This window comes from Staurois parvus, unplaced genomic scaffold (assembly GCF_062004578.1).
Source record: "Staurois parvus isolate SC_StPar_1 unplaced genomic scaffold, SC_StPar_1.0 ptg000948l, whole genome shotgun sequence".
In the NCBI taxonomy this organism is placed as follows: domain Eukaryota; kingdom Metazoa; phylum Chordata; class Amphibia; order Anura; family Ranidae; genus Staurois; species Staurois parvus.
Genome location: NW_028318744.1, coordinates 94699 through 238877, shown reverse-complemented (window position 1 = coordinate 238877; position 144179 = coordinate 94699). Strand labels below are relative to the sequence as shown.

The following is a 144179-nucleotide window of genomic DNA, read 5'->3' as shown; positions in this document are numbered from 1 at the left end:
TTCATATTCTATTTCTCTTCTTCTTCTTCTATTTCTTCCTTTCTTCTTTTTATTCATATTCTATTTCTTTTTCATATTCTATTTCTGCTATTTTTATTTTTATTCATATTTTATTTCTTTTTCTCCTTCATATTCTATTTCTTCTTCTTCTTATTATTATTATTATTATTATTATTATTTTTATTCTATTTCTTCCTTTCTTCTATTTATTCATATTATATTTCTTCTTTTTATTCATATTCTATTTCTTCTTCTGCTGCTTCTCCTTATTCTATTTCTTCCTTTCTGCTTTTTATTCATATTATATTTCTTCTTCTTCTTCTTCTTCTTCTATTTCTTCCTTTCTCCTTTTTATTCTTATTCTAATTCTTTTTCTCCTTCATATTTTATTTCTTCTATTTCTTCTTTTTATTCATATTATATTTCTTCTTCTTCTTCATATTCTATTTCTTCCTTTCTGCTTTTTATTCATATTCTATTTCTTCTTCTGCTGCTTCTCCTTATTCTATTTCTTCCTTTCTGCTTTTTATTCATATTCTATTTCTTCTTCTTCTTCTTCTTCCTCTTCTTCTATTTCTTCCTTTCTTCTTTTTATTCTTATTCTATTTCTTTTTCTCCTTCATATTTTATTTCTTCTATTTCTTCTTTTTTTTCATATTCTATTTCGTCTTCTCCTTCATATTCTATTTCTTCCTTTTCTTCCTCTTATTCATATTCTATTTTTTTCCTTTTCTTCTTTTCCTTCTTCTTTCATGTCACTGCTCATGCGCATTTTTTAAAATCGGTAAAAAGATCGGCCGATTTGTCCATCATTGCCGCGAAAATCGTCAGAACGACAAATTTGGCCGATTATTTTCCAGCAGGACTGATAATCCAAAAGAGCAAAAATCACAAAAAACAGTCGACCGATTACCACACTAATGGTCCGAAAATCAGCCAATTTATTTTTTGGCCAATTTTCATCCCATCTATGGCCCGCATTAGGCAGGCCATAGACGGGCCGTTTATCGGCAGAATTGTTGGCCGATAAATGAAAAATCATTTGCAATGCTGCCACCAATGTCCACAAAAAAACAGCCGTTTTTCCGTGGATTTTCCAGCATGACCGATAAAAATAAATGAGAAGATCCACGAAAAACGGCCAACAGGCTGGCCCCACTAACGGCGTGAATATCGGACGATTTTTCATGCGGACGAAAATTCGTCCGATAAACGACCCGTCTATGGCCTGCATAAGTGGTGGACCGTCAGGATGCAGCTCAGCAGAGGCTGCCTATGGTCTCCACTTCTCTGGCCGGCATCCTTGCAGCCAATGACGTGCTTGTCCCAGCATTTACAGGAGCCCAGAACTTCATCTGTCAAAACTTCTTCCGCCTCCCGGCTCCAGCCCCATACACTGTAAATCTATAAGGGGACTCTGATGGGGACATTTATGTAAGGGGGAGACCCAGATGGGGACCCTGATGTGAGGGGGATTCTGATGGAGACACTGATGTAATTGAGGACCCTGATGCAAGGAGGGACTCTGATGGGGACCCTGAAATATGGGGGGACTCAGATAGGGACCCTGATGTAAGGGGGGACCCTGATGGAGACTCTGATGTAAGGGGGATTCTGATGGAGACCCTGATGTGAGGGGGATGCTGATGGGTACCCTAATGCAAGGGGAGACTCTGATGGGGACCCTGAAGTATGGGGAGACTCAGATAGGGACCCTGATGTAAGAAGGGACCCCAGGTGATAGAGACGCCGACGTAAGGGGGACTCCGGGTGATAGAGACACCGACGTAAGGGGGACTCTGATGGAGACTCTGATGTAAGGGAGATTCAGTTGGAGACTATGATGTAATTGAGGACTCTGATGGGAGCACTGATGTAGATGAGGAATCTGATGGGGACACTGCTGTAACTGAGGACTCTGATGGGAGCACTGATGTAATTGAGGACTCTGATGGGGACCCAGATGTGAGGGGGATACTGATGGGCACCCTGATGCAAGGGGGATCTCTGATAGGGATCCTGATATAAGGGGGGACTCTGATAGGGACACTGATATAAATTAGGATTGTGATAGGGACCCTGAAGTATGGGGGGATTCTGTTGGGGACACTTAAGTAAGGGGAATCTCTGATAAGGACCTTGATATAAGGGGGACTCCGATGTAGACTCTGATTTAGGGGGATTCTGATGGAGATCCTCATGTAATTTATTACTCTGATGGGGACCCTGACACAAGGGAAGACTCTGATGAGGACCCTGAAGTATGGTGGGGGCTCTGTTGGGGACACGTATGTAAGAGGGGTCTCTGATCCTGATATAAAGGGGACTTTAATGGAGATTCTGATGTAATTTAAGATTCTGATTCGGACACTGATGTAAATGAGGACTCTGATAGAGGGTCCAAAGTATGAGGAGACTTTGTTGGGGATACATATAAGGGGGATCTCTGTTGGGGGCCCTGATATAAGGGGGACTCCAATGGAGACCCTGAGTTAAGAGGGGACTCTAATGGAAGAGGGACTCTGATGGGAACCTTGATGTAAGAGGGACTCTGATGGGGACCCTAATGTAAGGGGGGGACCCCGATAGAGACTTAGATGTAAGGGGAATTCTGATGGAGACTCTGATGTAAGGGAGATTCCGATGGAGACTATGATGTAATTGAGAACTCTGGTGGGAGCACTGATGTAACTGAGGACTCTGATGGGGACACTGATGTAACTGAGGACTCTGATGGGGACACTGATGTAACTGAGGACTCTGATGGGGACACTGATGTAACTGAGGACTCTGATAGAGACTGTGATGTAACTGAGGAATCTGATGGGGACACTGATGTAACTGAGGACTCTGATGGAGACTATGATGTAACTGAGGACTCTGATGGGGACACTGATGTAACTGAGGACTCTGATGGGGACACTGATGTAATTGAGGAGTCTGATGGGGACACTGATGTAACTGAGGAGTCTGATGGGGACACTGATGTAACTGAGGAGTCTGATGGGGACACTGATGTAACTGAGGAGTCTGATGGGGACCCTGATGTGAGGGGGATGCTAATGGGTATCCTGATGCAAGGGGGATCTCTGATAGGGATCCTGATATAAGGGGGTACTCCGATAGGGACACTGATGAGGATTGTGATAGGGACCCTGAAGTATGGGGAGACTCTGTTGGGGACACTTATGTAAGGGGAATCACTGATAGGGACCTTGATATAAGGGGGATTCCAATAGAGACTCTGAGTTAAGAGGGAACGCTGATAGAAGAGGGACTCTGATAGGAACCCTGATGTAAGAGGGACTCTGATAGGGACCCTGAGGTAAGGGGGATTCTGATATAGAGACTCTGATTTAGAGGGATTCTGATTGGAGATCCTGTTGTAATTAAGGACTCTGATGGGGACCCTGATGCAAGGGGGGACTCTGATGGGAGCCCTGAAGTATGGGGGGGCTCTGTTGGGGACATTTATGTAAGAGGGATCTCTGATAGGGACCCTGATATAAAGGGGACTTTGATGGAGATTCTGATGTAATTGAAGACTCTGATGGGGACACTGATGTAAATGAGGACTTTGATAGAGACTCCAAATTATGAGGAGACTCTGTTGGGGATACATATAAGGGGGATCTCTGTTGGGGACCCTGATATAAGGGGGACTTCAATGGAGGCCCTAAGTTAAGAGGGGACTCTGATGTAAGAGGGACTCTGATGGTAACCCTGATGTAAGAGGGACTCTGATGGGACCCTAATGGTAAGGGGGACCCCGATGGAGACTCTGATGTAAGGGGGATTCTGATGGAGACTCTAATTTAAGGGGGATTTTGATGGAGATTCTGATGTATATGAGGACTCTGATGGAGACACTGATGTAAATGAGGATTCTGATAGAGACCCTGAAGTATGGGGGACACTTGGGGACAATTATGTAAGGAGGATCTCTGATGGGGACCCTGGTATAAGGGGGACTCCAATGGAGATTCTAAGTTAATAGGAGACTCCGATGGAAGAGGGACTCTAATGGGGACCCTGATGTAAGGGAGGACCCTGATGGAGACTCTGATGTAAGAGAGATTCTGATGGAGACTCTGATTTAAGAAGGTTGCTGATGGAGATTCTGATGTAATTGAGGACTCTGATGGGGACACTGATGTAACTGAGGACTTTGATGGGGACTCTGATGTAAAGGGGATTCTGATGGGCACCCTGATGTAACTGAGGACTCTGATGGGGACCCTGATGTGAGGGGGATGCTGATGGGTGCCCTGATGCAAGGGGGATCTCTTGATAGGGATTCTGATATAAAGGGAGGACTCTGATGTAATTGAGGACTCTGATAGGGACACTGATGTAAATGAGAATTCGGATAGGGACCCTGAAGTATGGGGGGAGTCTGTTGGGGACACCGATCCAAGGGTGATCTCTGACCGTGATATAAGGGGGACTCCAATGGAGACTCTGAGTTAGGAGGAGACTCCAGTATCCAGTGAGGGGACTACAGCAATACACACTAGACTGAGCATGTGCAGAGTGACTCCTACAGCTCTTTACTATCAGCAGATGGATTGGGGACAGTAGAAGAAGGGGAGGATCAGAGAAGACAGGATCAAACAGCCTTTTTACACAATGCAGAGGATTAACCCCTTAGGTTCCACAGTGAGTATAACAAGCATGCTTTACTGCATATACAGACTGATTGTACTGGGGGGGTTTAGTAACACTTTAGGATGTGGCCCTCGCACTGAAACGTTTGGAAATCCCCGGTGTGATCTATATACACATCTTTCTCTGATGTCATATCTGTGGTGACATTGCTCTGAGATCAGAGCTTTTGTTCACAGAGAATAGGTGCAGGAACTCTCCCTTCTGAGTCACTTCTTGTCTCCGCCCCCTACCTACCTCTGAGCACTGTCCCTTGTCTCCGCACCCTACCCACCTCCCAGCACCGTCCCTTGTCTCCGCCCCCTACCTACATCTGAGCACTGTCCCTTGTCTCCGCACCCTACCCACCTCCCAGCACCGTCCCTTGTCTCCGCCCCCTACCTACATCTGAGCACTGTCCCTTGTCTCCGCACCCTACCCACCTCTGAGCACCGTCCCTTGTCTCCGCCCCCTACCCACCTCTGAGCACCGTCCCTTGTCTCCGCACCCTACCTACCTCTGAGCACTGTCCTTTGTCTCCGCACCCTACCCACCTCCGAGCACCGTCCCTTGTCTCCGCCCCCTACCCACCTCTGAGCACTGTCCCTTGTCTCCGCACCCTACCCACCTCTGAGCACTGTCCCTTGTCTCCGCACCCTACCTACCTCCGAGCACCGTCCCTTGTCTCCGCACCCTACCTACCTCTGAGCACGTCCCTTGTCTCCGCACCCTACCTACCTCCGAGCACCGTTTCTTGTCTCCGCACCCTACCTACCTCCGAGCACCGTCCCTTGTCTCCGCACCCTACCTACCTCCGAGCACCGTTTCTTGTCTCCGCACCCTACCCACCTCCGAGCACCGTCCCTTGTCTCCGCACCCTACCCACCTCTGAGCACCGTCCCTTGTCTCCGCACCCTACCCACCTCCGAGCACTGTCCCTTGTCTCTGCACCCTACCTACCTCTGAGCACTGTCCCTTGGTTCCACCCCTTACCCACCTCCGAGTACCACCCCTTTTAGAGAATATAGAGCCAAGTATAATTTTGTGGTCCTAAGTAATTTGTATAGAATTTGTTAATGATAAAAAGAAAAGCAGTAAAATAGATCCTCTGCAGACAGCAACAATAGACCCTCCCCAGCAAAAACATTTTCCACTCAGCAACAACGGACCCCACGAACAATAGACCCCCCAGCAGCAACAACAGATTTCCCAGCATAAATAGACACTCCAGCAGCCATAGACCCCTAACTCAATAGTAGATCCCTTCCAGCAACAATTAACCCCCCAGCAACAACTGATTCCCCGTCAGCAACAATTGGTCTCCCCAGCAACAATAGACAGCCACACAAAATAAATGCCTTCCAGCAACAATAGACCTCCAACAGCCAGCAACAGTAGACCCCTCCCTCAACAGTAGATCCCTTCAAGCAATAATTGACCTCCCCAGCAACAAAAGCCCCTCCCCAGCAACAATAGATCCCCCACCAACAACAATAGACCTTTGCAGCAACAATAGACCACCATGCAAAAATAGATCCCTCCCAGCAACAATAGACCTCCCAGGAGCCAGCTTTAGTAGACACTCCAGCACATGCCAGTATGTATTTATCACAAGGCAAACAAGGCATTTGCCTAGGGCGGCATTTTTCAGGGGGGGGCAGCATTGCCCCTTGGAAGAAGGGATGGAAGAAGGGACACACGTGGCATGGGGACCTGGTGGATTCCTAGAGATGTTGTGGGTTTCATGACGGTGTATGCACAGCCCGACTCTTGTTCCTGTGAAGGTGAGTGTCTTTCTCTCTCTCACCATGTGGGATGGTAGCTGGTGTATGGGGGGCAGTGGTAGTGGAAATGCAGGGGTGTTCTTGGTCAATGTTATTCTCTTCCTGTGGGGGGGGGGGGCAATTTTTGTGTTGCCTAGGGCAGCACAAAACCTAAATACACCACTGCCCCTTGCCATTACATTCAGTGCTGGAGGAACCCCGCGTTCCCAGTGAAAAAAAAAGCCCTGTCTCAGATGACCCAAAACTGGAGCCATTGGGCACTCCAACAGAGTGCAGTCCAGGCTTTCACCTCCTTGTAAAGTAGGACCACGGGGACTGCAGGGAATAAGGCTTTATAAATCGGTAGTCTCATTTTTTTCCTGACGTCCATCTCCCCCCTCAGCCTGAATGCTCATGAACAGTCATCACTTTGTGCTAATGACGCATTATAGGTGCACTTTATGGTAGCTGTGATGAGTTTAGAGAGGTCCGAGGCCTCCAGCAGATGAATGGAGGGGAAATGGAAAGGGTGGTCTTCTGGATGATAAAGACCTGCTGGCAGTAATTAGAGCTTTTAGCTGAGTAACGGTAGACAGTCCTGTATGACTACATCGTTTGGGAAGGCTTGTAAATTACTCATCACATTTTGCCCTTGGTGCTCAAATAAAAATGACTACACAGGATGAAGATATGAGCTGCAGCTTTATGAAATACACATTTTGTTTTCGAACTCTGCCCCCAGCTACATCACCAACCTGGTCTCAAAATCAAACAAACCTCTCTCTTCGATCCTCCCAAGACCTTCTGCTCTCTAGTTCCCGTGTCACCTCCTCTCATGATCACCTCCAGGACTTCTCCCGAGCTTCTCCCATCCTATGGAACTCCCTACCCCAATCTGTACGGCTATCTCCTAATCTATCCACCTTTAGACCATCCCTGAAAATCTTTCTCTTTAAAGAAGCCTATCCTGCTTCTACCTAGTAAACCGCCATTTATTTCTTCCATCAGCTCATCCCCCCACAGCTATTACCTTTTGTATCACTCAACCCTTCCTCCTAGATTGTAAGCTCTAACGAGCCAGGGCCCTCTGTTTCCTCTTGTACCAAATTGGATTGTCACTGTAATTTTATTCTTAAAATCTTTATTTTACCATCATTTGTTATGTTTCAGTGCTACTCATCTCCTGCTGCCTCTTTGCAACCACTAGGACCAGGACATGGGGTGGGCAGGAGGGGACGGTTGCCCTGGGTGCAGGGTTTTACTGTATGGATGGGAGCTTATTCTGATATAAAGCATTTTGACATGTGAATGACTGCTGGGGGTGGCATCCTCTAACCATGCACATAAAGAAGGTAGGACACAGTTTGGCATCTTTGCCCTGGGTACTGGAAGACCTTGTCCCAGCATTGCCACCACTTCATGTCTACATGAGCTCCATTGATGGCTGTATGGCATTTCTCAGGGTGGGTTTCCATCAAGTATGTCCCATCTTGTATACCTATATATATATATATTAATTTATTTATATTTTTTAATTTCATTTCTTTTTTCATTTTTTAAAATCTTTTTGCCAAAGTATAGATCCATGTTTGCCCCCAGCATGTTTGAATCTACTTGTTGACTGACTCTCTGCCTTTGCTGAGAGTCTATTCCAAGCCTCAACTACTCTATTGGTAAGATAACATTTTCTAAGGTAACATTTGTACTTTCCTCTTGCTAGTTTGAGGTCATGTCCCCATGTTCTTGATCTTACCTTCGTATCAACAGGATGACAACCAGGGCTTTTTTTTTTCAGCAGAAATTTTGGGAATTGTATTTCTGGCACCTCCAGCACTGTATGTACACTAGATTGCCAAAGGTACTGCCTTTACACGCACATGAACTTTAATGGCATCCCAGTCTTAGTCCGTAGGGTTCAATATTGAGTTGGCCCCGCCCTTTGCAGCTATAACAGCTTCAACTCTTCTGGGAAGGTTTAGGAGGGTGTCTATCGGAAGGTTTGACCATTCTTCCAGAAGCCCATTTGTGAGGTCAGGCACTGATGTCAGACGGGAAGGCCTCGCAGTCTCCGCTCTAATTCATCCCAAAGGTGTTCTATGGGGTTGAGGTCAGGACTCTGTGCAGGCCAGTCAAGTTCCTCCACCCCAAACAAGCTCATCCACGTCTTTATGGACCTTCCTTTGTGCACTGGTGTGCAGTCATGTTGGAACAGGAAGGGGCCATCCCCAAACTCTACCCACAAAGTTGGGAGCATGAAATTGTCCAGAATGTCTTGGTATGCTGACACCTTAAGAGTTCCCTTCTCGGGAACTAGGGGTCCAAGCCCAACCCCTGAAAAACAACCCCACACCTAAAATAGATATATTTGGTGAAGCATGGTGGACTAAGTCAGACCCTGGTTTCCTATGTCTTGGAGTTTCCAATAGGAATATCTCTATGCCATAATTTCCTTCTCTGTTGCTGTTCACCTGGAAGCTTTGGGTGTTACCACCACACGTGTGTGTACCAGCTTCTCCTGCTACATTCTCCATAATATAAAATACACCAGTTGCCTAGAAGGCTGCGGAAACCAGACCATCACAGATGAATGAGTTTGTTGGACATCCTATTCCAAAACCATGGCTATTAATTGGACTCGGCCCCTCTTTAACATCCTCACTCTTCTTGGAAGGCTTTCCACAATAATTAGGAGTGTGTCTGAGTCGATTTGCGCTTTTTTAGCCAAAAAAGCATTTGTGAGGACAGGTACTAATGTTGGAGGAAAAGACCTGGCTCACAATTGCTATTCCAATTCATCCCAAACAGGGTTGAGGTCATGGCTTTGTGATCAACACTCATGTTCCCCCAAACGATGCTGGTCAAACCATGTTTTTATGGAGCTGTCTACCATTCATGAGATCAAGTACGAATGTTGGTTGGCTCACAATCAGCGTTCCAATTTATCCCAAAGTTGTTCACTAGAGTTGAGGCCAGTGCTCTGTGTAGACCACTCTAATTCCTCCACACCAACTGCTCAAACCATGTCTTTATGGAGCTGACTTTGTACCCAGGGGCATAGTCATGCAGGAACAGAAAAGGGTCTTTACCAAACTATTACCACATGGTTAGAAGTGCACAATTGTCAATATTGTCTTTTTATGCTGTATTAATAACAGCACCCTTCCCTGGAAACATCTGAACTTAGTAATTCGTAGAGGTGCCCAAATTCTTCTGTTTATACAGGTTAGTGTGATGGTCAGGTCACCACATAGCTTGACCATACAGTGCAAATAAAAAAATGCAGCAGAGATCATAGGAACCCTATAGCTGGTGTTCAAACCTGGGAATTCAGCACAGATTTCTCACCAATAGAGACCCTGAAAGAGAGAGGGAAGTAACTGTCACATGTAGGGGCGGACTGACCATTAGATTGTCTGCTCCTTGAGGGATAGGGACCTTAGATTGTACACCCCTTGAGGGTTAGGAACCTTAGACTGTACGCTCCTTGAGAGTTAGGGACCTTAGATTGTACCCCCCTTGAGGGTTAGGGACCTTAGATTGGACACTCCTTGAGGGTTAGGGACCTTAGATTGTACGCCCCTTGAGGGTTAGGGACCTTAGATTGTACACCCCTTGAGGGTTAGGGACCTTAGACTGTACGCTCCTTGAGAGTTAGGGACCTTAGATTGTACCCCCCTTGAGGGTTAGGGACCTTAGATTGGACACTCCTTGAGGGTTAGGGACCTTAGATTGTACGCCCCTTGAGGGTTAGGGACCTTAGATTGTACACCCCTTGAGGGTTAGGGACCTTAGACTGTACGCTCCTTGAGAGTTAGGGACCTTTGATTGTATGCTCCTTGAGGGTTAGGGACCACCAGGGGCAGACTGACCATTTGGAAACATGGGCACTGCCCGGGGTCAGTAGGGGTCCCCATGAGATGCCCCTGGTACCTTTTTCATAGGCTTTTTTGAGTTTGGGCAAGGACACAGGGGCCCCATGATCCCTATTGCCCGGGGGCCCCATGAGTTGTCAGTCCGCCCCTGGTCACATGGTTTAACTCTACAACAGCTACGAAAGAGTGAAATACCACTTTTGGATGGACTAACCCTTTAAGGTATAGGATAAGCGTTTCCTTATGCACAGTCATAGTCTGCCTTTTATAGACTGGTTGTAAATTTCTGCATAATTGGTGACCAAAAATACATTCTTACGCTTCATTCGTCCTTGTTGAATAACTGTATACAGAGACTACAGCCACGAAAAGTGTGGGTCAGCAATTTGTGTCCTACTCTTGCTGACAGGCCTGTACACACAGGTGCTTAAGTGCCTGTACTGGCATACCATTAGTAAAACTAATTAGCAACACTTTGTTAGATCCCAATGCATATATTGGTGCTGGACGGAAAACGGCCCCACCGGGAACACAAAAGCTTTATAACCTGTAGTAAAACTTGGAGTGAGTTTAAAGGAAAATACATTTTATTGCAGCTCTCTCATTTTTGTTACTGTCAATTCCCATTACCTCTTTGTCAAGCATGAAAATGCTTACTCATTGGTGGTGTAGCAACAGGCATGGTAGAGGTAACAAATGCTACTCCAGCTCTCTTGGTGGTCCATCTCTGACCCTGGTTGAAGAATGTTTACTGTGCCATTGGAAGATCTACCACTGTGCGCTTTTTAGTTACATCATTAGGTTGTTAAAATCACATTTAATCAAGAAGATTGAACTGGAATTTTCCTTTGTGTCTCTTGTGTAAATACATGGATGGTCCATAGATCACGTCGTAGTTAACTTGGTTCAAAGTTGTCCACTTTAAGTTATTGCAAAAAGGCAAGAGGTCACTTTTCCACCTAGAGGAAATGTAGTCTATCTCAGCCTACAGAAAGGTTTTTCTATCACAGCCAAGTCTGAAGATGAGAAATAGTCTTCAACAGGAGCTGGGTCTAGCCCAGTGTTTCTCAACTCCAGTCCTCATGGACCCCCAACAGGTCATGTTTTCAGGATTTCCCTCAGATGAAACAGCTGTGGTAATTACTAAGGCAGTGAAACTGATCAAATCACCTGGGCAAAATAATGGAAATCCTGAAAACAGGACCTGTTGGGGGTCCATGAGGACTGGAGTTGAGAAACACTGGTCTAGCCAAACTCAGTAGATTGCTTCAAAAATTGGCTGGGTGTGTTTCCAAATATACAAAATACGACCGACCATTAATAATGATAGGAAACTGCACCATAGATTGCTGATCCTGGAAGAATCCGATTGCCTTCAAGGATCAGAAAAGAAATTATTTTCTCTTCTTGACCAAAATGGATCAGAATGGTGACCGGATGACTCCCTAAATCAACATTCTACACTCACCTCCAAATATACAAAATACGACCGACCATTAATAATTATAGGAAACTACACCATAGATTGCTGATCCTGGAAGAATCAGATTGCCTTCAAGGATCAGAAAAGAAAATATTTTCTCTTCTTGACCAAAATGGACCAGAATGGTGACCGGATGACTCCCTACGTCAACATTCTACACTCACCTCCAAATATACAAAATACGACCGACCATTAATAATGATAGGAAACTGCACCATAGGTTGTTGATCCTGGAAGAATCAGATTGCCTTCAAGGATCAGAAAAGAAACTATTTTCTCTTCTTGACCAAAATGGACCAGAATGGTGACCGGATGACTCCCTACGTCAACATTCTACACTCAACTCCAAATATACAAAATACGACCGACCATTAATAATGATAGGAAACTGCACCATAGGTTGTTGATCCTGGAAGAATCAGATTGCCTTCAAGGATCAGAAAAGAAACTATTTTCTCTTCTTGACCAAAATGGACCAGAATGGTGACCGGATGACTCCCTACGTCAACATTCTACACTCACCGGCCACTTTATTACGTCCACCTTGCTAGTCCCGGGTTGGACCCCTTTTTGCCTTCAGAACTGCCTCAATTCTTCATAGCATAGATTCAACAAGGTGTTAGAAACATTCCTCAGAGATTTTGGTCCAAATTGTTACTGTTGCCTTTCTATCATCTCAAACCAGTCTGCCCATTCTCCTCTGACCTCTGACATCAACAAGGCGTTTTTGTCCACACAACTGCCACTCACTGGATGTTTTCTCTTTTTTCAGACCGTTCTTTGTAAACCCTAGAGATGGTTGTGCGTGAAAATCCCAGCAGATCAGCAGATTTTGAAATACTCAGACCAGCCCGTCTGGCACCAACAACTAAAGCACGTTCAAAGTTACTTAAATCCCCTTTCTTCCCCATTCTGGTGCTCAGTTTGAACTTCAGCAAGTCTTCTTTATTACGTCTTGATGCCCAAACCCATTAAGTTGCTGCCAAGTGATTGGCTGATTAGCAATTTGTGCTACCAAGCCATTGAACAGGTGGACCTAATAAAGTGGCTGGTGAGTGTATAAAGTAACCTCTTTGAAATTAGTATCTGTGCGTATATGGGTGGCACAGTGGCTTAGTGGTTAGCATGTCTGCCTTGCAGTAAATGGGTCATGGGTTCAATTCCTGACCATGGTGCCTCCTGCATGGAGTTTGCATGTTCTCCCTGCGCTTGCGTGGGTTTCCTCCGGGTACTCTGGTTTCCTCCCACACTCCAAAGACATGCTGGTAGGTTAATTGGATCCTGTCTAATTTGGCCCTAGTATGAATATGAGTTAGGGACCTTAGATTGTACACTCCTTGAGGGTTAGGGACCTTAGATTGTACACTCCTTGAGGGTTAGGGACCTTAGATTGTACACCCCTTGAGGGTTAAGGACCTTAGATTGTACACTCCTTGATGGTTAAGGACCTTAGATTGTACACTCCTTGATGGTTAGGGACCTTAGATTGTACACCCCTTGAGGATTAGAGACCTTAGATTGTATGCTCCTTGAGGGCTAGGGACCTTAGATTGTACGCCCCTTGAGGGTTAGGGACTGATGTGAATGTACAATATATATGTAAAGTGCTGCATAAATTGACAGTGCTATATAAGTACCTAAAATAAATTTAGAAACACATCTGGACATTTTCTGAAACAATCTACTGAGCTGGCTAGAACCAGCCCATGTGAAAGTCTACTACGTATTTTAGATCCCTTCACGCATGTGGAGGTTGAACCTCTTTTTTTCTTCAAAAGAGGGGTTAGGGTTAGCATTACAGTTCTGAATACAATAAAATCCAAAACTCTGCTGTAGTTGCTTATAAAGAGTGAGCTGGAGTTTGGTTTCAATCTGTTAGTGTATTTAAATCTGCTAGTACATCTGTCACTCCCCTTCCTCCAGACTGACAATGCTGCTGTCTGCTGTGCCCCCTGTGCTCCTCCCTCCAGAGTTATGTCTCACTAATGCAGGAGGTGTGTTACTGGTCAGATCACCAGGTGAAAACGGCCAAAGAAAAGAAAACTGATTAGTAAGCTGCAATATATTGCATATTTGGTATGGGGATTAAAGCGGAGTTCCACCCAAAAGTGGAAGCTCCACTTATCTGCTGCCTTCTCCCCCCACATTTGGCACCTTTTGGGGGGCGGAGGGGGGCGTGGGTACCTGGTTGTGACAGGTACCCACTCCCACTTCCGACTTAGCTGGAAGTTTGGGCCCCCCTCCACAGCCCTCTGGGACATTTCACAGGTCCTGGAGGACTGCGACCCATTTTTACAAAGTGCAGTGTGCTTCGCACATGCACAGTAGGAAACTGGCCGTGAAGCTGCAAGGCTTCATTGCCAGTTTCCCTTAGTCAAGATGGTGGCGCCAGCGCCTGACAGCCGATTGGAGAATCAGCTCGAGGTAAGGACATCGCTGGATCCCTCGACAGGTAAGTGCCCTAAGATTAAAAATCAGTAGCTACAGAATTTGTGGCTGATGCCCTTTAATTTTTCTTTTTGGGGGGCGTGGGAAGGGACTCCTCTTTAAAACCCTCCCAGGGGCGGACTGAACATTTGGAAACTTGGGCACTGCCCGAGGGCCCGGGGTCAGTAGGGGGCCCCATGGGATGCCCCTGGTACCTTTTTCGAGTTTGGGCAAGGACATAGGGGCCCCAAGATCCCCTATTGCCAGGGGGCCCCATGAGTTGTCAGTCCTCCCCTGTACCCTCCTCTCCTTTACGGCCAAGCAACCTGCCATCATAGCCTCAGTTTGATCTGCAGTTGCCATGCTGCTGCCCGTGTGATCATTTATCGCACCAGCCATTTGATGGCTTGATAGTTAAGTTGAGAGCACGAGCAACTGTGACAGGTATCGTTCATGGCATGCCTTGATTGTAACTGTTGGCTTTAGTTCTGACAGCTATAGTCTGGTTACTGCGAGTAATACAGGTATATATTGGATTTCTTTTTATTAATGACCAGGGGCGGACTGACAACGCATGGGGCCCCCGGGCAATAGGGGATCATGGGGCCCCTGTATCCTCACCCACCGTCAAACCACACCCAAAAAAGCCTATGAAAGGTACTAGGGACATCTCATGGGGCCCCCTACTGACCCTGGGCCCACGGGCAATGCCCGAGTACCCAAATGGTCAGTCCGCCCCTGTTAATGACCCTTATTGTACATGAGCATCCCTCATTGTGTACGCGATGGTAAAGGTGGACGGGACGTTGACAGAGCTTCCTTCACCTTTTTTTCCTCATCATTACCATTCGTCATGAGCTTTGACAGCAACCTGGAACGGCACCAGCAAACCTCTTGATTTTCTCTCCGAAATAATCCATATACTCCCAAGCCACTCATCAGCCATCTGTATCCTACCCATCATGCCGAGCGGAGGGGGTCCCCAGGGGGCACTTCTGAGCTGGAGGAGCTGGAGAACAATTGATGTATTTTAGCTGCACATCCTTCTATGAAGGTGCTCCCCGCTCTGCTCTGATTGGCCCATGTATTGTAAATTCTACATTTTTAAATATTAGAGACTCCAGCGTTTTTTTATACCCAAAAATCTTACCCAGCATTCATAGCTTGTGTCCAGAAATGTACAATTTTTAAATCACTTTCCAACAGCACTATAGCCGACAGACAGCTGCAGCGTGGCTCTCCGGTTTTGGGAGGAGGTCCATGGAATGTCCTCCTACGTGTGCGTCCCCTGGGGCGTGCTCTGTGACCGCTGTGTCCTTTGGACACACCTGATCACAGATCACCTTAAAGGGCCAATTACAGCAGTCCTTTACCATGTAATCAGTTGTGTTCAATCACAGCTGGTCACTTGTAAACACACTCCAGTTATTAAATTTCCTTTCCTCGCACATATTGTCTCTCACAAGGCACAGTGAGTATTTATTTATTACAGGTACTTATATATCAATTTACACAGCACTTTACATATATATTGTACATTCACATCAGTCCCTAACCCTCAAGGGGCGTACAATCTAAGGTCCCTAACCCTCAAGGGGCATACAATCTAAGGTCCCTAACCCTCAAGGGGCGTACAATCTAAGGTCCCTAACCCTCAAGGAGCGTACAATCTAAGGTCCCTAACCCTCAAGGGGCGTACAATCTAAGGTTCCTAACCCTCAAGGGGCGTACAATCTAAGGTCCCTAACCCTCAAGGAGCATACAATCTAAGGTCCCTAACCCTCAAGGGGTGTACAATCTAAGGTCCCTAACCCTCAAGGGGTGTACAATCTAAGGTCCCTAACCCTCAAGGGGTGTACAATCTAAGGTCGCTAATCCTCAAGGGGGTACAATCTAAGGTCCCTAACCCTCAAGGGGTGTACAATCTAAGGTCCCTAACCCTCAAGGAGTGTACAATCTAAGGTCCCTAACCTTCAAGGGGCGTACAATCTAAGGTCCCTAACCCTCAAGGGGCGTACAATCTAAGGTCCCCAACCCTCAAGGGGCGTACAATCTAAGGTCCCCAACCCTCAAGGGGCGTACAATCTAAGGTCCCTAACCCTCAAGGGGCGTACAATCTAAGGTCCCTAACCCTCAAGGGGTGTACAATCTAAGGTCCCTAACCCTCAAGGGGCGTACAATCTAAGGTCCCTGACCCTCAAGGGGCGTACAATCTAAGTTCCCTAACCCTCAAGGGGCGTACAATCTAAGGTCCCTAACCCTCAAGGGGCGTACAATCTAAGGTCCCTAACCCTCAAGGAGCATACAATCTAAGGTCCCTAACCCTCAAGGAGCATACAATCTAAGGTGGCCCCCAGGGGCGGACTGACAACTCATGGGGCCCCCGGGCAATAGGGGATCATGGGGCCCCCGTGTCCTTGCCCAAACTCAAAAAAGCCTATGAAAAAGGTACCAGGGGCATCTCATGGGGCCCCCTACTGACCCTGGGCCCTCGGGCAGTGCCCAAGTTTCCAAATGGTCAGTCCACCCCTGGTGGTCCCTAACCCTCAAGGAGCATACAATCTAAGGTCCCTAACCCTCAAGGGGCGTACAATCTAAGGTCCCTAACCCTCAAGGGGCGTACAATCTAAGGTCCCTAACCCTCAAGGGGCGTACAATCTAAGGTCCCTAACCCTCAAGGAGCATACAATCTAAGGTCCCTAACCCTCAAGGGGCGTACAATCTAAGGTCCCTAACTCACATTCATACATACACATACTAGGGCCAATTTAGACAGGAGCCAATTCACCTACCAGCATGTCTTTGGAGTGTGAGAGGAAACCCCATGCAGACACAGGGAGAACATGCAAACTCCAGGCAGGTGGTGCGGTGGTTGGGATTCAAACCAACAACACTAGTACTGCCAGGCGAAAGTGCTAACCATTTAGCTACTGTACTGCATATTGTTTATGCTGATTATCAGTGCCCAGATTATCATTGCAGCCCCATCTGTGCTCATCAATGCAGGTTATTAGTGCCCATCAGTGCAGATTATCTAGTGTTCAGGGCGAAGATGCCAAACCACACCCCCCCCCTTCAAAATGTATGAGCATTTTGTGCTAGCAAAGATCCCCCCCCAAAAAAAAATAATTTGAGTACTCCTCTTCACACTTTCCCCCTAAGCAGAGATTCCCTCTGCAAGCCAAGATTGTTCCCGTGCAAAAATTCCCCCTCTTCCAGTACAAATCCCCCCTCCTAGCACAAATCCTCAAATTTCTTCTCTGAGCATTAATCCTCTCCCCCTCCAAATCCCCCTTTCACAGCACAAATTCCCACTTCTAGCATTAATTCCCCTCCCCCCAAAAAAAGTCCCTTCCTACCACAAATCCCCCCAATCATCCCTACTAGCGTAACTCTTCCACTTACCCAAATCCCCCTTCCTAAATAAATACCCCCTCCTAGCACTTACCCCCCACCAAAAAAAAATAATGTAAGCTCCTAGCACAAATCCCCCCAATCGTCCCTACTAGAATAAATCTGCCCCTTACCAAAATACCCCTTTCTAACACAAATCCCCCCTCCTAGCACTAATACCCCCCCAAAAAAAAGTCCCCTCCCCTACTAGCACAAATCCCCCCCAATCATCCCCACTAGCGTAAATCTTCCCCTTACCCAAATCCCCCTGCCTAACACAAATCCCCCCTCCTAGCACTTACCCCCCACCAAAAAAAAATAATGTAAGCTCCTAGCACGAATCCCCCCAATCGTCCCTACTAGCATAAATCTGCCCCTTACCAAAATACCTCTTCCTAACACAAATCCCCCCTCCTAGTACTAATACCCCCCAAAAAAAGTCCCTTCCGCTCCTAGCACAAATCCCCCCAATCATCTCTACAAGCATAAATCTTCCCCTTACCCAAATCCCCCTGCCTAACACAAATCCCCTCTCCTAGCACTTACCCCCCCCCCAAAAAAAATAATGTAAGCTCCTAGCACAAATCCCCCCAATCGTCCCTACTAGTATAAATCTGCCCCTTACCAAAATACCCCTTCCTAACATAATTCCCCCCTCCTAGCACTAATACCCCCCCAAAAAAAATTCCCATCCCCTCCTAGCACAAATCCCCCCCAATCATCCCTACTAGCATTAATCTTCCCCTTACCCAAATCCCCCTGCTTAACACAAATCCCCCCCCTAGCATTACTCCCCCCCCAAAAAAAAATGTCCCCTCCTAGCTCAAATCCCCCCAATCATCCCTACTAGCATAAATCTGCCCTTCCTAACACAAATCCACCCTCCTAGTAACCCCCCTCCCTCCAAATCCCCCTTCCCCCTCTCCTTCTAGCACAATCCCCCAAATCACCAACCACTGCACCCAGGGCAGCTCCCCCTCCTTCCCACCCCTTGTCCCGGCCCTGGTCACAGGAGCAGCAGAACGTGGCCCTGACAGATACAATCCTGTGACCGGTAGTTGGTCATATTATAAAAACCATACAACAAACGAAAAAGCACACAACAATCAACACAGTATAAACACTCCAAAAAAAGTGTAAAAATAAATATATATTTAAAAAACCTAAATATCAATAAGAAAAAGATATAATGCACAAATAATGTGTGGTTATTTTTTTTTTATTTTTTTTTGGAATGCATATATGATATAGTAAATGTGTTCAATATTAATTTTTGTAATGAATATGACTTTGTCATTGTAAATTATCTCCTGAAGAAGCCTGGAATGGGCGAAACATGTTGAGATTCATGACACCTGGACAATGATCGAATGAGTAACAACTATTATATTGATGTTTAGATTCAAAACAGTTTTTCATATTCAATGATTATATGAATCAATAAAAAAATTGCCAATTTTAGTTTTTTTTGTCGTGTATATCATTAATGGCACCCTAAAAACCACACCTCCTTGGGAAGGTAGTCCCTTTTTTTTCTTGTTTTCAGTATATTCTATGGGATGTGGTGCTGTTGAGCTCCTCTCTGACCATTTCAACTCTTGTGCTGTGTTGTGTAATGTGCGATTCTCCCTCTAAACCCTGTGGGTGAGGTTGCAGAGGGCCCAGAGATGGCAGTGCGTGGAACCAGGGAACACCGTGGCATTCATTTTCATTTCAATATAAAGGTGCAGCGCTAAGACACAAAGTGCAAAAATAGGATGCCACCAAATGGTGAACGTGGTGAATAAATGTCCCAAAAAACAGCCCAGGTGAGGATCTAGTATGATCTCAATACTCGTGTGTGGGAATCTGGTCCAGGGTGGCAGATGATAAATCCAATGAAATAAATTGCGCACTCACCAGAAGTCCGTAAAAACACGCATTTGAGATATAGCCTGTCTCATCAGGTATCAATCAGGTCATCGGCTCCCAGGTCAAGTCAGGTTCCTACACCTTCTGATCACATCTGAAAGGGTGCTCACTATCTGGGGTCACCTTTGAAGAAGGGTCTGCGAATGGCGGCACTCACAAGGAGAGCCAAATAAGGGACACCACATAGCGTGATACTGTATAGGGAACTTTATTCCGTCAAGGGTAGGTGTAAAACAATAATAACAAGGTATTAAAATAAGAAAAAACACTGACCATATGTAAATAAGGATGGCCACCAGTGGTGGCTAGACGTCCAGTTGCTGTAGCCCCCCGACGCGTTTCGTGCTATGCACGTACTCATAGGGTGCAGGGCTTACAGCTAAAGACATCTGACTGCATGTATTTATAGTTGAAAATGGCGCTCGCGCTTATCGCGTCCGTCACTTTGCGTTTCGTGCTATGCACGTACTCATAGGGTTCAGGGCTTACAGCTAAAGACGTCTGACTGCATGTATTTATAGTTGAAAATGGCGCTCGTGCTTATCGCGTCCGTCACTTTGCCGACTATTGGCGCAAGCGCAGTGCGCCAGCGCCATTTTGCCGTGGATCGCGAGGACCATAGTTAGTTAATTACTCGGCAGATGCCCCCCCACCCTCCTGCACCCATGACCCTCCCGGTGCACCATACATTTCCCCTTGTGTGCCCCCACCCCTGCAGTGCTGCCTGCTTCCCTCCTCTCCTTCCCCCCAGCAGCTGCAAGCATATAATTGGATCCTTCAGGATGGAAAGTGGGGGAAGGGTCCGGTAAATATGTCACATTTACCAGGCCCTTCCTTTCCTGAATGAACACCACAAGTGATCAATACCAATTGATCATTGTGTTCATTCATAAACCGAAGCCTAGATACATAGTTAGTCTGGCTGAAAAAAGACAAAAGTCCATCCAGTTCAACTAATCCTATACCCAGTAAACTGTGTCTCTTTTGGGAAGGACCCTGTCAGGTTGGCTGTATGGGGCCCCATGGTTTCTAACAGCTGCCCTGCACTAACAGGGATTCCGGGTGCACAAGTCAGAGCAAGGATAAAAAGTAATCAGTGGAACATTTTTATATTTGACTTGCGTGCACCTTTAAGACAAGTAGGAATTCTCGTGTCTGTCCAAAAGCAATAAGAAAATGACGAAGAGGTCCTGTCCCGCTGAAAGACAGATTTCCATCTGCTTCAAATGACGGGAGGGCCAGACGGAGCCATCTTTTCATAATCCCGGCTGACGACTGACAGATAGTTCTTCTATGGATCTCAGCATGTGTTTGTGATTCTCTACTAATTTTCTGTAGCAGGCTGGCTCTGGTCTAAGCCTTGTCTTTCAGACCGGTCATTAATTACACCTTGTCACCTGGAAAAGTAACTCTTTCCTTATACTCAGGGCCAGTTAAAGCTGAACACCGCTTATAATATAATATAATATCGCTCAAATGCCCCTCAAACCTGAATCAGTTGGACCAGCATATGGAAAGATTGGTGCAACACAGACAGGATTGGCTTGTCAGTGTCAGGAATGGACTTGCCAATGGTGGTGGGACTCACCTGCCTTGTGGGCTGCAGTACCAAGACTGGCCAGCGGGTGCTCTCAGCAACCAGAAGCTCACTCCTGCAGTCAGCCATCACCTGAGGCTGATTGCAGGGGGTGTATTTAAGGAATGGCTAGACCTGCAGTCAGTGCCTTGGTGTATGTTTCCCATGAGCCCCTGTACCTGTATCCTGTCTGCTTCCTGCCTGATCCTGACTCTGCTTTGGTCCTGACTCTGAATGAACTCCGCCTGTCCTGACCTCGGCTCTTTACCTGACTACTCTCTGCCTGCTCCTCCTGTACCTACCTGCCCGATAGTTACCGACCCGGCCTGCCTGACTACGCTTTTGTTCCCGCACATATTGAGACTAGCTTAAGGTTTGGTTTTGCACTGTGTGTTCTGTGTATTGTGTACCTTAAATAAATTATATTACTTTTACACCATACTTGAGTCTGCGTTTCCCTGTGTCAGTCCACACATCTCTGGTCATACCTGTAACCCTGACAGTCAGGCTTCAGTAGACTAAAACAAAAAAATGGCGGCCAACTGCACACAGACATCGACTCCCTGTTCCATGAACGTGCATAAAATAGGTGAAAGATGACTTCAGCCACCTGTAGAGAAGAAGAACTCCTCAGCTGTGTTTTGCCCTTTTCGGGGCTTACTTGTAGGGGTCACTACTAGCCTACACAATTTAGCCCGAAAAGGGTGAAACCCATTCTGAAAAGTACCGTACTCTACAGGTGGAGAACAGGAGCTGAACCCATCTTTCACCACAGGGAGTCGATGTCTGTGTGCTGTTGGGCGCCATTTTGTTGAAGGCAAGAAAAGTGGGCTTTAGCTCCCAGCCCAGGGGCGGACTGACAACTCATGGTGCCCCCGGGCAATAGGGGATCATGGGGCCCCTGTGTCCTTGCCCAAACTCAATAAAGCCTATGAAAAAGGTATCAGGGGCATCTCATGGGGCCCCCTACTGACCCAGGGCCCTCGGGCAGTGCCCAAGTTTCCAAATGGTCAGTCCACTCCTGGTGGTCCCTAACCCTCAAGGAGCATACAATCTAAGCTTCCTAACACTCAATCAAGGGGTGTACAATCTAAGGTCTCTAACCCTCAAGGAGCATACAATCTAAGGTCTCTAACCCTCAAGGAACATACAATCTAAGCTTCCTAACACTCAATCAAGGGGTGTACAATCTAAGGTCCCTAACCCTCAAGGAGCATACAATCTAAGGTCCAAATGGTCAGTCTGCCCCTGTCCCAGCCACTGCACATATGCAACCAGGGCAGCCTGAGGTCGTGTCATGGGGCCCCTGGTACCTTTTTATTGGGTTTTCTTGGGTGTGGGCAGGGACACAGGGGCCCCATGATCCCCTATTGCCCTATCCCCGAGTTGTCAGTCCACCCCTGGATGTCCTTGGTACCTTTCATAGGCTTTTTTGGGTGTGATTTGAGTGTGGGCAAGGACACAGGGGCCCCATGATTTCCTATTGCCCGGGGGGCCCCACGAGTTGTCAGTCCGCCCCTGGTGGAGACCATAGACAGCCTCTACTGACCTGAATCCTCAATCACTGCATTCTGAAGGTCCACCACTAACCCTAGCTGAGGGCCAGACAGGGGCGGACTTGCAACTCATGGGGCCCCCAGCCAATAGGGGATCATGGGGCCCCTGTGTCCTTGCCCAAACTCAAAAAAGCCTATGAAAAAGGTACCAGGGGCATCTCATGGGGCCCCCTTCTGACCGAGGGCCCTCGGGCAGTGCCCGAGTTTCCAAATGGTCAGTCCGCCCCTGTCCCAGCCACTGCACATATGCAACCAGGGCAGCCTGAGGTTGTGTGATGAGAGTAGGGTTGCCACCTCATCTCTTTAAAACTGAATACATATTAATGACACAGGTTCTGGGGCTAATTTAATGCAGATAAAGTACTAAGTGAGTTTAATGACCACCTAATTTAAGCCACATGTCTTCGGTTTTAAAGGGATGAGGTGGCAACCCTAGATCAGAGTGCACTCCCAGCACACAGACCGATCAATCACCAACAGTTCTCTGTCTTGGCTTCTGACGTAGGGTTGTCACCTCATCCCTTTAAAACCAAACATATATTAAAGATACGGGTTCTGAGCCTAATTTATTGCACATAAGGCACATAAGTGAGTTTAATTACCACCATAATCAGCCACAGAACCTGTATAATTAATATGTGTTCAGTTTTAAAGGGATGGCAACCCTATTCTGATGGCGAGTCAACCGAAACAGGCTCCCAGTCACGTGACTGCTGTGAGAGTCAATCATGGTGGTCACATGTCTCCGATACTACATAGTTAGTCTGGCTGAAAAAAGACAAAAGCAGGTTCTATACTTCTATACACTGTATCAGGGGCGGACTGACAACTCATGGGGCCCGCAGGCAATAGGGGATTATGGGGCCCCTGTGTCCTTGTCCAAACTCAAAAAAGCCTATGAAAAAGGTACCAGGGGCATCTCATGGGGCGCCCTACTGACCCCGTGCCATCGGGCAGTGCCCGAGTTTCCAAATGGTCAATCCGCCCCTGCACTGTACAGATGTGAAACTTTTCAGGTAGTTTAAAGGGACCCCCTCCAGGTATGATATTTAAAGGAATTTTCATATTTTTGAAAAATTGAAAAATGACTGCCCCTTTAAGAACTGTACTTTTTAGAAAAAATTTTCACTGATACCTTTTTTCGATGCGCCCTGAAAGTTTCATGCTTACTCGTTTCTGTGTACTGAGCAGAAATTCTGCTTAGAAACGCCGTACCGCGTACTCTGGAAAGTAACTGACTGCCACCTGCTGGCCATTCTGTGTAATAGTTTATTTCTGCAGCCAATAAATGACAACTAGAACTTTATTGCCACCATCTCCTGGTGCACTGACAGACAGAGGGCATCACGTAGTGCTGAGAACCTTTTGCACCGATGTCTAAAGCCTGACTCCAGGATAATTTAAAAAAAAACACCTTTGCAGTGCAAGGGGGTCCCTTTGCTTTGCAGCTGTTAAATGCTGATTATTTCCAAGGGAGAGATGAAAAAGCTCTATTACCATTTGTAGGGGCGTTTGAAAATCAGAATTCCAGAGAATGGGGGCGGAGTAGGGGGCAGGGTACATAGTGGTTGTGGCAAAATTGTGCTAATAGTGGAAGGAGTTTAATATGTGACCCTTTACAGAGGGCAGAGGTTAGAAGTATGTTATGTACATGTTATGAACACACGGGGGGGGGGTCAGGAGTGGGTAATGCACAGAGTGTAGGGGTCAGAGGTATGTTATGTACATAGTGCAGGGGTTAAGTGTGTTAAGTACAGACAGTTGGGGTCAGGAGTGGGTAATGCACAAAGTTCAGGGGTCAGAGGTATGTTATGTACATAGTGCAGGGGTCAAGTGTGTTATGTACACACTGGGGGGGGGGGTCAAGAGTGGGTAATGCATAGAGTGTAGGGGTCAGAGGTATGATATGTACATAGTGCAGGGGTCAAGTGTGTTATGTACACACTGGGGGGGGGGGGTCAAGAGTGGGTAATGCATAGAGTGCAGGGGTCAGAGGTATGATATGTACATAGTGCAGGGGTCAAGTGTGTTATGTACACATTGAAGTGGGGGTCAGGAGTAGGTAATGCACAGAGTGCAGGGGTCAGAAGCATGTTATGTACATAGTGCAGGGGTCAAGTGTGTTATGTACACACTGGGGGGGTCAGGAGTGGGTAATGCACAGAGTGTAGGGGTCAGAGCTATGTTATGTAAATAGTGCAGGGGTAAAGTGTGTTATGTACACACGGGGGGGGGGGGGTCAGGAGTGGGTAATGCACAGAGTGTAGGGGTCAGAGGTATGTTATGTACATAGTGCAGGGGTCAAGTGTGTTATGTACAGACAGTTGGGGTCAGGAGTGGATAATGCACAGAGTGTAGGTGTCAGGTGTATGTAATCTACTAATGACCTGGCAACCGGAGCTAAGTTCCGATGACGCGGGGTCAACTTTGGCCAGTTCCCAGCTATATCTATATATATTACTATCTATTACTATCCAGCTGAGTCCAGCACTCTCCTTCTCTCTAAGTTGCCACAATCCACAACCGTGAGTGGGCCCATAAGCCCTTTATCAATGTCCCTCCTACCCAGTGGGAGCTAGCTAATTATTTTTTTAGTTAGATAGCTAAGTGGGTGATAGTCAGAGGGTCAAATTTGGCTCTGGCTGAGAGGGTCTGCAGATCAGATACCTGATACTTTGATATCTACCCCTGATCTAGAGACTTGGAGAAGTCTTTAGAACTCAGTGGGTGGGGGTGAGCAGTAGCTGGTCTGCACTCTTAAGGGATCCTGACCAATCCCTAAGCAGGAGGCTTGGCATGGGGTCAGGACAGCCCTTAAGAGTAGCTGAGCCTGCTCAGATGCAGGAGAGATAGAGCAGAAGATGGAGTGTGAGGAAGAGCTGTAGGGACCTGGGAAAAGGCCCAGTGGGAAGGGGACTACCTACAGGCAGGAAACTTGAAAGGAGGATCATTCAGACCTCAACGTCCCCCAAAGTGAGGGCCACCTGTGCAGCAGGGAGGGAGCCATCCCAGTGAGTGGCCTGAAGGCAGTTACCAACCTAACAGCTCACAGGAAAAAGTCCTACAGTAGTAGTCCTACACTACCTGGGCCAGTTAAGGGGAAAGGAGCGTTTGGGTTGGAAACCCAACTCGTTCTATTCCCCGGGACTGTTTCATCTGAAAGTGTCAGGCACTGGATCCCCTTGCCCAAGGATTCCCTCAGGCAGCTGGTGAAGAGCAGATTTAATCTGGGAAAGTACACTAGGAGAGGCTGGAGAGCTCTCCCAGAGGAGATTTCTGTCTAAAAGATTAGTAAATAGTTGCTTAGGAGTTTGTCCTCAGTTCACATGGGCATCTCATGCATCCCTCAACCCTATCCAAGTTCAATACCCCTTAATAAAACCTAAAAAAAACAAGCTCAAGGATTATTTACTGTCTCCAATGTGCACGGTCTGAAGAAAATCTGTGTTGCAGGGCTGGGCAGGATTATAGGGGGACCCAAATCTTCAGTGACTCCTAAGGGGGTAGTGCTACATCTGTGCCCCATTGCGTGGACTTCCCCTTCATTTCCTGTCCAGGTAAAAGAGGGAACCCAAGCTTTTTGGTGGGATCTGAAGGAAGTGCTCTGTGCTACAATAGAAGAGTGCTTACCATTTGATTCCCAATATTGTCACCATTTATGTGAATCAGGGCTTAGACCCTCTATCGATGCCCCGTTTTCCTATCCAGGTACGGAGGGCCTTCAAAAAGCTTCCACACTTATATATAAAAAAGAGTTTAAAAAATATGGAAACTTTTTGAAGAACCCTCGTAAAAGAAGGAACCCAATGAAAGAAGTAATCCTCCCCAGGTGAAAGAGAACAAACTCCATGAAGACAAGATCTTTGGTGGGATCTGAAGGAAGTATCTTGTTGTTAAGATCCACCAGGTGGTGCCTCTGGCAGCCCACTGGACAGACCTACCCAGAGCGTGGAATCTAAGTCCCGGTCTGTGCTTTCACCAGGGCCCCTGATGGTGGGGATGGACTTGTAACAGACCAGGGCCAGGTCACGACCTCCGAGCAGGCCCTCCAGTGGCAGAGGAGGACGGCGGGACCTAGCAGGATGGGTCACGAGCAGCGGTCCCGTGGGGTAAGCGAGGTACAGAATCGTCAAGCAAAGAGTAGTCAGGTCACACGCAGGGTCAGCAGGATAAGTCAGTCCGCAGATAGGTCAAACAAGCCGAGGGTCAGGAGAGGAGAGGGCAGAGTAGTCAGGACATTTGTGATGCAATAGAAGAGTGCTAACCATTCAATTCCCAATATTTTCATCATTTATATGAAATAGAACTTAGACCGTCTATCTGTACCCCTGTTGGAGAGATTTTCCTTTGTTTCCTGTCCAGGTATGAGGGGCCTTCAAAAAGTTTCCTCACTTTTATATATATAATAGAGCTTAAAAAACGTGTGGACACTTTTTGAAGAACCCTTGTAAATGAAGGAACCCAATGAAAGAAGTAACCCTCCCCATGAAGACATGACCGATACCTTTGGTGGGATCCAGGGGCGGACTGACAACTATGTGGGGCCCCCAGGCACTAGGGGATCATGGGGACCCTGTGTCCTTGCCCAAACTCAAAAAAACCTATGAAAAAGGTACCAGGGGCATCTCATGGGGCCCCCTACTGACCCCGAGACCTCGGGCAGTGCCCGAGTTTCTAAATGGTCAGTCCGCCCCTGGTGGGGTCTGAAGTAAGTATTTTCTGATGCAATAGAAGAGTGGCAACCACTCAATCCACAATGTTGTCACCATCTACTACTTTATATTATTCAAAATGAGCCTAAAATATATAAAAAAAATAAGCTCAAGTACCTAGGGTTTACAACGTTGGAAAATGCCAAGATATACTGTATTACCCATAAGGAATTGGTTGGCCTGGGGGTGCCCGTAGATAATCCATATCCATAGACATACAGTATAATCCTTTTCCTCTCCCATCATTATTTCCTAGGCTGGACAATCATCTATGGGCAGCCTTGTAGTCAACATTCCTCAGATATCGGAGTGCTTTGGTGAAGACTGTGGGGAAGAAAAATAAGTGCTTTCAGATCATAAAACTCTAGTCCATCCATGACAGTACCCCTGGTCTTGAAGTGGTTAATGAAGGACATACATATAAATATATATATATATATAACATATATATAGCTCACAGCTGTGTCCCATGAAGGGACTTGGTGCCCTCTTGTGCACAAAATAAAATATTACAATCTGTGGTTTGCTTGATTTTACACTATTTGTTATTACCAGGGGCGGACTAACCATTTGGAAACTCGGGCTCTGCCCGAGGGCCCGGGGTCAGTAGGGGGCCCCATGAGATGCCCCTGGTACCTTTTTCATAGGCTTTTTAGAGTTTGGGCAAGGACACAGGGGCCCCATGAGCCCCTGTTGCCAGGGGGCCCCATGAGTTGTCAGTCCACCTCTGGTTTATTACAGAACATATTAGATAGCAAAAACAGTTTTTTTTTTATTAAATATTTGGATGGTTTCCTTCAAACTTTATTTTTAAGTCATCCTTTATAATTACAGCAAGGGTCCCTGTGGATCCGAGTCTAACTAAGGGGTCAGCTGGAACCCCCACCATCTCTATACCCCAAAAAGCCCCGTGAATTAGCTGCAGGTTAATTTCAATTATTTAAAAAAAAAACATACAAATTGAAGAGCTTCATACAATTTTAAATGCCTAAATATAGGCACCTAGAATTGTCCAGTCTGCAGAGAATTGTTGTATAGATCCTGAATTGCACAATTTTTAACAGATCACCCAGACCTGCGTGAAAATGATCAGATGGTTGAAAATGTTCAAGTGGATTCTACCAATTTGAACCCTACTTAGAAACTGGAAATCTGCTCCTGCTAGGTGCACAGTGGATGACCAGGAATAACTGGGGTAGATGACAGTGAGTAGACACCTGGTGTTCGGTGTGCCAGCTCTCTCGGTAATGGAGAGAGCCCTCTAACCCACATGGAAGAAAATATATTTTAAATATATTTAAAAAATATTCTACCCAAATATATTGACATATATTTGAAATATTACAATTTTGGCCATATTATATATATATATATATATATATATATATATATACTGTATATATAATATTTAAAAAAATACATATATTTTATATATAAATATTTTTAGAAATACATTTTCAAATATACTGTATGTCTTTAAAAATACAAATCTACATGTTTGGAATGCATTTACAAATATATGTAAAAATATCTGTTAAAATGACTTTTTTATATGTTAAAATAAATCTGAAGAATTTATTTAAAAAATATATGTTTAAAAAAATATTTTTCATATATTTTGTAATATATATATATATATATATATATATATATATATATATATATATACACACTGTATGTTAAAATACCTTTTTATATACTGTATATATTACAAAATATATGAAAAATATTATTTTAAATATATATTTTTTAAATAAATTCTACTATTTTTTAAACACATAAAAGACTAATTTTAGCAGATATTTTTACATATATTTGTAAATGCATTCCAAACATGTAGATTTGTATTTTTAAAGACATACAGTATATTTGAAAATGTATTTTTAAAAATATTTGTCGTGCTTTGTAATAAAAACGCATCTCAACATGCAGTATATATATATATATATATATACATGTATTTATTTATTGAAATATATTTTGAAATCTATTGAATACGGCTACAATTGTAGCATTTCAAATATATGTCAATATATTTGGGAAGAATATTTTTAAAATATATTTCAAATATATTTTTCTTCCATGTGGGTAGCGGTCCGGGCCCGGGGTCAGTAGGGGGCCCCTTGAGATGCCCCTGGTACCTTTTTCTTAGGCTTTTTTGAGTTTGGGCAAGGACACAGGGGCCCCATGATCCCCTATAGCCCGGGGGCCCCATGAGTTGTCAGTCCGCCCCTGGTCAGCATCCTCAGTACTACATAGAGCTCTCATGACTGCTAAGGTGTTTTTTCATTCTCATACTTCCTCCCGGTTATCCTCAGTACATCTGCGGTGTATTGCGACATTGCTGCTCTGAGCGCAGGGGAAGTCGGTGTCGTAGTCCGTCATTCGTAGTATTGCACTTTCTTGCTGTACAGCCAGTAATGGACAATTCTGGAATAACTGGCAATGCTGGTTGTCGCTATTTCCTTTTATTCTCAATAACTGTGTGCTTGATTATGCGGATCATGATGATCGCAGTGGTCTCGTGAGTAGACAATCCCACCCAGGGCCAGATCTAGGGGGATTCTGGGGTGGGATGTTCCCCCCCCCCAAGATTTTAGTTGATCCCCCTCAAGTCTCTGAGAGTGCACCCATTCATCCATGAGTCAGCCTTATGGGGGCAATAAATGTAAGGGAGCACACCGATGCAGACAGTTAATGTAGGGGGCACTCTGATTGGGACAATCCATGTGTGGGGGTACTGTCATGGGACTTACCTGGTGTAAAGGAGCACTCTGATAGGGAAAATCTATGTAAGGGATCACTGTGATTAGGGATACCTGATGTAAGGGGGCTCTCTGGTCTGGACACCTGATGTAAGGGGGCTCTCTGGTCTGGACACCTGATGTAAGGGGGCTCTCTGGTCTGGACACCTGATGTAAGGGGGCTCTCTGGTCTGGACACCTGATGTAAGGGGGCTCTCTGGTCTGGACACCTGATGTAAGGGGCTCTCTGGTCTGGACGCCTGATGTAAGGGGCACTCTGATGGGGGCACATAATGAAAGGGCGGCGCTCTGATGGGGTAACTGATAATATGTAAGGAGGCACTCTTAATGGGAACTGTTATTGTAAAGGGGGTAATTGATGGGAACAACTGATATAAGGGGGCACTCTAACGGGGACACTGGATGCAAGGGGGCACTCTGATGGGACATAAGATTTAAGGGGCACTCTGATGGGGACAATTGATGTAAGGGGGCATTCTGATGGGGACAACTGATGTAACAGGGCACTCTGAGGGGGACAATTGATGTAAGGGGGCATTCTGATGGGGACAACTGATGTAAGGGGGGACTCTGATGGGGACAACTCATGTAAGAGGGGACTCTGAAGGTGACAGTTGATGTAAGGGGGCATTCTGATGGGGACAACTGATGTAAGGGGGCACTCTGATGGGGACAACTCATGTAAGGGGGGACTCTGATGGGGACAACTCATGTAAGGGGGGACTCTGAAGGAGACAGTTGATGTAAGCGGGCACCCTGAAGGGGACAGTTGATGTAAGTAGGCACTCTGATGGGGACAACTGATGTAAAGGGGGACTCTCATAGGGAAAACTGAGATAAGGGGGCACTCTAATGGGGACACTGGATGCAAGGGGGCACTCTGATGGGACATTGGTTTTAAGGGGCATTTCGATGGGGACAGTTGATGTAAGCGGGCACTCTGATGGGGACAACTTATGTAAGAGGGAGGGGACTCTGATAGGGACAACTAATGTAAAGGGGGACTCTGATGGGGACAACTGATGTAAGTGGCACTCTGACGGGGACAACTGATGTAAGGGGGGGACTCTGAAGGTGACAGTTGATGTAAGCGGGCACTCTGATGGGGACAGTTGATGTAAGGGGGCACTCTGATGGGGACAACTGATGTAAGAGGGCACTCTGATGGGGACAACTGATGTAAGGGGGGACTCTGATGGGGACAACTGATGTAAGGGGGCACTCTGATGGGGACAACTGATGTAAGGAGGGACTCTGATGGGGAAAACTGATATAAGGGGCCACTCTAATGGGGGTACTCTAATGGGGACACCGGATGCAAGGGGGCACTCTGAAGAAGACAGTTGATGTAAACAGGCACTCTGAAGGGGACACTGATATAAGGGGCACTGTAATGGGGACACTGGAAGCAAGGGCGCACTCTGATGGGACATTGGTTTTAAGGGGCATTTCCATGGGGACAGTTGATGTAAGGGGGCACTCTGAAGGGTACACTGGCTCTCCAGGATGGCGGCTGAACATTTGCAGACTCACAAACCCATTCTGATATAATTTAAAAAAAAAGATTTTTCTCAAGAGGCGGAAACCCATTATGGGCTCTAGCAATGTGTTAGAATTGCACATCAGCGCATATTACTTTGTATTGACATATAGTGATGGGCCGAACACCCCCCTGTTCAGTTTGCGGTCGAACATTCGAACCTAACAACAGTTTGACCACGAACTTTGAATAGAGATGTATCTTACTCAGGGGCGGACTGACCATTTGGAAACTTGGGCACTGGCCGAGGGCCCGGGGTCAGTAGGGGGCCCCATGGGATGCCCCTGGTACCTTTTTCATAGGCTTTTTTGAGTTTGGGCAAGAACACAGGGGCCCCATGATCCCCTATTGCCCGGGGGCCCCATGATTTATCAGTCCGCCCCTGATCTTACTGCGTCTGTGTATGTGGTAAGATACCGCACAGCTACTAAAAACACTCTGTTTCAGCTGTCAATGGGTTATACAAAAAGAATGGGGTCCCCAGATCCCGGCCTCTCCCCTATGTGAATAAGTATGGGGTATATGGTACCCATTCACAAAAAAAAAAAAAAAAGTGTAGCGTAAAAAAGGACAGTAGACAGTCTTTGACAAGTCTGTTACTACAAATAAAAATTAAAAAAAAAAATGTCCCTTGAAGCAAATCCAATGTCAGTCATGATGCCTGCTGCCGACCCGAAAAAAGAAAGAAAAAAAAAATTCTGCTCTCGACGCTGGCTCCCGGCTGTCTGACAGCTGTGCCACGATGACAGTCCTTTAATACAGTAATGATGTCACAAGGGGGTGGGGTCACCCCTAGCCCTTGTGACGTCATCATGCTCTGTGATTGGCCAAAGCATTGCACCTGACCTGTGGTCAGGTGCATTGCTTTGGCCAATAGCAATGCACTATCAGGGCGCAATGCACTGTGGGGCGAACAGCCTTCCGAACGCCCATACCGTTCGACTCGAACGTCTAGCCCAACATTAGTGACAAAATTAAAGTTCATAAGTTCAACATTTGCATTGGAGAAAAAATTATTGTTCTTCCAAGGATTCAAGCAATGGATATTTTCTGGTCACCCAGACACAACCACATGAAATGAAGTCTTTAAAAAACACAAAAAACAAAAACAGTGTTTTTTTTACACTGATTGCTTTTACACCCACAAAGGCTGTAAAAGTAATCATTTCTCTTTTCTGCTTGCAGCCATTGAGAAATACTGTGAGAGCTGTGATTGGTCACAGCTTGTCACATGGTACAAGGCTGTTGTGAATAGCCCTGTACCATGTGATCTCTGTGATCACAGATTTCACACGTAGTAAGCAATGATGTCAGGAAGTGATATCTTGCTTACACCTATTCATGTGATCACGGAGTGGCCAATCCGTGATCACATGATCGGGACCTCACGGGAAGTGGTTAAAAAAAGCTTCTAAACACAAATGCTCATAAACGCGGTATGCAAACGCGGCTAAACTGACTTTTTTTAACCTGCGTTTTCCAGCAGTTTCCATCGTTCAGAAGAGTTTTCCAAGCGTCCCGTGTACATGGAGCCTCAGGCCGTATATATTTATGTATATGATCCGACATTAGGGAACAGCTTTTTTTATAATCAGTCTGCAGATTGCAAAACTATCTGAAAAGAAGTTTCGACAGGTTTGCTTCGCCCGTCTTGTACAATACAGGAAGGGCATAAGATTTTTTTTTTCCTTCTTTTAAAATGTTCAGCATTACTTGTATCCACATTGTCTGGTCAACATGAGTCCAAAATTCTCGGCGTTGTTCATTTGTAAGTAAATTCAATTTGATTATTTTCTTATTACAGGAAAATCTATTATCTTCTAGCAGTGATTTGTTTTTTAAGGGAAGACACATAGGACAAGGTGTCATAACCAATCATCAATCATCATTATGCGCTAAATGTATGGAAAGAAAATCTAATTGGGTGTTATGGGTAATTATGTATCATTGCTGCTTTGTGAACTGTATAGTTGTCAGGGCTCTGTCCACAGCAGAGGTACTCGGAGACCTGGCATTCCTGCCAGTACCTTGCATGGCCACAGAAATGCACGCTGGTGAAAATCTATGCACACTGGCGCACGGACGTGGGCCATAACACGCATGAGCACTGGCGCATAGTTACACACGCATTAGCCCAGTTTGGTGCCAGATGGACTTTATAAGGAAGCCCATCACTCCCTTAAATTGCTGGTTGACCTCTGATTCCCCAATACCTTTGTCTGTCTTTCTTCGCTACTGTGATCTGCTGTTACCGACTTGGCTTGTTCCTGGACCTGTCTTCTCTGCCTGACTCCTGATCTGACCTCGGCTTGTCTAACGGATATTCTCACCTGATCTCCTGATCTGACCTCGGCTTGGCTAACAGATATTCTCACCTGATCTCCTGATCTGACCTCGGCTTGGCTAACAGATATTCTCACCTGATCTCCTGATCTGACCTCGGCTTGGCTAACGGATATTCTCACCTGCTCTCCTAATCTGACCTCGGCTTGGCTAACAGATACTCTCACCTGCTCTCCTGATCTGACCTGGCTTGGCTAATAGATACTCTCACCTGCTCTCCTGATCTGACCTTGGCTTGGCTAACAGATATTCTCACCTGATCTCCTGAACTGACCTCGGCTTGGCTAATAGATACTCTCACCTGCTCTCCTGATCTGACCTCGGCTTGGCTAACAGATATTCTCACCTGATCTCCTGAACTGACCTCGGCTTGGCTAATAGATACTCTCACCTGCTCTCCTGATCTGACCTCGGCTTGGCTAACAGATATTCTCACCTGATCTCCTGATCTGACCTGGCTTGGCTAATAGATACTCTCACCTGCTCTCCTGATCTGACCTTGGCTTGGCTAACAGATATTCTCACCTGATCTCCTGAACTGACCTCGGCTTGGCTAATAGATACTCTCACCTGCTCTCCTGATCTGACCTCGGCTTGGCTAACAGATATTCTCACCTGATCTCCTGAACTGACCTCGGCTTGGCTAATAGATACTCTCACCTGCTCTCCTGATCTGACCTCGGCTTGGCTAACAGATATTCTCACCTGATCTCCTGATCTGACCTCGGCTTGGCTAATAGATACTCTCACCTGCTCTCCTGATCTGACCTCGGCTTGGCTAACAGATATTCTCACCTGATCTCCTGATCTGACCTCGGCTTGGCTAACAGATATTCTCACCTGATCTCCTGATCTGACCTCGGCTTGGCTAACAGATATTCTCACCTGATCTCCTGATCTGACCTCGGCTTGGCTAACGGATATTCTCACCTGCTCTCCTAATCTGACCTTGGCTTGGCTAATGGATATTCTCACCTGCTCTCCTGATCTGGCCTCGGCTTGGCTAACGGATATTCTCACCTGATCTCCTGATCTGACCTCGGCTTGGCTAACGGATATTCTCACCTGCTCTCCTAATCTGACCTTGGCTTGGCTAATGGATATTCTCACCTGCTCTCCTGATCTGGCCTCGGCTTGGCTAACGGATATTCTCACCTGCTCTCCTGATCTGACCTCGGCTTGGCTAATAGATATTCTCACCTGATCTCCTGATCTGACCTCGGCTTGGCTAATAGATATTCTCACTCGCTCTTCTGTGTATGACCCCAGCTATCCTATTGACTACATCTGTTCCAATCTCCACCCGGCATCTGGCCTTGACCTTGAACTGACTACTCTGTGGTACTGCAGACACTGTTCCAGTGCATCAGCTGTGCTCCTGGGTGTACCTCTGACAAGCACTCTTACAGGCGACCCGTGCTACTTTGGGCCCAACTCCTGCTGTCCCATATCCAGGGGAGTCTGGAACGTAGCTGCAAGGGAAGCCCTCTCTTCATTGACCTCTAACACCAGGTACGTCATAATAGCAGAAGAAGGCTAAGTTAAAAGACACCAACGCAATGAATTATCTTCAAAGATAATTTTAGTTTAGTTTTGGATAGACACGAGAAGGATTGGAACACATCTGTCTGTGCTGTTACTGGAGAGATTCTCCTTCTCTGTTTATTCTGGTGTCTATTATCAACAAGGCAGAAGGGGATTTAAAATACAAAATATTACAGTTTCAAGTGAACAGTAGTAACAGTTTAATCTTCCAACGGGGTCACTGGTTCAGATGCCAACTATCTAGAGAGGGATCACTTTGGAGAGGTTTTGTTTCCAGGATAGAAATTGAAGGGAAATTTTGCCAACCAGACATAGACAGCAACCATTTTACAGGGTTCTAACCCATCTCTACTCTATTGAAAAGTAAATGATGAAAAACAGCAGGGTACCAAATCTTAGACTCCTAGCTGCTCCCATCAGCTGCAGGGTAACAAGTCTCCTAGCTTCTCCCATCATCTGCAGAGCAATGGGTCTCCTTAGTCTCCTAGCTTCTCCCATCATCTGCAGGGTAATGGGTCTCCTAGCTGCTCCCATCAACTGCAGGGTAATGGGTCTCCTTAGTCTCCTAGCTTCTCCCATCATCTGCAGGGTAATGGGTCTCCTTAGTCTCCTAGCTTCTCCCATCATCTGCAGGGTAATGGGTCTCCTTAGTCTCCTAGCGTCTCCCATCATCTGCAGGGTAATGGGTCTCCTAGCTTCTCCCATCAGCTGCAGGGTATTGGGTCTCTTTAGTCTCTTAGCTTCTCCCACTAGCTGCAGGGTAATGGGTCTCCTTAGTTTCCTAGCTTCTCCCATCAGCTGCAGGGTAATGGGTCTCCTTAGTCTCCTAGCTTCTCCCATCAGCTGCAGGGTAATGGGTCTCTTTAGTCTGCTAGCTTCTCCCATCATCTGCGGGTAATGGGTCTCCTAGCTGCTCCCATCAACTGCAGGGTAATGGGTCTCCTTAGTCTCCTAGCTTCTCCCATCAGCTGCAGGGTAATGGGTCTCTTTAGTCTCCTAGCTTCTCCCACCAGCTGCAGGGTAATGGGTCTCCTTGATTTCCTAGCTTCTCCCATCAGCTGCAGGGTAATGGGTCTCCTTAGTCTCCTAGCTTCTCCCATCAGCTGCAGGGTAATGGGTCTCTTTAGTCTGCTAGCTTCTCCGATCATCTGCGGGTAATGGGTCTCCTAGCTGCTCCCATCAACTGCAGGGTAATGGGTCTCCTTAGTCTCCTAGCTTCTCCCATCAGCTGCAGGGTAATGGGTCTCCTTAGTCTCCTAACGTCTCCCATCATCTGCAGGGTAATGGGTCTCCTAGCTTCTCCCATCAGCTGCAGGGTATTGGGTCTCTTTAGTCTCTTAGCTTCTCCCACTAGCTGCAGGGTAATGGGTCTCCTTAGTTTCCTAGCTTCTCCCATCAGCTGCAGGGTAATGGGTCTCCTTAGTCTCCTAGCTTCTCCCATCAGCTGCAGGGTAATGGGTCTCTTTAGTCTGCTAGCTTCTCCGATCATCTGCGGGTAATGGGTCTCCTAGCTGCTCCCATCAACTGCAGGGTAATGGGTCTCCTTAGTCTTCTAGCTTTTCCCATCAGCTGCAGGGTAATGGGTCTCTTTAGTCTCCTAGCTTCTCCCACCAGCTGCAGGGTAATGGGTCTCCTTAGTCTCCTAGCTTCTCCCATCAGCTGCAGGGTAATGGGTCTCTTTAGTCTGCTAGCTTCTCCCATCATCTGCGGGTAATGGGTCTCCTAGCTGCTCCCATCAACTGCAGGGTAATGGGTCTCCTTAGTCTTCTAGCTTCTCCCATCAGCTGCAGGGTAATGGGTCTCTTTAGTCTCCTAGCTTCTCCCACTAGCTGCAGGGTAATGGGTCTCCTTAGTCTCCTATCTTCTCCCACCAGCTGCAGGGTAATGGTTCTCCTAGCTGCTCCCATCAGCTGCAGGGTAATGGGTCTCCTTAGTCTCCTAGCTTCACCCATCAGCTGCAGGGTAATGGGTCTCTTTAGTCTCCTAGCTTCTCCCACCAGTTGCAGGGTAATGGGTCTCCTTAGTTTCCTAGCTTCTCCCATCAGCTGCAGGCTAATGGGTCTCCTTAGTCTCCTAGCTTCTCCCATCAGCTGCAGGGTAATGGGTCTCTTTAGTCTCCTAGCTTCTCCCATCATCTGCGGGTAATGGGTCTCCTAGCTGCTCCCATCAACTGCAGGGTAATGGGTCTCCTTAGTCTAATAGCTTCTCCCATCAGCTGCAGGGTAATGAGTCTCTTTAGTCTCCTAGCTTCTCCCACCAGCTGCAGGGTAATGGGTCTCCTTAGTCTCCTCGCTTCTCCTATCAGCTGCAGGGTAATGGGTCTCCTTAGTCTCCTAGCTTCTCCCATCATCTGCAGGGTAATGGGTCTCCTAGCTGCTCCCATCAGCTGCAGGGTAATGGGTCTCCTTAGTCTCCTAGCTGCTCTCATCAGCTACCAGGTACCAGCCCCGACCTTGGAACTGTTTTTGGATTAAGCTTGTTTTCTACCAGCCAAGTACCTTAAAACTGTTTTCAGACTATGCTTGCTTTCTACCAGCCTTGACCTTGGAACTGTTTTCAGACTATGCTTTCTTTCTACCAGCCTTGACCTTGGAACTGTTTTCGGACTATGCTTGCTTTATAACCAGCCCCGACCTTGGAACTGTTTTTGGATTAAGCTTGCTTTCTACTAGCCCCGACTTTGGAATTGTTTTTGACTATACTTGCTTTCTAACAGCACTGACCTTGGAACTGTTTTTGACTATGCTTGATTTCTACCAGCCCTAGCCTTGGAACTGTTTTCAGACTGTGCTTGCTTTCTCCCAGTTTGGACCTTGGAACTGTTTTGGACTTTGCTTGCTTTCTACCAGCTCTGACCATGGAACAGTTTTTGGATTATGCTTGCTTTCTACCAGCACTGACTTTGTAAATGTTTTTAAACTATGCTTGATTTCTACCACTCGTAGCCTCAGAACTGTTTTCAGACTAAGCTTGCTTTCTACCAGCTCTGGCCTTGGAACTGTTTTTGGACTACGCTTACTTTCTACTAGCCCTGACCTTGGAACTGTTTTCAGACTATGCTTGATTTTTACCAGCTCTAGCTTCTGAACTGTTTCCTGACTGCACTGGCTTTCTCCCAGTTTGGACCTTGGAACTGTTTTCGAACTATGCTTCCATTCTACCAACTCTGACTGTTAAGGATTCGGGTATGACCAGAAATGTGTGGGAACACAGGCGTAGTCAGGGCTGGAGAGGTGGAATGGTCCGGCAGGCTGTTAGGTACTGTCAGGCACCGCCCGGCGGGATCTCTAGTACCCACCAAACGGGATTCCCCAGGGCGCGGAGTCTAAGCCCCAGTCTGCCTTTTCACCAGAGCCCCTGATGGTGGGGATGGACTTGACGCAGGACTGAGACCAGGTCGCGGCCCCTGAGTGCACCCAACTGTGGTAGAGGGGTCCACCGAGGGTATGTACCGGGGGAAAGCCTGACGTGAAGAGGCTGGCAGACCTGGTAACAGGGACAGATCCGTACGGGATGGATGGATGGATCGTCTGGGTAGCGTCAGGTGTAGTCAGGCAGGCCAGGTCAGCAACGTGCGGGCAGCGAGGTACCGGAGGAGCAGGCAGAGAATAGTCAGGGTCACAAGCCGGGTTCAGTAACTCACGGGCAGCGCGGTACAGAGGATCAGGCAGAAGGATGCTCAGGCAAGCCAGGGATCAAGCAGGAGAAGTCAGCAGAGGTCAGGATCAGGCAGGGTCGGCAACAAATAAGATAGTCAGCAGAACAGGAACACAGGATACATGGTACAGGGGGCTCATGGGAAACATACACCAAGGCACTGACTGCAGGTCTGGCCATTCCTTAAATACACCTCCTGCAATCAGCCCCAGGTGTTGGCTGATTGCAGGTGTGAGCTTCTGGCTGCTGAGAGCACCCGCTGGTCAGCCCTGGTACTGCAGCCCACACAGCAGGTGAGTCCCACCACCAGTGCTGAGTCCATTCCTGACACTGACCTTGAAACTGTTTTTGGATTATGCTTGCATTCTACCAACTCTGATTTTGGAACTATTTTTGGACTAGGCTTGCTCAATCCCTGCCCTGACCTTGGACTGCCCCCAGGATTTTGCTACCAGCTGCTGTCTAGTACCTGACCACCCTTGGGGCTACAGGTCCCCTTACTCGTCTCTCGCTCAGTGGTAACTGGCCAAGAACTATAGCTTTGTGTTATAAGACCTGGGGGCAACCAAGTACCAGTAAACCTTCTTGCCTAATGGGAACAGGGGCTGCTATAGGCTGAAGAAAATTATTATGTCTACATTTTTTTCCTGATAAAATTTCAAAGATTAACCGGGAGCTCAAAAGCTCCCACATTAAAGCAGAATAGAAATAATTTTTATGTTTAGGACTGTAAAGACAACTATGTTTACTGATTGGTGTGTAGTTGAGGGTATAAGTATGAGTGCATTTATGTAATGTATGTGTTTTCTAATATATGTTTGTATCAACCTCATAAAAAGTATTTTATATTTATTTAAAGCATAACCCAAATAAAAGAGATTTAATTTGATTTTATTTGACATCCTAAAAGATCTGGTGTAGATAAAAAGTCTGAGGTACTGAATATACTGTAATTATTTGACGGTGATGTGGTGCCTGGATAATTCACACGTCCAATGCATTTAGTGCTATATTATTTTATGTGTATTTTTTTTTTCTGTGGTTGAACTGGATGGACTTTTGTCTTTTCTCAGCCAGACTAACTATGTAACTATGTATGTCTGTCACCAGGACAGACAGTAATAACAATCTGACAAAATTTCCAAAACTAAAATAAAGTTTGGTTTAGAATTGGACATTAAACGGGCATGATAGTTATGAAACATATACAGTGAAGGAAATGCGTATTTGATGCCCTGTTGATGTTGAATGTTCGCCCCTCACAAAGAAATGATCGGTCTAAAAATCGAAAGTTCGGTGTATTGTAACATTGAGACAGAATAGCAACACAAAATTCAGCTAAATGCATGTCTAACAAATGATGACTGATTTGCATGTTCATGAGGGAAATAAGTATTTGATCTCCTTCACAAAACATGACTTAGTACTTGGTGGCAAATCCCTTGTTGGCAATCACAGAGGTCAGACGTTTCTTGTAGTTGGCCCCCAGGTTTGCACACATCTCAGGAGGGATTTTGGCCCACTTCTCTTGGCAGATCCTCTCCAAGTCATTAAGGTTTGCTGGCTGACGTTTGGAAAGTCAAACTTTCAGCTCCCTCCACAGATTTTTCAACCGGATGAAGGTCTGGAGACTGGCCAGGCCACTCCAGGACCTTAATGTCCTTCTTCTTGAGCCACTCCTTTGTTGCCTTGGCCGTGTGTTTTGGGTCATTGTCACTGCAGTTATGATTTAATTTACATGAGTAACATTTACTTTATGTTTTATTATATTCATTATTATAAAAATATAAAATGCAGAATCCTAAATGAAGTAACGTTCAAAGGCTTTTGTAATCTTGCGGACAGTTTACTGATTTAGATGAAGGATGAACAGGAAAAAAAACTTTACATGTATTAATTTTGTAAGATAAAAATAAAATTTGATATAAACTTTCACTTTTGTCTTTTTATAGTGATTATTTTGGAAAAACCAGGTAAGTGATCCTTCTTTACTAGATAATGAAACCTGTAATGACTTAAAGTGTTACTAAACGCAGGACCCTGCATTCACTATCTGGTCTGCCACAGTGCACAAAACATGGAAATGCAATTATATTAGGAAATATAAACTGATAAATACCTGTTCTCATCATCAGCAGTCTTGTGACTTCTATCAGTGTCCGGAGGAGCACTTGTTAATCTTGTAGGAGGAGTTTCCATTTTCCCCTGATTGTCCTATGAGGCTGCATGACCCTTGACCCTCTATCTGGACAATGCTAATTGGCCCTGTGTTGATCACATGCACCTTCCCAAGAAAAAGAAAACCTCTCTAGCAATACACACCAAACTGAGCGTGTGCAACTTTTCCCCAAGTCTCTGTTCTATCATCAGATGGATTGGGGACAGTGGAAGAAGGTGAGGATCAGAAAAGACAGGATCAGACAGTATTTCTACACAATATGGAGGATTAACCCCTTAGGTTCCACAGTGAGTATGACAAACATGCTTTACTGCATCTACAGACTGATTGTACCGTTGTGGGTTAATTAACACTTTAAACTTCAGCTGGCAACCCAGATCAGTGAATTGCTCCTGCTGCTCTGCGTTGCAGTGTTGATTCACCCTTAAAGAAAATTAGGTATGCTCTGTGAATGGGAACACATAACAAACACAGTGAGGTTTTCTCAAATTTGACTGCAAAACTGGAAACATACACTCACTGGCCACTTTTTAGGTCCACATGTTCAATGGCTTGGTAACACAAATTGCTAATCAGCCACTCACATGGCAGCCTTTAAGCATCTAGACGTAGAGAAGACAACTTGCTAAAGTTCAAACTAAAGCATCAGAATAGGGAAGAAAGGGGATTTAAGTGACTTTGAACATGGCGTGGTTGTTGGTGCCAGACGGGCTGGTCTGAGTAACTAAAAAACTGCTGATCTACTGGGATTTTCACGTACAGCTTCTCTAGGGTTTACAGAGAATGGTCCGAAAAAGAGTCCAGTGCAGGGGCGGACTGTCAACTCATGGGGCCCTAGGGTAATAGGGGATCATGGGGCCCCTGTGTCTTCGCCCACACTCAAACCACACCCAAAAAAGCCTATGAAAGGTACCAGGGGCATCTCATGGGGCCCCTTACTGACCCCGGGCCCACGGGCAGTGCCCGAGTTTCCAAATGGTCAGTCCGCCCCTGGTCCAGTGAGCGGCAGTTGTGGAGAAGAAAATGCCTTGTTGATGTCAGAGGTCAGAGAAGAATGGGCAGACTGGTTGCTGCAACATTCTGATGCTAGGGTCAAAATTTGGCGTAGACAACATGAAAGCATGGATCTAGCCTGCCTTGTATCAATGGTTCAGGTTGGTGGTGGTGGTGTCATGGTGTGGTGGATCCATCCTGCCTAGTATCAACGGTTCAGGCTGGTGGTGATGTCATGGTGTGGTGGATCCAGCCTGCCTTGTATCAACGTTTCAGGCTGGTGGTGGTGTCATGGTGTGGGGGAGATTTTCTTGGCACTAGCAAGGTGACCTACAGTAATAAAGTGACCGGTGGGTGTAGTTTGACCTAACATTTGGTAAAGTATAAATGATAAAAAGGTTAAACATTCTTTTTACCAGTTTAATATTTAGAAAAGTTACACAATGACTGGTCAAAGGACAACGTATCTCAGGGATTTTGTAGACAGAGGGGGGAATACAAATGAAAAAAGAAATTGTGGAAAAGTGGTCAATATAATTTTCCATGTCCAATTTCCATGCTGTTATGACAGGCAATGATTCCAACATATTCCTATTGGCTTCTGAGGCTGCCCATCACATTGATGAGTCAATAGCAATGTGTTGGGCAGGACTTAGTGACACACCAAGAGTATCTAGAAGAGTAGTAGTAACCTGAGGAGATACAAGTAGAACCAAGAGTTACCTGTGCCAGGATTTAAGCGATTTTCAGGCAGGTATACTTCACTTTATCCACTGAAAAATATTTTTTTCTGCTTTGACTAATAAATGCCCAGGAGATCGCTAATAACTTAAAAAATAAGATTGATATACAGTAATTTGTGACGAGACCTCCACTGTAGAGATATCTCCCTCACCCTACACTCCTTGTCCACCTGCACAATCTATACTTCCCTTGTTTAACCCAGCTACTATAGAAGAGGTTGGTAAACTTTTTTACAAAGCCCACCTGTCCCCTGGACCCTGTTTCCTCGTAAATACTACAATCAACCTCTGACTCTATCCTTCATTCTTGGAAACCATGGGAAGCTATCAGCTGACCCAACGACAGAAGATAACTCATATCTTCAATCTCTCCCTTTCTACTGCCATCTTCCCCAACTCTCTAAAGTAGGCGCTAGTCACCCCCATCCTTAAAAGGGCCTCACTGGACCCCACCAATCTTAGCAACCTAAGACCATTCTCCTTACTTCCTTTTGCCTCTAAAGTCCTTGAACATCTAGTCTACAACCGGCTGAGCTGCCACTTTATAGAGAATAACCTTCTCGATCCCCTTCAGTCTGGATTTCACCCACAACACTCCACAGAAACTGCTCTCCTAAAACTCACAAACGACTTACTAACCGCTAAAACCAATGGTCACTATTCTGTACTCTTACTCTTGGACCTCTCCGCTGCCTTTGACACAGTTGACCACCCCCTCCTCCTCAAAAAACTCTATTTACTTGGTCTCCATGACTGTACTCCCCATTGGTTTTAATCTTACCTATCTCACAACACCTTCAGTGTCACTTATAACTCTACTTCCTCCTCTCCTCCTCCTCTTGCTGTCAGGGTCCCTCAAGATTCTGTCCTTGGACCTCTCCTATTCTTGATCTACACCTCTTCCTTGGGTCAGCTGATAGCTTCCCATGGTTTCCAACACCACTTCTATGCTGATGACACACAAATTTATCTCTCTACTCCTCAGCTCAACCCATCAGTTTCCTAACGTATCACTGATTTACTAACAGACATATCAGACTGGATGTCACTCCACTTCCTAAAACTCAATCTATCCAAAACTGAGCTCATAATATATCCCCCCCACGTGCCTCTTCCCTCGATTTCTCGGTCAGGATCAATAACACCACTATCAACCCATCCCTGCATGCCAGGGTGCTAGGGGTAACCCTGGATTCTGAACTATCCTTTCAGGCCCACATCCAATCCCTGTCCAAATCATGCCGCATCAATCTCCACAACATCTCCAGAATACGCCCTTTTTAACCAATGATACCACAAAGCTCCTAATTCACTCCCTGGTTATCTCTCGCATCGAGTACTGCAACTCCCTCCTCATTGGCTTACCTTTACATAGGCTATCCCCCCTCCAGTCCATCATGAATACTGCTGCCAGGTCCATCCACCTTACCAACCGTTCAGTTTCTGCTACCCCTCTCTGCCAATCCCTCCACTGGCTTCCATTCAGTGTCCTCCACCCCTATCTGACAATCCCTCCACTGACCTCCACTCAGTGTCCTCCACCCCTCTCTGCCCATCCCTCCACTGGCTTCCACTCAGTGTCCTCCATCCCTCTCTGCCAATCCCTTCACTGGCCTCCGTTCAGTGTCCTCCACCCCTCTCTGGCAATCCCTCCAATGGCTTCTACTCAGTGTCCTCCACCCCTCTCTGCCAATCCCTCCACTGGCTTCCACTCAGTGTCCTCCACCCTTCTCTGCCAATCCCTCCACTGGCCTCCATTCAGTGTCCTCCACCCCTCGCTGCCAATCTCTCCACTGGCTTCCACTCACCCAACGAAAAAAATTCAAAATACTAACAACTTACAAAGCCATCCACAACTCTGCTCCCGGCTACATCACCAACCTGGTCTCAAAATATCAACCAAACCGCTCTCTTTGATCCTCGCAAGAACTTCTGCTCTCTAGTTCCCATGTCACCTCCTGCCATGCTTGTCTCCAGGACTTCTCCCAAGCTTCTCCCATCCTATGGAGCCCCCTACCCCAATCTGTCCATTTATCTCCTAATCTATCCATCTTTAGGCCATCCCTGAAAACATTTCTCTTTAAAGAAGCCTATCCTGCTTCTAACTGGTTAACTTCCTTTTATTTTCTCCATCAGCTCATCCCCCCCAAAGCTATTACCTTTTGTATCACTCAACTCTTCCTCCTAGATTGTAAACTCTAATGAGCCAGGCCCTCTGTTTCCTATTGTTCCAAATTGTATTGTAACTAATGTCTACCTTCATTTTGTAAAGTGCTGCACAAACTGTTGGCGCTATATAAATCCTGTATAATAATAATAATTGACATACAATGTGTTATCTTTTAGGAAATGCATTGAAACCTGTGGTGACCTTCAACCCAAACTGGGACAAGATCTTCACAACAGAGTCTCTAACAATGACTTGTGACGTGAGGCCACCAATTCCAGCAGTTATGAGCTATGCCTGGTATAAGAATGATAAATATATACACACAGGACAAAGCTTTGTAATCAGAAATGCAAGAAAAGGTGACAGTGGGATTTACCAGTGTGAAGGCAAATACACTGATAAAAGTGATCCTGTCAAACTGGATGTTAGTCATGGTGAGTAAATACAGAGCTTTACCCTCCTAGGTTAGGCTTCCTATTACCCACAGGATTTTTTTTCAGGAGGAACACTGGAGAACGCAGTTCTGGAACCTCCAGACTGAAAGTAGGTAATGGCAAGGGGTGCTGGGGTGTGTTGAAGGATCTGTTGATGCTGTTGGGTGTTGGGGTATCTATTGACACTGGAAGGTCTATTGCTGCTGGGGGGTCTATTTTTGCTGGTGAGGGATCTATTGTTGCTTGGGTGGGGCTTATGTTGCTGTGGAGTAAGTTGTTGCTGGGAGGGATGTACTGTTGAAGGAAGGGTTTGTTGTTGCTGGCTGCTGAAGGGTCTATTGTTGCAAGGGTGGATCTGTTGTTTCTTGGGGGTTATTTTCTTGTGAAGGATCTATTGTTGCTGGGATGGGGGTATATTGTTGCTTGCTGCAGGGGGCCTATTTTACTGCTTTTCTTGTCATCATTAGCAAATGCCATATAAATTATTTAGCACCACAAAATTATATTTGGCTCTGTATGCTCTAAAAGAGTCTGTACTGGTAGGGGGAGGAACTAAGGGACGGTGCTCGGAGGTGGGTAAGGGTGGAACCAAGGGATGGTACTCAGAGGTGGGTAGGGGGTGGAACCAAGGGACGGTGATCGGAGGTGGGTAGGGAGTAGAACCAAGGGATGGTGCTCGGAGGTGGGTAGGGGGTGGAACCAAAGGACGGTGCTCGGAGGTGGGTAGGGGTGGAACCAAGGATGGTGCTCAGAGGTGGGTAGGGAGTGGAACCAAGGGACGGTGCTTGGAGGTGGGTAGGGGGTGGAACCAAGGGACAGTGCTCAGAGATGGGTAGGGGTTAGAACCAAGGGACAGTGCTTGGAGGTGGGTAGGGGGTGGAACCAAGGGACAGTGCTCAGAGATGGGTAGGGGTTAGAACCAAGGGATGGTGCTTGGAGGTGGGTAGGGGGTGGAACCAAGGGATGGTGCTTGGAGGTGGGTAGGGGGTGACTTGGAAGGGGGGAATATCTACACATAATACTCAAGAAAATAGTAATAAAGGGCCTTCTATTTAGTGCTGAAGGTCCACTTACGGGTGGACATTGTCTGGAATAAGCACTTTTTGGGTTTTTATACTTCATGGATTCTACGTTGATATTCTTTCTTAGTTGAGTTCATTGCTCAAACATCATGTAGCTGTTACAAGTAACCTAAAGGAAGCTTATTTCGTAATAGTGAAATCAGAGAAATTGGTGGTTGTCTATAATATTTGCCTGTAGATCTAGCTTATCTTAAGAGAAACGCACCTTTTTAGTAATCTAATTAGTTCTAATTTTTGGGATTCTTTGATTCTCCTCATACTGTACAAATCTTCATGCATTTATTCGGAATATTCATATATGGTGCAGGGTTCAAGAATATGTATTTTACAATGTACCATTTAGAATGTAGGGGTTCAGACGATGTAACATCCAGCATAGTAAAATACAGTGCAGGGGTAAGGAGTAATTACTATCTTACACTGGTCAGTGGTCTGTGCCATTTGCATTGAAGGTCCATGGTGTGTGTCATTTGCATTGAAGGTCAGCAGTCTGTGTCCTTTATGTTGGTGGTCAGTGCAGGGGCGTATTTACCACAAGACAAACAAGGCATTTGCCTAGGGCAGCATTTTTTAGGGGGGCAGCACTGCCCTCTGGAAGAAGGGGCATATGCAGCATGGGGACCAGATGTGATAAAAGAGGCTGCGGGCTACTTGATGGCGTATGCAGAGCCCGACTCTCGTACCTGGGGATGTCCAGAGCAGTAAAGGTGAGTGCCTTTCTCTCTGTCACCAGGGAGGTGGGTGTTAGTGAAAGGCTTTCTCGGGTGGGGTGATGGGGCAGGGGTGTTGTTGGTCACTGTCAGTCTCTCTTCGTGGGGGGGGGGCATGGGGTCTGGAGTTGGTCAGTGTCAGGCTTTCTACGCCGGGGAGTAGGGGAGTTCAATTTTTGTGTTGCCTAGGGCATTACAAATCCCAAATACACCACTGAGTCAGTGGGAGCTTCAATGTTTACTGATGCAAGAGCCACTGGTGAATGTAGTCCTATTTCCCCACTTAGAGGTCACACAGCCAGGCACACAGTATTTTCTTAATTCTTCCATTGTCTCCAAAGAACAGCCTAGGGGTTTCTTTTTGGGTTTTTATTGGGAAAGTTAAACTTGAATAGGGTAAGGGAGCATGGGATACCCCAATAACTTTCAGAACTAAACAATTTGAGGACTCCATAAAGTATAACTAAAGGCAAAACTTAGTACCCCTGTCGGGTTTTAGTGCTATCTGTTTGTCCTGTTTACTGTTATCGTTGAAAATAAAAGTAAAAGAAAATCCTAAATTTAGGTTCTCCCTAGAAAAGTAATAGAGGGGAAATCTTTCAATGGGGACACTCTGGTGATCTGGGGGGTCACAAGGGGTTCCCTGTATTTATTTTCCCTGGGGAGGTGTGGCCAGTAGGTGGTTGGAGGGCCTCTAAATATTCTGAGGCCTGAGGAAGCAGGTGAAAGGTTCCGGGATCCACTCCTGCTGTAGGAGACCCCTCTGCAGAGGTTCTGCCTTGGTGCAGGATTCTAGAAGAAGCCTTCAAGAAGGCACCAAGGTCCCAGCTAGGCTCACCTAGGGGGTGGGGGTGGGTGTTTATTCGCAAAGGTCAGGGATCAAGTTTGGTCAGTAGAAGCTCATTGGAGAAAGCCAGGAGGAAGTTGTTGGAGAGAGCCTAGCTGTACTATGGTGGTGTGAGACTGCATCTCCTTCATTAGGGAGAGCCTGGCGGATATTGGCAGAAGGCATCACTTGCTGTTTGGCTATGGGACAGGAAGTGGAGTTAAATCCCCCCAATGGGACACAGAAAAAAATGACAAGGGATATACTGTAACTCTTCCTTGCTCTATCCAAAATGGAAAAAAAAATTGCCTATAGTTCTACTTTAACTTTCTTGCTGTACTGCCAAGAAAAGAAATGTCCCACAGGATCTCTATGCTGATTGTGACCTGTATTCCTTCCAGAGATTCCAAGCTACACATAGTCACAACCCTTAAGCACTGGGGTCATACTCACATAGCCACAGGATCATCAGATGCCTCCTGCCAATATCCACCAGGCTCTCCCTAATGAGGGAGATGCAGACTCACACCAGTATAGTACAGCTAGGCTCTCTCCCACAACTTCCTCCTGGCTCTCTCCAATGAGCTTCTCCAGACCCAACTTGATCCCTGGACTTTGCGAATAAACACCCCCCCCCCCCACACCCCCTAGCTGGGACCTTGGTATCTTCTTGAAGGCTTCTTCTAGAATCCTGCACCAAGGCAGAACCTCTGCAGAGGGGTCTCCTCCAGCAGGACTGGATCCAGGAACTCTTCACCTGCTACCTCAGGCCTCAGAATATTTAGAGGCCCTCCAACCACCTACTGGGCACACCTCCCCAGGGCTTGGCTGGTATCCCATAAATATTCTAGCTGTACACTCTCTACTTTTTCCTACTATACTTCTAAAATCCTTGAAAAGACAGGTGGAAGCAATATTTTAAAAATATTATTCCCAAATATATTGCCATATATTTGAAATGCTACAATTTTGGGGCCATATTCAATATATTTCAAAATATATTTCAATAAATATACATATCTATCTATCTATCTATCTATCTATCTATCTATCTATCTATCTATCTATTATCTATCTATTATCTATCTATCTATCTATCCATTCAGTCGTATCCGACCCTTGGTGACTGCATGGACCATCACTCGTAAGCGACTTTTTCCATGAATTCTCTTAGCAATTATTTTATACACATATATATATATATATACTGCATGTTGAAATGTGTTTCTATTACAAAATATATGAAAAATATTTTAAAAATACCTTTTTAAAATATATTCTTCAGATTTTTTTTAACATATAAAAAAGTAATTTTTACATATATTTGTAAATGCATTCCAAAAATGTAGATTTGTATTTTTAAAGACATACAATATATTTGAAATTTATTTCAAATATACTATATGTCTTTATTGTATTGGCCATATTCAATATATTTCAAAATATATTTCAATATATATATATATATATATATATATATATATACATATACACTGCATGTTGAAATGTGTTTCTATTACAAAATATATGAAAAATATTTTTAAAAATACATTTTTTAAAATATATTCTTCAGATTTTGTTTTAACATAAAAAAAGTCATTTTTACATATATTTTTACATATATTTGTAAATGCATTCCAAAAATGTAGATTTTGTATTTTAAAGACATACAATATATTTGAAATGTATTTCAAATATACTATATGTATTTATTGTATTGGTCATATTCAATATATTTCAAAATATATTTCAATAAATATATATATATATATATATACATATGTATACATATACACTGCATGTTGAAATGCGTTTTTATTACAAAATATATGAAAAATATTTTTAAAAATACATTTTTTTAAATATATTCTTCAGATTTTGTTTTAACATAAAAAAAAGTCATTTTTACATATATTTTCTAAATGCATTCCAATAATGTAGATTTGTATTTTTAAAGACATTTAGTATATTTGAAATGTATTTTTTAAAATATTTTTAAAATATTTTGTATTAAAAATGCATTTCAACATGCAGTATACTGTATATATATGTATATATATATTGAAATGTATTTTGAAATATATTGAATACGGCCAAAATTGTAGCATTTTAAATATATGTCAATATATTTGGGAAGAGTATTTTTAAAATATATTTCAAATATTTTTTTTCTTCCATATGGGTAGGTGCACTCTGCTTTGTTCTGTTGCTACTCTCAGTTATATATTGTACCTCTGAATATACACGAATCTTGAATGAAGAATCTGCTTTGGTTCCATCGAGGCGCACTACATCTGAAGATTTATCCCAAATCCAGCAATGCCTACAGTATGTGCAGCATTATGCCGTGTCAGACCAACTTGGTACAATGTGATGGCCTAAGGGTGTTGCACAGGAATCCCCTGGGAGGTGGGGATTTATATAAAGGGTGGGATCTGCATGGAAGGGTAGAACATTCTTTAGTGTTTGCTCTAGATCTATGCTCTTCTTAGATCTTTGCTCTAATATAGGTTGCCTATGGTTTTGTTTTTCAGTCTATGTGATCCTGCAGGTTCCTCTTAATGTTCATGAAGGTGACAATGTGACTCTGAGATGTCACCATTATCTCGGATATTCTGGAGAAAAAACTCGGTTTTACAAGGATAATGCTGTCATAAGAGATTGGGAAGTTGATCCTGAGTTAAAAATTAAAAACATAAACCTAGCAGATTCCAAAGGATATAAATGTACAAAAGAGATCCAGAATTCTAAGTACAACGGAGGAGCTTCTATACCTATGACAGGTAAGTCCTGAGCATTGATTTCTCTACTCCTCTAGCTTTGAATCCAGTTCCCACATGGAAGAAAAATATATTTTAAATATATATTAAAAATACATTCTTAATATATTCTTCCCAAACATATTGACATATATTTCAAATACTACAATTTTGGTCATATTCAATATATTTCAAAAATATATTTCAATATATTTGTAAATATATTATAAAAAATATATTCAGAACACACGCTGCAATATATATCAAAGTGTAATTTGGAATGCATTTACAAGTATATTTAAAAATATATGTTTAAATGCCTTTTTTTAGATGTTCAAAATTATCTGGAAATTACAATTGTATTGTAACTGTAATGTCTACCTTCATTTTGTAAAGCGCTGCGCAAACTGTTGGCGCTAAATAAATCCTGTATAATAATAATAATTTAATAATATCTGGATGTTAATTTATCTTAACTCGGGGCACCAGTCCAGCATAGTCAGCTCTAGTCCAGAGGCAAATGCCATAATGTTTTCCAATCTTGTCAACCCTTACCAAGGGTAGCATACAATCCACAACCCCCATAATGTTTCCGACTGTACATATTACATGCCTGTGTATAAAAAACATTTCCCAACAGAGGTCCCAACACAGTTTGTGAGATTTTGTTGTTGAAATATGTAATATGCATGTAAAGCAGAACCAAACCCCTGCTAGATGACCATAAATGGACTGAAATTTGGCCAGATCAGTGTGGCCATCTATGTTTATTATGAAATTGCTGTGGTGACTGTGGTAGTATTGGAGCAATTACTTGTAGTCCAACTTAGTGTGTGCAGAAAAGCAATATTAATTTTGTAGACGGAAATATTTTCGTCAACTAAATTAACACTATTTTAGTCGACTAAAATACGACTAAAACTAAAAAAAATTTCAGATGACTAAAATATGACTAAAACTAAAATGGCATTTAAGCCAAAAAACTAAATCGGCATTCAACATCAAAATTAATACTGCAGAAAAGGTGACAGCGCTGCAGCTGTACTGAGTGTTTTTCACTCCAGAAATGTGAGAGTCTGTGGATACATCTTTGCTGGTATGGAAAAAAGGAAAAAAGACTTGCCATAATATAGACATATGTAACAACATACACTATATTGGCAGAAGTATTGGCCCCGCCCTCCCAATCATGTGATTCAGGTGTTCCAATCCCCTCCATGGACACAGGTGTATACAATCCATCACCTAGGCATGCAGACTGCTTCTACAAACATTGGTGAAAGAATGGGTCGCTCTCCGGAGCTCAGTGACTCCAAGCGTGGTCCCGTGATAGGTGGCCACCTGGGCAATAAGTCCATCCGTGACATTTCCTGGCTACTAAATATTCCACACTCAACTGTTAGTGGGATTATAACACAGTGGAAGCAACTGGGAACAACAGCAACTCAGCCACCAAGTGGTAGGCCACGTCACATGACAAAGCGGGGTCAGCACATGTTGAAACGCACAGTGCGCAAAAGTGGCCAACTGTCTGCAGAGTCAATAGCTAAAGGCCTCCAAACTTGGTGTGGCCTTCAGATGAGCCCAACAACAGTGCATAGAGAGCTTCATGGAATGGGTTTCCATGGCCGAGCAGCTGCATCCAAGCCTTCCATCACCAAGTGCAATGCAAAGTCTACTGTAAAGCATGCCACCACTGGACTGTAGAGCAGTGGAGACGAGTTCTCTGGAGTGACCAATCATGCTTTTCTGTCTGGCAACGGTACTTGCCTGACTGCATTGTGCCAAGTGTAAAGTTTGGTGGAGCAGGGATTATGGTGTGGGGTTGTTTATCAAGGTTTGGGCTTGGCCCCCTACTTCCAGTGAAGGAAACTCTTAAGGCGTCAGCATACCAAGACATTTTGGACAATTTCATGCTCCCCATTTTGTGGGACAATTTGGTGATGGCCCTTCCTGTTCCAACATGACTGTGCATCAGTGCACAAAGCAAAGTCCATAAAGACATGGATGAGCGAGTTTGGGGTGGAGGAACTTGACTGGCCTGCACAGAGTCCTGACCTCAACCCCATAGAACACCTTTGGGATGAATTAGAGTAGAGACTGCGAGCCAAGCCTCCTCCCCCGACATCAGTGCCTGACCTCACAAATGTGCTTCTGGAAGAATGGTCCAACCTTCCCATAGACACCCTCCTAAACCTTGTGGACGGCCTTCCCAGAAGAGTTGAAGCTGTTATAGCTGCAAAGGGTGGGTCAACTCAATATTGAACCCTACGGACTAAGACTGGGATGCCAGTAAAGTTCATGTGCGTGTAAAGGCAGGCGGCCCAATACTTATGGCAATATAGTGTATTTGGTTTAAGTTTAATTTCACTTTAAAGCCCAATTGCAGCCATATTTAAATAATTGGGTCAGCCATGGTTATGTAGCTCCATCTACAGAACTGGCAAGGACAGCATGGACCTGACTGCCAGTTTCCTGTGTACAATGCTGCTTCTGTTCACTTTGGGGAAAAGGATTCAGATACAGTTTTGGATGCTGTCACAGAAGACATTGCAGTTAGTGTTGAGCAGCCATCCGTCCACTAGAGGGCGAACTGAGGACATGAACTGCTAGAGATGGAGGAGAAATGTGGAGGATTGTGGTAAATGTAGTCCCCAAGAAGACTTAGTCTCTTTTAGGTTTAAAGACACCCAACATCTTTGAACCCACTTCCTTTGAGCCCAAGGCACCCCAGAGAATGGGGTCATCAAGCCCATTCTGGAATCTCAAGGGATTTCTGCAGAAAATTGTGCCACGTTATTACATGCCTGCTTCTAGCTCAGACCACTGCTGGCTTGATGGTCAGCCATCCATTAGACTTTGGTCAATCCTACACATAGCACCTGCCATGATCCTTTCCCCTTGAAGGATTCTGACATGGTACAGGAACTCTCTGTCTTGAAGGGTTGCTGGGCAGTGTCCTGGTTCTGTGGATGTAGCATTGTGCCTTAAGCCCTGGAGGCATTCAAGTACCAGTAGGTCCAATTGCCTTAAGTGAAAGATAGCAGCTATAGATGAAACCATCCTTAATTCTTGCTATTTTTGGAGATCTAGAAAATCTTACACCATTACCCACTTTACTGGACCAAAGACCCCTTGGAAAAAGTGATGTATATAGCAATTGAAAAAAAAATTACTTGAAGGGGATGGGGTGTCCTGGGTGGGAGCATGTTTAATTGGAATTTGGCTTAGCACTCCAGGCCAATTGTTTTATGTCAACTGCACAATGTGGTTGATGAGCAACATGGCTATGGCCAAAAATAAGTTCACCAACTTTAGGCTCGGTTCACACTGGTGCCACTTGAGATCCGGCTTGTGAGACCCCCAAGTCGCATGACATAGGAAATCACATGTTTGTCAATGAGAGCTGTCTTAATTAGCACTACCGAAGTTGCTCCGACTTTAGAAAAGGTTCCTTTATTCGACTTGTGCCCATTGACTTTAATGGAAGTTGCCTGCAAGTCGGATCCTTATCTCTATTGATGTGAATAGGACACGACATTACAGGACATTACATTCTCATTGGCCAAAGGCAAAGTTGCATGGCATGAAAGTTTCTTCAAAGTTGCTCCATCACCAGCAAATCACCAGGAAGTCTCCTAGCAAATCTGCACTGTAAGTCACATGACTTTCAGGTCACAATAGTGTGAACCGTGCCTTCAAGCAACATCCAATTCTAAAAATGCAGAGAAAGTTACATTAATTAAGTACAGAAACTCTCAATAGTCTCATACTGTATATCTCGTGAAACGTAATGGTCAGGGGCGGACTGACAACTCATGGGGTCCCCGGGCAATAGGGGATCATGGGGCCCCTGTGTCCTTGCCCAAACTAAAAAAATCCTATGAAAAAGGTACCAGGGGCATCTCATGGGCCCCCTACTGACCCCGGGCCCTCGGGCAGTGCCCAAGTTTCCAAATAGTCAAATGGTTCTTTCCTCTCCTGGTATAATAATGAAGGTTTACTGTTTGATATTTGTATTTTACAGAACTGTTCACAACTCCAGAAATAAAAGTGACCCCATTGACGGTAATAGAAGGAGATAATGTAACGGTGACCTGCCACTCGAATGTGTCTTCATACAGACCAGACATAGAACTGCAGTTTGCTTTCTACAAAGATGGACGGACTGTTCAGAGATTTGGTTCCTCTGACCAATATGGATTCACATCCGTTAAGCTGGAGGATTCTGGGAAATATTACTGTGAAGTTTCAGGCAAAATGATAGAAAAGATGAGTAAAGAGCTTAACTTTGAAATAAAAGGTAAGTATAAATCAAGAATTGGTGAAATATTTGGTAAGGGTGACAGACAGCTTGGAAGTATATAGTTAATGTATAGGAAGCTGACCACTGGGCTGGAACCCAAGCTATGGAAGTGAAAGCACATTTTTTCGTAAGGAATGTCATCTACTGAAAAGACACCTACCAAAATGAACATATATGGAGTTCAATTGCTGATGGCCTTCAGACAATGCTAGTCACCTGGCTATTGTACCAAGTATGCACCAAGGGAAGCCAGAACTCCTAATGTACACAATTGTCCTGAATCAATCACTTCAACCCAGGGGTGGACTGACCATTGGAAACTCGGGCAGAGCCCGGGGTCAGTAGGGGGCCCCATGAGATGCCCCTGGTACCTTTTTCATAGGCTTTTTTGAGTTTGGGTAAGGACACAGGGGCCCCATGATCCCCTATTGCTCGGGGGGCCCATGAGTTGTCAGTCCGCCCCTGCTTGAACCATTCAAATGAAGAGGATCAACAAGAATTTTCCAAATAAGAATACAGTGGCAACCACAGTGGCTCTATCACATTTGGTTTCTAGGGTTGGGATTCCTGTTTGAGTCAAACATAAGTTCGATTCTAACATGGGCCATTTGTGTGTTCGGTGAAGGCCCCACAATTCACTGCACCCTGACAGTGTAATTTGGTTGGCCCAAGCAATGCGCCTGACCACAGGTCAGGTGCATTTCCTTGGCCAATCACAGCACATTATAACGTCACAAGGGGGCAGGGTGACCCCGTCTCCTAGTGACATCATCACGGTATTTAAGAACTGTCATCCCCGCACAGCTGTCAGATGGCGGGAGCCAGCGTCAATAGCAGAGCGGTTTTTTAATTTTTTTTTCAGGTCGGTGATGGCATTGGGCACCGTGATTGACGTTGGATCTACTTCAGGGGGCATGTTTTTTATTTTTGTTTTTAATAAAGAATTTGTTTAAGACTGTCTACTGTCATTTTTACACTACATTTTTTTTGTGAATGGGTAGCAGTACCATGTACCCCATACTCATTCACATAAGGGGGGGGGGCTGGGTTTCGAGGGCTTTTTTTACCTGAAAAAAAAATTGAATTCACTAATTTTGTCTAAAAAGTGAACTTTTATACAAAAAGCAGGGGACTCCAAACTTTCTAAACAAAAGGCCAATTTACTTTCCTTCAGACTTTATGTGGGCCGGATATTGGTATCTGTGGGGGGGAATATTGCCCCATTATTGGTGTCAGTGGGAGGAATGATGCCTCATCATTGGTGTCAGTGGGCGTAAAAGTGCCCCATTGTTGGTATCAGTGGGAGAAATGGTGCCCCATTGTTGGTGCCAGTTGGAGGACTAGTGCCCCATTGTTGGTGTCAGTTGGAGGAATAGTGCCCCATTGTTGGTGCCAGTGGAAGGAATAGTGCCCCATCATTGGTATCAGTGGAAGGAATAGTGCCCCATCATTGATGTCAGTGGAAGGAATAGTGCCCCATCATTGATTTCAGTGGGAGGAATAGTGCCCCATCATTGATTTCAGTGGGAGGAATAGTGCCCCACCATTGGTAGTGGTAGGAACAGTGCCCAGTTGTTGGTGTCAGTGTAAGGAATGGTTCCCAATTATTGGTGTCAGTGGGAGGAGTACTGCCTCATCATTGGTAGTGGGAGAAATAGTGTCCAATTGTTGGTGTTGGTAGGAGGAATAGTACGCCATCATTGAAATCAGTGGGAGGAAGAGTGCCCCATCATTGCTAGTGGGAGAAATAGTGTCCAGTTGTTGGTGTTAGTGTGAGTAATGGTGCCCAGACATTGGTGTCAGTGAGAGGAATAGTGCCCCATTGTTGGGGTCAGTGGGAGGAATAGTGCCCTATTGTTGGTGTCAGTGGGAGGAATAGTGCCCTATTATAGTTGTTAGTGTGAAGAATAATGTGTCTTATCAGTAAGAGAAACAGTGCCCCGAGGGCCACATAAAGGCAAGCAAAGGGCTGCATTTGGCCCACGGACCACAGTTTGGAGATCACTGCTTTAAAGGAACTTTAGACCAGACTCAGAACATTTAAAGCTTCAAGTGCTTGATTTATATTCACAGTAGCACCAAGTATAGTAGTTTAACTCTTACTGTCTAAATAAAGCTGCCCAGGTATACCTGTAATGGATATGAGTCCATAAATGGCATACCGCATAATTGGTAGGTATCAGTCCGGTGTTTCAATGCAGAACTTCTAGTGTCTCCAGTCCAAAACAGCTGGTAGCGTGCTTGAGAATTTTTGTAGGCTCATCCTTCCCCCTTTTTTGTAACAAACAGGGTTTGGAAGGCACAACCTAAAAAGGCCTGGAAAGGAGACCTAAGACCTTAACCCCTTCCCCACCTGGGCAGAATAACTCACTAACTTCACCAAAAAAAACAATTCATAGGCAACCTGCCTACAAGAAAACCTTCTGTGTCCCAGCACTATTTTTCCCCTTTCCTCAACTGATTAAAATAGGAGGAGTCAAGCACCATCAAGACACGATCCTAGACAAGAAGCACAGCATACCAAATTTGGTTGCCGCATACACAAGACATTTACAGCTAAAACGTTGTTTTTGAAACTTTAAAACATATGAAAGTGAGCTTTTCAGATTCACACGGGTCATAGTTTACAACTATTTCATTTTTGTTTCTTTTGTTCTCTCCTTCAGTGCCCTTCACTCAACCAGAAATCACAATGACCCCTAATCAGACAGCAGAAGGAGACACTATGACCCTGACCTGCCACACAAGTCTTCTGATTCCCAATCTCGGACTGGAATTTGCTTTTTACAGAGATGGACAAAATGTTCAAGGATTCAATTTATCTAACCTATACGAAGTCCAGTCCACCGAGTCGAAGCATTCTGGAAAGTATTCCTGTGAAGTAATGGCTTTAATTAATAAATTAACAAAGAGCAGTAAAGAGTTATACATCCAGATACAAGGTGAGCAAAACAGGTGCCATTGAGGAAAAATAGGTTTACCATCCATTTGTGAAATATACTTAATTCTCTATACTGTTCTTGTCTGAAAAGCTTACAGTTATATTTACTTTACAGAGTTCTTCTCCCAGCCGGAAATTGAGATGATCCCAGACGTGGTCATAGAAGGCAACCAAATGATCCTCATATGTAATACAAATTTAATAAGAAACAACACTGAAATTCAATTCGCTTTCTACAAGAATGGACAGAATATCCAGGAATTCAATTCATCTCATCAGTATGTAGTCCCATCAGCTCAGTTGGGAGATTCTGGGAATTATTACTGCGAAGTAAGAACTTCAACCAACAATGTGAAAAAGAAGAGTGGGGAATTTATTGTGGACATACAAGGTGATCATAACATATTTCAAATGGAGTCTTCAATAGCAGTTGACGATATACATACTGTGCAGGGGCAGACTGACAACTCATGGGGCCCCCGGGCAATAGGGGATCATGGGTCCCTAACCCTCAAGGGGTGTACAATCTAAGGTCCCTAACCCTCAAGGGGCGTACAATCTAAGGTCTCTAACCCTCAAGGGGCGTACAGTCTAAGGTCCCTAACCCTCAAGGGGCGTACAGTCTAAGGTCCCTAACCCTCAAGGGGCGTACAGTCTAAGGTCCCTAACCCTCAAGGGGCGTACAATCTAAGGTCCCTAACCCTCAAGGAGCATACAATCTAAGGTTCCTAACCCTCAAGGGGCATATAGTCTAAGGTTCCTAACCCTCAAGGGGTGTACAATCTAAGGTCCCTAACCCTCAAGGGGCGTACAATCTAAGGTCTCTAACCCTCAAGGGGCGTACAGTCTAAGGTCCCTAACCCTCAAGAAGCGTACAGTCTAAGGTCCCTAACCCTCAAGGGGCGTACAGTCTAAGGTCCCTAACCCTCAAGGGGCATACAATCTAAGGTCCCTAACCCTCAAGGAGTATACAATCTAAGGTTCCTAACCCTAAAGGGGCATATAGTCTAAGGTTCCTAACCCTCAAGGGGTGTACAATCTAAGATCCCTAACCCTCAAGTGGCACACAATCTAAGGTCCCTAACCCTCAAGGAATGTACATTCTAAGGTTCCTAACAGAGGCGGACTGACAACTCATGGGGCCCCCGGGCAATAGGGGATCATGGGGCCCCTGTGTCCTTGCCCAAACTCAAAAACGCCTATGAAAAAGGCACCAGGGGCATCTCATGGGGCCTCCTACTGACCCCAGGCCCTCGGGCAGTGCCCGAGTTTCCAAATGGTCAGTCTGCCCCTGATACCGTGCTTACTATCCAGAAAGTAAAATATGCGTAGAGGTGCTAACACTTATAAATGATCTGATTTTACAAAGTTTGTTGAGGGGGAAAGGAGATATGAGCCATTCATTGAAGCAGCACAAGCTGATCATCCAATGGGGTACGTTGGTGTATACAGTGAGGTATTTATCACAAGGCAAAGAAGGCGTTTGCCTAGGGTGGCAATTCTCAGGGGGGTCAGCGCCACTCCCTGGAAGAAGGGGCACACGTGGAAGGATTGGGGACCTGGTGGGGCTCTGCCATGGAATCCGAGGAGGCTGCACATTTCCCGCACAAGACACTGGGCTTGGCCCCGATGATAGCCGGCTGCTTTCTGGAGAGGTTAAGGTTAGTGATTGACTAACTCTTTCTCTCTGCGAGCGGGATGGGGGGGTGATTGGCGGAAAGTGGCGATGGCGGGGGGCCAGGGTGGTGGGTTTGGTTGGCGGAGAGTTGCTGGGGCCAGGGGGAGCGCCCAGTTTTAGTGTTGCCTAGGGCAGCACAAGACCTAAATACATCACTGGGTGTATGTGGGATATCTATATATAATACAAGGGGCGTTCAAGTAAAATTGGGACTTTTGAGTTTATATAATAAAAGAAACTGCATTTTTTTTTCGACATATTCCCCTGCTACATTTATACATTTATACCAGTGTTTAACTAATGCCTGGAAAGGTTCGGCATAGAAAGAATTGTCAGTACGCCTGAACCATCCTAGGACAGCCGGCTTCACTTCATCATCAGTGCTGAAATGCTGAACTGAGAAAGATTTGTCTCTTGTGCAATTTCACGACAGGTTATGCGTTGATTATCCATGTTTCGGCGTTCCACGCGCTGAATGTTCACAGGAATGACTGCTGTGGATTGGGAACCACCAAGGCCGGGGTCATCACTGATGAAAGTACGGACATCTTTGAAACGTTTACAACATTCAAATGTCTTACTGCGGCTGAGCGTCTCATCACCGTTCTGTGTTTGAAGTCTGAAAATATCTGCAGGTTTTACGCCTTCATTCACAAGAAATGTCCTGCTCCACGCACGCACTAACACTGTTGTCTGCCATCTTGATTAACGGTCTCTGGACTTACCCGCAACATGTGTGCCACCTATCAGTAATAGGACACACTTGCCACTTACTACTGCATGTGTTACCGTCACACTAGCATCCCGTTTTATACCTGTAAAGTTAAAAGTCCCAGTTTGACTTAAACACCCCTCGTATTACGTACTTTCAAGTAGAAATATACATATTCTGGGAAGTAATGCTGCCCAAAACCAAGTCTTCTCTTCGGAAACAAGGATAGGTCTTCATACTCCAACAGATGGGCTGCAATGTGTTAAGATGGGGATGGAGACAGAGTCTTGTTGGAAAGAATGGATCTTACTCTAGGATACCTACGTTCTCGAGAAGTCTTATGTGAGTGGGTAATTGATTTAAGTGGACTTGCCTTTTAAGTTATTTCTATGGTTATTTTTCCGTTTATGCTATCCCTCCCACTTGGTGCTTGGTTGGGGAGAACAGTGCTCAATCGTTTATAATCATGGAAGGAAATATGCCGCATTATTGGTATCAGTGGGACGAATACTGCCCCACTGTTGGTGTCAGTAGAAGCCTCAATGTTGATGTCCATGGAGGAATAGTGCCCCATATTAGTGTGTAGAATAGTTCTCCAAGGGATGGATAAAGGCAAGCAAAGGGCTTCATCTGGTCTTTAGTCTGGAGGCCACTGCTCTACAGGTACAAGGCTAACAGCGTCCTTTCAAGTTTTAATTTCTAAGAGTATGCATATCTTCACATATGGAGCTCATTGATGAAGACATCTAGAATTTGTTTTAATTTGTCAGCCTAGCTGATTCTACTACCTAGCGAAGGGATTTCCATGTTTTTGCACAAGGTTCACCCTTGAAATATTAGATTAAACCTCCTTTCCTCCAACCCTAAATTGTGTCCACATGTCCTATTCAAGAACCTAAGTTGTTACTACCTTTACAGGCACTGTTGGTTGCTGCCCTAAATTTACCAAAGATGAAGACACTGATGAGTATTGTTTCCCTACAGGTAACACAGGGCTCCTTACAATTCTTCTTCGGCTGGCTCTAGGAATGTTACTCCTCCTTGTTGCTATCCTGGTGACCATCTTCGTTTGCAGCAAACGTTGTTCACCTGTAAAAACCAAAGAATCAATAACAGGTAATTCTTCTTCCTAATTATTGTACAATTATGAAAAGAAACCTGTGCTGAGCAAATACCGAGGATGCCATTGCCGACATTCTTATGAAAAAGCTGAAAGCCTGGTTTTGCCAAGACTGTAGACTGCTTTGTCATGTTCAACACTTTCCGTATCACTGATCTTCAACAAGTGGGCAGTCATTGAATACAAAGTAAGAGCCAGGGGTGTGAAACTTAATTCTCAGTTTATTGCAAATCCACCTTCACACCAAGATTCACAGGATGAGTGATGAGTAGAGATGAGCAGACTGGGTTGGGTTTGGTTCACAGGAGGTTCAGCAAACCATGAAAGTTTATAGAGGGTGAAACTAGTTAATATTTCGGAAGTAGTCAACAATTTCTTTTGCTTTTGTAGGAAGATGCCTTCGTTTACAGTGTACGTTTTTTGTAACGTTTTAGTTTTGATGTTCCCATTTTCACTTGCTCTTCCATATTTTGATTACTGTATTTCCAATACAGTACTGTAAATGGACAGTGTCTAGCACAGGGTGGGGGGAAATGGTTTGGAGTTTCAATTTTATGACATGTTTGAAGCGACACCTTTTCCCTCTGTATCTCAGAAGTGTTGAACGCAACCAGTGACTATAATGTGCAACCTGACATCACATACTCCATTCTCGCCATACCCCCTGTGCCACAAGGTAAGTACTTTGTATATGTACATTATATGTATACAGTTTCGTATTTCCATAATTTATCAAAACTGTCCATTTTAGGTCAGTTTTTATTTGTCATTGAAAGGAAGAAGTTGCAGGGAGTGGATCTGTTGCTTAAAAAACTATCAGCTTTTCCTCTCTCTATGAATTCACATTTCTTGAATTAAATGGCCCCATGCACACTGGATGTTTAGCCACAACACATGGGGCTCCGATGTTTGATACCCATCCAGCCCCAGGGTATCAAACCCTGAGAGTCTTAACAGCTGCTCCAACTAGGTGGGGCACCTGAGGTATGTGGGTTTAGGGCAGTATGCATCCAAGGATGAATGTCTGGAATGCAACAAGTCTACATTCTGGGCATTTGTCCATGGCCACACACTGCCCTAAACAGAAGTACTGCTAGGTGTCCTGTTCAGCCACAGCAGCTGTCAGACCTTCATAGGTTTGTCAGCAGTGGGGCATCATCAGAGGTGTATTTACGACAAGGCACTTGCCTAGGGCGGCAGTTTTCAGGGGGGCTGCACCTCCCCCCAGAAGAAGGGATGAAAGAAGGGACACATGCGCTATAGGAACCAGGTGGGATACGAGAGAGGCTGCGAGCTGCTTGATGGTGTGTGCAGAGCCTGACTCTCGTTCCTGGAATGTCCAGAGCTGTGACTATGAGTGTCTTTTTCTCTATCGCCAGGGGGGTTAGTGGAAGGCTCTCCCGGGTAGGTTGCAGGGGTGTTGGAAAGGGGGCAAGGGGAGAGGAAAGGGAGGTGGTGTTGGTCGGTGTCTGTGGGGGCAGACAATTTTTGTGTTGCCTGGGGCAGCACAAAACCTAAAACACTACTTGGCTTCACGAGACCCCTGTGCCCTCCTCCTGAAGCTAAACCCTGAAGCCCTATATACCAGGGCTAAATGCCCAATGGCCCCATGGCCTAGGGAGTCCACTAACTCTTCTTAACAACTATCATGTACCTGGTGATGGAGGCCAATGGAGAGGGGGCTTCCCTTGCGGCTAAGTTCCAGACTCCCTTGAGTGGGAGCGGGAGTCAGGCCAAAAGTTGCACAGGTCGCCTGTAGGAGTGCTGGTTGGTGGTCCACCCAGAAGCACAGCTGGTGCACAGAGATAAGTCTGAAGACAGTTGGTGCCTGTGCGAGGTATGCAAGCCCTTCCGGGATTTAGAGCCGGTACAAGCCAAGGTCAGGTACCAGGTGGGAATCAGAGCAGACGTAGTCAGATGGGATAGCCGAGGTCATACACAGAGGACCAAGAGAGAGAGAGTATCCGTAAGCCAAGCCGAAGTCAGATCAAGGGTTAAGCAGAGTAGACAGGTCCATGAGCAAGCCGAGTCGGTAACAGGAAAGCACAGGTCACAATAACACAGGAACCAGGAACAGGGCACGGGGAGCTAGAGATCATCCAGCAACTTGAGGAAGTGATGAGCCTCCTTATAAAGGCCGTTTGGCACCAAACTGAGGCTAATGTGTGCTTCTGCGGGCATGCAGGGTACTGGCAGACGTGCCAGATCTTCCAGAACTTCTGCCGTGGACAGGACCCTGACAATAACCCTCCAGTTCATTTGCTACATAGTGGATAATTGCATTGTTAGCGGTAGTTTTTTTGCCAACTGGTAGAAGAGGCAAACAAAAGGGAAACTTTTTTTCTTAATTTTAAGGACTCCAAATGACCTGAGGCGCTGGCCCTTGATTTCCATTATAATAAGCACATTTCTATTCATTGTCAGTCCTGACATTCAGAGCATTCAGACATGAGTGCCTGCAGGGTGGACTGAATCAATGCATTCTAAAATAGTCCACTAATGACCTTACACAAACCAGCCTTTGAAGCCAACACCAAAATTACAAATTTCCCAATCTAGCCACCGGTCCTCACCTGTATCTTTCACCATATACTGGTTAGGGTATCAATGTAAGGCCCAGGGGTGGACTGACAACTCATGGGGCCCCCGGGCAATAGGGGATCATGGGGCCCAAACTCAAAAAAGCCTATAAAAAAGGTACCAGGGGCATCTCATGGGGCCCCCTACTGACCCCGGGCCCTCGGGCAGTGTCCGAGTTTCCAAATGGTCAGTCCACCCCTGGTAAGGCCAGCCATACATGGTTCAAAATTCAACCCATTTTTCATCTGAAAATTGGACCTAAGAATAAGCGGCCGATTTTCGCTCTGTTAGTGGGTCAGTGGCCCCAGACGATTTTCGTGGTTCCTCCCCTTTTCAGTGATCGGGCATGTTAGAAAATTCATGAAAAACAACCAATTTTCGACTCAATGATGGTCAAATCGTACGATCGTTTTTCCGAAAAGAATATGCGCATGAGCCGTGATCTGGAAGGAACAGAAGTTTCGCCTGATATATGGGGTGAACTTTATGACTCGGTTGGTCGATTTTCAAAATCATCGATGGCGCCATCGGATTACCGAGCGAACGACGTTTTTGATTTTCGGGAAGAAAAATCTTTCGGAATTCTAACCATGTATGGCCTGCATAAGTCTTCTGTATATATTACATACTTTATATATTGGATGACAATTTCAGTTTTTAATCTTTCAGATGTTCCGGTGACGACAAAGGAAAACCATGAAAATGTGAGTTTTGGAAAAGTTGGATGCTGTCTTGGATGGTTGACGTAGCAGACTTGATTCTTACAATTCTTACGAAAAAACAGCTTGACCTTAATTGCAGTTTGGGAGGAAAGAAAATAGATAGCAAGGTTGACTAGCACAAAACACTAGCTGATGTCTCCAACTTAAAACTCTAGTAGTGTTCTCAAAATTATCAGTGTTGGGTGAGGCAGGTGCAGGGGCGGACTGACAACTCATGGGGCCCCCGGGCAATAGGGGATCTTGGGGCCCCTGTGTCCTTGCCCAAACTCAAAAAAGCCTATGAAAAAGGTACCAGGGGCATCTCATGGGGCCCACTACTGACCCCGGGCCCTCGGGCAGTACCCGAGTTTCCAAATGGTCAGTCCGCCCCTTGGTAGGTGGGTAGAAAAACAAAAATGGTTAGACATGTGTCACCAGGGAGCCTCTGTTTTAGATTCAACTGTATAGGGCAAGAAGAGAGAAAGCAGCGCCACTCTAAGTATAGACGGTTAAAATCAGGCAGATTTCATGGTAAAATTGCACTCACATAGATAGGTAACAGGTAGGTATGTCAAGTGATGGAGGTCCAGTGGGAGCATCAGGTCCTTTGGCCACGCTCTGTGTGTTTTCCTGCCGCTCCGGTGGTGTCCAGGGCTCGTGGAGTAGCAGAGGAGGCTCACAGGGATGATGTCACCGCATGGAGCGGGTTTCCAAGATGGCGTGCGTTTGGAGCATGCTCACTCTTTCGTCAGGCCGATCACACTTTAACCGTCTAAACTTAGAGTGGCTCTGCTGTCTCTCTTCTCTAGCTGCATTAGGAGTATCTACAAGCTCTTACAGCCGGCTGCCCCCTCAGACAAGTCCGTACTACCACAAACCCCCCACTACAGATGGACTTGGACACCACCTCCACATGGACCTTCTACTAACCCCCATTGCTGATGGTCCATCCCCAAACGCACACAGGGTAGATGTGTCTTAGTGCGCCCTCCCCCCACTCACCTCTGAATATACTGTATAGGGCCACTGGCGGCCTAACAGAAACCAATCTCTTCAATCTGTAAGCTTCCTGAACTAAAGATAATCTAACCATTAAAGAAAAAGCTTGGGGTTCCAGAAAAAACAAATATACATACTCACCTTGATGCTGCAGCTGTTTCCCACCAGTTCTAAGCCAAGAACCGATCAATCACATGACAGCTGATTGCTCAGTTCTTTGTCAGCTTGGAGAGGAGAGCAGTGACTGTCAGTCACCGCTCTCTGCTCTGCCCCTCCAGCATTCGTTGGAGCATTAGGCAGGAGCAGCTGGCCCCAGTCAGGATCCTTCCAGAGCTTGGACCCAGAAGAGAAGTATGACCAAAAAAGTTTGGACCATACTTTTCTTTTAGAAGTGAACCTGCTGCTTTGCCCTGCATTGGCAAAGCATGGGTTGACTTTTAGAAATCCTAACCATTTGGTTTCATTCTCTTCTCTATGCCAGGATCCTATATAGGGGAAACTCAGCTTCCTCCGGTGGAAAACATGGACACCAAAGTTCCAATACTGGAATCTCATGTTTCGTGAGAAAACCAATTGTTTTTAGCTGTTGTGTAATCCTTGTCTGATTTTTGTATTCATTGTTTGTTGTGTGTTTTTTATTTTGTTAGGATGTCGTCTACACCACGGTGAAACCCAGATCAAGAAGGCAACCTGCTGCTGACCTTGATAGCATTTATCAGAACATCTAATCCTAAAGGAAGTCTCCACCGGGGTCCCAGATATTAAAGCTGAACTTCATTTATTGTTTGTATTGCATAGTTATAGTATTTTATGTTAGTATGCATATTCCATACCTGTGGGATCACGGTGAAAGTAGAAGATCACTGTAGTAGATACCACCACTACAGATATTGCTGTGGTCTTCAAAGTGGCTTCCCTGCTCATTCAGTACAACTGCTATTCACACAACACCTTGTATTTTAGCAACGAATGCAAAGCATTTTCTGATTGGTCCAAGTGGAAGTCAAGACGGATCATGGGATCAGGAAGGAATTTTTTCCCCTGCAGGAGCAAATTGGATCATGCTTTTGCTGAGTTTTTTTTGCCTTCCTCTGGATCAACTGTGGGTGTAGGATTATAAATATATATATATATATATAAACAGTTGTGTTCAAAATAATAGCCGTCAGACATCACTAACCGGATCAATCACTGTTTTTGGTAGAAATGATATTTCTACATGGCAAATAATTTTCTAGCAGGTGTAGTAGAGTAATAGAAATCCAACAGACCCGACAGTCATGACATGCATGCTGCTGATTCTGTGTCATTGAATCACTCATTGAAAGGGGCGTGTTCAAAATAATAGCAGTGTGGAGTTCTATTAGTGAGGTCATTCATTCTTTGAAAAACAGGTGGCAATTATTGCCCTTATTTAAGGAAGGAAGGCAGCAAATGGTGTACATGCTGGTTACAGTGCATTTCTCTCTGAAATTCTGAGGAAAATGGGTCGTTCCAGACATTGTTCAGAAGAACAGCGTACCTTGATTAAAAAGTTGATTGGAGAGGGGAAAACATATAAAGAAGTGTAGAAAATGATCGGCTGCTCAGCTAAAATGATCGCAAATGCTTTAAAATGGCAACAAAACCTGAAAGACGTGGAAGAAAGCGAAAAACGACCATTGGAATGGATAGAAGAATAGCCAAAATGGCGCGGACTCAGCCAACAATCAGCTCCAGGAAGATGAAAGAAGGTGTGACGTTCCCTGTGAGGACTGTTACAATTAGAAGACGCCTATGTGAAGCCAAGCTATCTGCAAGAAGCCCCCGCAAAGTCCCAGTGTTGGAAAAAAGACGTCTGCTGAAGAGGTTACAATCTGCCAAAGAGCACATTGACTGGCCTAAAGAGAAATGGCGCAACATTTTGTGGACTGATGAAAGTAAGATTGTTCTTTTTGGGTCTAGTGGGCGGAGACAGTTTGTCAGAGGACCCCCAAACACTGAATTCAAGCCACAGTACACTGTGAAGACAGTGAAGCATGGTGGTGCAAGCATCCTGATATGGGGATGTTTCTCATACTACGGTGTTGGGCCTATTTATCGCATACCAGGGATCATGGATCAGTTTGAATACATCAGAATACTTGAAGAGGTCATGCTGCCTTATGCTGAAGAGGAAATGCCCTTGAAATGGGTGTTCCAACAAGACAACCACCCCAAACACACCAGTAAAGGTGCAACATCTTGGTTCCAGACCAACAAGATTGACGTTATGGAGTGGCCAGCCCAATCCCCGGATCTTAATCCAATAGAAAACTTGTGGGGTGACATCAAAAATGCCGTTTCTGAGGCAAAACCAAGAAATAGAGAAGAACTGTGGAATGTGGTCCAATCATCCTGGGCTGGAATACCTGATCACAGGGACCAGAAGTTGGGTGACTCCATGCAACACAGATGTACAGCAGTTCTCAGAAACAGTGCGACTACAACCAAATATTCATGAAGTCATTCAAAGGAAAGCAAAATCTTCAAACATTTCTCAGTTTATATAGTGAATGTTTGAGTTTCTAAAGAAGAATACAAACACTGCGATTTTTTTGAACCGTCTAATATTCACTTTTCTTCAATTTTTTTAGAGGAACAACACAAATTTGATCTATTTTTCTTCATGTTGTGATTTGGAATAGAATGTGTCGTGTTCCCAATGCATTTGTGTGGATGGAAATAAAAGCTATTAGAAGGATTTTCAGCTTTATTCACTTTTTTCAACACACTGCGATTATTTTGAACACAACTGTGTATATATGATCAACATGCAGAAATACATCAGTGGTTCATATAGTGAACTCGGTGTAGAGTTATTCCCCCTGAGGTCATCACAGAGGACAAGGGGGCACTCTTTACGTCTGGAGGATAAGAAAATTATTCTCCAAACACAGAAAGGTTTCTTCACAGTGAGAGCTGTGAAAATGTGGAATAGACTCTACAGCGCTCCGACAGGTATGGGATTGGCATACCTACATCGGTCCAAGCTGGTTCAATGAAATTATGCAATACAAACCACACCTGGGGTTCAGCTTTAGACTATTCCACTGAGTTGATGGATAAATGTCCTTCGTTCCAATTTCAGGATACTGTGCAATACTGAGTTGCTGTCTTCAAAATTCTGGGGCAGCTCTGGATCACATGACCTCTAAATGTTACATTGTTGCAGGTTGCCAGAGCCAGTTTCTGTCTTGCGCTCCTGTTGTACAGACAGTTGCGTCCCTGTTGAAAAGTTATTAACTGGTTCTCTTCAAACCAAGAGCTGGCCATACACTAGTAGACTTCTAGTAGACTAGAAGGAACGTACGCATGAACAATTGTACGAAAACTTTCAGCACATTTGAAGACTTGAACCATTGGAAAATACCTCAAAATGTGTTTTTCTTTTAACATTCAATTTTGAAAAGAATGGATATTCCTGAACCAAAGCCACATGCACTTGTTTGTTCATGAAAAATGTTTAATTCTGCTCCTTCAAATATCGTTGTCACCGATTTGGTCCCACCAATGGTTAGAAAATCAAGCAATCACTTCCTGACATCATTGCTTACTACAATCTGTGAATAACCACAGAGGTCACATAGTACAGGGCTATTCACAACAGCCTTGTACCATGTGACAAGCTGTGACCAATCACAGCTCACACAGTATTTCTCAATGGCGGCAGGAATGCCGCCAGAGCGAAGGAGAAATGATTGCTTTTATAACCTTTATGGGTGTAAAAACAATCAGTGTAAAAAAAAAAAATCTTCATCACCCCCCACAAGTAGTATCACTTGGTAGCCTTTATGGGTGTAAAAGCAAACAGTGTAAAAAAAGAAAAAAAAAATCTTCATCACCCCCACAAGTAGTACAGTGTCACTATGGTGACACTGTACTGCTAGGGTGACAGTATGTTATAAAAAAACATAAATAATAATATAAAAAAATAATAAAAATGTAAAAAAATGTATTATTATTATAATTTTTGGTTATAAACTAATTTGTATTATTTATTTATTTTTTTTTTAAAAAGATAGACAAATACATGTTGGCCAAGATTTATGAAGAAAGATTATTTATTTGCAAAACTTTATAAGAAAAACACTTTTGTTTTAAAATTTTTTGGACTTTTTTATTTATCTAGCAAAAAAAAATAAAAAATCCCAGTGGTGAATAAATACCAGCAAAATAAAGTTTTATCTGTCTCAAAAAACGCTAAAAAATTCATATGGGTACAGTGTTGCATGACCGCGCAATTGTCATTCAAAGTGCGACAGCGCTGAAAGCTGAAAATTGACCTGGACAGGAAGGGTGTAAAAGTGTATGAATGTCTGTAGCTATGTATGAAGAATCGGCTCCCAGAGCTGAGATCATCCCAGAGCCTTTTGAACCTGTTGAGATGAGCAGCAAGGCCTCCTCTCTCAGGTGCCCAAACTCAAAAAAGCCTATGAAAAAGGTACCAGGGGCATCTCATGGGGCCCCCTACTGACCCCGGGCCCTGAGTTTCCAAATGGTCACACATGAGGGGTGGACTGACCATTTGGAAACTCAGGGCCCGGGGTCAGTAGGGGGCCCCATGAGATGCCCCTGGTACCTTTTTCATAGGCTTTTTTGAGTTTGGGCAAGGACACAGGGACCTCATGATCCCCTATTGCCCGGGGGCCCCATCAGTTGTCATTCCGCCCCTGCATGTATGTGCGCACATTGGGCACATCGCGGTGCTTCTTGGAGCCTTCAACAATCAACGTTGCTTTCTGGGTTTTTCGTCTTACTCATCAGCATCACGGCTGCACAGAGCCCCCACCCCTACTACGGGGACATTTCAATGTCATACTTCCTCCCTGTTATCCTCAGTACATCTGCGGTGTGTATTGTGACATTGCTGCTCTGAGCACAGACGGAGTCACACGGTGTCGTAAATCCCACACACCATCCATGATATTGCAATGTATTTATGATTGGGACCTAACGATCGGCTGAGCGAATGACAGAAGAGAGCCCTGTGTTAGTAAACAAAACAGACAGAGGCGACGTTCCCTTTTTTTTTTCAGGGAGTAAAAACCGGCACATCGTTTAGAAAACAGTAAACATTGTGAGGCTGCTGTTAGAAACCACAGGACCCCATACAGCCAACCTGACAGGGCCCCCCAAGCAAAAAAAAACACAGTTTACTATACTTCAGTTATTAATGAACGCAGCGAGTGATCGGTACTGATCGCTCACTGTGTTCATTCAGGAAAGGAAGGGGCTGGTAAATGGGACATATTTACTGGAACCATCCCCAGCTCTCCATCCTGAAAGATCCTATTGTCCTAGTGCTTGCAGCTGCCAAAAGGAAGGAGGGAAGCTAGCGTTCCCTTTTTTTTTTTCAGGGAGTAAAAACCGGCACATCGCTTAGAAAACAGTAAACATTGTGAGGCTGCTGTTAGAAACCACAGGACCCCATGCAGCCAACCTGACAGGGCCCCCCAAGCAAAAAAAAACTTAGTTTACTATACTTCAGTTATTAATGAATGCAGCGAGTGATCGATACTGATCGCTCACTGTGTTCATTCAGGAAAGGAAGGGGCTGGTAAATGGGACATATTTACTGGAACCATCCCCCGCTCTCCATTCTGAAAGATCCTATTGTCCTAGTGCAGGGGTAGGCAACCTGAGAGCCGCAGGACTACAAGTTCCATCATGCCTCTGCAAGTCATAGCTGTAACTGTCAGTTTTGTCATCTTTGCAATGCCTCATGGGAAATGTAGTTCCACAACAGCTAGAGAGCCGCAGGTTGCCTACCCCTGTCCTAGTGCTTGAAGCTGCCAAAAGGAAGGAGGGAACCTGGCAGCACTGTAGGGGTGTGGGGGGCCTGGGCAGCAGGGGGAAACATATGGTGCACAAGGGGGGTGATGTGGGGCAATTACTGGAACCGATCCCCTGCATGACTCTCTCTGCAGCAGCTGAAAGTCGACGGGAGGGAGAGGAGAAGAAGTCAGCTTTCAGCTGCTGCAGATAGAGCCATACAGGGGATCGGTTCCAGTAATGGCCCTTCCGCTGTTCCGATCAACCTCCCTGCCTATATCTGATTCACCCAGTTTCATGGGCCCCCCTGCTGGCCTGGGCCCCCTACAGGAGGATTGGTGGTACCCCTTTATCCATGGCCCTGCGCTCAGTTAACCCTTTGATTGCCCCTAAATGTTAATCCCTTCCCAGCCAGTGTCAGTACAGTGGCAGTGTATATTATTAGCACCAATCACTGTATTAGTATAATTGGAGATGTCAGTGCCATTTAGTCAGTTCCCAACCAGTGTCAGTTAGTGTCAGATTGCCCACCGCACTATCACAGTCCCATTCTAAGTCGCTGATCGCCATCATTAGCAGAATACAAAAATATATATATATATATATATATGTCACGGTCCACCCACACGCACACGCCCACAGCGACTAGCTAACCAAGGTGTGCACTTGATTTGGGGTAAGAGGGAATAAGGGGGACTTAATCTGAATATATCTAAGTATATAAGACCGGCCGTGATATACTTTCACAGCCCGCACTACCTCTTGATCACCACCGGAGGGAGACTCCACTCCAATCCAGCCGGTCGACCACACACTGGCAGACACGATCTTACATACAATCTGGTGCACTGATTAGAGTTGAGGAGCAGCTTAGCAATCACACACCCTTCTAGGATTCCTCTAGCTAGCCTCCAAGCCAGAACCCCGGTGTCAATCACTCTTCCACTGTCCACACACCCCCACATCAGACACATTACAAACGGTAGCTTGCCACCAAACAACAGTTTATCCGCAGAACGGTCTGCTGGGACACCACACACACACACAGATCTCCGTCTGGCAGACCTGTCACCCTTACAATCTGCACGCAATCTGCCAACACGCAGTGCAATTGCATACAGATTGGCAGTGAACTTGACCGAGCATATAAAGACACTAAAATACAATACAATCTAATCTCTCCGGAGATATGAGCCCGAGCTTAAGTACCCAGAAGTCACTTATTAATTTTATGGTTTAATATCCTGAAAGTGGGCAGTGCATAAAATATGTACAAAGTATAAAAAGTTACAGAAAATACAAGAAATACAAGAAGACACACAATTGGCTATTCACTATAAAATAAAAGGGAAATAAAACAGAAATAAAACTTTTACCAAGATTTATCCTGGGACTGGAGCAAGTCAGAGAAAGTCCGCAATTCGTCAGTCAAATAGAACGTGCTCCATACGAATCACAACGTCCATACCTCAAGTCCTCAATTTATGGGAATATGGACGTAGGCTGGACATGAGTCCTTGGCCAATCAATCCTGGGGGGGTGTTCCTGTACTAGCCCACAGAACGTTCTGAGTGCTGAAATGCCCAAAGTCAATTGGACCAGGAACGGTTTAAATCACCAAGTCAGGGATTGAATTTCCGACACCAGAGCATCAGTCCGATCGCAACAGTACCAATCACTGTTCAGCTTTTGTAATCCAGCGCCACATAACCATTTCCTGCATTTTTCTGGCATTCTACATAGGCCACAAATACTGTTTTTACATGCAGATGTAGCCCACAGAGTGCCCAATCAGAAGGAAGTATTTTCATCTCTCTGCAACAAATATTTTAGCTTTTATGAGAGATGAAATCTATTCCTTTGATCTGTGTATATACTTTAAAGCTCCCCAGACAGATCGGAGCCCCCCTGGTGTCATGAAGCCGAAATGTCTGCGTTCCTCTTTTAAACTTCAGGAAGGTGGCAAAGTCTGATTATATATATATATAGGCAAATCTTATTGGCACCCAGGTGCCACTTCCAGCCTGGAAGCTGCTCTGTCTTTTCAGATGCTAATGGGAGAGCATATGTCCCTGAATACCTATAACTGAATATTTCTTTAAAGACAAGGAATGAAACTAAATTTACAATTACATATTGCTACTGATCACATCTCAGTTTAATCACTTGAATCCCACATCTATGTTACAATCTGTGTATATATATATATATATATATATATATATATATATAAAATATATATACAGTCATGGCCGAAATTGTTGGCACCCTTGATATTTCTCCAGGAAATCATGTATTTCTCACGAAACGTATTGCATTAACACATGTTTTGCTATACACATGTTTATTCCCTTTGTGTGTATTGGGACAAAACAAAAAAAGGGAGGAAAGAAAGCAAATTCGACATAATGTCACACAAACCTCCAAAAATGGGCTGGACAAAAGTATTGGCACCCTTTCACAACTGCGGATAAATAAGAATGTTACAAGCATGTGATGCTCCTGTAAACTCACCTGGGGCAAGTAACAGGTGTGGGCAATATAGAAATCACACCTGAAAGCAGATAAAAAGGAGAGACGTTCACTTAACCTTTGCATTGTGTGTCTGTCTGTGCCACACTAAGCATGGACAACAGAAAGAGGAGACGAGAACTGTCTGAGGACCTGAGAACCAAAATTGTGGCAAAATATCAACAATCTCAAGGTTACAAGTCCATCTCCAGAGAACTAGATTTGCCTTTGTCCACAGTGCGCAACATTATCAAGAAGTTTGCAACCCATGGCACTGTAGCTAATCTCCCTGGTCGTGGACGGATGAGGAAAATTGATGAAAGATTGCAACGCAGAATAGTCCGGATGGTGGATAAGCAGCCCCAAACATGTTCCAAAGACATTCAAGCTGTCCTGCAGGCTCAGGGAGCATCAGTGTCAGCGCGAACTATCCGTCGACATTTAAATGAAATGAAACGCTATGGCAGGAGACCCAGGAGGACCCCACTGCTGACACAGAGACATAAAAAAGCAAGACTACAGTTTGCCAAAATGTACTTGAGTAAGCCAAAAGCCTTCTGGGAAAACGTCTTGTGGACAGATGAGACCAAGATAGAGCTTTTCGGTAAAGCACATCATTCTACTGTTTACCGAAAACGGAATGAGGCCTACAAAGAACAAAACACAGTACCTACGGTAAAATATGGTGGAGGTTCAATGATGTTTTGGGGTTGTTTTGCTGCCTCTGGCACTGGGTGCCTTGACTGTGTGCAAGGCATCATGAAATCTGAGGATTACCAAAGGATTTTGGGTCGCACTGTAGGGCCCAGTGTCAGAAAGCTGGGTTTGCGTCCAAGATCCTGGGTCTTCCAGCAGGACAATGACCCCAAACATACGTCAAAAAGCACTCAGAAATGGATGGCAAAGAAGCGCTGGAGAGTTCTGAAGTGGCCAGCAATGAGCCCAGATCTAAATCCCATTGAACACCTGTGGAGAGATCTTAAAATTGCTGTTGGGAAAAGGTGTCCTTCCAATAAGAGAGACCTGGAGCTGTTTGCAAAGGAAGAGTGGTCCAAAATTCCGGGTGAGAGGTGTCAGAAGCTTATTGATGGTTATAGGAAGCGACTGATTTCAGTTATGTTTTCCAAAGGGTGTGCAACCAAATATTAAGTTAAGGGTGCCAATACTTTTGTCCAGCCCATTTTTGGGGTTTTGTGCGACATTATGTCATATTTGCTTTTCTGCCTCTGTTTTATATTTGTTCCAATACATACAAAGGGAATAAACATGTGTATAGCAAAACATGTGTTAATGCAATACCTTTTTTGTGTGAAATACTTGATTTTCAGGAAAAATATCAAGGGTGCCAACAATTTCGGCCATGACTGTATATACAGTGGGGATCGAAAGTTTGGGCACCCCAGCTAAAAATTTGTATTAGTGTGCATAAAGAAGCCAAGGAAAGATGGAAAAATCTCCAAAAGGCATCAAATTACAGATTAGACATTCTTATAATATGTCAACAAAAGTTAGATTTTATTTCCATCATTTACACTTTCAAAATAACAGAAAACAAAAAAATGGCGTCTGCAAAAGTTTGGGCACCCTGCAGAAATTATAGCATGCACTGCCCCCTTTGCAAAGCTGAGACCTGCTAGTGTCATGGATTGTTCTCAATCATCGTCTGGGAAGACCAGGTGATGTCAATCTCAAAGGTTTTAAATGCCCAGACTCATCTGACCTTGCCCCAACAATCAGCACCATGGGTTCTTCTAAACAGTTGTCTAGAAAACTGAAACTGAAAATAGTTGACGCTCACAAAGCTGGAGAAGGCTATAAGAAGATAGCAAAGCGTTTTCAGATGTCAATATCCTCTGTTCGGAATGTAATTAAGAAATGGCAGTCATCAGGAACAGTGGAAGTTAAAGCAAGATCTGGAAGACCAAGAAAATTATCAGACAGAACAGCTCGCAGGATTGTGAGAAAAACAATTCAAAACCCACGTTTGACTGCACGATCCCTCCAGAAAGATCTGGCAGACACTGGAGTTGTGGTACACTATTCCACTATAAAGAGATACTTGTACAAATATGGTCTTCATGGAAGAGTCATCAGAAGAAAACCTCTTCTACGTCCTCACCACAAAAATCATCGTTTGAACTTTGCAAATGAACATATAGACAAGCCTGATGCATTTTGGAAACAAGTTCTGTGGACCGATGAGGTTAAAATTGAACTTTTTGGCCGGAATGAGCAAAGGTACGTTTGGAGAAGAAGGGACACAGAATTTAATGAAAAGAACCTCTGTCCAACTGTTAAGCATGGGGTTGGATCAATCATGCTTTGGGGTTGTGTTGCAGCCATTGGCACAGGGAACATCTCACGAGTAGAAGGAAAAATGGATTCAATAAAATTTCAGCAAATTTTGGATGGTAACTTGATGCCATCTGTGAAAAAGCTGAAGTTAAAGAGAGGATGGCTTCTACAAATGGATAATGATCCTAAAGACACCTCAAAATCCATGGGGGATTACATCAAGAGGCGTAAACTGAAGGTTTTGCCATGGCCTTCACAATCTCCTGACCTCAACATAATTGAAAATCTATGGATAGACCTTAAAAGAGCAGTGCGTGACAGACAGCCCAGAAATCTCAAAGAACTGGAAGACTTTTGTAAGGAAGAATGGGCAAAGATACCTCAAACAAGAATTGAAAGACTCTTGGCTGGCTACAAAAAGCGTTTACAAGCTGTGATACTTGCCAAAGGGGGCAGTACAAGATATTAACTCTGCAGGGTGCCCAAACTTTTGCAGACGCCATTTTTTTGTTTTCTGTTATTTTGAAAGTGTAAATGATGGAAATAAAATCTAACTTTTGTTGACATATTATAAGAATGTCTAATCTGTAATTTGATGCCTTTTGGAGATTTTTCCATCTTTCCTTGGCTTCTTTATGCACATTAATACAAATTTTTAGCTGGGGTGCCCAAACTTTCGATCCCCACTGTATATACCAATGGCCTCCAAACTGAGGCCTGGGGGCCAGATATAGCCCTTGGCTTGCACTTATCTGGCCTACTGACACCAATGATGGGACACCATTTCTCCTACTGACACCATCAATGGGGCACTATTCATTTCATTAAAACCAATAATGGTTCACTGATGCCGGGGCATTTACTAACCTCACTGGCCACAGTCTGGCCCCCCCCCCCCTAAAGCCTGAAGGACAATAAACTGGATCCATGCTTGGTAATTTTGGAGACCCCCTATCATAGTTTGCAGATGCTGTAATTTTCATGCAAACCAATCAATATACATGTATTATTCATTCCATTAAAACCAATGATGGTGCACTGATGCTGGGGCATGTACTAACCCCACTGGCCACAGTCTGGCCACAGTCTGTCCCCCACTGGTGGGCGGGGCGAATCACATCAGAGGGTGTGGCCGGAGCTGCACAGGAAAAAAAAAACAGGGACCAGGGCTGTGGATAAGGGGGCACCATCAATCCTCTTGTACGGGGCCCAGGCCAGAAGGAGGGCCCAGGCAGCTGGGTGAAGTGGATATGGGCATTGATTGGCATGGTGGGGGGGGGCAATTACTAGAACCGATCCCCTGTATGGCTGTGTATGCAGCAGCTGAAAGCCGGCTTCTTTTCCTCTCCCTCCTGCTGCCTTTCGGCTGCTGCAGAGAGAACCATACAGGGGATCAGTTCCAGTAATTGTCCCCCCCCCCTTCCCCCCCGCTGCACCTACCACCCTCACTGTGCACCATACGTTTTCCCCTGCTGCCCATACTCCCCTGTGTACACCCATAGTGCTGATGGCTTCCCTACATGGATTCCTTCACTGGATTATGAACACTAATTTGAGTATCTAACACTGATATTGCTGTGCTTTGTAGTACCACAGACGCTCTTTATACTCCATTTGAATATTGGATGGACATATATGCATCACATCAATACTATTATACACGTTTTATTATAATTAGGTGTTCACATTGTTTACCTTAATACTTCATTGTACATGTTTTGTGGGTTTTATTGCCTTTGCCCTTTGTGCTAGCAGCTCTTAATTTTCAGCTCCCGTCATATATTTTGCAGTATATATATATATATATATATATATATATAATTAAAATAAATAAATAATATAATAATTATATTAGTTACATATTTAGGTTGATAAAAGACGCAAGTCCATCCAGTTCAATCAATAGAAAAAATAAATAAAATATGTATAAAACCCTTCCATCCCTCTTGTATTGAACTGTATTGTTGCTGTATTTTCTCCCGTTATAATGTAAAGTGCTGAGCAAACTGTTGGCGCCATAAATCCTGTATAATAATAATAATAATAATAATAATAATAATAATAAAACCTTCATATACTGAACCCTATATCCACAGTTCAGAGGAAGGCATAAAGCATGGTCAAATTTTGGGGAAAAAAATCTTTCTTGATCCCCCCCACAAGGCAATTTTATACTGAACATCTTCTACTTAGGCTGAGTAGTAAAAAAAAATAGATTTATCTACACGACCTGACGCTAGGAAACAGCTACAGTATCTCCCAGAAATGAGTCCCCCCCCTCACATGTTTGAAAATATTATATCTTTTCATGTGACAACACTGAAGAAATGACTCTTTGCTACAATGTAACATAGTGAGTGTACAGCTTGTATAACATGTAAATTTGCTGTCCACACATAGCCATTAATGTCTAAACCGCTGGCAACAAAAGTGAGTCCACCCCTAAGTGACAAGGTCCAAATTGAGCCCAAAGTGTCAATATTTTGTGTGGCCGCCATTATTTTCCAGCACTGCCTTAACCCTCTTGGGCATGGAGGTCACTAGAGCTTCACAGGTTGCCACTGGAGTCCTCTTCCACTCCTCCATGACGACATCACGGAGCTGGTGGATATTAGAGACCTTGTGCTCCTCCACCTTCCATTTGATGATGCCCCACAGATACCCAATAGGGTTTAGGTCTGGAGACATGCTTGGCCAGTCCATCACCTTTACCCTCAGCTTCTTTAGCAAGGCAGTGGTGGTCTTGGAGGTGTGTTTGGGGTTGTTATCATGTTGGAATACTTCCCTGTGGCCCAACCTCCAAAGGGAGGGGATCATGCTCTCCTTCAGTATGTCACAGTACATGTTGACATTCATGGTTCCCTCAATGAACTGTAGCTCCCCAGTGCCGGCAGCAATCATGCAGCCCCAGACCATGACACTCCCACCACCATGCTTGACTGTAGGCAAGACCCACTTGTCTTTGTCCTCCTCACCTGGTTGCCTCCACACACGCTTGACACCATCTGAACCAAATAAGTTGATCTTGGTGTCATCAGACCACAGGACATGGTTCCAGTAATCCATGTCCTTAGTCTGCTTGTCTTCAGCAAACTGTTTGCAGGCTTTCTTGTGCGTCATCTTTAGAAGAGGCTTTCTTCTGGGACGACATCCATGCAGACCAATTTGATGCAGTGTGCGGCGTATGGTCAGAGCAGTGACAGGCTGACCCCCCACCCCTTCACCCTCTGCAGCAATGCTGGCAGCACTCATACGTCTATTTCCCAAAGACAACCTCTGGATATGAAGCTGAGCACATGCACTCATCTTCTTTGGTGGACCATGGCGAGGCCTGTTCTGAGTGGAACCTGTCCTGTTAAACTGCTATATGGTCTTGGTCACCGTGCTGCAGCTCAGTTTCAGGGTCTTGGCAATCTTCTTATAGCCTAGGCCATCTTTATGTAGAGCAAAAATTCTTTTTTTCAGATCCTCAGAGAGTTCTTTGCCATGAGGTGCCATGTTGAACTTCCATTGACCAGTATGAGAGAGTGAGAGCGATAACACCAAATCTAACACACCTGCTCCCCACCTGAGATCTTGTAACACTAACGAGTCACATGACACCTGGGAGGGAAAATGGCAAATTGGGCCCAATTTGGACCTTGTCACTTAGGGGTGGACTCACTTTTGTTGCCAGCGGTTTAGACATTAATGGCGGTGTGTTGAGTTATTTTGAGGGGACAGCAGATTTACATGTTATACAAGCTGTACACTGACTATGTCACATTGTAGCAAAATGTCATTTCTTCAGTGTTGTCACATGAAAAGATAGAATCAAATATTTACAAACCTGCGAGGAGTGGACTCACTTCTGGGAGATACTGTAACCAGTTTCACTATTTCTACATTTTCTATATTGGGTCCGCAGATTACAAAAGTTTCCCCAAATAGGTTTTCACACGTTTGCTTCACACTTCTTGTTAAATACAGGAAGAAAGATAATTTTGCTCTCCTATTAAAATTTTCAGCATTGCTTGTCTACGCATTTCTCGACAACATGACAAAAATCTCTGCGCTGTTAGTCTGTAAGTAAATGAAATGTAATTCTTCTTTTATTATATCCAGGGCTTTTTTAGCGAGAGCGCACGGGGGGGGGGGGGCGCAGTTCCAGCACTGAACATATATAATGACAAGGGGTACTGACATGTGCTGGAGGGTCTATTAATGCTGGCTGCTGGGGGATCTATTGTTGCTGGTGAGATCTATTGTTGCTGGGGGGAGGGTAACTGTTGCTGGAAGGGCTCTGCTGTTAAGTTAGGGGTCTATAGTTGCTGGCTGCTGGAGAGTCTATTGATGCTGCCTGTTGGGAAATCTGTTGTTGCTGCTAAGGGTCTATTGTTACTGAGGATGGAATCTATTGTTGCTGGAGAGGGTCTATTGCTGCTGTTGGGGGATTTATTGTTGCAGGGAGGTCAATTGTGGCTGGAAAGGATCTACTGTTGAGTTAAGGGTCTATTGTTGTTGGCTTCTAGAAAGTCTATTGTTGCTGGCTTCTGGAGAGTCTATTGATGCAGGCTTCTGGAGAGTCTATTGATGCTGGCTGTTGGGAAATCTGTTGTTGCCAGGGATCTATTGTTGCTGAGGATGGAATCTATTGTTGCTGGAGAGGGTCTATTGCTGTTGTTGGGGGATCTATTGTTGCAGAGAGGTCAAATGTTGCTGGAAAGGATCTACTGTTGAGCTAAGGGTCTATTCTTGCTGGCTTCTGGAGAGTCTATTGATGCTGGCTGTTGGGAAATCTGTTTTTGCCAGGGATCTATTGTTGCTGAGGATGGAATCTATTGTTGCTCCTTAGTAAGTACGGTCTGCCAGGTGGTTTTGTCGATTGGTTGAAAGTCTTGTATAAGGGGGCGGAAAGCTTTCCTCTTGCTAATGATTGGTTTGGGCAGTCCTTTGAGGTTGGCTCTGGGGTGCGCCAGGGTTGCCCTTTAAGTCCCCTGCTCTATGTGTTTGCAATCGACCCCATCATCAGGAGGCTAGAGAGCAGCATGTTGTGTGGGGTACCAGTGTGGATCCTGAACAGGGGCGGACTGACCATTTGGAAACTCGGGCACTGCCCGAGGGCCCAGGGTCAGTAGGGGGCCCCATGAGATGCCCCTGGTACCTTTTTCATAGGCTTTTTTGAGTTTGGGCAAGGACACAGGGGCCCCATGATCCCCTATTGCCCGGGGGCCCCATGAGTTGTCAGTCCGCCCCTGATCCCAAATGACCTATATCGACCACTGCGAACCCTTCAGGTATACATACCAGTCTATCTACTTCCAGCATTCTATAGTATATTGAATATATACCAACTAGAGTGTTTAAATTTGGAATCGAACCAGAAAATGCCTCCAAAATATAATTGTGGCCCATGAATAGAAAACTAATCGTATATTCATACAAAATATATCACTATAGATAATATGTCAATGGGTTCAACATGGGAGTAACATCATCTAGCTCCATGTGATATTGGCAGGAATAGGGATAGGATGTTAAGTGATTGTCCCCACCCATTGTGGGCGATGACCACACAGCACCACGTGACACTGGTCACAAGTATGGGCACCCAGTATGGCCCCTTATGGCTCTGAGGAAGAAGCAAGGCCTCGAAACGCATCAGACAGTTGGGTCTTTCCATGTTCTACCACCAGTCGCTATGCTTCGTGAGCTGGCACTTGTGGTTTTATTATGACAAGCTGTGACACGTCAGTTGGTTTGTTACTACGTTTTTATCAATCAAGTGAAGCTTGGAGCAGGGGTGGACTGACAACTCATGGGGCCTCCGGGCAATAGGATATCATGGGGCCCCTGCGTCCTTGCCCAAACTCAAAAAAGCCTATGAAAAAGGTACCAGGGGCATCTCAAGGGGCCCCCTACTGACCCCGGGCCCTCGGGTAGTGCCCGAGTTTCCAAATGGTCAGTCCGCCCCTGGCTTGGAGGATAATGCACTAGGCTGGTGCACCCTCTTCTTTGCTCTGTCTTTCTTGGGCAAAAGATGCTGCCTGCTATGAGCGTGGAGTAGGGCTCATTTTCTCCAAAATTACTTGGTTACTCGATCTTCTTCCACTCGCCCTCCAGAGGATTTTTCCGCCTCCTTCCTGGCCAGGCCATTTTTCCATTTTTCGCTGCACCCAAATTAAATTTACGCCCTTTTTTTCTCACGTATAAAGCTTTCTTTTGGTGGTATCTGATCACCTCTGTGTTTTTTTATTTTTTGCGCTATAAAAAAAAAAGGCCGACAATTTTGAGAAAAAAAAACAATATTTTTGACTTTTTGCTATTAAACATGACCAGTAAAAAAATTTTAAATAACAAATTTCGTCATAAATTTAGGCCAAAAGGTATTCTGCTCCCTGTCTTTGCTAAAAAAAAATCCCATTCCGTGTAAATTACTTGGTTTACGTGAAAGTTATTGCATTTAAAAGTGGAGGTATAGATAATGAGATTTTTAAAAAATAGATATTTTTACTAGTAAAGGTGGCGATCAGCGACTTACAGCGGGACTGCAGCGGGCATTCTGACAACAAGGGGGGAGGGGGACTGACTTGGTGTCACTGACATCCCCAGTGCAGTGGCAGACTGACCATTCGGGCACGAGGGCCCAGGGTCAGTAGGGGGCACCATGAGATGCCCTGATACATTTCATAGGCTTTTTTGGGTGTGGTTTGAGTCTGGGTGAGGACACAGGGGCCCCATGATTCTCTATTGCCCAAGGGGCCCCATGAGTTGTCAGTCCGCCCCTTCCCCAGTGACAGAAATACAGTGATCAGTGCTAAAAAAAAAGAACTGACACTGTACTAATGGCACTGGGCAGGAAGGGGTTAAAGGGGAAATTGGAGTTCAGATTGATACTAGACTGCATGAGAGAGTGAACTCTGTGTTCATCACAGAGGACAAGGGGGGGCTCTTTACATCTGCAGGAAAAGAAATTTAATCTCCAAACACGGAAAGGTTTCTTCACAGTGAGAGCTGTGAAAATGTGGAATAGACTCCCTCAAGAGTTAGTTCTGGCCAGCTCAGTGGATTGCTTCAGAAAAGCCCTGTATTCTTTCTTGGATACACAGAATATAACTGGATATAACATTTATAGGTAAAGTTGATCCAGGGAATATCCGATTGCCTCTCAGGGGATCAGGAAGGAATTTTTCCCCTGCAGGAGCAAATTGGATCATGCTTTGCTGGATTTTTTGCCTTCCTCTGGATCAACTGTGGGTGTAGGATTATAACTTTTTTTTTTTTTTGGTTGAACTGGATGGAATTTTGTCTTTTTTCAGCCAGACTAACTATGTAACTATGAGAGATGACCAAATGCCTAGTCTCCAATGGAATCCCCGAACAGGATTTTCTCTGGCTAAGTTAAGAATTGTGCCGTCTTGACTTCCATCCTTGAGTTCAAAGGGTAATCAGGTGGCTGGGGGGGGGGGGTTGTTTTCTTCGGTTTTGGATAGCGTGAGGAAATGTTAAAGCAAAGTTCAGGTTTTCATTGTTTATGACCCCATAGGGGAGATTATCACATCCTTCTTGGTCAACAGGACGGGAAGTAATGGGAATCTCTCATGAATACAGACAGCAGTTTAATCACTTTAGATGTGGGGGCTGGTTATGTTTTATGATATTTCCATCAATATTTGTGTCCTGTTGGGTGATTTCCCCACACGTGTGTACCAGTAAGGCACTTTCTATGCACACTGGGGACTTTCAGCGTGTTCTGTTAACATACAAAAAATGATATCGCATTAAATTAAATCTCTATTACCCCCTGGTTCACATCTGTGCGGGCTGCAATTTGCGTGGGCACGAGAGCCCATTCATTTGAATGGACACCTGTGCCCTGGGAAGGAGTTCCTGCACTCCTTGTGAAATCGCAGCCCGCACGGGAACTGAGGTTGGGATTTCCAGTGCTAGCAGCGTGCCATTAGAACTAATGGTACTCGGATGCAGGTCCCGCTTTGCTCTGTGTGGGTGGTGCGGCTGCAGGTTCTTGTGTGGGTCCCTCAGCAACACCACCCTTACAGATGTGAGCCAGGGGTAAAATGTATTATTCTTTTTTGAGGTTTCTACAAACATTTGTATTAGCAAAACACATACAGTATATTAAATAAATGACCCCATACAGTATGTATTTATTTATTACAGGTACTTATATAGCACCATCAATTCACAGAGCACTTTACATATATATTGTACATTCACATCGGTCCCTAACCCTCAAGAAGTGTACAATCTAAGGGCCCTAACCCTCAAGGGGCGTACAATCTAAGGTCCCTAACCCTCAAGGGGTGTACAATCTAAGGTCCCTAACCCTCAAGGGGTGTACAATCTAAGGTCCCTAACCCTCAAGGGGCGTACAATCTAAGGTCCCTAACCCTCAAGGGGCGTACAATCTATGGTCCCTAACCCTCAAGGGGCTTACAATCTAAGGTCCACAACCCTCAAGGAGTGTACAATCTAAGGTCCCTAACCCTCAAAGGGCGTACAATCTAAGGTCCCTAACCCCTTAAGGGGAGTACAATCTAAGGTCCCTAACCCTCAAGGGGCGTACAATCTAAGGTTCCTAACCCTCAAGGGGCGTACAATCTAAGGTCCCTAACCCTCAAGGGGCGTATAAAATCTAAAGTCCCTAACCCTCAAGGGGCGTACAATCTAAGGTCCCTAACCCTAAAGGGGCTTACAAACTAAGGTCCCTAACCCTCAAGGGATGTACAATCTAATGTCCCTAACCCTCAAGGGGCGTACAATCTAAGGTCTCTAACCCTCAAGGAGCGTACAATCTAAGGTCCCTAACCCTCAAGGGGCGTACAATCTAAGGTCCCTAACCCTCAAGGGGCATACAATCTAAGGTCCCTAACCCTCAAGGAGCATACAATCTAAGGTCCCTAACCCTCAATGAGCGTACAATCTGAGGTCCCTAACCCTCAAGGAGCGTACAATCTAAGGTCCCTAACCCTCAATGAGCGTACAATCTGAGGTCCCTAACCCTCAAGGAGCGTACAATCTAAGGTCCCTAACCCTCAAGGAGCGTACAATCTGAGGTCCCTAACCCTCAAGGGGTGTACAATCTAAGGTCCCTAACCCTCAAGGGGAGTACAATCTAAGGTCCCTAACCCTCAAGGAGCGTACAATCTAAGGTCCCTAACCCTCAAGGAGCGTACAATCTGAGGTCCCTAACCCTCAAGGGGCGTACAACCTAAGGTCCCTAACCCTCAAGGGGCGCACAATCTAAGGTCCCTAACCCTCAAGGGGCATACAATCTAAGGTCCTTAACCCTCAAGGGGTGTACAATCTAAGGTCCCTAACCCTCAAGGGGTGTACAATCTAAGGTCCCTAACCCTCAAGGGGTGTACAATCTAAGGTCCCTAGCCCTCAAGGGGTGTACAATCTAAGGTCCCTAACTCACATCTATACATACACATACTAGGGCCAATTTAGACAGGATCCAATTAACCTACCAGCATGTCTTTGAAGGGTGGGAGGAAACCAGAGTACCCACAGGAAACCCACACAGACACAGGGAGAAATAGCAAACTCTAGACTGGTGGTTAAATTGTGCAGTCTTGAATTTGACATTTATTTCCATTCAGTTAAAGCTGGTTCCTTCAGTGGGGTAAAGTTAATTATTAACATGTCATGTCATAAATCTGCTTCATCAAGAGGCATATACAGTATATTGCCAAAAGTATTGGCCCCGCCCTCCAAATCATGTGATTCAGGTGTTCCAATCCCCTCCATGGACACAGGTGTATACAATCATCCCCTAGGCATGCAGACTGCTTCTACAAACATTGGTGAAAGAATGGGTCGCTCTCAGGAGCTCAGTGACTCCAAGCGTGGTCCCGTGATAGGTGGTCACCTGTGCAATAAGTCCATCCGTGACATTTCCTGGCTACTACATATCCCACGCTCAACTGTTAGTGGGATTATAACAAAGTGGAAGCAACTGGGAACAACAGCACCAAGTGGTAGGCCACGTCACATGACAGAGCGGGGTCAGCGCATGCTGAAGCGCACAGTGCGCAGAAGTCGCCAACTGTCTGCAGAGTCAATAGCTAAAGACCTCCAAACTTGGTGTGGCCTTCAGATGAGCCCAACAACAGTGTGTAGAGAGCGTCATGGGATGGGTTTCCATGGCCGAGCAGCTGCATCCAAGCCTTACATCACCAAGCGCAATGCAAAGCGTTGGATGCCGTGGTGTAAAGCATGCCGCCACTGGACTCTAGAGCAGTGGAGACGTGTTCTCTGGAGTGACCAATCATGCTTCTCTGTCTGGCAATCTGATGGACATGTCTGGGTTTGGCAGCTGCCAGGAGAACGGTACTTGCCTGACTGCATTGTGCCAAGTGTAAAGTTTGGTGGAGGGAAATTATGGTGTGGAGGTGTTTTTCAAAGGGAACTCTTAAGGTGCCAGTATACCAAGACATTTTGGACATTTTCATGCTCCCAGCTTTGTGGGAAGAGTTTGGGGATGGCCCCTTCCTGTTCCAACATGACTGAGCACCAGTGCACAAAGCAAGGTCCATAAAGACATGGAGGAGCCAGTTTGGGGTGGAGGAACTTGACTGGCCTGCACAGAGTCCTGACCTCAACCCCATAGAACACCTTTGGGATGAATTAGAGTGGAGACTGCGAGCCAGGCCTTCTCGTCTCCTCTGTCTTCAAACTGTTCCCATCAGCTGCCGGGTAACAAGTCTCCTCAGTCTCTTAGCTATCTCCATCAGCTGAAGGGTAACAAGTCCCCTCAATCAGCTAGCTGCTCACATCAGCTGAGGGTAACAAATCTGACCCCCCCCCCCCAGCTTGATTGGTCCTCAGAGCAGGAGACTCCTTATTTAATCCCCATCTGCCTATGCCTCTGTAAACTAAAAATGTAATTTTGTAATAACTTTCTCTTATTTGTTTTTTTAGTGATCATTTTGAAGGAAGCAGGTAAGTGATTCTTCGTTACCAGATAAAGAATGTACTGTATAATTCTATTCAGAATCTTATATTAGAAAACCCAGTGCATTGTAGGAGTTCAAAGGGTCCCCCTTTATAAGAGCTTGCTCACCACCGTCTGGAAAAATCATACTAATTACCCCTCAGGATCCCACCAATGTTATCAGCCCAGTGCATGCTTTGTTCATTAGTACTAAGCTCTGATGAAAGATAATATATTGAGCTCCAGAGGACTGGAGCAAGGCCTGGTCAGCTGTAGCCAAATGTTTGTTTAATACCATTACTATGGAGGCGTCATTCAAGGTCCTTCTCCAATGGTACTGGGTCCCGGCTTGTATTGCACATGTGAAGGCTGTAGCCTTTGTGGAGATGAGATTCATATATGAAGCTGGTGGACATTCCCCCATTTGGTGGGCTTTTGGTCCCAGGTCTATGGCCTTTTATCCCCTCTTTTCCATATTACTTATCGTAGAGACCCTCATCATGCGCTCCTCCATTACCCGCTACCTGGCCTCCTGTCCAACCAGCAGAAACTGGCCACTTATCTCTTTATAGCGGCTAAACAGGACATCGCTAGAACCTGGAAGAAACCAAACGTCCAAATCGCAGAATTGAGGAATATTCTCTCATGGTCCATAAGAAAATGTCAAGTGTAATGATTCCCACCCTAAATATCTAAAAATATGGAATCCATGGTGGTCTTATGCCCACCCCTCACTTCCTACGTCGAGTTTAGGTACTTATCGTGACTAGAGGAGGTTCTTGCTTACAGGTTCTGCTCCTTTTTTCAATTCTTTCTTTCCACCTGCCCTTTTTTCTACCTTTGTCTTCTTCTCCGCTCCTTTCCCTTACCCCCCTCATAATTATTTTTTGTTTTTACCACAGCCTTCCTCCTTGTTTTACTACTTTTTGGTGTTTTCAGCCAGTTGACCATACTGCCCCTATTTTGTGGCACCCTTTGTTAAGGGCTTCACTTGTCTACGTATTTGTTCATGTGTTGTTCAATTTCACTTTGGTTCCCTGCGAGGGACCTTATTATTTGCTTGTATTTTGTTATTAAAAAAAAAAAAGAAAACCAATAAAATTAATTGTACTAGAAAGATAACATATTGGCTTTTTATGACATAGGAGACTGACTAAAATGTAATCTGAACTTCATATGTTCTGTTTTTGACTCTTGCCTCCTTGCATTCACAGTTCCCTACCCAAGCTAAGATCCCACTTTTGGTCACCACTTCTGGGGGATCTCCTTAAGGATAATAATGTTCTTTACACCGCCTGACTGAGAACTTTTTCTTTAGATAAACAGGGGGTGCAGCGCTATAGAATCATAAATAATACATCAAATAAAATGCTAAAAAACAAGTGTCTATAGGTGCATAAATAAATAAATTATGGTGAAAAAAAAACCACATTAAAGTGCAAAGTGTAGAGTCCACACATAAATAATATATGTCACTGTGTCGTGACTATTCAGTAGTATTCGTTAGTGCCCAGTCCACAATATTCCAGTGTTGAGAGGATCATGAGGATCTCTTATGATGAATATTAACGTGGTGCAATCCAAAATGATATAAGACTGCACACTCACCAGATGCGCAATCAATATGCGCATGTAAGAGATAACCCCTCTTAAGGTTTGAATCCAGGAAACCCTTTGGAGTACGGTCTGGTCTAATCTCCTGCTCTGCTCACCCAGTTACCAAGCATGGCTCTGTCCTCCTTAGACTTGGCCAGTTGTGTTATCCGCAGTCCAGATGCTGGGCTCCCCTCCCCGGCAGGCTCGGGATGTGATCTCGGTGCAATCCTGGGCAGATCCCGGGGATCCAGTGCGGGGAAAGTTAGTTGTAGAAGTTGGGTGATCTCCGGGCTGTGTGATGGATGATCTCCTCCTCCATCACACAGACTTCCGCTTCCCTGTCCGGACACAGATCCACAGACACCACTGCTAGCCATACAAGACGAGACACACCAGTCTTGGAAGGAAACCAGGAGATAGACTGTTTTATTTTAACATAGATACAAGATATATACACAGGGCGGGGAAATACACCCAGTAACAGGAAACACATCAGCAAGCCGTCCCATCAGGGGGAAGGGCTGCTGGAAACACCCCCCACCAAGCCAGTACAAACACATATATCCTATAATAGTTTGCTCCCAAGCAAGACACACAATAGAACAATGGGATACACCATGTGGCAGTAGACAATACACAAACCCATACATCCCATAATAGTTTGCTCCCACGAAAGACACACAATAGAACAATGGGATGCAGCCCCATGGCAGTGAACAATGAACACCCCCTCACCCCAATATTAGAACATTCAACCCTGTACCCCTAACAGGCACAGGGTGACTTACACATAATAGGGATATGGGGAGCTGAGACAGGGGTCCCCCCACCCCCAAAAGTCACTCCCGTCACACCATGTATTTGGTGCGCTTTCTGAAATCATACCAAAACGCCTGCATGCTGCATCAAATTTGAATTTGTTCCCATTCTCATGACCAAATCACAAGCAGCTGCGACAGGCAACGATTCAGCTATTGCTCAAGCTTGCACATTTTCTCCTGCCTCCAGCACGTATTGGCCGGAGAGGCTGCCCATCACATTGATGAGCCAATAGCAATGTGTGGAAAAGGGCTTAGTGACAAGTCCCAGAAGTGGACAGAACTGGCAGACAGGAGGGAAGGTTTGGGAGATTGATGCAGGTAAATGCACCTATAGGTGCCCGCTGTTTCCTTCTTTTTTTTTTTAAGTCTCTTGAAGGAAGCGATGTAGCATGAAGGGAAAGTAATAGAACCAAGGGTTGCCCATGCAGAAAATGAAAACATTCATAAGCGGAAAAACTTCATTTTATCTGCTGAAAAATAATTAATAAGTTCTAACTAATAATTGTCATGTACAATGTGCTATCTTGTAGGATCTTCGGTGAGACCTGTGATGACCTTCAACCCAAACTGGGACAAGATCTTCACAACAGAGTCTCTAACAATGACCTGTAATGTGACGTCACCTATTCCAGCAGTTATGAGCTACACCTGGTACAAGGATAGTACCCCGATACACACAGGACAAAGCTTTGTAATCAGAAAAGCAGAAAAACAGAACAGTGGGAATTACCAGTGTAAAGGCAATGAGACGGACATAAGTGACCCTGTCAGACTGGATGTCAGTCATGGTAAGTAATTATAGAGTTTTGCCCTCGATAGAATTACCCATAGGAACATAGATATTTATAAAGGTCTTTCCATTTAGTGCTTTAGTGGTGGCCATTGCTTGTAATGACCAATCTTTGGGTTCTTATACTTCTGTGTCTCCTTTAGATGATTCATTGCTCAACCAACCTATAGCCATGGTGGCATCAGGAGAATGAACAATCATTCACCATTTTGTAGATCTGGCTGATCTTCATAGAATCATACAATTTAGGACTCTAGTTAGTGGGAAGTCTTTAAATCTCTGCATATTGTACAAATCTCCATGCATTTATTCAGGAGGATTTAAAGTGGAGTTCCAACCAAAAGGGGAAGTTCCACTTTAAAGATTGGTCCCCCGCTATCAAGGTCCTACCTTTCCTCTGGGCTTGTGCTGCTCCATGTGCTGGCATCCATCTTAGGTCTGCAAAGCATTGTGGGATCCTTTATGCTTTCAGCCCTCTGCAACTCCTCCAAGGAGGTGGCGGCTTATCACATTTAAGTCTGCTGTTTGTAGCTGCCCATTGCATTCGTGTCCTGTCTGTTGCACAGCAGCAAGCTCCTGTTCAGTTAACCCTTTACTCTCCTGGATACCGACTCGGCTTTGGCTAAGACTCCTCCTGGCTTCTGACCCCGGCTCTGGCGACCATTCTTCTGACTTCTGACCCCGGCCCTGGCGACCATTCTTCCTGGCTTCTGACCCCGGCCCTGGCGACCATTCTTCCTGGCTTCTGACCCCAGCTCTGGCGACCATTCTTCCTGGCTTCTGACCCCGGCTCTGGCGACCATTCTTCCTGGCTTCTGACCCCGGCTCTGGCGACCATTCTTCCTGGCTACTGACCCCGGCTCTGGCGACCATTCTTCCTGGCTTCTGACCCCGGCTCTGGCGACCATTCTTCCTGGCTTCTGACCCCGGCTCTGGCGACCATTCTTCCTGGCTCCTGATCCCGGCTCTGGCGACCATTCTTCCTGGCTTCTGACCCCGGCTCTGGCGACCATTCTTCCTGGCTTCTGACCCCGGCTCTGGCGACTATTATTCCTGGCTTCTGACCCCGGCTCTGGCGACCATTCTTCCTGGCTTCTGACCCCGGCTCTGGCGACCATTCTTCCTGGCTTCTGACCCCGGCTCTGGCGACCATTCTTCCTGGCTTCTGACCCTGGCTCTGGTGACCATTCTTCCTGGCTTCTGAACCCGGCTTTGGCTATGATTCCTGCTGGTTCTCGACTTGATTATCCTGGAAGACGACCTCGGCAGGAGAACTTCTGTCCTACCAAGTCATCCGCTGTTGCTGTCAGACTTGCATAGACTCTTGCCTTGTTTCTGTGTAAATAAACCTACCTTTAATTGCACCTCCTTGTGTGTCTGGTTCCTCGCTCCCTGACACCCGCTCCCCATTAAGGCTTGGCACCTTTGGGGAGTGGGGGAGGAACAGGTACCCGAATTTGACAGGTACCCGCTCCCACTTCCGCTGCGATTACCTAGGCGATCGGAAACTGAAGTTGTCCTCCTACCCTCCCTCCCCGAAGTCTTGTGGGACACGTGACAGGTCCCAGAAGACGATGGGGCCAATCAGGAAGCACAGCGCTACTCGTGCATGCACAGTGGGCACCCAGCTGTGAAGCCACAAGCTGTCACAACCGGGTGCCCACACCGAAGATGCTGGCGCCTGGAATACAGGACGGCCGGTGAAACGGGCTATGGCGGGGGCAATGCGGGATCATGGGACGGGTGAGTGGCTGTTTTTTAAAAGTCAGCAGCTACAGTTTTTAGATGTTTGTAAGTGCTTACTGTAGACATAAAGTCCTTTTTATGGGTAGTTTTATCTTTATACAATGTGGAGTGTCTCTTTTATCATGTGTACATCGGTCCTGCTGAGCTCATTCCCAGTGGTGCAGCGGTTCCATGCAATGTGTGTTTAAATATGGTGAAAACCGGCAGCTGGTGTCTCCATGGAAGAGTAGAGGCTGGAGAGAGCACCCTTCCCCTGGGGGAATTTCACTTTGTGCATGTGACCACTCTTATATGGAGGATCGCATTATTTGGTAAGCCTTGTGTTTGACCAATGACACCTGGGAGGCCTTACAAGTGTTTGATGGTGACAGCCTGAGGAGCTCATCCTTTTTTCTCATCATGGCTTGTAGGACCCCTTTTATTTTGGAATTTCCAGTGTGTATGCCTCTATATTAATTCCTGGATTTAAGCACTTTGTTGATCTATGTTTTTGTTTTTTACCACGATCTCACAGTTTATATAAAGTATTTTGATTACACATATTGCTGTTAACAATAGACATTGGGGGGACAGGTCTTTTTTTTAAATTATATCTTTTATTAATCTTAATTAATCATTAACCTAAAGCCGTTTGGCGGCCGCAAAAATGCATCATCTTTCCTGGTGCACGCCATTTGGCGTCCTCCCGCACATGCGCAGTTTGCGCGGTTGCAGAGCCGCGCAGCGGCGCGATCTGTCACCGGCCGTGTACCTCGGACACAGCCGATGACAGATCTGAGTACCGGCCCCCGTTGCCGGTACCATGTGACCTGCTGTGACCAATCACAGCAGGTCACATGACAGCTGTATACAATGGATGGCTTCATTCATGCCATCCATTGTATACTAGTGCCTAGCTGTGAATGGTTACAGCAGGTCACATGCACATGTCATGTGATTAGCTGTGGCCAAATCACAGCTAAGCACAAAAAAAAAAAACCTGAATTAATCGATTTCATTCAGGTAAATCCTTGCTTATAGCAAAGTAATTCTTTGCTATAAGCAAATTGTGTAAAAAAAAAAAAAGGTTTTACTTCCCCAAAGTAGTACAGTGTTATTATGGTAACATTGTACTACTTTGGTCATAGTAAAATATGAAAAAAAAATCTTAAAATTTTTTTAAAAAATGTAATAAAAAATTAAAAATAATAAAAAAAATTTAAAAACAATTTAAGAAAAATATGTATAATTTTTTTTTCACACTGTCACCAGTCAGTGTCCCTGTTCACCGCCATGCCAGTTATATGATGACGCTGTACTGCACTGGTGACAGTATGTAAAAAAAAAATAGTGAAAATAATTTTTTTCATTTTTTCATTTTCCGAAAAATTATGACAAAAAAAATACAACTTCAAAAAACTTGCCATTCCTCTTATGAAGTACGTCGGACTGTCTACTCTGCAAAAAGGGGTTATTTGGGGGATATCTGTACCGTCCTGATATTTGGGAGATATCTGTACTATTCTTCTGACATTCTTGGACCTCAAGAAATTAGATTGGCTGTCAGTACTTCAGGATTGATCAATATTCAGATCTATACCATAGTTTGTGAACTCTATAACTTTCCTACAAACTAAATAATACATCCTAATTTAGGTTGTTTTCACCAAAGACATGGAGCAGAATACATCTCGGCCTAAATTTATGAAGAACAAATATTTATTTGTAAACTTTTATAACAGAAACAAAGAAAAACGTGTTTTTTTTTCAAAATTTTGGGTCTTTTTTTGTTAATTTAGCAAAAAATAAAAACCCCAGCGGTGATTAAATACCACCAAAAGAAAGCTCTAGTTGTGTGAAGAAAATGATAAAATTTTAGTTTGGGTACAATGTTGTATGACCGCGCAATTGTCATTCATAATGTGAGAGCGCTGAAACGTGAAAAATGGCCTGGGCAGGAAGGTGTAAAATTGCCCGGTATTGAAATGGTTAACATACATTATTTTGCATTATACAACAATATTTTTTCCATATCAAAAATTCTTACACTAAACAAACAAAGAAAAAATCCTACTCACCCCCCTCCCCGGTCACCTTAACCCTCAACTAACCTCATTCTTTCCTTTACCGCAGACTTCCCCTTCTCTTTCTTCTTCCTTCCTCTTCCTTCTTCTTCTCCTTTTCCTTTTTCTTTCCTCCACATTCCTTTCAGTTCTGCATAACTCTTAGTTGTTTTATAAATTATCCACTCCCGCTTTTTCCTAAATTCTTTGGTTTTAGCTTCTCCAATATGGTAAAGTTCCTCCATCCTATACACATATTCCACTCTGCTAAACCAATCTTTTATTTTAGGGGTTTCCTTACTCTGCCAAAATTTCAGAATCAACATTTTAGCTGCATTTATTAACGTATTCTTATATTGCTTCACCGCAAAGTCTCCTTTGTGAAAAATACACATCCAGGGGTTATTTGGTATTCTTGTTCCTGTTATCACCTGAATTTGTTGAATTATTCCTTGCCAAAACTCTTGGATATTAGGGCAATCCCAACCATATATGTGCCATGGTTCCTTCAAACCCACATCCCCTCCAACATAACAGTTGTTGTTCATGTGCTACACTCGGTGTACAGTCAGTGGTGTATTTAGGTTTTTTCCTGCCCTAGACAACACAAAAATCATCTGCCCCCCACAGACGCCGACCAACATCACCTCCTTCCCCCCTCCCGCAGAGAGAGCCTGGCATTGACCAACAACACCCCTGCCCCCATCTGTGAGAGCCTTCCATTAATCCCCCTGGCGATTGAGAGAAATACACCCATCTTCACAGCTCCGGACATCCTCGGAAATGAGAGTCAGGCTCCACGCACACCATCAAGCAGCCCGCAGCCTCCCACCTGGTTCCCATGGCACGTCTTCCATCCCTTCTTCTGGGGGGAGGTGCTGCCCCCCTGAAAAATGCCGCCCTAGTGGTAAATACACCCCTTTGTACAGTACCATCTTACTAGATATTTATAGTTTATCTATACTATATTCAAATTTACAGTACTCTGGGCCAATCTAAATATTTTCTTCGTATCATGCTCCTCTAGTTTTGTTCCAAGCTCTTTTTCCCATTTGTCAAGGTACGGTGGACAGACAGCTCCTGCAATATTAGTAAGAATCTTATACATACAAGAAGTTGTATGTTTACATTTCGTCTCCTGACCAAATAATCGTTCCAGAGGATACATACTGTCCACCGTCCTTAACCACTTGAGCTCCTGAGGATTTACCCCCCTTAATGACCACGCCTCTTTCTGCTACTCGGCGCTGCACTAATTCAACTGATAATTGCGCGGTCATGCAATGCTGCACCCAAACGAAATTTACGCCCTTTTTTTCCACACAAATACAGCTTTCTTTCGGTGGTATTTGATCACCTGTGCGCTTTTTATTTTTCACGCTATAAACAAAAAAAGGCCAAAAATTTTGAAGAAAAACAATATTTTTTATTTTCAGCTATAAAAAATATATAGTAAACTCAAAGTTGGTTATAAATTTTGGCCAAAATGTATTCTGCTCCATGTTTTTGGTAAAAAAAAATTCCAATAAGTGTATATTGATTGCTTTTTGTGGAAGTTATAGCGTCTACAAACTATGGTATAAATACTGCAATTTATGCCTTTTTTCTGCTATACAGCGCTGTGCTAGTTTAACGTACAATTGCGCGGTCATGCAATATGGTACATAAATGAAATTTACATCCTTTTTTTCCCCACAAATTGAGCTTTCTTTCGGTGGTATTTGATCGCCTGTGCGGTTTTTATTTTTTGCGCTATAAAAAAAAAAGGCTGACAATTTTGAGGAAAAAAAAACAATATTTTGGACTTTTTGCTATAAAACATGTCCAGTAAAAAATAAATGCAAAAATCAAATTTAGTCATAAATTTCTGCCAAAATGCATTCTGCGACATGTCTTTGCTAAAAAAAAAACCAATATGTGTAAATTAATTGGTTTACGTGAAAGTTATAGCGTTTACAAATGGCGGGAAAGATACTGGGATTTTTAGGGGTTTTTTTATACTGATAATGGCGGCGATCAGCGAATTATGGCGGCGATCAGCGACTTATGGCAGCGACTAGCGACTTATGGTGGGACTGCGGGAATGCGGCCGACATTTTAACATTGGGGGGTACTGACTTGGGGTCACTGACATCCCCAAAAACACTAATACACTGATCAGTGCAAAAAAAAAAAAACTGACACTGTACTAATGGCAATGGGGAGGAAGGGGTTAACTTTATTTAGCAGGGAAGGGTTATAGGAGTGAGGGGAGTGTTTTACTAGGGGGCGGGGTGTGTGCTGGGCGGGACAAGGCTGATCGAGAAAGAAAAACTGTTCTTTCTCGATCAGCTCATCCTCGAGCTGTCAGGGAAGTGACAGACAGCACAGCTACTGCAGCTGTGCTCTCTGTCACTGTTTGCCGCCGATCACCGGGAGATAGCCGCTAAGGAGCGGCTGTGACCCAGCGACTGACATCTGCGGCAGAGAACCGCGGGACAGATAGGGCGGCGGCGCGCCTTGCGCGCGACCCCTATTTGTTTACAAAACACACGTCCTAAAACGTGGTTTTGCCTGTGAGTGCCGCCCTGCCGCCGTATATGTACAGTGGCTGGGCGGCATGCAGTTAATGGTTGCGGAAGAACTGATTCAAAATGCCTCAGTTGGTGGTACCACCACACATCTAACCTAAAAAATTCATCCCTCTTATCTTTTAATTCTAAAAAAGAAAGCAACTCCCCCTTTTTCCGTGATATCCTTCAAACGTGCATTTTTATTTGTTATCCAGTTACCTGCAACGTCTTCCTTCCCTGTTGGGAAAAAAATCTGTTCCCTCCAGTGCAATTAATAGTGAATTATATTCCCATCCCATTCGCATGTAATCTATGCCATTCTCTTAAAACATTCCATGTTAAAATACTTATGTTTTTCGAAAAGGTTCGGTATTGTTGTGGAAGCCATGTTATCTGATCTGTGACCCATTTAGTGTATTTTCTATTTTTACTCATATCTTCTCCAGTGTATTGTAAATCCAATCAATCATTCATGAAATCGGTACAGCGCAATAATACCTCTAAAAATCCGGCACGCCTAAACCACCATTAGCCTTAATCTGTACATAATAATTCAAAACTAACCCTTGATTTTTTTATTTGACCAAATGAATTTACTTATCATTTTTCTTATGGTCTTAAGAAAGGACTCCAGTAAATATATTGGAAGCATATGAAACTTATACAGGATTTTCGGAACTATGACCATTTTTATATTTATGAGGCCCAACCACGAGAGTATCCCTACAGACATTTTCCTCAATTCTTCCTTAACTTCATTTACAAGTGAGATAGTTTATTTGGTAGAAATTTTTCAGAGAGGGAGTGAGCTTTACTCCTAAATAACTTAATTCTCTTTCTCTCCAAACAAAAGGGAAGGTTTCCTGCAAGTTCTGTTTTTCTAACTTTGAGACTGAAATATTCAATATCTCTAATTTTGAAGGATTGATCTTCAAATTTGATAGTTCGCCATAGTATTTTAAATTTTTCATTAGATTAGGTAACGTTACTCTTGGGTTCGTGACATAGAATAACATGTCATCTGCATAAGCTGCAACCTTATGTTCTTCCTTCCCAATCATAATTCCTTTTACATCTAAAGACTTTCGAACGGTCGCCAGAAGTGGTTCCAGTGAGATAACAAAAAGTAGTAGTGACAAAGGGCAGCCCTGCCTTGTCCCGTTATACATTTTGAAGAATTGATATAATGAACCATAACTGCGGCTGAAGGAAAGCTATACAATTTTTTTATCCACTGCATCATCTTATATCCAATACCCAATGCTTCTAGTGTGCATATCATGAACCCCCAATCTACCCTGTCCAATTTTTTTTTTTTAGAAATAAAACACCTTTTAATTGATCAAATAATGATAAATTGCACTTACAAAGTTGAAACCTGATCAGAGTAAGTAATCAGGAAACTTAACCTCCATTGGATGCCGGATCACTGTGCAGACGCAGCAAGTAACACTTCAGTCAAGCCAGAAAAAAGAAAGGTGGCATGCAGATGGAAAATCACAGCAAAAGACACTGAGCACACCAGGGGTAAAAAAAAACTGCTAAACCTTCTTGAGAATGGTGGGCACTGCTAAATTACTGAGATTGCAGGCTGGACTGAGGTATTACCCTACTTTTATGATTTGGGATCCTATCCCTTCATAAAAGAGGAGTTTAGGAGGTACATATGGTGCTGAAATAAGAATTAGGGATTGGGAACTGGTCCCCAAAAATGGAGCTTAGGGAGTAGGGGGCTGAGAACGAGGCTGAACAAAAGCGAGGCAGGACCGGGAAACACTTTTGGAAGTTACAACAACAGTTAGCCAGCTCACAATCTCCCACCACTGCTATCTCCTGATGACCTGACATCTGATGGAGGTTCATTTTCCTGGTTACATGCTCTGATCAAGTCTCACCTTGTAAGTGCAATTTATATTTATTTGATCAAATTTAAGGGTGTTTTACCTGCACTGTCCAGTGTGTTCTGTTTTGTTCTTCTTTTTCTCCACGTTATATATACCGTTGAATATACAGTACATGGAGCTTGCAAGGAAGAGCAGTCTGCTTTGGTTCCACAAAGGAGCACTACATCTGAAGATTTTATTCTGGGTCTAGCAATGCCTATGCACAGCATTTCTGCCATATCAAGGACAAGGCTGGTGCAATGTGATGGTCTGAGGTTGTGGTACAAGAATCTCTTGGGAGATAGAGATTTACAATAAATAAAAGGTGTGAACTGCATGAGAGGATAGAACAATCTTTGTTATCTTTGCTATAATATTGGTTGTCTATTGTTCTGTTTTTCAGACTATGTGATCCTGCAGGTTCCTCTCTATGTTCATGAAGGTGACGACGTGATTCTGCGATGTCACCATTATCCTGGATATCCTGGAAGAGAAACTATATTTTACAAGGATAATGCTGTCATAAGGGATTGGAGATCTGATCCTGAGTTTCGTGTTATAAACATGAATCTAAGAAAATCCCATGGGTATAAATGTAAGAAAGAGGTTTTTCACAATATCATCTATTATCATCACAGTGGAGGAACTTCTATACCTATGATAGGTAAGTCTTGCAAATTGATTTGGGTGGTGTGGGGTAGATTTTACTTCCTCAAGTGTCAATTATTCCAAAAGACTTCCTCTACTCATCTAGCCTTAAAGTGTTACTAAACCCCAGACCCTGCATTCACTATATCTGGTCTCCCTGGACCCTGCATTCACTATATCTGGTCTCCCTGGACCCTGCATTCACTATATCTGGTCTCCCTGGACCCTGCATTCACTATATCCGCTCTCCCCGGACCAGGCATTCACTATATCTGGTCTCCCTGGACCCTGCATTCACTATATCTGGTCTCCCTGGACCCTGCATTCACTATATCTGGTCTCCCTGGACCCTGCATTCACTATATCCGCTCTCCCCGGACCCGGCATTCACTATATCTGGTCTCCCAGGACCCTGCATTCACTATATCTGGTCTCCCCGGACCCTGCATTCACTATATCTGGTCTCCCTGGACCCTGCATTCACTATATCTGGTCTCTCCCGGACCCTGCATTCACTATATCTGGTCTCCCCGGACCCTGCATGCACTATATTCGCTCTCCCGGACCCTGCATTCACTATATCTGGTCTCCCAGGACCCTGCATTCACTATATCTGGTCTCCCCAGACCCTGCATTCACTATATCTGGTCTCCCAGGACCCTGCATTCACTATATCTGGTCTCCCAGGACCCTGCATTCACTATATCCGCTCTCCCTGGGCCCTGCATTCACTATATCTGGTCTCCCAGGACCCCGCATTCACTATATCCGCTCTCCCTGGACCCTGCATTCACTATATCCGCTGTCCCCGGACCCTGCATTCTCTATATCTGGTCTCCCAGGACCCTGCATTCACTATATCTGGTCTCTCAGGACCCTGCATTCACTATATCTGGTCTCCCAGGACCCTGAATTCATTATATCCGCTCTCCCCGGACCCTGCATTCCCTATATCCGCTCTCCCCGGATCCTGCATTCCCTATATCCGCTCTCCCCGGACCCCGCATTCACTATATCCGCTCTCCCCGGACCTGGCATTCACTATATCTGGTCTCTCCGGACCCCGCATTCACTATATCTGGTCTCCCCGGACCCTGCATTCACTATATCCGCTCTCCCCGGACCCCGCATTCAGTATATCTGGTCTCCCCAGACCCTGCATTCACTATATCCGCTCTCCCCGGACCCTGCATTCACTATATCTGGTCTCCCCGGACCCTGCATTCACTATATCCGGTCTCCCCGGACCCCGCATTCACTATATCCGCTCTCCCTGGACCCTGCATTCACTATATCCGCTCTCCCTGGACCCTGCATTTACTATATCCGCTCTCCCCGGACCCTGCATTCACTATATCTGGTCTCCCCGGACCCTGCATTCACTATATCTGGTCTCCCCGGACCCTGCATTCACTATATCTGGTCTCCCCGGACCCTGCATTCACTATATCTGGTCTCCCCGGCCCCTGCATTCACTATATCTGGTCTCCCCGGCCCCTGCATTCACTATATCTGCTCTCCCCGGACCCTGCATTCACTATATCTGGTCTCCCACAGTTATCATGGAAATGCAGCAATTTTAGTAAATATAAACTGCTAAATTCCTTTTCTCATCAGCAGCTAGAACAGTTTTGTGACTTCTATCAGTGTCCAACAGAGCACTGGTTAAAGCTTGTAGGAGGAGTTTTCTCCAGGAGGATGCAGAACCCCTGACCTCTCTCTGGACAGTGCTGATTGGCCCTGTGCTGATCACATGCGCACCCCCAAGAAAAAAACAAACCTCTCTAGCAATACACACCATGTGCAGAGTGTCTCCACATGATATGTCTTATCAGGAGATAAGAGAACACTGGAAGAAGGGGAGGATCAGAGAAGACAGGATCAAACAGCATTTTTACACAATGCAGAGGATTAGCCCATTAGGTCCCACAGTGAGTATAACAAGCATGCTTTACTGCCTATACAGACTGATTGTACTGTTGGGGGTTTAGTAACACTTTAAATCTGAACAGTGCCTCACTTTGATTCTCCACATAGTCTTGAAGAAAAGTGAGAAAAATGACACGACAATGTTTATAGTATGTATTTGACAATTAAAACTGCAACACCTTTGGACTGATGGGTTGATTTACTAAAGGCAAATAGGCTGTTCACTTTGCAAGGGAAGTTTCCTAGAGCTTTGTGAATGTGGTGCATTTGACTTGCAAGGAAAATTAAAAAAATATATATATATTTTTTTCTTTGCTTGTACATGATTAAATGATGGAAGTCAGCAGAGCCTCACCTCATTCGCTAAGCTCTGTGTCACATTCCCTTGTAAAGTGCAACTGCCTTTTAAAAGTAAGCAGCCCAGGGGCGGACTGACCATTTGGAAACTCAGGCACTGCCCGAGGGCCCGGGGTCAATAGGAAGCCCCATGAGATGCCCCTGCTACCTTTTTCATAGGCTTTTTTGAGTTTGGGCAAGGACACAGGGGCCCCATGATCCCCTATTGCCCGGGGGCCCCATGAGTTGTCAGTCCTCCCCCTGGAGCAGCCTATTCATTTTTATTAAATCAACCCCAGAGACTCTGGGAATGGGATTGTGTTTGGCTAACTTTCTCCTGAACTGAGTGCTTTGTTCTGGGTTACCTCCATTTGTCTGATCCTCCCATCTAGAATACAGATTACACTACTGACTGCTGCCTGTCTTGACCCTTACCTAAATAATAGATTATGCTACTAACTATGGCTTGTCCTAGTCCCTACCTGGATAATGGACTATGTTACTAACTATGGCCTGTCCTAGTCCCTACCTGGATAATAGATTATGCTACTAACTAAGGCCTGTATATATATATAGTATATTGCCAAAAGTATTGGCCCCGCCCTCCAAATCATGTGACTCAGGTGTTCCAATCCCCTCCATGACTAGTGCACCCGAGATAGGTTCATCCAGACCCCACTACACCGTTACCCTTTACCCTTCCGTACCAATCCCCTTTACTTACTATACTTACAGAAAACACAACACCAATTTTGGAGTAAAATGGCCAGCACGGCCCTTTATTAACAAATCAAGTTTAAACACATCAACCATTCCTTATAACAGAAAACATAAAGAGTTGTCGTTGGTCTTTGAAGGCACCCCCAAAACGATCCGAAATGCACCTGCGGACAACCATATTCCACTAGGGCTCCAGCCGCAACCAACTAACTTGGAGACAACCATACTGTCCGCAGTGCAGCACCACCACCTTCCAGTTAAACCTCGGTTAACTAGTAATGTTCCCGGGCACACCATACCAACGATGGGTTCCACACCATTTTGTACCTCCAAGATAAGAACCGCCTCCAAAGACCAACCACCGCCACAGCACGCTGGGTGAGCCCTTACCCATGCGTGCCACACCACAAACAAACCCCTCCGAACTCCATCCTGTAGACCCAGAGACCATAAATCCGATCCATCCGCATTCAGATGTACCCCAGCACTCCAAAAATACCTCCAAGTATCCACCTCCAGCTCCAGATGCCGGACCACCAGCCCCCCATTACGGATAAAGAAGCGCCCCACCTCCTTGTCGACCTTCAGATCGTTGCCACCCGCAGGAAGCACCAGGACATCCAGTGGGCCATCCCATCGATTCAAACGCTGCCCCTCCTGCAGCACACGACCCCACAACATACCCGGCACACCCATCCAGCCCCCAGGACAATACATCACCCAGACAGGACCGACACTCCCCCCAGGCCATGACAACAGAACACAAGACCCCACCAGTCCCCCAACAGATGCGGACGAACGCACAGTCGAAATCTCCGTGAATCCCACCTACCAATACGTGTGAACCATATCCAACAAACCCCACCCGGCAGCTTCCGTAGCAGCCCCCATCCAAAGCAAATGCGAAGCGCACAAGGACGCATCCAACCAGCCGCCTTTAAACACCGTCCGAAAACTGACACAAAGTGAAAGTGAAATAAGAGGACCCCTCAGCTCGCTGGAAAAAAGGACCCCTGCCCCACCGGACGATAGGATAGAAAATCTGGCACCGCACCCACCGGGCACACATGAGATGCTGGAAGAGCAAAAAAAAAAAAAACCGCACCCATGCACCACGCCCCAATCGGTCCGTCCCAGACCGATGGACGAGCACCTCCACCCGAGTAAACCCAGCACACGACCTCATCCCCCAATAAACCCCCCAATAACTGACTGAGACGGACTACCGATCTCACCAAAACGCAATGCCCCAAAAAGGCCACCGCAAAGGCCGCCCGAAACAAACACCTCGAAGCCCAAAAGACACACAGACCGCAGGTGCACAAACCAAGACCCTAACAACTCAACGGACACCTGACGCCGTGAATCCCTTCAGCGATGAGCCCTACGGGAACCCCGAAGGGCCTGTCGAACCCAAAAAGACTTTCGTGAAAACCCTGACACCCCCGCAACTTAAGAAGAAGGCCAAACGCAATCCAACGCAGCAGCCGACACCCCCCGCTCTAATTTCCATGCCAAAATTACAACACAGCGAAACCCAACTCAGGCCCCCACGGATCAATATTGACCCTCTGCAGCAGGTCCACCACTCCCACCAGTCAAAATGCACCTGCGGACAACCATATTCCACTAGGCCTCCAGCCGCAACCAACCATCTCGGAGACAACCATACTGTCCGCAGTGCAGCACCACCACCTTCCAGTTAAACCTCGGTTAACTGGAATGTTCCCGGGCACACCATACCAATGATGGGTCCCACACCATTTAAGTCGAGTATGCAGACCATGTTGCCTCACTCACCGACTACCGGATCCAGCCTGCAACGACCCCAAGGCAAAATCCCACAGCCAGTCGGGACAAGGAACCCCACGATGCTCCTCCCCCAGCGCCAACCCTCGGAATGTGTCCCACTGAAAATGAGACAAAGCGACAGCCAGAGTGTGCTCAACCCCAGGGAGCTGCACAGCACGAAGAAAAATGGTCAGCTGCAGGCAGCGCCACACGAAATGGCGAAGCAGGCCAACCACAGGCCGCGAAGAAGCTGAGACCCGATTGACGACCTGAACCACCCCCAAAATGTTACACCGAAAATGAACCCTTACTTCCGAAAATCCTCCCCCCACACTGCAACCGCCAGCACCACCGGAAAAAATACCAACAGCACCAAGATACGAAGAAAAAACCCCCCGCCTCCCGCCAGGAAGCAGGCCACGGAGCCGCACTCCACCGACCCCGGCAAAAAGCCCAATATCCCACGGAAGCCGCCGCATCCGGGAACAAATCCAGGTCAAAATGGCTCCCAGGGCCAGACATCCACAGAGCTCGCCTGTTGAAGGAATCCAAAAAGGTGAGCCAAATCTGCAAGTCCGCCCGATGCTCCCAAGTCAAGCGAATAAAATGTAAAAGGGGAGGTACCCCCACCGTCGCCAATCGGCGGCAGAACACCCAACCCATCGGCAGTATACGGTAAGCGAAGGTAAGCAATGCCCAACAACGACTGCCAGGCCCGCAGCCCAGCACCCCACGAATCTCAACTTGTAAGGCCAACAGCTTGTCCTCAGGCAGCCGGCAATCCACAGCTCCTGAATCCAAACAATGCCCAGGAAAGTAATCACCGAAGCCGGGCCCTCCGTCTTGTCCAACGCCAGCGGAATAACGAAACGTTGTGCAATGTGTTGCAAAGTGGCCAGCAAAAACTGCACATACCCCGGAAGCTGGCGGACCCACACAAAGAAAATCATCTAAATAACGGATGACCGCATTCACCCCCGAGATATCCCGCACCACCCACTCCATGCACGAACTGAACTGTTCGAACAAAGCGCAGGATATAAAACACCCCATGGGAAGGCACTTCACAACGGAAAACGAGCCCTCCCAATGACAACCCAAGGCACGAAGACCGTCCGGATGTACCCACCACAGCCGAAACGCTGACTCAACATCCCATTGCGCCAGGAGCGCACCGTGCCCATACCGACGAACCCAGAAAACTGCCGCCTCGAACGACGTATAATACAAGGCACCCGACTCTGTATCGATGGCGTCGGTCACCGACCCCACTGTCAGGAAGGACAGGTGAGGAATTAACCGAAACGCATGAGGCTCCTTTTTGGGCCCAACCCCCCAAGGGAAAAAAAGAAAACAGGCCGCCCATGCGGTCTAACCCCACTTCCTTACGCAACTTAGCTGAAACCACCTCTGCATACTGCAAGGCCAACCGTGAGTTCCGCACTAAGAGGAGGAATCGAAGTCAAAGTACACGGGATGCGGAAACCCTCCGAACAAACCTTGCCGCCAGCAGCACGGCGGGTGCCTGATCAGGGTATCTATTTAGGAACGGCCGCATCCTTTTCACCCTCCCTGGCGTCGTCCTTTATACCCGCACGCTCTTCGGAAAGGCCTCTACCCCGCTTGAAACTGCGCCACAAAGAATGGGTGTCACTGCACCCGGAACATTCGTGCCTAAAACGGCCGGACCCTCCAAAACGTCAAGCACCCCAATGGAACCGCCTGCAGAACCCCTACGCTTTGAGGCCGATTGTCCCGGGGAGAACGAACCACCGGCCCACCCCGAAAACAGACCAGAGGGCCTCGCGGAGTAATAAGCCGCATCCAAAGCCACGGACCTTACGGTCCCAGCGCCACGACGGGTGAACCGCCCTACGCTGCCGAAACTGTTCATCGCACCGTAGCCCTGCGATCCCCCCTAAACCCAGTGAGCTTTGCTAATAGCGTCAAGGGAACAGAAAAGCGCTGAGCAATGCTCAGGGGCCGTTTCCCCAATGACACTGGCCACAATCGCGAAAGCCTGCAACCAATTAGCAAAAGCACGCGGGATAAAACGAAAAGAACGCCACTTCTCCGCGTCCTCCCGCCTGCCCTCGTCAACCCTCGACCCATCGACAGGCACGCTCCAAGATCAAGAGCGTGAAGATCTCGACATACACACCTCACCCAATCTACTCTCGTACATCCGAATGTCAATGCGCACCAACGGGCCCTCGAACCACACGCACACTGCGAAACCGCCCGGCCCTGGCACCCCCCGCACCCTCACCCAAAACCGTGGATGGGGCCGCCAAGCCCAGAGCACCGGACACCGCCGTAACCACCCCTGACCCTAACCCGGAGAAGCAGAAACACCAGGCCCCGGGCGTCCCCATTATCCTGCCCTAGGCCCCCGCAAACATCCCCACCTGCAGGCGGGAAACACACAGAAGCAAGCCCAGCGCCCCCACTACCGCCCAGTGCAAAGCGCCGCAACAAGTCCCCAGCCGGACCGTAAATCGCAGACCCCCGCACCAATACCCAACGAGATGACGCCCGCCCCCCAACAGGTCCTGGAGAGCAGCTGAAAAGAAGAGAGCAAACCCAAAAAAAAACGGTAACTCACCAGGCTGCCCTGGAGACGTCCCAGCAGCCGCGCGTCCAAAATCCACCGGCGCCGAGCGGCCAGCTGTCGCCTCCGGATCGGGTTTCCGACAGCTCGCCCTCCGATTGGTCCTCCTCCGCTCGATGACTGGATGGCCTCCCAGTCCCAGGAGCCACGGGTCCCGCAGGTCTGTGCCGCTGCTGCCGCCCAGCACCAGCCACACTCCCGGACGACCCTGGGCACTTGCCAGCCCTCCGCCTAGCACTGCACCTGACGAAAAATTTGTTTGTTTTTTTTTTGTTTTGTTTTTTGTTAATGGAGCTGCTGCTCCATGCTGCCAGGGGGCCCGCCGGCTGCAGCACCAGACAGCCCGGCAGTCGCAGCAGGACATCTCCCCCCGCCGGGCACCCTCCCTGACAGGTACCTTGTCAGCGGAGGAGCCGCTGTCATCCTGTCCTCACTGCCGTGCGGGCGGGAGGCGGGCTTCGTCCACGAGTGACCCCGCCCCCCCCGAACTCCGCCGAAGACAAGGATTCCTCCCGGCCTCCCCCGGAGCAGAGGCAGGAGAGCGCCCTGCCAGCGGGGGCCGGAGGGTCCTGAGTGGGGCTCCCATCGTGGAGCCGAGCCCTGGGGCTTGTGGGGAGACCGGGGGAAAGCTCTCTGGAGGCGCAGACCTCCCAGCACATGGGCGCTCCCACCCAACTAACTCTGATGAGCCCGGGTCCTGCAGAAAAGCAGAGACCCAGCTCTGCTGCCAGGCCCTCCCCCTGGAGGCAGCAGGCCCACCCGTCCCTCGCATGGCCCTGCCATGCAAAGCCATGCAAACCAGTGTGCAGGAGGCAGGGGCGGACCGACAACCCATGGGGCCCCCGGGCAATAAGGGATCATGGGTCCCCTGTGTCCCTGCCCAAAATCAAAAAGCCTACAAAAAAGGGTACCCGGGGGATCCCATGGGGCCCCCTACTCACCTCGGGCAGTGCCTGACTCTCCTAAGCTCTCTCTCCCACGTCCAGCTCACAACTGACGCCCCTCCCCAGAACACCCCACCCTAAAGTGCAGGAGACCCCACCTACACTCTCCTCTACCAACCAGATCCCCCAGCTATCCTTTACCAACTCTAAACAATCATTACCCTCACACGTCTTCCTTCCCACTCTGGGCCTAGTCATGCCTGCCCTTCGCTAATTCTTTTCTTCTTTTATCGCTGCGAGCATTTCTTTAACACAGGTGTATACAATCAAGCCCCTAGGCATGCAGACTGCTTCTGCAAACATTGGTGAAAGAATGGGTCGTTCTCAGCAAGCTCAGTGACTCCAAGCGTGGTCCCGTGATAGGTGGCCACCTGTGCAATAAGTCCATCCGTGACATTTCCTAGCTACTAAATATTCCACGCTCAACTGTTAGTGGGATTATAGCAAAGTGGAAGCAACTGGGAACAACAGCAACTCAGCCACCAAGTGGTAGGCCACGTCACATGACAGGGCGGGGTCGGCGCATGCTGAAGCGCACAGTGCGCAGAAGTCACCAACTGTCTGCAGAGTCAATAGCTAAAGACCTCCAAACTTGGTGTGGCCTTCAGATGAGCCCAACAACAGTGCGTAGAGAGCTTCATGGAATGGGTTTCCATGGCCGAGCAGCTGCATCCAAGCCTTACATCACCAAGTGGAATGCAAAGCGTCGGATGCCGTGGTGTAAAGCACGCCGCCACTGGACTCTAGAGCAGTGGAGACAAGATCTCTGGAGTGACCAATCACGCTTCTCTGTCTGGCAATCTGATGGACGTGTCTGGGTTTTGCGCTTGCCACGAGAACGGTACTTGCCTGACTGCATTGTGCCAAGTGTAAAGTTTGGTGGAGGGGGGATTATGGTGTGGGGTTGTTTTTCAGGGGTTGGGCTTGGCCCCCTAGTTCCAGTGAAGGGAACTCAGCATACCAAAACATGTTCTAACATGACTGCGGTGCAAAGCAAGGTCCATAAGGAAAATATTAGCACTCCAAGCCCATTGCTGTGAGGAACTGCATAATGTCATCGATAGGCACCATGGCAATGGGCAAAAATGTGTTCACCACTTGTAAAGCAAAATCAAATTTTAAATATGCACAGAAAGTTGCATTAAATAACTAAAGGCACTCTAAATAGTCTCACTCACAGATGAATCTTGTAAAACCTAATGGTACCTTTGTGTGTTTTTAAAATATTGGAGGTTTTCTGTTTGATATTTGTATGTTACAGAACTGTTCACAACTCCAGAAATAAAAGTGACCCCATTTCCGGTAATGGAAGGAGATAATGTAACGGTGACCTGTCACTCCAATGTGTCACAATACAGACCAGACACAGAACTGCAGTTTACTTTCTACAAAGATGGACGGAATATTCAGAGATTTGGTTCCTCTGACCAATATGGATTCCAGTCTGCTACAGTGAAGAATTCGGGGAAATATTATTGTAAAGCAAAAACAATTTCTGGCAGAATATTAGAGAAGCAGAGTAAAATGTTGAACATTGAATTAAATGGTAAGTATAAATTAAGAATTGACAGATGTGGTAAGGGGGGGTACAATTGGGGGAATCAATGGTGGAGAAGGATCTGGGGGGGATCAATGGTGGAGAAGGATCTGGGGGGAATCAATGGTGGAGAAGGATCTGGGGGGGAATCAATGGTGGAGAAGGATCTGGGGGAATCAATGGTGGAGAAGGATCTTGGGGGGAATCAATGGTGGAGAAGGATCTGGGGGGAATCAATGGTGGAGAAGGATCTGGGGGAATCAATGGTGGAGAAGGATCTGGGAGGGAATCAATGGTGGAGAAGGATCTGGGGGGGAATCAATGGTGGAGAAGGATCTGGGAGTTCTGGCAGATCACAAGGTTAATAATGGCATGCAATGCCAAGCTGCGGGTTCTAAAGGGAAAAAAATCCTCTCTTGTATTAGGAGAGGTATGGACTCCAGAGAGAGAGATATCATCCCCCCCCCCCCCCGCCCCGGTACAAATCATTAGTGATACCTCATCTGGAATATGCAGTTCAGTTTTGGGCACCAATTCACAAAAAGAACATTGGGGAACTGGAGAAAGTACAGAGAAGGGCAACCAAACTGATACGAGGCATGGAGGAGATCAGCTATGAGGAAAGATTAGAGGAACTGAATTTATTCTCTCTTGAGAAGAGGAGTTTAAGGGGGGATATGATCTCCATGTATAATACATAAGGGGGGATATGATCTCCATGTATAATACATAAGGGGGGATATGATCTCCATGTATAATACATAAGGGGGGATATGATCTCCATGTATAATACATAAGGGGGATATGATCTCCATGTATAGTACATAAGGGGGGATATGATCACCATGTATATTACATAAGGGGGGATATCATCACCATGTATAATACATAAGGGGGGATATGATCTCCATGTATAATACATAAGGGGGGGATATGATCTCCATGTATAATACATAAGGGGGGATATGATCACCATGTATAATACATAAGGGGGGATATGATCTCCATGTATAATACATAAAGGGGGATATGATCTCCATGTATAATACATAAGGGGGGATATGATCTCCATGTATAATACATAAGGGGGGATATGATCCCCATGTATAATACATAAGGGGGGGATATGATCACCATGTATAATACATAAGGGGGGGATATGATCACCATGTATAATACATAAGGGGGGGATATGATCACCATGTATAATACATAAGGGGGGGATATGATCTCCATGTATAATACATAAGGGGGGATATGATCCCCATGTATAATACATAAGGGGGGGATATGATCACCATGTATAATACATAAGGGGGGGATATGATCTCCATGTATAATACATAAGGGGGGATATGATCTCCATGTATAATACATAAGGGGGGATATGATCTCCATGTATAATACATAAGGGGGGATATGATCCCCATGTATAATACATAAGGGGGGGATATGATCACCATGTATAATACATAAGGGGGGATATGATCACCATGTATAATACATAAGGGGGGATATGATCTCCATGTATAATACATAAGGGGGGATATGATCACCATGTATAATACATAAGGGGGATATGATCTCCATGTATAATACATAAGGGGGGATATGATCTCCATGTATAATACATAAGGGGGGATATGATCTCCATGTATAAATACATCAGTGGTTCATATAGTGAACTCGGTGTAGTTATTCCCCCCTGAGGTCATCACAGAGAACAAGGGGGCACTCTTTACATCTGGAGAAAAATAGAAATTTAATCTTCAAACACTGAAAGGTTTCTTCACAGTGAGAGCTGTGAAAATGTGGAATAGACTCCCTCAAGAGTTGGTTGTGGCCAGCTCAGTGGATTACTTTAAAATAGTCCTGGATTCTTTCTTAGATACACAGAATATAACTGGATATGACATTTATAGGTAAAGTTGATCCAGGGAATATCTGATTGCCTCTCGGGGGATCAGGAAGGAATTTTGTTTCCCTGCAGGAGCAAATTGGATTGTGCTTTGCTGGGTTTTTCGCCTTCTTCTGTATGAACTGTGGGTATAGGATTATAACTTTTTTTTTTTTTTTAATGGTTGAACTGGATGGACTTTTGTCTTTTTTCAGCTAAACTAACTATGTAACTATGTGGTGAAAAATCAGACAACTCATAAGGTTGACCATAGAGAAATGCCTTCAAAGAGCCATATACACACAACTTTGGACGTACATGATAAATATGTAAGAAACTGACCACTAGGCAGGAATCAAAGAAGAAAGGGCAATGATGGAAATGCATTTAACCTATTGAAAAAGGACAAATGGACAGAGCCCTAAAAAATGACCTCCAGCAGGCCACTGATGTGAATGTCTCTGACCAAACAATCAGAAACAGACTTCATGAGGGTGGCCTGAGGGCCCGTCATCCTCTAGTGGGCCCTGTGCTCACTGCCCGGCACCATAAAGCTCAATTGGCATTTGCCATTGAACACCAGAATTGGCAGGTCCACCACTGGCACCCTGTGCTTTTCACAGATGAGAGCAGGTTCCCCGTGAGCACATGTGACAGACGTGAAAGGGTCTGGAGAAGCCGTGGAGAACGTTCTGCTGCCTGTAACATGGTTCAGTATGACCGTTTTGGTGGTGGGTCAGTGATGGTCTGGGAAGGCATATCCATGGAGGGACACACAGACCTCTACAGGCTAGACAACGACACCCTGACTGCCATTAGGTATGGGGATGAAATCCTTGGACCCATTATCAGACCCTACGCTGGAGCAGTGGGTTCTGGGTTCCTCCTGGTGCACAACAATGCCCGGCCTCATGTGGCGAGAGTATGCAGGCAGTTCCTAAAGGATGAAGGACTTGATACCATTGAATGACCCCCACGCTCGCCTGAACTAAATCCAATCGAACACCTCTGAGATATTATTTTCGGTCCATCCGATGCCACCAAGTTGCACCTCAGACTGTCCAGAAGCTTATTGATGTCCTGGTCCAAATCTGGGAGGAAATCCCCCAGGACACCATCTGTCATCTCATTAGGTGCCTCCACCGACGTTGTCAGGCATGCATACAAGCACGTGGGGGCCATACAAACTACTAAGGACCATTCTGAGTTGCTGCAATGAAATTTCAACAAAATGGACTCGCCTGCTGCATCATTTTTTTTCACTTTGATTTTCGGGATGTCTTTGAATTCAGTCTTCTATAGGTTGATGATTTTCATTTCCATCAAACGATGAGGCATCCTTACGTTCCTAACACATCACCCCATCTATATCAATATAGAGATGTGTTTTCAAAGTGTTCCTTTAATTTTTTGAGCAGTGTATAACCCAAATGTTGGTAAAATATAAAAGATGATGTTATGCCATGTAAATAGATACCAAACATGTCATGTTTTAAAATTGCACACACTCGTGGAATAGCGCCAAACTTCGGTACTTAAAAATCTCCATAGGTGAGGCTTTAAACATTTTACAGGTTACCAGTTTAGAGTTATAGAGGAGGTCTAGCACTAGAAATATTGATCTCGCAATATGCATGTAAACATCCCTTTTAACATGAATAAGGCATGACAGGTCCTCTTTATGGAGAGATTTGGGGGGCAGTATTTGCATCTGCCAGAGCCAGAAGTGACGGTCACTTCCAGCCTCAGAGGATCATAAAGATAGCCGAGGACCATCTGGTCTACGGCCAGCTCTATAGTAAACTGGCACCTCCGTCAAATTGGATCTCCCGCCCCCCGATCACATGGGAGAACACAGACAGGCACCGTTGGGACGCGGGAGGGGATGTCTCCCCCTCCCGCCGCCTGTAAAAGCAATCCAGCAGCTAATCAGCCGCTAGGATGGCTTTTACTAAAGAGGGAATTGCAGGCTGAAAACAAAGATATCTAGATGATGCCTGATATCATCCAAATATCTCCACTCAAACCCAAGGACTAGATATGAAGTCCACTTCTGGGGGAATTGCTTAAAACCTTACAACATATGTAAGTGAGCTTATCACATTCACTCAGGTCACATTTTACCACTAATGTGTTTTTTTTTCTTTTATTTTCAGCATCCTTCACACAACCAGAAATCATAGTGACTCCAAATCAAATGGCAGAAGGAGACAACATGACCCTGACCTGTCACACAAAACGTAGTCAACTCATTCCTGATACAGGTCTGGAATTTGCTTTTTACAGAAACGGACAAAATATTCAGGAATTCAATTTATCTAACCGATATGAAGTCCAGTCCACTGAGCCAGAGAATTCTGGGAATTATTCCTGTGAAGTGAGAGCTTCAACCAACAAATTAACAAGGAGCAGTGAAGAGTTAGACATCCAGATACAAGGTGAGCAGAACAGGTGCCGTTGTCATCACAGAGGAAAAATAGCTTTATTATTTACTATACAGAGTAAGGCCTGGAGCTAGATGGGCAGAAGGTGGAAGGCCTGACATGACCAGGTTTGCAGGACAGGCCAGAGCAACATAGAGTTAATAAAGGAGATTTTGTTTAAGAAGGGAAAAAAGTGTATTAGCTGATAGAGTGAATTTCGGGTGTGGCTTAAGAGGAGATGGGTGGCTCCTGTGGAGCAAGCGGGGCGTTGCCAAAGTGGTCGGAGTCAGTCGGAGCTGGTACTGCATAGAACAAGCTTCTCCCGATCTCCATCCCGTACGACATATCTTGCAGCACTTGGTTATGTGTTAGAGAGGACACTAGTAGCTTGTGATGAGGCAGAACTTGGTTTACTTGTGTGGCTTAAGTTGCAAACATACAACACATTTCAGCAGACTGTAACAGCAGACATCTTGGTTTTTAAAGAGAGAGAGAGAAGAGAGAGAACCAACAAGTTTTTCAGCTCCGTGTTCTTGGTGCTTACTTTGTTTTTTTTCCTGCCTTGCTATGGTGGTGGTGCTTGAGCAGTTTCATATATGGGGGATTGCTTGGCCATGTTACTGTGTGTTTTGGGGGTTTACTTGTTTTCTCTGGGTTCTGTCATAGCAGTTTTTGGCAGGGGTCTCAGGGTCTTGGAAGGCAGTGACGGTTTAAATTTTGGAGAATGGTGGGCTGGGCCCATCACAGGTTACATAGTTACCTAGTTAGTCTGGCTGAAAAAAGACAAAAGTCCACCCAGTTCAACCATTGAAAAAAAAAAGTTATAATCCTACACCCACAGTTGATCCAGAGGAAGGCAAAAAAACCCAGCAAAGCATGATCCAATTTGCTCCTGCACAAAATAAAATTCCTTCCTGATACCCCGAGAGGCAATTGGATATTCCCTGGATCAACTTTACCTATAAATGTTAGTATCCAGTTACAGTCTGTGAATCTAAGTAAATTTAGTGTAAATTTATGGCAGTAATGGTTCAAGAGTAAGTAGGCTGTGTCAAAGGTATTTTTTAGTAAATTGTCCCTGAGTTGGTATATTTTCAGCTGGGGGCCTTAAAGTCTATTTTGGTGGTAGATACAGCCGGTTGGTCGATACACAAGTTGCCTTCTAAGAACCTAGACCAGGGGCGGACTGACCATTTGGAAACTCAGGCACTGGGTCAGTAGGGGGCCCCATGAGATGCCCCTGGTACCTTTTTCATAGGCTTTTTTGAGTTTGGGCAAGGACACAGGGGCCCCATGATCCCTATTGCCCCCGGGGTAAGTAGGCGGCCCCATGAGATGCCCTTGGTACCTTTTTCATAGGCTTTTTTGAGTTTGGGCAAGGACACAGGGGCCCCATGATCCCTTATTGCCCGGGGGCCCCATGAGTTGTCAGTCCGCCCCTGCCCTAGACTTTAATGAGGTCATTTCCATAACAACATAAGGGTGATTAATGTACAGAGAGTTACAAGAATTTGTATTTTGGTAACAAAGTTGTAATCTTGTTCTTTAATAAAATGGCTGCTATGGCCTTTTCAACTCCAAAGCGGGTCAGCGTCGTCTGTTGTTTGGGGAGGTCACAAGAGTAGGTTGGGGTTTTAAAAGGTGAAGAACAGTCGTAATATCTGCAATACCTTAGTCATGTCCATTTGTGAATTGTACTATATTATACCTCTGTATACTGATCTTGTCTGATATGCTCACCGCTATATTACTTTCCTATGCAGAGCTCTTCTCTAAGCCGGAAATTGAGATGATCCCAGATGTGGACAGAGAAAGCAATCAAATGATCCTAAAATGTAATACAATTGTAATGAGAAATGACATTAAACTGCAGTTCGCTTTTTATAAGAATGGACAGAATATTCAGAAATTCAGTTCTTCTAATCACTATGAAGTCCCATCAGATCAGATGGACAATTCTGGAAATTATTATTGTGAAGTAAGAAGTTCAACCAAGAGTGTGAATAAGAGGAGTGAGGAATTAACTGTGGACAAACAAGGTGATCATAACATATTTTCAAATAAAGATCTCAATAGCAGTTGCCTATATACAGTACATGCTGTGCTTACCATCCCAAAGCAATGCATGCTTGGAGGTATTATTAATATTTATACAATTGGCCAAGTCTGTTGAGGGTGGAAGGAGGTATGAGCCATTCTTTGAAGTAGCACAACAAGTTGAATTTCTGACAAAGCTCATCATCATCTGATGCAGTACCTTGGTAAATATGAGATATCTATCTATCTATATATATATATATAATATTACATACTTCCAAGTAAAAATAGGAATTCCTATATCCTGGGATGTAATGATACACCCCAACCTAAGTCTCTCGGAAATCAGGATAGGTCTCAATGCCCTAACAGATTAACCATAATGTGTGAAGACGAGGAGAAGACAGTCTTGTTGGAAGGAGAGGATCTTGTTCTAGGATACCGAAAGTCTTGAGAAGACTTATGTGAGTGGGTAATTGGTTTAAGTGGACTTTTCAGATATTTGTATGGTTAGTACCTTTGTAAAGCACATAAAGGGAAATAGATTTGTAATATCAGGACATTAGGAGAGCACATGTAGCTATTATGGGGATTGAAGTCAGACATGTATGTACTGTTGTTGCTGTTTTCTCCAGATGATGTCTATATTAGTGTGGGCAGGTGTTGTAGGTATGGCTTTCTGGTTCTCCAGAATTTGAGATGGTACCATGAAGGATTTGTACAAATGAACATGATACCATTGGTGACACGAAGGGGAAGACCTACCATTATCAGCCAGCATTTGATCCAGTCTAGTAAATGTACCTCCTTGAGACCACTAGGGGAACTCATAGTAGGTACATTTTGGCACCCATTTTTGGGTGCCATTTTCCACGTCTTCGTCCTTATTGGCTGAATGGTGCCCAGAAATGGAGAAAGAGAAGGAACCAACAGGAGGACACGAGCTAGTGGAAAAGCTCCATCAGATTTCTATGGGGGAACTGATTTGTCATAACGCCCCAATTGCAATCAAAACATAACAATATAAATATATTTCCCTAAAGTGGTTGTAAAGGCTCAATGTTTAGAATGCATGAAGGTAAAAAACCTGTGTACAGTAGCTCCCCCAGCCCCCTCAATACTTACCTGAGCCCCTTCGAGATCCAGCAATGTGTATTGCAGCCTCGGCTGTCCCGTGTCTCCTCTTTGGCTGAGACAACAAGTGTCTCCTGCTGCTGTCAATCACAGCCAGTCAGCCAATGAGGAGGACACACAGAGCAGCAAGTGCCCCCATAGCAAGCTGCTTGCTGTGGGGGCACTCGACAGGTGAAAGGGGCCAGGGGAGCCCGCAGGGGACCCGAGAAGAGGAGGATCCAGGCTGCTCTGTGCAAAACTATTGCACACAGCAGGTAAGTATAGACATGTTTATAATTTTACAATAAAAAAGAACATTAGTATCGCGTTAAATACATAGTTGATAAGGTTGGAGAAACACACTGGTCCATCCAGTCCAACCTCTCTGTGTGTGTCTATCAGGAGCTGAGTGTGCCAGGTCTTGATCCAGGGTTTCCCATGGACTGGAGCATGATTTATTTGTTCTGCCTTTACAGCCCTTGTTTTTACAATTGGAATTGTTATAGTTCCACAGAACTGTATTGCAGTTGCAATGACTCTCACCTGCTTCTGATCATGTGGCAGTCGGAGTGATTGACCAGCATTTTCAGTGATCCCTGTTTCCTGGTTACTTGCCAGTTTATTGTGCTCCACACATAATCATGCCTACTAGCCTATGATGCCTCTATTGCTAAAATGACCATGATTCTCAGCCACTGGAACTAACCCTGGCTTGTGACCCTGACGCTGGCTCTGTGCCTTGTGATATGGACCACTTGAATATTCTTTTACAAAGCCTGACATTACAAAGCCACTGGTCTCCACTCTCTACAGCAATGGTTTCCAAACCTTCTAATTAAAGGGCCAGTTTACTGTCCTTCATACTTTGGGGGCTGGACGGTGGCCAGAGAGGGTAGTAGTTGCTGCAGCATCAGTGGGAGTGAACAATGAATCAGGCTTGGTGGTCAGTGGGAGTAAATAAATTACATAGCGCTTATGGCCAGTAGGAGGAATAGTGTCCCATCATTGCCATCAGTGGGAGGAATAGTGCCCATCATTGGTATCAGTGGGGGGAATAGTGCCCATCATTGGTATCAGTGGGGGGAATAGTGCCCCATCATTGGTATCAGTGGGGGGAATAGTGTCCCATCATTGCCATCAGTGGGAGGAATAGTGCCCCATCATTGCCATCAGTGGGAGGAATAGTTCCCCATCATTGGTGTCAGTGGGAGGAATAGTGCCCCATCATTGGTGTCAGTGGGAGGAATAGTGCCCCATCATTAGTATCAGTGGAAGAAATAGTTCCCTATCATTGGTATCAGTGGGAGGAATAGTGCTCCGTCATTGGTGTCAATGGGAGTAATGGTGCCTCATCATTGGGATCAGTGGGAGGAAAAGTGCTCCATCATTGGTGTCAGTGGGAGGAATAGTGCCCATCATTGGTATCAGTGGGAGGAATAGTGTCCCATCATTGGTATCAGTGGGAGGAATAGTGCCCCATCATTGGTATCAGTGGGAGGAATAGTGCCCCATCATTGGTATCAGTGGGAGGAATAGTGCCCCATCATTGGTATCAGCAGGTGGAATCATGCTTAATCATTTATATTCATGAGATGAATTATGCCCCACTGTTGGTGCCAGTAGAAGGAATGGTACCTTATAGCTAATGTCACTGGGAGGAATATCAGGTCTACGAGCCACAGTTTGGAGACCACAGCTCTACAGGTACATTGCTAATAGTGTGCAGACATACAGTATATTTGAAATGTATTTTTAAAAATATTTTTCATATATTTTGTAATAAAAACGCATTTCAACATGCAGTATATATGTATATCTTTATTGAAATATATTTTGGAATATACTGAATATGGCCAAAATTGTAGTATTTCAGTTTACCATACATTGAAGACAGTGATGTGTATTGTCTCCCTACAGGCATCAGTAACATAGAGCTCCTCAGTCTTCCGCTGGCTCTAGGAATGTTACTTCTCCTTGTTGCTATCCTGGTGACCTTCTTCATTTGCAAGAAACATCGTTCATCTGTTGAATCCCAAGAACCAACAGCAGGTAATCAGATCCATCTTAATAGCATCATGGGCCCCTAGGCAAAGAAATGCATTGGGGCCCTTACCAGCCTGCCTCAATTTATGCACCTACTCTCAAGAATTAAAGTATAAATTGTTGATAGGATCAAATATATATTTTTTAGTACTTTCAATAAAATAGATTTTAAACAAGTACACGTGCCATAAATCAAAGACTAATCAATACAAAGGGCACAGTACGGGGGGTAGTCAGGAGGGCACAGTACAGGTTCTGGGATGCTGCCTGGGCCATCCCGGGACAGTTTAAAAAAAAGCTTGACTGTCCCAGCAAATCCGGGACAGTTGGCAAATATGATGTAATGCAAGATTATCATGGGGCCCCAATGCATTTGGGGCCCCTGGGCAGTGCCCAGGAGTGCCTATGCATTAAGACAGCCCTGCAGGTAATTTTACAACATACTTCCTAATTCTTGTGCAATTATTAACTGCTTTCCTGCCACCCTAGAGCACAAATACTGCTACAGAGCGGCAGGGGTCCGCAGATATCACCTATATATATATGTGATTTAGCAGTTGCAGGTAGGGGGGCTCGCCAGGCCTCGGCTGTCAATCACCGGGTCTCGGCCTGTGATTACTCACCGTCACTCGGTGATCACCGAGTATTACCGATGGGGGAGAGAACTATATGTAAACTATGCAATTCTCTTCCCTGTCAGCTCCAGCACACTGCTTTGTATGGCTCTGCATAGCAAAGCCATGCAAAGCAGTGTGCTTACAGTGGAAAGCACACACACAGCCCCCATAGTAAAACACACACAGCACACAGTTAACCCTTTGATAGCCCGAGATGTTAACTCATTCTTGTCCAGTGCCATTAATAATGTCAGTGATTTTTATTAGCACAGATCGCTGTATTGGTGTCACTGGGGATGTCAGTGACACCAAGTCAGTTCCCCCCAGTCTCAGAATGCCCGCCGCAGTCCCGCTATAATTCGCTGATCGTCGCCATTAGTAGTAAAAATAAAAAACAATTCCAGTATCTATACCGCCATTTGTAAACGCTATAACACGTAAACCAATTCATTTACACGTATTGGGATATTTTTTAGCAGAGACGTGTCGCAGAATACATTTTGCCCTAAATTTATGAAGAAATTAGATTTTTTTACATTTTTTATTAGACATATTTAATAGCAAAAAGTCAAAAATATTGTTTTCTTCTCAAAATTGTTGGTCTTTTTTTGCTTATAGCGCAAAAATTACAAAAACACACAGGCGATCAAATACCACCGAAGGAAGGCTCTGCCACTGTACTAATGGCACTGGGCAGGAAGGGGTTAACATGACATCATCCTGTGTACATCGGGGGCTGTGCAACTGGTGCTATTCTGACCACGTGTGTTAGCACAGCAAGTTGGAATAAAGAGCAAACGTGAAATTCTGTGTGAAACTGGGTAAATCTCTGGATCTCTACAATGTTGTCAAAATGGCGACCTTTGAGCTGGATCTTCATCTTCGAGACACGGGCATTTTTAGGGGTTCAGCTCCTTGAAGGTCTTCCTAATTTCTCGTCATCTTCCAGTGATGTTCTTCCACTCTTGAAATGCGCGTGACACTCAATACACCTCAAACAACTCAGTGCAGCATTTCCGTGAACTTGCTGAGTCAATGGTCTCTGTGGCAGATTTGCCCAGTTTCACGCAGAATTTCACGTTTGCTCTAACTTACTGTCCATGATGGAATAGCGGACAATAGCGCCGATAGTTCACTCAGCGCTGTACATTACAAAGGGGGACAGAACATGTGACAGAACAATACCAATACAATGCAAAACATGAGGGGATCGAGCTTACAATCTAGGAGGGAGGGGATGGTGGCACAGGAGGAGATAGCTGTGGGGGATGGAGTGGTAGGAAGAGTGGAGGTCATCGGCAAGTTAGCAGGGGGTGGGGTAGGCTTCCCTGAACAGATGGGTTTTCAGGGTGTGCCTAAAGGAGAGGAGAGTAGGTGATAATCTGATGGGTTGGGGCAGGGAGTTCCCGAGGATGGGTGACACCCTGGAGAAGTCCTGGAGGCGGGCATGGGAGGAGGAGACCAGGGAACTAGAGAGAAGGAGGCCTTGTGAGGAGCGGAGTGTGCGTGTAGGGTGGTACTTGGATATTAGGTCGGTGATGTAGTTCGGGGCAGTATGGTGGACGGCTTTGTACGTCAGTGTTAGGATTTTGAATTTGATCCGTTGCGCAATCGGAAGCCAGTGGAGGGATTGGCAGAGGGGGGTGGCGGAGATGGAGTGGTTGGAAAGGTGAATGAGTCTGGCTGCCGTATTCAGGATCGACTGAAGCGGGGATAGCCAGCGGCGAGGCAGGCCAGTGAGGAGGGAGTTGCAGTAATCGAGTCGTGATATGATGAGGGAGTGGATGAGCTGTTTAGTGGTTTCTGGGGTTAGGAACGTGCAGATTTTGGCGATGACTAGATATCATTGCAATTATATACCTTACATCCAAATGGGTAATAACACCAGAACAAATCACATACCATACCGTTTTAGATGAAGTGACGGTATACAAAGAGGTACTGTAGTTTGATCATAAACCTATCAGCTTAAATATATAATCTCTATTAAGGAAATGGAGTTGCCCCCATGGACAAAACTAATTAGATAGTATAATCTGTCTTGCTACAGATATGTAATACGGGTACACTCATCCACGGGCTTAAATGTCAGCCTCTCATGGAAAAGCCCCATACATCACCATATCCAGACAAAAATTCCTCACTATGTTGAGGAATGCAAATGATGCACTGAAAAATGCAGTACAGACCTCTCCAAAAAAAGGGGAGAGAGGAGTGAATACCATGTGCATTCAAAAAGTGCTCCCAAAAAAAAGAAGCTCTACATGTTTCACTCCAGGTAAAGCACGTTGTCAGAATAGCACCAGTTGCACAGCTCCCGATGTACACAGGATGATGCCATCTGTTGGCGTGTTACAAATCTAATCCCCAAACTTTTTGATACCACCTCGTAGAAGTAGGCTTTGATACCACGTAAAAGTAGGTTAGAAATAATTGAAATACGATGTTTAAATATATTATTTTACATTTTGACCATAAATACTCTTTAAAGCAGATGTAAACCCAAGCTGATTAACATTTAGGTTACAAAAGCATTTGTTCTCATAAATAATTGTTAATTGAAGTTGTAACTATCTTATCTCAATGTGCCGTTCCATATTTTTATTTCAGTATTTCAAATACAGAGCTGTAATTGGACAGGCTAGCACAGGGTGGGGGAATTGGTTTGGATGTTCAGATATATGAATATGTTTGCATTAAGTGATTCCTTCCCCCTATGTATCTTAGTAGAGCCCACTTCATCCAGTGACTGTAATGTACAACCTGAGATCTCATACGCCGTCCTCACCATGTTCCCTATGGCACAGAGTAAGTACCTTGTATATGTATTTGTTTTCATATCTCCATCATTTTATGAAGACTATCAGTTTTTAGGTCACAGTTTTGATTTGTCATGGAAATGAAGAAGGAGGTGGATCTGTTGCTAAAAAATTGACCAAAATATCAAAGGATTATTGAACTGTAGGGTCCCATACACATTAAGCTTTTATGCCCAGTGCATGGGGCTCCAGCGTTTAGCTGTGGGCAGAGGGCACAGGTGGTCCCAATCAGCCCAGCCTGTCAAACTTAGTATGTTCTGTTAGGGCAGTATGTGGCCGGGGACAAATGCCCAGAACGCAAGAAGTCTAAATTCCGGGCGTTAATCCCTGGACGCTCACTGTGCTAAATGGGAGTACTGCTAGGTGCACCATCCAGCCTCGTCCAGCCACAGAAGCTGTCAAACTTTCAAAGGGTTTGATAGGCTGCTGTCAGCAAGACTGGAGAAGACACCTGTGCCCTCCTCCTGCAGTGAAACCCCAGAGCCCCATATCCCTGGAGCTAAACACCCAGTGTACATGGGACCTAGGGAGTCTACTTGTGGGAATGAGCCACACTGTTGCATGACACATGCACCCTCAATGAATGTGACTTTTGAAGGAGACACCACCGAGTCCCATTCCACCAATTCAGCCTTCCTATCACCTCAGTCCCAGTCATAGCCTGTGGTTCTGTCATGTACTTGAACAAACTCTTATGAATGCATGACTTGTCTTGCTTAATTCCTTCTGTACCTGCAACTAGGTCTCTAGAGTCTCCACCATGTGGGTTCAGTCCTGGTTTGCTGGGGCACCAACCGCTAGGGAGGGGACCTGCAAACTGACCTCCTTTCTATGCCGAGTACCCTGACGGTACTGTCCTTCCACCAACTGGATATCATATTCCCTTACGCTTGTTGCCATTCGCAACGGCATGTTCTTCACTTCACCCCGTGTATGCGTTTCAGGCCTTGTTCTTCAATATGCCATGTACCACCACATACCCCTTTTAAGAAACTTCAGACCAGACTTTTGAACGTTTAACAACTTTACTTGTAACTCTGCAACATTACAGTACAAAGTTCACATCAGTCCCACTCTAGCTAACTAATCCCAGGCTGCCGATCATACCTTTCCAGGTAGTAGTCCATATATGGAAGGGTCCTTATTAGGTAGTTTTCTGCTCGGGGTGCTAGCAGGTTGCTTGTGGTTACATCTTCTCCAGTGGACTTTTTGCGCCTTTTCCCATGTGTTCCCTCCTGAGCAGCACCTTCTCCCTACTTATATGAATCACAGGGTGGAGGGCAGTTCCCAGGAAAGCCCGGGAAAGACATAGATTTAGCATTAACCCTTACCCAACTGGGCAGCCCAGAAACTCTTCTAATAGAACCATTTGTAGGCACCTGCTTACATACTGACTCTTCTCAGCAACCCTCCAGTTCATTTGCCACATAGTTAATAGTTGCATTGTCAGCCATAATTTTTCATTGTTTGATAGAAGAGGGAAACTAAGTGGGGGGGGGATCAAATTTATAGGCCCACATACTGTATGTCCTTAGGCACTGTCCCATAATTTCCATTATGGCAAGTACAATTCTGTCCACTGAAGTCTTGCCATTTAGAAAATTCAAATGTGGGGTTATTTTTTAAGAAGTGGAGAAAATGGGAAGATTTTGTAGCAAGATCTACGAAGTAATATCTTAGGAGGAAGTTCTTGTATATTTATTTAGGGAAAAGTTATTAGAAGTATGCAGAGTGGGAGGGTTTATTAATTGGGAAAATGGAGGCATTGTAGGGGGGGGGGTGGGTTTTTGGGTGGGCGTTCGGGGGTGGTTGAGGGAAGAAATTAGGGGTTGTAAAGTAATTTTAGGGTTTTGGAAAATGATCTTTTTGTATATGAAACTGATGAAGAAATGTGTATATTATACTGAAAATAAATAAATATTTAAATGAAAAAAAAAAATGTGGGCATTGCCTGCAGGGTGGACTGAATCAACACATTTCAAAATGGCCCATGAATGACCTTCGAAAAACCAGCCTTTGAAGCAAACACCAACATTACCAATTTAAATTCTTAAATTTAGCCACCAGTCATCACCAGAATCTGTCACTATATACTGGTTAGTGTATAAAGTGTAAACTTTCTGCATATATTACATTCTTTATTTATTGTATAACATTTTGTATTTCAATTTTTCAGATGCTCCATTGACAAGAAGTGAAAACCAAGAAAATGTGAGTATTGGCAAATGTGGTTGGTGTATTGGATGGTGGATATAGCAGACTTGACTCTTGAAATAAAAAAAGTGCATGGCCCATGAAAAAAAAAAACATTTTGGCCCAGCCTTTTCATAAGTATCAACAAATTTGATTGCAATTTGATGAGAAGGGGTGAACATTCAAAATAGGCTCAGAGTGCTTTTACTGGCCGGAGACGAAAAAAAAAGGGGCCAAGCACGGGTGACTAGCACAGTACACTATCTGATGTCTCCAGACTAAAAATGGAGTAGTGTCCTTGCAAGCATTGGTATTGGGTGAGGCTGTTAGGTAGCAAGGGGGGACTGACCATTCAGGCATCCGGGCACTGACCATTTGGGCACCTGGGCACTGGCCGGGGTCAGTAGAGGGCCCCATGAGATGCCCCTGAAACCTTTCATTGGCTTTTTTGGGTGTGGTTTGAGTGTGGACAAAGACACAGCGGCCCCATGAGTTGTCACTCCACCCCTGGTAGGTAGACAGCAAAATGGGATAGACAGAATGTAGATGTGTCACCAGGCAGAGATGTGAATTCTAAGAAAATATTGGATGCAATAAATGAAAGGAGTCCCAGTTTGAGAGCCAACTGTACTGTATAGGGCCACTGAGGCCCTGACTCAACTGATATGTCTAAGCTGTAGGTTTCCCGAAACTAAAGAAGTGGCCTTCATATGTTTCTTGCCCTATGAGATGATAGAGAGCAGGGGCGGACTGACCATTTGGAAACTCGGGCACTGCCCGAGGGCCCGGGGTCAGTAGGGGGCCCTATGAGATGCCCCTGGTACCTTTTTCATAGGCTTTTTTGAGTTTGGGCAACCATGATCCCCTATTGCCCGGGGGCTCCATGAGTTGTCAGTCCGCCCCTGATAGAGAGATGTCCTATCCTAAAGTCCTGCTCACTGTAACTCTCTCTGTAATCATCACACCAACCCTTCTTGTTTACAGAAACCTCTGTCTCCTGATGAAGGGCGAATACTCACGTCTCCCTAATTGGTGGCTCCACCAGCAGCACATACATACGTTTTTACCCTACTCTTCCCTGCCACTCTGTTTGGTCATCAAAAGGGAGTAGAAAAAGACAACTTGGAGCTTATGTGGGGCTGAGGATCTTCTTCTCACCCCAATGAGATGGCTTGAAAAAAATGGCCAACCACCAAAAAACATCCTTATCACATGAAAGGAAGGGTGTGAATCACATGCTACCTCAAGTATTTTGTACTTTTCTTCTTCCGGGCAGCTGAGTGGCAGCGGAGTGAAGGAAATGTTTGTGTGTGCAACTGGAGGGGCCATCATTAAAGCATTTAAAGGGTTAGTTCTCCTTTAATGGACATTTTCTAAAAAAGATCCCCATGGATTCCAACATCCCTACTACAATACATACCACTTCTCTACTGTCCAAATAGTTGCTCGTGTCCCCCTCCATACATACTGTAAAGGCCATGCACAGGCTGTCAGAGAAAAGCTCCTTCGTAGTTGACCCTTCTTAGTAGCTGGGTTGGATGTTAGAAGTACACCCCAAGTGGCCTCTCTGGCTTGTTCAGTGTGCTCCCTCGCCACTGTGCATGTGCTGTGTTGGAATCAGATACATTGGCCACGAGGGGTGTACTTGTACCGTCCAGAATATACTGCCGTTAAGATAGGACAGATGGGGATCAGCTACTAAGGAGGTATTTCGGACATGCTATTCACAGAAGACATGTATAGAGGGGGGCTGGAACACCTACTTGAACAACGGAGGAGTGGTATGTACTGTGCTGTGCTGGAATACACTGGGGATTTTTTGAAAATTGAAGCCTATAAAGGTGAACTAACCTTTAAAAGTGAACCTGTTGATGGGCAGCACAGTGGCGGTCAGCACTTCACTCTGGCAGTACTAGGGTTGTTGGTTCAAATCCCAGCCACTGCACCCCCTGCCTGGAGTTTGCATGTTCTCCGTGTCCCTGAGTGGGTTTCCTCTGGGTATTCCGGTTTCCTCCCACACTCCAAAGACATGCTGGTAGGTTAAGTGGATCCTGTCTAAATTGGCCCTAGTATGTGTACTGTATGTATGAATTTGAGTTAGGGACTTTAGATTGTATGCTTCTTGAGGGTTAGGGACTTTAGATTGTACGCCCCTTGAGGGTTAGGAACCTTAGATTGTACACACCTTGAGGGTTAGGGACCTTAGATTGTACGCCCCTTGAGGGTTAGGGACCTTAGATTGTACATACCTTGAGGGTTAGGGACCTTAGATTGTACGCCCCTTGAGGGTTAGGAACCTTAGATTGTACACACCTTGAGGGTTAGGGACCTTAGATTGTACGCCCCTTGAGGGTTAGGGACCTTAGATTGTACACACCTTGAGGGTTAGGGACCTTAGATTGTACGCCCCTTGAGGGTTAGGAACCTTAGGTTGTATGCCCCTTGAGGGTTAGGAACCTTAGATTGTACACACCTTGAGGGTTAGGGACCTTAGATTGTACGCCCCTTGAGGGTTAGGAACCTTAGATTGTACGCCCCTTGAGGGTTAGGGACCTTAGATTGTACGCTTCTTGTGGGTTAGGGACCTTAGATTGTACACACCTTGAGGGTTAGGAACCTTAGGTTGTATGCTCCTTGAGGGTTTGGGACCTTTGATTGTATGCTCCTTGAGGGTTTGGGACCTTAGATTGTACATCCCTTGATGGTTAGGGACTGATGTGAATGTACAATATATATAAAGCACTGTGTAAATTAACAGCACTATGTAAGTACCTGAAATAAATAAATTACTCTGCATGGGCTGAGTTTAGGAAAACCTAACAAGTGGTGTATTTAGGTCTTGTGGTGCCCTAGGCAACACAAAAAACAGCCGCCTTCCACCTACACCCCCCCAACCCCCCTAACACCAACTAAATACACCCCCCCAGCCAAGAGAGCCTTCCACCAACATTAGCAAAAAGCTGCCCTTCATCCCCCTGACACTGACTAATTCCACCCCCTTCCCCCAGCCAAGAGAGCCTTCCACCAACACTCTCAAAAAGCTGCCTCCTGGCCATTAAAGTCCTCCACTAACACCCCCCCCAGCCGAGAGCGCCCTCCACTACCACTGCCCCCCATACACCCGCCACCACCCCCCCTCCAGCGAGAGAGAGAAAGACACTCACCTTCACAGGTCCGGACATCCCCAGGAACAAGAGACGGGCTCTGCATACAATATCAAGCAGCCCACAACCTCTCTTGGATCCCACCTGGTCCCCATGCCAAGTGTGTCCCTTCTTCCGGGGGCCAGCGCCGCCCCACTCCCCCGAAAAATGTCGCCCTAGGCAAATGCCTTGTTTACCTCATGGTACATATGCACTTGAGCTCAACCAATAGTTTTCATCTTACGTAGGGGAAACAAACCTTCCTCTGGTGGAAAAAAAAAGGGACACCAAGGTCCCAAAGCAGGAATCTGGTGTTTTGATTTGAGAAGATGAGGGAGCCAAGCAGAACTCAGAATGAGGAGATGCAACTCAAAACAGAAGATGTGGCTCGCTTTTTAGAGTCAAGTTGTTATATATCTTGGGGTTCATTGAGAAAACCAAAGAATGGCTGTGCAAAAAACAGGACTGTATTGTTAAGCCATAGGCATTCATACCAATTAATTGAAACATTTAAATGTCTTTAGATAATTTATAATTGTCGGATTTTTGCATTAATTGTTTGGTGTGTTTATTTGTTAGAATGTTGTCTACGATGCGGTGAAGTCCAGGTCAAGAAGACAACCTGCTGCTGACCCTGACAGCATTTATCAGAACATCTAATCCTGAAGAACTCTCCTGGGGTTCCATATATTAAAGCTGAACTCCAGGTTTGGTTTGTATTGCATAGTTAGAATATTACCCATATGGAAGAGAAATATATTTCCAATATATTTAGAAAAAAAAAATTATACATGCGACATATATTTACAATTAGAGATGAGCGAATTTTTCAAAAATTCGATTCGGCTGATTCGGCGAAGTCCAGGAAGAAATTTGATTCGATGCGAATTAATTCGCTACGAAGTTAACTTATAAAAAGGGTTTCTAGGCTTCAGAGAGCCTTTAAATTAGTGCAGAACACTGTACCTTTAATTTAAATGCCCTTGGAGATGAGGAAGGAGAAGGAGAAGGAGAAGGATGAGAAGAAGGAGAAGGATGAGAAGAAGGAGAAGGATGAGAAGAAGGAGAAGGAGAAGGAGGAGAAGGAGAAGGATGAGAAGAAGGAGAAGGATGAGAAGAAGGAGAAGGATGAGAAGAAGGAGAAGGAGAAGGATGAGAAGAAGGAGAAGGATGAAAAGAAGGATGAGAAGAAGGATGAGAAGAAGGAGAAGGAGAAGGAGAAGGAGAAGGAGGAGAAGGAGAAGGATGAGAAGAAGGATGAGAAGAAGGAGAAGGATGAGAAGAAGGATGAGAAGAAGGAGAAGGATGAGAAGAAGGAGAAGGAGAAGGATGAGAAGAAGGAGAAGGATGAGAAGAAGGAGAAGGATGAGAAGAAGGACAGTTCTGTGACAGTTTCTGTCTATTTCTGACAGTTCTGTGACATTCACTCCATACAGCGGTTTCAACCGCTGTATGGAGGGAATGTCCCAGAACTGTCAGAAATAGTCTATTTCTGACAGTTCTGGGACATGTATGGAGTGAATGTCCCAGAACTGTCAGAAATAGTCTATTTCTGACAGTTGTGGGACATTCCCTCCATACAGCGGTTTCAACCGCTGTATGGAGGGAATGTCCCAGAACTGTCAGAAATAGTCTATTTCTGACAGTTCTGGGACATTCACTCCATACAGCGGTTGAAACATTGTATCTATTTGTTTCCATAAATGACATTCTGCAGATACACTTAGAGGAGCTCTGCAGATACACTTTTTGCCGGCTTGGAATTATTCTTATTTTCATCCTACTTCTTCTTCTTCTTCTTCTTCATCCTCATCCTCATCCTCTTCTTCTTCTTCTGAGGATGAGGATGAGGATGAAGAAGAAGAAGAAGAAGTAGGATGAAAATAAGATTAATTCCAAGCCGGCAAAAAGTGTATCTGCAGAGCTCCTCTAAGTGTATCTGCAGAGCTCCTCTAAGTGTATCTGCAGAATAGAGGAACTCTGCACATACACTTTTTGCCGGCTTGGAATTATTCTTATTTTCATCCTACTTCTTCTTCATCCTCATCCTCTTCTTCTTCTTCTGAGGATGAGGATGAAGAAGTAGAAGAAGAAGAAGAAGTAGGATGAAAATAAGAATTCCAAACCGGCAAAAAGTGTATGTGCAGAGTTCCTCTATTTCTGACAGTTCTCTGACAGCTTCTTCACATGTACAGCGGTTGAAACATCTGTATCCTAAATGGAAACTAATAGATACAATGTTTCAACCGCTTTACATGTGTTCCTTCTGTCAGAGAACTGTCAGAAATAGCGGAGCTCTCTGCAGGGACACTTTTGCCGGCTGATCGGGAAAAATCCGATCCGCGCACCCGAAGTAGGCAAATATTCGGATTCGACGCGAATCGAATTTTTCCTGAAATTCGTATCGAATTCCGGTTCGCCTGGTTCGATTCGCTCATCTCTATTTACAATATATTGGCCTACGCAAATATATTTTAACATGTATTCCAAAAATATAAATTAAAATATTTTTTCCAAAGGCATATATTTAACCACTTCCTGTCCGGACACTTTTACTCCCTTCCAGTCCAGGGCAATTTTCAGCTTTCAGCGCTATCACACTTTGAATGACAATTGCGCGGTCATGCAACACTGTACCCATATGAATTTTTTACCATTTTTTGAGACAGATAAAGCTTTATTTTGGTGGTATTTATTCACCGCTGGGATTTTTATTTTTTTTGCTATGTAAATGAAAAAGTCCAAAAATTTTGAAAAAAAGTGTTTTTCTTATAAAATTTTGCAAATAAATAATCTTGCATCATAAATCTTGACCAAAATGTATTCCGTTATATTTTTAGTAAAAAAAAAATTAAGCCAAATTAGTTTATAACCAAAAATTATAATTTTTAAACATTTTTTTACATTTTTATTTTATTTTTTTATATTATTATTTATGGTTTTTTTTTTTTTTTTTACATACTGTCACCCTAGCAGTACAGTGTCACCATGGTGACACTGTACTACTTGTGGGGGGTGATGAAGATTTTTTTTTTTTTTTTACAGTGATTGCTTTTACACCCATATAGGATGTAAAAGCAATCATTTCTCTTTCTCTCTGTCTGCATTCTTGCAGCCATTGAGAAATACTGAGTGAGCTGTGATTGGTCACAGCTTGTCACATGGTACAAGGCTGTTGTGAATAGCCTTGTACCATGTGACCTTTGTATTCATTCATAGATTTCACAGGTAGTAAGCAATGATGTCACAAGTGACATCTTGCTTACTACTTTGCATGTGATCACTGATTGGCCAATCAGTGATCACATGATCGGGACCTCGCACAGACGATCGGTGTTTCACTGTGTCCGGAGGACACAGCGGGCACCGGATTGCAGTGCTGCGCGCTCCCAGGGAGCGCGCACAGCTAGAAAAGGCGGGTGCCGTTTATGAACGGTAACCTGCCCCTGGAGTGCCACCGCCCTGCCGTTTATAAACAGCAGGCGGACGGCAAGTGGTTAAAAATATATTTTTTTAAATATAATTTCCAGATATTTTTGAACATCTAAAAAAAAAATGCATTTAAACATAGATTTTTAAATATACTTGTAAATGCATTCCAAAATACACTATGAAATATATTGCAGCATGTGATCTGAATATATTTTTAATAATATATTCACAAATATATTGAAATATATTTTTGAAATATATTGAATATGGCCAAAATTGTAGTATTTGAAATATATGTCAATATATTTGGGAAGAATATATTAAGAATGTATTTTTAAAATATATTTAAAATATATTTTTCTTCCACGTGGGTAAGTATAAGTATTCATAGTCCATACCAGTGGGACTGCTACAGAAGCGGAGAATCACTGTAGTAGATACCACTACTACAGTGATCACTGCGGTCCTCCTACAGTAACCACAGCAGGCCACTAGCTTGGTTTGGTCACCATTCAGAGAACGCCTTGCAGTTTTTTCAATGAATACAAAGCTTTTACTGATTGGAAGAGGCGGCAGTGCTAGGGTCATTGGTTCAAGTCCCACCCACGGCACCACCTGCCTGGAGTTTGCATGTTCTCCCTGTGCCTGCTTGGGTTTCCTCCGGGTACTCCAGTTTCCTCCCACACTCCAAAGACATGCTGATAGGTTAATTGGCTCCAGGGGAGGACTGACCATTTAGAAACTCAGGCACTGCCTGAGGGCCCGGGGTCAGTAGGGGGCCCCATGAGATGCTCCTGGTACCTTTTTCATAGGCTTTTTTGAGTTTGGGCAAGGACACAGGGGCCCCATGATCCCCTATTGCCCGGGGGCCCCATGAGTTGTCAGTCCACCCCTGATTGGCTCCTATCAAAAGGGACCTTAGATTGTACTCCCCTTGAGGGTTAGGCACCTTATATTGTACGCCCCTTGAGGGTTAGGCACCTTAGATTTTACGCCCCTTGAGGGTTAGGGACCTTAGATTGTACGCACCTTGAGGGTTAGGGACCTTAGATTGTACGCACCTTGAGGGTTAGGGACCTTAGATTGTACACTCCTTGAGGGTTAGGGACCTTAGATTGTACGCACCTTGAGGGTTAGGGACCTTAGATTGTACACTCCTTGAGGTTTAGGGACCTTAGATTTTACGCCCCTTGAGGGTTAGACACCTTAGATTTTACGCCCCTTGAAGGTTAGGGACCTTAGATTTTACGCCCCTTGAGGGTTAGGCACCTTAGATTTTACGCCCCTTGAAGGTTAGGGACCTTAGATTTTACGCCCCTTGAAGGTTAGGGACCTTAGATTGTACACCCCTTGAGGGTTAGGGACTGATGTGAATGTACAATATATATGTAAAGTGCTGCGTAAATTGACGGCGCTATATAAGTACCTGAAATAAATGTCAATATATTTGGGAAGAATATTTTCAAAATATATTTCAAATATGTTTTTCTTCCATGTGGGTTTTTTTTTGCACAGATTTAAAAAATGCTTTAAATAAAGTATTTGCCAAACCAAAATCAAGCAAATAAGAAAAGTTCATTGTTATTGTGTACATACACTTTAAGCACCTGACCTGCACCATATACTGTATACACATTGTATTAATAATGGGTATTTGTATACTGCTACTTTTTTTGTATTTCATAAAAATGTTTTTAAATTTAAAAAAAATTCCTTTGGTTTGATTACTATAGTAGAGAAAGCCAGGGTTTTTCAGTCGGGGTGCCACGGTACCCTGGGATGCCACAAAGAGTCTATAGGGGTGCAGCAGCAAAATTACATACAGCCCGGTACTGTCTGACGGTTAAGGATTTCCACTGTTAACGTGTACAAAGGAGTAAGACAGATTGCATCCGGCATCTTCCCGGCTCTCTCCTCCTCTATGTTGTGCTCCGTACTTTTGGCATCCATTGATGTTATCGGATTGTGCACAGTTCTAAAGGTTGCCTTTACTGAACAAAAGGTTGAAAAACAGTGGAGTAAGCAATTTATCACATTTCAAGAGGACCTTCCACTTCCCTTTAAAAAAATACAAAAAAACTCCAGTAGTATGTAAAACGTTGTATCAAAACAAGTACACTTACACAAGTCCAGTCTTCTTTTTTTTTAGCCCTTTTCAAGCCATGTTTGCTGCCTGTGCCCCGATCCTATGCTACCATTTTGAAAGTAACGTCATGTCTCTGCTCAATATTGTCATACTGTGCACATGTGAGATGGAGCGCATGACAGCGAAAAACGGGCGGCATCACTGGGTGACAAGAAGTACATGTTGGCTGGAGAGAGCGCAATAATAACAGCAGTTAGTTTTTGAGAGGAGCACAGAGTTCAAGGTTCAACCAAAAACAAGACAGAAAGTAAGTTTGTCCAAGCAATCAGGCAAGTCACTGGCCAGTATCTTAGGTGGCCCAAGAAGAAGAGTAGAGAAGTGATACTTGCCAGTACTTACGTGGCCCAAGAAGAAGAGTAGAGAAGAGATACCTGCCAGTATCTTAGGTGGCCCAAGAAGAAGAGTAGAGAAGTGATACCTGCCAGTACTTATGTGGCCCAAGAAGAAGAGTAGAGAAGAGATAGCTGCCACTATCTCAGGTGGCCCAAGAAGAAGAATAGAGAAGAGATACCTGCCAGTATCTCAGGTGGCCCAAGAAGAAGAATAGAGAAGACATACCTGCTAGTATCTCAGGAGACCCAAGAAGAAGAGTAGAGAAGAGATACCTGCCAGTATCTCAGGTGACCCAAGAAGAAGAGTAGAGAAGAGATACCTGCCAGTTTCTCAGATGGCCCAAGAAGAAGAGTAAAGAAGAGATACCTGCCAGTATCTCAGGTGGCCCAAGGAGAAGAGTAGAGAATAGAAGAGATAACTGCCAGTATCTCAGGTGGCCCAAGAAGATGAGTAGAGAAGAGATATGTGCCAGTATCTTAGGTGGCCCAAGAAGAAGAGTAGAGAAGAGATACCTGCCAGTTTCTCAGATGGCCCAAGAAGAAGAGTAAAGAAGAGATACCTGCCAGTATCTCAGGTGGCCCAAGGAGAAGAGTAGAGAATAGAAGAGATAACTGCCAGTATCTCAGGTGGCCCAAGAAGATGAGTAGAGAAGAGATATGTGCCAGTATCTTAGGTGGCCCAAGAAGAAGAGTAGAGAAGAGATACCTGCCAGTATCTCAGGTGGCTCAAGAACAAGAGTAGAGAAGAGATACCTGCCTGTATCTCAGGTGGCCCAAGAACAAGAGTACAGAAGAGATACCTACCAGTATCTCAGGTGGCCAAGAAGAAGAGTAGAGAAGAGATACCTGCCAGTATCTCAGGAGACCCAAGAAGAAGAGTAGAGAAGAGATACCTGCCAGTATCTCAGGTGACCCAAGAAGAAGAGTAGAGAAGAGATACCTGCCAGTATCTCAGGTGACCCAAGAAGAAGAGTAGAGAAGAGATACCTGCCAGTATCTCAGGTGACCCAAGAAGAAGAGTAGAGAAGAGATACCTACCAGTATCTCAGGTGGCCAAGAAGAAGAGTAGAGAAGAGATACCTGCCAGTATCTCAGGTGGCCCAAGAAGAAGAGTAGAGAATAGAAGAGATACCTGCCAGTATCTCAGGTGGCCCAAGAAGATGAGTAGAGAAGAGATACATGCCAGTATCTTAAGTGGCCCAAGAAGAAGAGTAGAGAATAGATACCTGCCAGTATCTCAGGTGGCTCAAGAAGAAAAGCAGAGAAGAGATACCTGCCAGTATCTTAGGTGGCCCAAGAAGAAGAGTAGAGAAGAGTTACCACCAGACCCAGCAGACCTCCCGGGTTCAAATCCAGGCCCCAACAAGATCCTTCTCTCCAACCTCTGCAGTTGAGACTTCAATAACAGCACTTACAGGGGAATGTGGAAGGGTTGTATCCGGTTCAGGTGTTTATTGCTGTTTAAGAAAGATGTGTTCCCCAGAAAAAGAAAGAAGACGAAATCTTCCAATAGAGGACAAAGATAGCAAGGATTTAACTTTTTTCCACTTTATCTAGTTCTAAATCCAACTATTTGGCTGAACTTATCCTGTAATGACGTTAACCAGGTGTATGGTACACAGTGGGATAAGAATAGCAAACAAAAAACAAAAAACTAAAGGTACCTAGTGTGGCTTAGTAATGAAAGCATTGTTTTATTGTGTCCTCCAATGTCTACTGGCCAATTTTAAGGCCTTGGAGGAATTGTTGTTCTTCTTTAGTTCTCCGGGTGCCTTCCTGTGATTATTATTAGCTGGACTACTCCTCTAATTATATCCATGCTTGTTTTTCAGATTTAATTTTTCTTAAACAGGTGGAGATGCATTCATAATATAGCCTTTCCTGATTTTCAAAGGCAGCTCATATTCAAGAAATCCTGAAGATCCATAAGAGCAGACACAGTAAAAAACTTTTTGTATAAAAATGGGACTCTGGCCAGTGATTAAAATTTGAATGTTAAAATGTCCAAATGGAACAAAGTAGAAGGTTCACTTCAGGGGCAGACTGAAAACTTATGGGGCCCCCGGGCAATAGGGGATCATGGGGCCCCTGTGTCCTTGCCCACACTCAAACCACACCCAAAAAAGCCTATGAAAGGTTCCAGGGGCATTTCATGGGGCCCGCTACAGTGCCCGAGTGCCTGAATGGTCAGTCCGCCCCTGGTTCACTTTAATGGCGGCCCCAACAGCAACAAACACTTACCCTCCCCTCACTTCTCACACCCCCTGTACCTCCAGGTATGGGGTGGCCCTCTCCTTTTTCCTCCGTGGTGCTTGACAGTTGTCCACATGTCCACCAAGCACAAAGTCTATCACAAAGGGACAGGGAAAGAGTCCTCAGGTCATAACTAGGAGATTATTAAGGGCTTTATTTTCTACTCCTGGTGACCAAGCATCAAGGTAAAGTAATAAATATCTGCTGATAGGGCAGCCATTAAAGAGAACCTGTAGCTTGCCCTGCACATCTGATAGGTTTACCCATAGATTACCTATAGAAATTATGGGGTCACGTACAGCCTACCTGATAGCCCCCCTTCCCGAAAATATAACATTTTGTTTTTGCTAAAAATACCCAAAAATTATTATTAGCACGCAGTTGTAGTGCTAGTGTGGGGTTAAATCAGGCAGTGAGGAAGCAATATGCCTCCTCACCGCCTGTCAAATGCTCTTTGAAGAGTGATCCAAATGCTGACCGCTCTACAGAAAGCTAAGCACTTGTGAATGAGTCCTTCATTTTTTTTCTACATTTTTTAATTGCCCTGTTGGATGGGGGGGGGGGCTTTGGTGAAATATCAGGGGCCTAAGCATACCCCTGATGTCTCACTTTTGAGATAGAGAAAGAGAAGGAGACACATATTCCTCAGCTACATTCTCTACAGCCTCAACTACACAGATGAATGAATAGGAAGCACTTGCAGGCTCCCTGTTCATTCACAAACTGAAGCATGGTAAACACAGTTGAGTATGCTTCAGTGATCGGTACCAATCACTGTGTTCATTCAGGATGGGGACAGTAAATATAAGATATGTACTGCCCCCCTCATTCTGAAATGGCCCCCTGTGCCTGGAGGAAGGAAGCCAGCAGTGCTGTGAGGGAAAGGGCACACAGGCCAGCCATCAGGTCAAAGGGGGGCACAAACTGGGTTAGATAGAAGAGGGGTGGGGATAATCAGAAGGGTGGGAGACACGAAAACTAGAACCGATTTCCATGCAGTGTAGCCAAAGAAAGGGAGAGGAGGAGAAGCCAGTAGCGCTGGAGGAGGAGCCACAAGAGGATAAGTGTCAGCTGTAAGGCAGGACAGCCGGCCCTCCTGGTCGGCCAGTGCTCGGGCTTCCCCTTTTGGACTGATGTGGCCCAGGCCTGGACCAGGAGAGCAAGCTGTTGTGCCTTAAAAGTGGCCCAGGATTATTGTTCAGTTCTGGTTGGCATGACTGACCACCAGCTTACATATTCCAACTGCTCACCAAGATACTGTTTCAGCCACGACTTCATTACATTTCAGAAGCTCACATGGGTGACACCACTGCATAGGATCGTGCCAAGCAAGGAATGCTACAGATGAATGGAAAATGAAGTTGAGGCTGTAATAGGAGCACCAGGGGGATGTTTAACTACTTAATATACTATACCATTGATCTGGGCAAACACCAGTGATCATTTCTATTGATAACTCCATTGAGTCTCACCATTCTAGCTTATATAGCTTTTAAGTCCTGATGAAGGGGAAAAGCCTAGCTCAGAAACCCTTTGGCTGTTTTGTCATGTTACGCAAAAAAAAAAAAAAGGAAATAAAAATCATCTCAGACTCAACTATTGGTGTGGCAGTCTTATTATATCAATAGCACCTCGTATCCCCGCAGTATCTTCTGGACAGATACTGGTGGATTTGAGATCACCCAGATATTTGTTTCCCCAGGAGACCAGAAGAACCACTTTGGTCACCACCTCCTGTTTGTGAACTGGTAACTTCCCTGTTTGAAAGGCCCTAAAAAGTCCTTAAACCACCCAACCTTGAATAGCTGTTAGAGACTTAATAACCAAGACCTTCCACTATAAAAACTAATTTCCACAGCTAGTGGGTGTCCACAAAAATTTCATTGGATGTGGCCAAGCTGGACTGATCTACAGACAGCCTCAGAACAACAAAAAAATCAACAAAAAAACCCTGAAAGCTCAGGAGGAGCCGCTGTACTAACTATCCAAACATTAGTACAGCGATCTCTGCTGCTGTGCTATTGTGTTCTGACAGGCGGAACTGCCCCCCTCCCCCAACTAGAATATTCCAGTCAGCCATTGGCTGATCAGGAGCCCATCAGCAGACCTTTTCCAGTCATGCCCCCAAATAGCTGGCTTGTGTCAGAGCGGCTGTCCTACACACGGGCCGAATGTCGTCCGGTTTCTATTCAACTGTCCGATGCCGCCCAACATTCGGCCCGTGTTTATTAGGTTTTAGACTATGGTCCAATCTACCTCGGATTTGCTGAGTATGCAAAAGAGGATATGCTACGCATATGGTGGGACTGCCCTTTGATAGCTTCCTTCTGGAACAAAGTCTGTGATTTGGTTCTCCGAATCACGGATTCACAAATGTAACTTTTTAATTGGACAATTATGTGGCAAATGAGGTTTAATGCTGATAAATGGAAAGATATGCACTTGGGTGCTACGAATATGCATGCATCATACATACAGGGGGGGTACAACTGGAGGAATCAATGGTCTATGGAATCTATGGAATTGAAGGTGGAGAAGGACCGGGGGGTTCTGGTAGATCATAAGCCTAAAGTTGATCCAGGGAATATCCAATTGTCTCTCAGGGGATCAAGAAGAAAGTTTTCCACCTACTGGAGCTAATTGGATCATGCTTTTTTGTGTTTTTTTGCCTTCCTCTCAATCGAACTGCGAGTATAGGATTGTCTATAAAGGATTGTATCATTTTATTTTTTATTTTTTTCCTTTTAATGGTTGAACTAGATGGACATGTGTCTTTCTTCAACCATACTAACTTACACCAGCTTGTTGTCTCCTGCATATTTGATATTACTCCATAGGAAGATACAAACTCACATTACCAAAACACTTTTGAATGTTGCTTAGTCATTGATCCCCAAATTCTGGGGCATTTCTTGGGCAACTATGTGGCAAATGAGCTTTAATGCTGATAAATGGAAAGATATATGCACTTGGGGGCTACGAATATGCATGCATCATACATACTGGGGGGGGGGGTACAACTGGAGGAATCAATGGTCTATGGAATCTATGGAATTGAAGGTGGAGAAGGACCAGGGGGTTCTGGTAGATCATAAGCCTAAAGTTGATCCAGGGAATATCCAATTGTCTCTCAGGGGATCAAGAAGAAAGTTTTCTACCTACTGGAGCTAATTAGATTATGCTTTTTTGTGTTTTTTTGCCTTCCTCTCGATCGAACCGCGAGTATAGGATTGTCTATAAAGGATTGTATCATTTTATTTTATTTTTTTTTCCTTTTAATGGTTGAACTAGATGGACATGTGTCTTTTATTCAACCATACTAACTTACACCAGCTTGTTGTCTGCTGCATATTTCATATTACTTCATAGGAAGATACAAACTCACATTACCAAAACACTTTTGAATGTTGCTTAGTCATTGATCCCCAAATTCTGGGGCATTTCTTGGGCAACTATGTGGCAAATGAGGTTTAATGCTGACAAATGGAAAGATATGCACTTGGGGGGCTAAGAATATGCATTCATCATACATACTAGGGGTAGTACAACTGGAGGAATCAATGGTCTATGGAATCTATGGAATCGAAGGTGGAGAAGGACCAGGGAGTTCTGGTAGATCAAAAGCCTAAAGTTGATCCAGGGAATATCCAATTGTCTCTCGTGGGATCAAGAACAAAGTTTTCCACCTACTGGAGCTAATTGGATCATGCTTTTTTGTGTGTTTTTGCCTTCCTCTCAATCGAACCGCGAGTATTGGATTGTCTATAAAGGATTGTATCATTTTATTTTTTATTTTTTTCCTTTTAATGGTTGAACTAGATCAGGGGTGGGCAAACTTTTTGACTTGAGGGCCGCAATGGGTTCATATATTGGACCCGGGGGCCGGACCAAGAGTAGATGAATGATGTGTATGTGTCATCCATAGTAAGTATAGTAATATTCCCCCATAGTAAGCATAGTAATTCATCCCCCATAGTAATTCATCCCCCACATAGTAATTCATCCCCCATATAGTAATTCATCCCCCATATAGTAATTCATCCCCCACATAGTAATTCATCCCCCACATAGTAATTCATCCCCCATATAGTAATTCATCCCCCACATAGTAGTTCATCCTCCATATAGTAATTCATCCCCCATAGTAATTCATCCCCCATATAGTAATTCATCCCCCATAGTAATTAATCCCCCATATAGTAATTCTTCCCCCATATTAATTCATCCCCCATATAGTAATTCATCCCCCATATAGTAATTCATCCCCCATATAGTAATTCATCCCCCATAGTAATTCATCCCCCATATAGTAATTCATCCCCCATATAGTAATTCATCCCCCATATAGTAATTCATCCCCCATAGTAATTCATCCCCCCCATAGTAATTCATCCCCCATATAGTAATTCATCCCCCATATAGTAATTCATCCCCCATAGTAATTCATCCCCCATATAGTAATTCATTCCCCATATTAATTCATCCCCCATATTAAGTCTCCAAGTCCCCCCATATAGTAATTCATCCCCCATAGTAATTCATCCCCCCTATAGTAATTCATCCCCCATATAGTAATTCATCCCCCATATTAAGTCCCCAAGTCCCCCCTGTGTCAATTCACTTACCTTTACTCCGCGCGTTCCTCTCGCCGTATTCCCGCGCCGTTCCGGTGTAGCATGAAAATCTGTCTCCTATGAGGATCTGTCCCCCTCGACGTATCTGCGCATGTGCCAGTTTCAGGCATTAGCAGCCGATCGGCGATCTCCGGCACATGCGCAGATACGTCGAGGGGGACAGATCCTCATTGGAGACAGATTTTCATGCTACACCGGTCTTCAGGGCGGACTGTGAGAGGAGCCTAGCGGGAGCCTAGCTCCACAGGCCGGATTAAAAGGTCCGCCGGGCCGTAGTTTGCCCATTGCTGAACTAGATGGACATGTGTCTTTTTTTCAACCATACTAACTTACACCAGCTTGTTGTCTCCTGCATATTTCATATTACTCCATAGGAAGATACAAACTCACATTACCAAAACACTTTTCAATGTTGCTTAGTCATTGATCCCCAAATTCTGGGGCATTTCTTGGGCAACTATGTGGCAAATGAGGTTTAATGCTGACAAATGTAAAGATATGCACTTGGGGGCTAAGAATATGCATTCATCATACATACTACGGGGAGTACAACTGGAGGAATCAATGGTCTATGGAATCTATGGAATCGAAGGTGGAGAAGGACCAGGGGGTTCTGGTAGATCATATGCCTAAAGTTGATCCACGTAATATCCAATTGATCTCAGGTGGTCAAGAAGAAAATTTTTCACCTACTGCAGCTAATTGGATCATGCTTTTTTGTGTTTTTTTGACTTCCTCTCGATCGAACCGTGAGTATAGGATTGTCTATAAAGGATTGTATCATTTTATTTTTTATTTTTTCCTTTTAATGGTGGAACTAGATGGCCATGTGTCTTTCTTCAACCATACTATAAAAAAGGGGATATGCTACACATATGGTGTGACTGCCCTTTGAGAGCTTCCTTCTGGAACAAAGTCTGTGATTGATGAATGCACAAATGTAACTTTTTAATTGGCAACTATGTGACAAATGAGATTTAATGCTGATAAATGGAAAGATATGCACTTGGGGGGCTAAGAATATGCATTCATCATACATACTAGGGGGGTACAACTGGAGGAATCAATGGTCTATGGAATCGAAGGTGGAGAAGGACAAGGGGATTCTGGTAGATCATAAGGTTAAAGTTGATCCAGGGAATATCCAATTGTCTCTCTGGGGATCAAGAAGAAGGTTTTTCACCTACTGGAGCCAATTGGATCATGCTCTTTTGGGGTTTTTTGCCTTCCTCTCGATCGAACCGTGACTATAGGATTTTCTATAAAGGATTGTATAATTTTTATTTATTTTTCCTTTTAATGGTTGAACTAGATGGACATGTGTCTTTCTTCAACCATACTAACTTACACCAGCTTGTTGTCTCCTGCATATTTCATATTACTCCATAGGAAGATACAAACTCACATTACCAAAACACTTGTTGCTTAGTCATTGATCCCCAAATTCTGGAAATCCTCCAATATCCCTTCGACCAGGGATTGGATTCATGCTGTAGATGATATTTATGAGATATTAGCTATGGCACGGGACATAACGAAGGAATTGCATAAAACATGGACTGCATGGTTCTTATTTCAATTCTCTGAAGATTATGGTAGGCTAACTACAGAGTGATCTGGCATCCAGCTGATTACGAGACAACATATTGTACGGTATATCCTGGATGTCTCCTCACCTTGTGATCCTATTTATTTTAATTTTCATTATCTTGAAATTTGATTCTAACTACCTTGATTATCCCTACTTTTTCTTTTCTCTCTTCTGGTTTCACCTTACTGGAGGTAGACCCTCGTGCTTTGTGTACAGCCCTCACTAAATTATATCTTAGGTAATATGGTTTTGCTGTCCATGTTTCTGGTTTTGTTGTCCATGTATCTGGTTTTTCTGTCCATATTTTTGGTTTTGCTGTCCATGTTTCTAATTTTGCTGTCCATGTTTTTGGTTATGCTTTCCGTATTTCTGTTTTTGCTTTCCATGTTTTTGGTTTTGTTGTCCATGTTTTTGGTTTTGCTGTCCATGTTTCTGATTTTGCTGTCCATGTTTTTGGTTATGCTGTCCATATTTCTGTTTTTGCTTTCCATGTTTTTGGTTTTGCTGTCCATGTTTTTGGTTTTACTGTCCATGTTTTTGGTTTTACTGTCCATGTTTCTGGTTTTGCTGTCCATGTTTCTGATTTTGCTGTCCATGTTTCTGGTTTTGCTGTCCATGTTTCTGATTTTGCTGTCCATGTTTTTGGTTTTGCTGTCCATATTTCTAGTTTTGCTGTCCATGTTTTTGGTTTTGTTGTCCATGTTTTTGGTTTTGCTGTCCATGTTTCTGATTTTGCTGTCCATGTTTTTGGTTATGCTGTCCATATTTCTGTTTTTGCTTTCCATGTTTCTGGTTTTGCTGTCCATGTTTTTGGTTTTGCTGTCCATGTTTCTGGTTTTGCTGTCCATGTTTTTGGTTTTTATGTCCATGTTCCTGGTATTGCTGTCCATGTTTTTGGTTTTGCTGTCCATGTTTTTGGTTTTGCTGTCCATGTTTCTGGTTTTGCTGTCCATGTTTCTGGTTTTGCTGTCCATGTTTTTGGTTTTGCTGTCCATGTTTTTGGTTTTTCTGTCCATGTTTTTGGTTTTGCTGTCCATGTTTCTGGTTTTGCTGTCCATGTTTCTGGTTTTGCTGTCCATGTTTCTAGTTTTGCTGTCCATGTTTCTGATTTTGCTGTCCATGTTTCTGATTTTGCTGTCCATGTTTTTGGTTTTGCTGTCCATGTTTCTGATTTTGCTGTCCATGTTTTTGGTTATGCTGTCCATATTTCTGTTTTTGCTTTCCATGTTTCTGGTTTTGCTGTCCATGTTTTTGGTTTTGCTGTCCATGTTTCTGGTTTTGCTGTCCATGTTTTTGGTTTTTATGTCCATGTTCCTGGTATTGCTGTCCATGTTTTTGGTTTTGCTGTCCATGTTTTTGGTTTTGCTGTCCATGTTTCTGGTTTTGCTGTCCATGTTTTTGGTTTTGCTGTCCATGTTTTTGGTTTTTCTGTCCATGTTTTTGGTTTTGCTGTCCATGTTTCTGGTTTTGCTGTCCATGTTTCTGGTTTTGCTGTCCATGTTTCTAGTTTTGCTGTCCATGTTTCTGATTTTGCTGTCCATGTTTCTGATTTTGCTGTCCATGTTTTTGGTTTTGCTGTCCATGTTTCTGATTTTGCTGTCCATGTTTTTGGTTATGCTGTCCATATTTCTGTTTTTGCTTTCCATGTTTCTGGTTTTGCTGTCCATGTTTTTGGTTTTGCTGTCCATGTTTCTGGTTTTGCTGTCCATGTTTTTGGTTTTTATGTCCATGTTCCTGGTATTGCTGTCCATGTTTTTGGTTTTGCTGTCCATGTTTTTGGTTTTGCTGTCCATGTTTCTGGTTTTGCTGTCCATGTTTCTGGTTTTGCTGTCCATGTTTTTGGTTTTGCTGTCCATGTTTTTGGTTTTTCTGTCCATGTTTTTGGTTTTGCTGTCCATGTTT

General features: G+C 44.9%; 1 protein-coding gene across 1 annotated transcript; it reads left to right on the top strand.

Moving 5' to 3' along the window:
• The first annotated feature begins 37674 nt into the window (after nt 1–37674).
• Nucleotides 37675–128549, top strand: LOC149441771 (uncharacterized). Its single transcript, XM_089656900.1, has 18 exons — nt 37675–37678; nt 41140–41160; nt 45449–45706; nt 50859–51107; nt 55111–55386; nt 58056–58331; nt 58446–58777; nt 61639–61687; nt 62436–62516; nt 87646–87666; nt 90606–90863; nt 99492–99752; nt 109329–109613; nt 113658–113939; nt 115688–116059; nt 118992–119123; nt 124730–124764; nt 128469–128549. The coding sequence occupies exons 1-18, from the start codon at nt 37675–37677 to the stop codon at nt 128547–128549; spliced, it is 3273 nt and encodes a 1090-aa protein (XP_089513026.1).
• The last annotated feature ends 15630 nt before the right edge of the window (nt 128550–144179 follow it).

Coding starts and splice junctions, on each gene's coding strand:
- LOC149441771 (XM_089656900.1), top strand. Junction 61,688..62,435: donor AAAGATGAAGACACTGATGA/GTATTGTTTCCC, acceptor TCTGTATCTCAG/AAGTGTTGAACGCAACCAGT. Junction 116,060..118,991: donor AAAGCAATGCATGCTTGGAG/GTATTATTAATA, acceptor GTCTCCCTACAG/GCATCAGTAACATAGAGCTC.